The following is a 144,179-nucleotide window of genomic DNA, read 5'->3' as shown; positions in this document are numbered from 1 at the left end:
GCCTAGATGACCACTCAATTGTTAAGCGTCTGGGGAAACTATAAGAACGCAGAAGCCATGAAGAAACAACTCCACCAAATACCCTAAATACAGCATCAATGAATAATGTCGATGTATAACGGGACTGGAGAAACGGGTGGAAAGGACTACACCTATGTACGGGTTTGTGCGTCGACCATCGCCTTCATAACATTGGCATTCTTCAACGTCGTCATTAACTGGACTATAGTGCGCGAGGATCGACTTCGGGGCCATGCGCGCTTTGTGTTGGTTTTTCACCTGTTGGTGTCCGCTCTGGTGTACTTCGGAATGTGTTCTGTTTTCTACCTCCAGATCTACTTCGAAGCCAAGCCAGTGGCATCCATATGTGGGGCCATGATAACGGTCCTAATCACCAGCGCGTCCAATATCCTTCTGACTCTCACTGCTATGTCGCTGGACCGTTATTTTGCTGTCTGTCATCCTCTGTGGTACAGTTCTGTCTGGCAATGGCCTTGGCTAGTTGGGCTACTGACATGGGGACTCGCACTGGTTATCCCCCTCACTCTGCTCTCCAAGACAGAGATGCTCGGCAGTGATATAAATGTGGAATGTGGAAGGGAACAGTTGAAGAAAGGTGGCCTGGAAAAAATATTGTTGATATCAGTGTGCACGGCGCTCATTCTGTACAGTTATGTAAGGATACTGTTTGAGGGGCGACGGTTGGGAGTGATGAATCGACGCAACATGGTCGGATGCAAGACCCTCGCCCTGCACGGTACTCAACTCGCCGTATACATCCTCCCCAACTTCATGAACTTTGTGCTAACAGTTCTCCAGAAACAAGGACACATTCAGCCGGGGACCAAAGAACTGTCTGCGGTGGTTAGTTTCGCCTTCTTTAGCTTGGCGCAGTGCGTCGCACCAATCGTCTACGGTTTGCGTAAAGAGGAACTCTTGGAGCAGGTGCATCGCCGATTCCCTTGTTGTTCCCGCCACCTGAAAAGCGTCCTGGGCCCGGTTTCCCAAAAGCATCTTAAGGCTCATTTCATATTAGAGCCCAAAAGCCTAGGTTCTAACGATGAATTTAGCTTTAAGATGCTTTTTAGAAACCGGGCCCTGGAGTGGACCTGGCGTGCCATAACGCCTTGTCTGCATTCCCAGCAAAGGTATGTGATCAAATATTTGTGGTTAAGATACTGTACATGCCAACAAGTGTTACATACTTTATGCGCAAGTTATGCACACTAATTGGGTTAGCCCAGTGGCATGGAGAATGATGAATAGATACATACTGAAAGACAAGATGTGATGACTAAATACTCACTGATGTAGTCCAGCCAGAAATAGCAGGGATTATTACCAAAACCATATATATTATTTTATACTGTATATTCTCAGACAAAGTTAACAAAGTTGATAGTTGTCATTCGCTGTTTTGCCTACTTCCTTTTTTGGACATCAGTTTTAGATAATGTGGGATGTGAGACTACAGACAAGCTATTCTTACCACATTGGAAATGAAGCAATGTTTTGTATCAAACATCACATGGCTTCGGACACCTTTATTTACTCAGACTTTGAATATTTTTCTTATTTCCCCAGTGAAAGAAGACTGACGTTCCAGACCCTCATCTCGCTGGAGCCACAGACCCCAGTTTGAGGGGATGATGAGAGCTAAGTAGCCACTGTTCCCGTAACTTCACTACCCACCAGTACTTCTCCTGTGCTCCATAGACTGGGCTGAAGACATTTTGTACCAGACTGATACTTCCTGTCAGATGTCATGGAGACAGCGGTGGATGGGGGACATGGCAACATGACAAAAGGTTTCACTCTCGCTATAAACATTTGAGACGAGTCTGCGTTTTTTGCTGATGAACATTCATGCAGTACTTGGTTATCCAGCATCTGCACAAAGCGGTGAAAGTGCTTCTGTTCTACCCAGGGTGTAGTTATAGGCTTGGGCATCACTATGGACAGACCAGCCTCAGACCACCTGTAGTGTGTTAACTGTACAGTGTCAGAGAGGAGTCAAGCAGGAATTTGACTCATTTGACAGTACAAGACCACCTGACCACCAGAATTGACTGCATGTGCATTGTGCAATATAGCCTACTATGAAAGAGTTGATTCATTAATGATAATTGAATCAGCAATGTCTTCTTTTTTGTGTGAGAAAGTCAAGACAATATCTTTTATTTGAGATGTAAAGATCCCGATTCATTCAAATAAGGGCCAGATTGAACATTATTGCCCATTTTCATCGCCATGTGAACCTCAGTGGCAGATTCTTTGTAATAAAAGAGTTGAAACTGTGAACAGCACGTGATCTGGAGCAGTATTTATATTTATTATGGATCCCCATTAGCTGCTACCAAAGCAGCAGCAGCTACTCTTCCTGGGGTCCAGCAAAGGCAGTTTATACCATTTTTAAAACATTACAATACATTCCCAGATTTCACAACACACTGTGTGCCCTCAAGCCCCTACTCTACCACTACCACATATCTACAGTACTAAATCCATGTGTATGTATAGTGCGTATGTTATCGTGTGTGTTTGTGTGTATGCATGTGTCTGTGCCAATGTTTGTGTTGCTTCACAGCCCCCGCTGTTCTATAAGGTGTTTTTTTTAATCAAATGTTACTGCTTGTGTCAGTTACTTGATGTGGAATAGAGTTCAATGTAGTCATGGCTCTATGTAGTACTGTGTGCCTCCCATAGTCTGTTCTGGACTTGTGGCATGTCTTGTGGGGTATGTATGGGTGTCCGAGCTGTGTGCCAGTAGTTTAGACAGACAGCTCGGTGCATTCAACATGTCAATACCGCTCATAAATAAAAGTAGTGATGAAGTCAACCTCTCCTCCACTTTCAGCCAGGAGAGATTGACATGCATATTATTAATATTAGCTCTCTGTGTACATCCAAGTGCCAGCCGTGTTGCCCTGTTCTGAGCCAATTGCAATTTTCCTTAGTCCTTTTTTTGTGGCACCTGACCACACGACTGAACAATAGTCAAGGTGCGACAGAACTAGGGCCTGTAGGACCTGGCTTGTTGATAGTGTTAAGAAGGCAGAGCGTCGCTTTATTATAGACAGACTTCTCCCCATCTTAGCTACTACTGCATCAATATGTTTTGACCATGACAGTTTACAATCAACTCCAAGCAGTTTAGTCGTCTCAACTTGCTCAATTTCCACATGATTTATTACAAGAGTAGCAGCTCTGTGGTGGAACTCGCTTCACTTCAGTTTGTGTCTGACAGACTTGGCGCTCACGGTTCTCATACAATCGATTCTGGTTTGCAGTGCACATCCGTTAATAAGGAAGGGGTTAATGTTTGTTATCTACACACAATCAGTGTTCACACATCACCTCAACTAATTCCTGTAAATGCCTGGTTAGGTTCGGTAAAGGAGGATGTTGATGTTGAAGTAAAAATAAAATTCATGTTGAGATTAGTAGACTAGAGGGGTTGCATTTCACAAACCCAGATTACGCCTGGTTTTAATCCTGGACTATAAAGTGCTTTCAATGAAGACTTGTCTCAACATGCTTTTTTGTTTAGGTTAAGGATTAATATGGGTTTGTGTACCTGGCCTGCCTCCCAAATGAACAGAATTAGACTTATGAATGATGGGGGGTATTACTAGGCTATATGGGATTGTTTTAAGGTGAAACCAAGGATAATTTTGCTATTGGATTTTGAGTTAAGACAGTTTGAAGTATCAAAAAAAAACATTTTTTGACCTTACCGCTATTAGCCCATACAAACGCACTCAAAAACAAATTCACAACATGGAACAACAGATACTTCCATTAGATTTATTTTTGGGACTTTGTTCTGAAGTGTCTTTCCTATATCTGAGAGATATAAGATCAGGAAGCATTTTTTTAAAAGTATTTAAAACCCCTTATGTTTGCCACTAAACAGTCTCCATTTACTTCCGAACATTTTTTCGACGTACCGGGGGACTTTCACACAAGTCTTGTGAGGCCTTTGTGTATCCTAGAGCAAAACAACCATGTACGTGTTAGTAAGAGTCTCACCTTTACACACTCATGTTAGTGTGTAGCCCAAACTGTTCCTCCGCTACAGAAAGAAGTTGTCAGATCAGCCGATTTTCAGATGTCTCATGGTCTGACAAACACAGATCTAGCTCTGTCACCTTCCACCACAGAAACAGAAGTGTTACATAGGCGGTTGTGGTGGATTGAGACGCATCCAATGCAAAAAAAAAAACTCTATCTTAGATTACGGGGATTTTTTATTATGGTAATTCGATTTATGCTGGGGCGTGGACATAGACCTTAATAAGGGAAGTTCAAGTGGCAAAATGGATGGTTTTCAGTTAGACATTCTATTTATTTCCTCAACACATCACACTATTCTCCTCTAAACCCTATGGTACGGTGCACTGGCCAAGCTTCGAGACAGTAAGGCAGCGGGACAACGTCTGCAACATTCTGGTGCAGACAGACAAGACATTTACTTCAAAAGTCCTTGAACATTAGAGGCATCTACAGTCCCGTGAGAACAGGCACTGGCCAGATATGTGCGTGGGGTGGGTGTGGTTTAAAGAATACTCACTATTACCTGACAATTCTCCAATGAGAGTCAGTTAAAACTTATCTTCACTTAATAATGCATGCACCTGATAGCATGCACCTGATAGCGTAACTAAATATTGCTTATGGCTAGCAATCTTTAAAAACAACATTGAAAGGAGCACTGTAAGGCTAGCAGACGTTCAGAACAGGGCAAATAAGAACCATGTGTTCACAATCCTGCTAGGGCAGCAGAAACTATGTTGACCCTATTACAGTTAATGGACCTGCTATTACTTTTAGCTGAGAAAACAGCTGCACTTTGGTCATTGTTAGTCACAGTAGTTGCAAAATAATGATATTATCACCACATTTTTCTAAATCAAGTCAAGAAGTGCTGCTGAACAGCATTTTTGAATACGTTTCTAAGGCAAATATTTCAACACCTAATATTAAAAGTATGTTGTATGTACTGTATGAATTAATATGGTCTGAAACTAAGCAGGACTAACCAATCATACAAAATATTATGAAGGTGCATGCATAGTTCCTTCAGAAAGTATTCACATTCCTTGACTTTTTCACATTTTGTTGTTTTACAGCCTGAATTTAAAATTGATTAAAATGAGACTGTCACTGACCTACACACAATACCCTATAATGTCAGAGTAGAATTATGTTTTTAGACATTTTTACAAATTATAATTAAAAACTAAAAACTGAAATGGCTTGAGTCAACAAGTATTTAACCACTTGTATGGCAAGCCTAAATAAGTTCAGGAGTAAAAATGTACTTAATAAGTCAGATACTAAGCTGCATGGACTCGCTCTGTGTGCAATAATGGTGTTTAACATGATTTGTTAATGACTACCTCATCTCTGTACACCACACACACAATTATCACAATTATAATTATCACAATTATCTGCAGACATTGAATATCCCTTTGAGCATGGTGAAGTTATTAATTACACTTTGGATGGTGAATCAATATACAAAGTCACTACAAAGATACAGGTGTCCTTCCTAACTTAGTTGCCAGAGAGGAAGGAAACCGCTTAGGGATTTCACCATGAGGCCAGTGGTGACTTTCAAACAGTTACAGATTTTAATGGCTGTGATTGGAGAAAACTGAGAATGGATCAACAACATTGTAGTTACTCCATAATACTAACCTAAATGACAGAGTGAAAAGAAGGAAGCCTGTAAAGAACAACAAATATTCCAGGACATGTTTGCAATAAGGCACTAAAGTAAAACTGCAAGAAATGTGGCAAAGAAATGAACTTTATGTCCTGGATACAAAATGTAATGTTTGGGGCAAATCCAACATCACCGAACACCACTCTTCATATTTTCAAGCATGGTGGTGGCTGCGTCATGTTATGAGTCATCTGCAAGGACTAGGGAGTTTTTAGGATGAAAAAAAAAACAGAATAGAGCTAAGCATAGACTAAATCCTGGAGGAAAACCTAGTTCAGTCTGCATTCCAACAGACCCTAGGAGACAAATTCACCTTTCAGCAGAACAATAACCTAAAACCCAAGGCCAAATATACACTGGAGGTTCTTACCAAGACGGCATTGAATGTTCCTGAGTGGCCTAATTACAGCTTGACTTAAATCGGCTTGAAAATCTATGGCAAGACTTGAAAATGGTTGTCTAGCAATGATCAACAACCAACTTGACAGAGCTTTAAGAATTTTAATAATGTGCAAATATTGTACAATCCAGGTGTGCAAAGCTTTTAGAGACTTACCCAGAAAGACTCAAAGCTGTAATCTCTGCCAAAGATTATTCTAACATGTATTGTCTCAGGGGTGTGAATACTTACGTAAATTCAATATTTTTGCATTTCATTTTCAATAAATTTGCAAACATATCTTAAAACATGTTTTCACTTTGTCATTATGGCATATTGTGTGTAGATGGGTGAGGGAAAACACATCTACTTTCTTAAGGCACTCCAGAAGCCCAGCAAAGCATTAATATATCTAAACAAAATCCACAGATTGACATGGAAGGACATGAATGTTTGAAGGGTTAGGGAAAGGGGGATACCTAGTCAGTTGTACATCTGAATGCATTCAACTGAAATGTGTCTTCTGCATTTAACCCAACCCCTCTGAATCAGAGAGGTGTGGGGGGCTGCCATAATCGACATCCACATCTTCGGCGCCCGGGGAACAGTGAGTTAACTGCCTTGCTCAGGGGCAGGACGACAGATTTTTACCTTGTCAGCTTGGGGATTCGATCCAGCAACCTTTCGGTTACAGGCCCAACGCTCAGACTTACTAGTTAGTTAAAGTCTCTCATTCAGCTTACTGAATGCAAAATGTTATCAACATTGCATTCATGTTGCATTCATGTTGCATTCATGGTACAAATCTAATTAAAAGAGGAGAACTGATCATTCTAGCTTGCAGTGTTATACTAGGATGAACATTCAGATATACTATAGAACAATCCTGATGACATTATATAAAGTGCATTCGGAAAGTATTAAGACCCCTTGACTTTTTCTACATTTTGTTAGGTTACAGCCCTATTCTAGATTGTTTTAAAAAATTGTCATAAAAAACTGTTTTTTGAATTTTTTGCTAATAATAATTTAAAAACAAGAAATATTACATTTACATAAGTATTCAGACCCTTTACTCAGTACTTTGTTGAAGCACCTTTGGCAGCGATTACAGCCTTGGGAATGACGGTACAAGCTTGGCACACCTATATTTGGGGAGTTTCTCCCATTCTTCTCTGCAGATCCTCTCAAGCTCTGTCAGGTTGGATGGGGAGCGTCGCTGTACAGCTATTTTCAGGTCTCTCCAGAGATTTTCGATCGGGGCTCTGGCTGGGCCACTCAAGGACATTCAGAGACTTGTCCCGAAGCCACTCCTGCGTTGTCTTGGCTGTGTGCTTAGGGTCGTTCTCCCGTTGGAAGGTGAACCTTCGCCCCAGTCTGAGGTCCTGAGGGCTCTGGAGCAGGTTTTCATCAAGGATCTCTCTGTACTTTGCTCCGTTCATCTTTGCCTCAATCCTGACTAGTCTCCCAGCCCCTGCCACTGAAAAACATCCCCACAGCATGATGCTGCCACCACCACCATGCTTCCTAATAGGGGTTGTGCCAGGTTTCCTCCAGACGTGACACTTGGCATTTAGGCCAAAGCGTTCAATCTTGGTTTTATCAAACCAGAGAATCTTGTTTCTCATGGTCTGAGAGTCATTAGATCTCCTTTGGCAAACTCCAAGCGGGCTGCCATGTGTCTTTTACTGAGGAGCGGCTTCCGTCTGGTCACTCTACCATAAAGGCCTGATTGGTGGGGTGCTGCAGATATGGTTGTCCTTCTGGAAGGTTCTCCCATCTCCACAGAGGAACTCTAGAGCTCTGTCAGAGTGACCATCGGGTTCTTGTTCACCTCCGTGACCAAGGCCCTTCTCCCCTAATTGCTCAGTTTGGCCGGGCAGTCAGCTCTAGGAAGAGTCTTGGTGGTTCCAAACTTCTTCCATTTAAGAATGATGGAGGCCACTGTGTTCTTGGGGACCTTTAATGCTGCATACATTTTTTTTGGTACCCTTCCCCAGATCTGTACCTCTACACAATCCTGTCTCGGTGCTCTACGGACAATTGCTTTGACCGCGTGGCTTGGCTTTTGCTCTGACAAATGTTTTATTTAATCCATTTTAGAATAAGGCTGTAATGTAACAAAATGTGGGAAAAGTCAAGGGGTCTGAATACTTTCCAAAGCCGCTGTACATAAGCGATTTAACAGTCATAGTGCATTTGAGAACTCCAACCTTAATCCCATACCATTCAGTGCGGTCAAGTTCCAGCATTGGATTTCCAATTCGAGACACACATTCAGTACTGTCTTTGCATTGACCAGTTAAATAGATGTATACATTTCTCAGGATGGAGTCAGGTGTTATGTTCAGGAGTTGGCGCTATATGGAGGATAATATAACTGACTAAAAAGACAAAGAGCAGGGGTGGGAGAGATAGAGAGGTAGGTCAGAGAGGTAGAGTTCGGAATGGTAGGGAAAAGGAAAGAGGGGAGGCGGGGAACAGTTGAAGAGAGGGAGGAGGAGAGAGCGGGTAAGAGCAGAGTTGATAAAGAGGAAAGAAATAGGAGAGGAGAGAAATAAATGAAGAGGGAGGGAGGACAGACAGGGGGCATTTAGAAGCCCATTGAGCCAGAGGGGAGACCACCCCGCCGTTCTCCACCACAGCTGTAGAGATGGCCCTCAGGTTCTTGAAGATCTGCTTGGAGTTGCTGGGGCGCAGACACTTGCATGATCCTCTCATCGGCCTGACAGGAGAGGGGGAGAGAAATAGGGAAGTAGAAGAGAAGGGGAAGAAAAGGTTAAATGAGTATGATGGGTGGGAAAGGCAGTAGGAATACTTGTCTTCATCTATAATCAGACAGAACCTTGCACCTACACACCTCCATTACACCAGGTCTCACACTTCTTATGCTGGGCTGAGAGATGACCCTGACTCAGGGAACGGGGCGCCCTGGGAACCAAACACACACAGTGTGAAGATGAATGTGTGTGTGTGTAGGTGAGTGAGAGATTGTGTTTATCAGTGAGCTACTTTATACCTAGACAGGAAGACCACAATGGCGTACAGGTCAATGGCCCAGTCAGCGACTCTCTTCAGCACAAACTGCTCATCTGTAACAACGACAAACTTACAGTCATACAATCAAACATCGTTTTAATTGATACAATCACACAACTACCATATTCACCACCATTCACTCACCTAAAGTAGGATCCTCTTCCTGTGTTTGAGGAGCAGCTCTTCAACAATGGCTCCAAACTGCTCAATGGATGGAATTGTCTACAGAATACAGACTGAGAGAAACCATAAAGAGGCAGACTGAGCAAGATATATAACAGATATAAAAGACCAAGTATACAGGTATATAAACAAACATCCATTACATCCATACTGACAGATCAGTATGTCTCTCTCTATTACATTCACCAGTTCTCCACTGGTGGCCAGTTCTCCACTGGTGGCCAGTTCTCCACTGGTGGCCAGTTCTCCACTGGTGGCCAGTTCTCCACTGGTGGCCAGTTCTGGGTGAACAGTTCCCTGTAGTGTCAGCCCTGTGTCCAAACCGGCCTTCCTACACACAGAGAGAGAGGAGAGATGTGTTCATAAAGTGTGTGTGTGTGTGTATTGTATTTTGAAGGTGTGTGTATGCGCCACCAAGCTCTCGGTGAGTTCTCCAGCCAGCACCCCAGTGTTGCCCAGTGGTTTCTTCAGAGCCATCTATAGGCTCCTCAGCTGGTTACCAGCATTCTGTACATACACACTTTGTTATTTTGTATAGCTAGATTCACGTCTTAATGCTATAGTGGTGTAATGCTATAATGGTGGAGTAATGCTATAATAGTTATTGCAGCTAATACAGTCCATACAGGAAGTGCTATTACATAGCACAGGAAATGCTAATACAACAGTGCACTCACTATCAAACAGAAAACATGTCCTGTTCACAACAGTACAGTTAGTGACTTTACATTCTGATAAAGACTGCTGAGTAATTATCAGCACTTACACATAATTATTATTAGTAACAGAGAATTGTAGCCTCGTATGTCTTATCAAATCTTTGCTTCCTAGTATTCTACATATTAAACATTGAACCTCTGTTACCTGGAAACCGTTCAGTGCCACGAATAGCCAGATTATGACATTGGTCCCTTCGAAGATCCGTAAGATTCTTAGACGTTAGAACTTGCTCGACTCTGGAATCCTGTATCCAAGCAAACACACACACACAAACAGAACATGTCAAAATGTCAAGTTAAGGAGGAGGTTGGCTCTGAAAATGTAGCTAAGACTGACTACCAATACTCTTCATGCGTGAAGCTCAATTGAACAATTTAGACATTTTACTTTCTAAACTATGCCTTGAACAGTGAACCATTTGGCAAGTTGGATGCTGAACCATCAATATGATGCAACAAAGCCTGAGCTTGCATTGAGGAGGTTATCTGTGACAGTATCGCTCTGAGAAGACAGTGTTCACAGTGGAAGAACTATGATCTCTGTTCTGAAAATAGACCGGGTTATACATACTGTAAAGCAGTGGTTCTCAACTGGTTTCAATCGTGACCCAAATTAAAGCAGGTTGTCTTAGTCGCAAACCAATGTTGACATCGCAAAAAAAAAATCCCGAAACAGCAAGCTGGTGTCACGCCCTGACCTTAGAGTTCCCTTTTATTCTCTATTTGGTTAGGTCAGGGTGTGACTAAGGTGGGTAATCTATGTTTTCTATTTCTTTGTTGGCCGGGTATGGTTCCCAATCAGAGGCAGCTGTCTATCGTTGTCTCTGATTGGGGATCATACTTAGGCAGCCTTTTTTCCACCTTTAGTTTGTGGGATCTTGTTTTTGGTACTGTGCTGTATGCCCTACTGAACGTTAGGTTTTCGTTTGTATTTTGTTTTGTTTCGGTGTTCTTTTAATAAATTAAAATGTACGCCTACCACGCTGCACTTTGGTCCGATCCTTCCATCGACGAACGTAACAGCTGGAAAACTATTTCTACAACTACATTTTGTAATACTTGTTGCAATTACGAAAAAGGAAATAATTCCGTTTTGCCCATATTCTTGATGAATGTTAATAAGATCACTGGTTTGAGACCACAAAAATCAACCAAATTGGCTAAATAGCACTGCTAATAGCTCTATATTTAAAATACTGTGATTGAAGAAAATTAGTTCAGAGGGTAAATTACTTAATCACGTTCTATCCCCTTTTTTTGTTTTTTTACTCAGACACCGGCAACCCATTCAAAACTTCCCGCGACCACCCACCAGTTGAGAATAGCTACTGTAGAGTCCACCGCCCTCACATACACATTGGCCAGATGTAAATTAAAGTGGCTATGGTGTGGTAGCGATATCTTCCAGTAATACTTACCTGAGCTGCTGTATTCCATAGACTAGTGGTCACAGTACAACCCAACAAGTAATAAATGATGAATTGTAGCAGTTGTCAGTTGCGGTGGTACAGGGGAACTACATGGTGTGCAGGCTTTTGCTCCATCACAGCACTAACACACGTGATAGATTAGGCCTGGTCGAATCGTGTGAATTAGTGCTGGGCTGGAACAAAAGTCTGCCCACCCTGGGGCTCTCCTGGATCAGGGTTAGTGAGTACAATTGTAATCTGTTACATCTTGTGCATAGATTTTATTGGCTATTCCACCTGAACACTGAATATGCTCCAAATGACCACCTTTATTGACAATGTTAAGATCCACAAACATCTTAGTCAGGACCTTTACAAACAGTGACCTACATTGTGTCTGGTGTATTTATAGCACAGCGAGTCGTCTTGTTTCTACCCTAACCTCACCTCATCTTCAGCTATCTTTTCCTTAACACCCCTACTGCGTTTCCACCACCCCCTTACAACAGCCTGCCGTTTCAACACGAATGAGGTTTCTGAGCTTGTTGTTGTGCGTCTATGTGTGTCAAAGGCTGCATTCACAGAGGCAGCCGAATTCTGATATTTTTTCCACTAAATGGCCAAGCACATCCGATCTTTTCACATCCAATCTTTTTTTTTTGTGCCAATCTGATTGGTCAAAAGACCAATTAGTGAATAAAATATCAGAATTGGGCTGCTTGTTTAAATGCAGCCTATGGGGCCTGGTGGTTGTTCTGTAACATGACATGCAGCGCTCAACCACACCAAGAACCTATGAGTGTTCTCAGAACTGAATAACTAATAGACTGCATTCTGAGACATCTCACCTTCATGAAGCCCATGCCTCCCATGACCTGAATGCACTCGTAAGTTACTGTCCACGTTGCTTCCTGTCAGTAGAGACAGTGTAAACACGCAAACCCACACACACGCCGCATTAATTTCTCAAGCAGGTTCCACCCTACATTTCAAAAAGCAGAACTCTGACACAGCATTTCCACTTCCCTTGTTTACGATCATGTCCCGACAGCAAGGCTTCCACAGAATAAGGAAGACCACACATAAACATAGTGAAACAAAATGTCAGACATTGTAATGGTGTCCAATGGATGGGTGTGAATACTTAGACAACCCAGCTAGCACATATTGTTCGGAGAACCATAGTTTCTTAGAGCTTGGTGAGAGTGTGGTTATCCTATGGTTATTTTTCATACAACCTTCCCACAACTTTCTGGGAGTGGTGCAGGATAGTTGCTTGGCTTTGGAACATTCTCAGCACATTAAAGAAACGTTATTTTCTTGATAATTCATTACTTCATTACTTTAACAGAACGTTTCTTAAAAGTTCAAACATGGTTACATTTAATTTAAATGTGGGTAATGTTATAGGAACGTTCTCTAACAGGTTGGACATTGGGAATATTCTCAAATAGTTCAGAGAACGTTAAGAAAAAAAGTTATTCTGTGGGAATTTCAGGACTTCAGCATATAGGTTTCCTCATGGTTCAGACATGTTCTCAAACTGTTCCAAGGATATTAAGAATACTTTCCATAAAAACCACAAGAAAACCTTAGTAACGTTCAGAAAACATATCCATTCCCCCATTCTCAGCATCAACAAAACTCTATCATCTAACTTGTTAAATGTGTTGAGGTGTGTGGGCAGCGCACACTAATCTTAACGAATGCTTTCTTCCTTTGAAATGGGGTCTGTTTTGAATAAAATTGTTACAGGCTTTGGTTTTTCCATTTCTATTAAGAGGCTGGACTGTTAGCACCTGGAGCACACCAATTTGGTGACACCTCGTTAGTCAGTATATGTTACACTTGTGCTGGTTTGTCATCGTGTTAGTGGGAAGGTGTTTCACCTGTGCTGGCCCAGTTGATATTTAAGTGTGGCTGGACCAGTGCTCCGGTTATCTTGAGCGATGCGGAGAGTTAACACCTTTAGTTGGAGCTCCCTATTTGATTTCTAGACAAACCCTCGTTTATCTGAGCTTCCCTGTTCCTGATATTGCTCCACTTTTTGATTTGCTTTCTGTCTTTACATTTGGTGTGGGTTTTAATTAAGTTTGCCTGTTCTTGGGCAAATGTAGTGGGCACTCATGGCGGGTGTCTTTTAGGTCCAAGTTGTTGTTGCTAAATTGTTGCTAGTCAACTTTCAGTGGACACTCACATGAGTGTCTTTCAGAGCTCCTCCTAAAACCCCGCCTGTTTAGTTTTGGTTAGTTCCCCCTTCTGTTTGAGTGACATTATTTCATTTTCTTGCTGGAGAACATAAGACTAAAATGAACAGCTTTGTATGATTTAAAAAAAACATGGCATGCTAGCTCCATCCTGGTGCTGCAGTGGACTAATTCCAGAGAACAGAAGATCATAGGTTCAAATCTTACTGACACCATGCCACAATAATGTTTGCATAATTAATGCCTAAGCAAATTCATTTCCAAGTGTCTTCTCTGTGCTTGGAGTTCAACACATTTAACCCAAACTAAGCTGGCAGTGTTAATAAAAGTCTTATTGAAACATGTTCTCAGAACATTATTTAATTACCTTCAAATAATCTATAATTTCAGTTCTCAGAACATTAATAAAACCTCCCAGGAAAACTTTCAGGGAACCACGGTAAAACATTCCCAGAACCTCCCTGCAACCTAAAAATGTAAGTTCTGAGAACAGGCAAAATTTTCACTGCCATTCTCAGAACATTTAAAAAACATTGTTTTACCGGTCAGGAAACTTTTTTCCCCAGAACCATTGGGAAACCAAAAATGTACGTTCCCACAACTTCCAAGGAACCAACTGTCCATGTTCCCACAGATCGTGTAGGCCATGGACTATAAAAAGAGACCTACAAAATTAAAGGAAGCACATAATGTGTGTGTGTGTGTGTGTGTGTGTGTGTGTGTGTGTGTGTGTGTGTGTGTGTGTGTGTGTGTGTGTGTGTGTGTGCGAGTGGTTCCTCTGACCTCTGTGACCACCTTCTCTTGGACGGTTCCATAGTTGTGGATTTAGACATACAGGTCCATATGAGCAGAGGGATCTGGCTTTTAAAACCTCAAATACTCAAAGTATAATAATGTAAAGTATAATAACCTCAACGTACAGTAAGTTAGTCGTTTTTCCTTGTCATCATTCTTCTCAGACTTACATGTTTTGGTGCCCATAAGGAAATGCAAATTTCAAAAATATAGAATTTGAGTGAAGGCACAAATAGTTAGTTGTCATGAATGGAGGAAGCTCGTACTCAGTCTAGCTTTGTCAGAGAGAGAGGAATATAAACAATAAGAAACATTACATCTTGAGACACCAGCTTCAAATAACCTCAATACTGGGACTTGTTTTGACATTTTTTCGGGGCAGGGCATTTAGCAAATGGAGGAAGCAAAAGGTAGATTCGAGGCCTTAACCAAAGATTCTAGGTCTCACGGTGAGCTGCAACTACAACCCACGAGCTGTGAGCTGATGGCTTGCCTTGCAAAAATACAACCAACCACAAATAGGAGAGCTGAGACGGGGGCTAGAAGTAGCTAAATAACTCACTCTACATTTGTGGTGACTGTGGTGATAGCTATGAAATAGCATGTGCATACATTTGTTTAAATAATCTGTTAGGCTATACTGTGTATTATTAGTTAGCTACAACATTATCTAGCAACTATTCTATGATATTTATTTGTATATTCCATGTCCTCCTTTTAATCAGATGACTTTATTCTTTATTGTGAATCTGTAAGATTTGTTAGAAATGCGTATAGTGCAAAATGACTTGTTGATTTTGCTGCACCCTGAAGCTTCCACAGGATATGGCACTGCAAAAACAGGTGCCAGTACAATGCATGATGGGGAAATTCCCCCCACCTACTACCAGGGGAAACAAGTGTGGCGAAATAAAAGGCAGCAGTAGAGTGAAGCAAATATAAAATACTAGGCACCTAGAGAGAATCCCATCTCACCACGTGGCGTCATGCCAAGTGTGGGTTACCTATTGTCATTACCAACATGGGTGGGCTCCAATCCCAAACTACACTGAACAAAAATATAAAATCGCAACATGCAACAACTTCAAAGATTTTAGTGAGTTAAGGTTCATGCAAGGAAATCAGTCAATTTAAATAAATAAATTTGGCACTAATCTATAGACTTCACATGACTGGGAATACAGATATGCATCTGGTGGTCACAGATATCTTTTAAAAAATGTAGGGGCGTGGATCAGAAAACCAGTCAGTATCTGGTGTGACCACCATTTGCCTCATGCAGCGCCGCATATCTCCTTTGCATAGAGTTGATCAGGCTGTTGATTATGGCCTGTGGAATGTTGCCCCAGTCCTCTTCAATGGCTGTGCGAAGTTGCTGAATATTGGCGGGAACTGAAACACGCTGTCGTACACGTCGATCCAGAGCATCCCAAGCATGCTCAATGGGTGACATATCTGGTGAGTATGCAGGCCATGGAAAACTGGGACATTTTCAGCTTCCAGGAATTGTGGACAGATCCTTGCGACATGGCGCTGTGGGTTATCATGCTGAAACATGAGGTGATGGCGGCTGATGAATGGCACAACAATAAGCCTCAGGATCTTGCCATGGGATCTCTGTGCATTCAAATTGCTATTGATACAATGCAATTGTGTTCGTTGTCCGTAGCTTATGCCTGCCTGCTCATATCATAACCCCACCATGTGGCACTCTGTTCCCAACATTGACATCAGCAAATCGCTCTGCCTTGTACAATTGAAACGGGGATTAATTCGTCAAGAGCACACTTCTCCAGCGTGCCAGTGGCCATCGAAGGTGAGCATTTGCCCACTGAAGTCGGTTACGACACCAACCTGCGGTCAGGTCAAGAACCTGGTGAGGACAATGAGCATGCAGATGAGCTTCCCTGAGACGGTTTCTGACAGTTTGTGCAGAAATGCTTCAGTTATGAAAACCCACTGTTTCATCAGCTGTCTGGGTGGCTGGACTCAGACAATCCCACAGGTGAAGATGCTGGATGTGACGATCGTGGGCTGGCGTGGTTACACGTGGTCTGCAGTTGAGGCCAGTTGAGTTGTGAGGCTGGTTGGTCGTAGGGCTGTTACGGTGACCATATTACCGTCACACCGGTGGTCACTAGTCATGACAGCAGTCAAATTCCACGTGACAGTTTGGTCACGGTAATTAGGCTTCTCCAAGCTCTGATTCTGCTGATGGTCATTAGTAGCCTACCACACTGCAACATTTCTATAGGCTATGCAATTTTGGGAGAAAACAGAGTGATGGAACTAATAAAAATACAAAGATCCCATCAACTTTCTATAGGTTAGGCCTACTATATTTATTTCTCAGCTTCCTAATATTAAGCACATTGCTTCTCTTTACAACAGGAGTTTAGCGTACATGGCTGGCATGAAAATGAACCACGGGGAAAAGCGTCCTCCATTTGCTATTTAAGTGCATAGATGACATGTATTTTTTCCCGCTGCCCCTGTTTTGAGACAGGTGCATGAAAATGGTCCATTCTAAATCAAAACAAATTTCACACATATAAATAATATATGTAAAGACAAGATTAAATCAAGAATAGTCTGATGGGTGACAATATTAGCCTATCACTTGTGAATGATGCCCAACTTAAGGCAAGAAACAGCGCATGCCTTTTTTTGTGACTTTTTCAAATCATAGTCGCACACCTCATGTAGCCTAGCCCATATGTTTTGATAAGGTTTGTATGACAACTAAAGTGGCCAAATAACTTCTTGAAATTAAGCACATTAATCCATGTAGAGCCTAACTGGAATACAAACGCAGCGAGTTTTAAGTTTGGGGAAGATCATTTTCACCATGAAAATCTACCTTTATAATAAAAGCATTACACACATTAATCAAATTTGCTTTGAGAATGGTGTTTTCCCGCTAATGGAACATTCACGCTTATGGCCTACTGCCGTGTGTGCATTGCAACATTTTAAGCTAAACGTTCTGATCTGTTGCATCAGCTTCTTTACATAAAGTATTTTTTTGATGCTAGTTTTGTATTCATTTGGGATCTATCGCATCCCACAACTGTCCCAGACTATGTTTGGAATATTTATTTCTCACAAACTTTTGTACTATGGGGGATAGTAGATTGACATAGGCTAGTGCTTTTTCTGTTCGTGAGGCCTACTCATCTTGTTGGCTGATGAAAAGTAAACTTGGACAGTTCTTCCAATATCTTCAATATTCGCCTCGGAATTGGATAAATAACTCTGGACAGGTACATCTTCCTTGTCTCACATACCCCTAATACATATAAAGAACAAGCAATGCCTAATACAGTGGATTTAAAAAGTCTACATACCCCTGTTAAAATGGCAGGTTTGTGATAAAATAATGAGACAAAGAAATCATGTGAGAACTTTTTCCACCTTTAATGTGACCTATAACGTGAACAATTCAATTGAAAAACAAACTGAAATCTTTGAGGGGAAAAAAAAAAAAAACTCAACCTGGTTGCATAAGTGTGCACACCCTTAAACTAATACTTTGCTGAAGCACCTTTTGATTTTATTACAGCACCTTTTGGAATAATGGACAAAAAGTTCAACCTTGGTTTCATCAGACCATAACACATTTTCCCCACGTGCTTTTGGGGGACTTGATGTTTGTTTTTACAAACTTCAGCCGGGCTTGGATGTTTTTCATTGTAAGAAAAGGCTTCCGTCTTGCCACCCTACCCCATAGCCCATTCATATGAAGAATACGAGGAGATTGTTGTCACATGTAGCACACAGCCAGTACTTGCCAGAAATTCCTGCAGTTCCTTTAATGTTGCTGTAGGCCTCTTGGAAGCCTCCCTGACCAGTTTTCTTCTCGTCTTTTCATAAATTTTGGAGGGACGTCCAAAATTGTGGTGCCATATTTTCTCCACTTGATGATGACTGTCTTCACTGTGTTCCATGGTATATGTAATGCTTTGGAAATTCTTTTGTACCCTTCTCCTGACTGATACCTTTCAACAATGAGATCCTTCTGATGCTTTGGAAGCTCTCTGCGGACCATGGCTTTTGCTCTGAGATGCAACTAAGAAAATGTCAGAAAAATCCTACTAGAACTAGTGAACTTTATTTGTGATTAATCAGAGTCACTTTAAATGATGGCAGGTGTGTAATGACTTCTATTTAACATGAGTTTGAATGTGATTGGTTAATTCTGAACACAGCCACATCCCCAGTTATAAGAGGGTGTGCACACTTATGCAACCAGGTTATTGTAAGGTTTTTATTTTTTAATTTTTCCCCTCGACGATTTCAGTTTGTTTTTCAGTTGAATTGTTCACATTATAGGGCACATTAACAGTAGAAAAAGTTCTGACATGATTTATCTTTGTCTCATTCTTTTACATCACAAAAACCTGGCATTTTAACAGGGGGGTGTAGACTTTATATCCACTGTATATACAAGACAATCACAATATAATACATAATAGACACCAAAAGGCAGACCGTATCTATCCCGGGCATTTTCTTCTCACCCACGTACTGTAGTCTTACGACTCACTTTTGAGAAATGCCACCATTTTGCATTTTTTCCATTGAGAACTTGAAACTGCCTATGGAGGTTATACATTTCAAAATCTTTGGAAGACTATTCCAAAGAATGCCAGCTGAGTACAAAAGGGTTTCTTTCCCCCATACCAATATTAAATCTAAAAAGAATGTCACTGTCACTCCTTCTAGTGGAATAGTTAGGGGTATCTTGGACCAAGTTAAAGTAGTTACAGAGGTACCTGGGACCATACTATGTACAATCTGATGTACAAGACACAATTTCATCTGAGAGACTCGCTTCTCCACTTTGAGCCATCTCTGGCTTTCAAAGTGGGAACGATCAAGATGAGTACGTGCTAGAAGTTTGCATAAATAATCCTGAGATGTCTGCAGTTGTTTTTTAATCATCTTAGGTGCACTATTATACCAGGATGAGAACGCATAGTGAAAGTGGCACTGACAATAGCCCCTGCCAATGCCACCACTGTATTCTTACACAGAAATGTTGAGGTTTGAGCCAGAAACCAAGTTGTATGGTTCCCTTTGGAGAGAACGTTTTGAACCATGTTCTCCCCTGTCTGATGGTTATCTAGCACACATTCAAGATAATTAAATGTGTCTTTTGCTGTGATCCCTATGTCACATACTCCCAACTTAAATTCAGGGGATTTCCTCAGTTTCACTTTGTACACATAAGATGGGACTTGTCATATAGCCATTTACTGACATTCAGAAGTTCAGCACGGAGGACTTTCTCAACCACATTTTGTCTTTGTGTGAAACCAACAGTGCAGAATCATCTGCATGGAGGACAAGCTTTAACTTCCTGACTGATGTCTTCAGATATTGTTTCAATATATCCACATCATTTTCCTTCCTCATGACGCCATCTATTTTGTGAAGAGCACCAGTCCCTCCTGCATCAAAGCACCCCCACAACGGTGCTGCCACCTCCGTGCTTCATGGTTGGGATGGTGTTCTTTGGCTTGCAGCCTCCCCCTTTTTCCTCCAAACGTAATGATCTTTATGGCCATTTTTGTTTCATCAGACCAGAGGACATTTCTCCAAAAAGTACAATCTTTGTCCCCATGTGCAGTTGCAAACCGTAGTCTGGCTTTTTTATGGCGGTTTTGGAGCAGTGGCTTCTTCCTTGCTGAGCGGCCTTTCAGGTTATGTCGATATAGGACTCGTTTTACTGTGGATACCTTTGTACCGGTTTCCTCCAGCATCTTCACAAGGTCCTTTGCAGTTGTTCTGGGATTGATTTGCATTTTCGCACCAAAGGACGTTCATCTCTAGGAGACAGAACGCGTCTCCTCCCTGAGCAGTATGACGGCTGCGTGGTCCCATGGTGTTTATACTTGCGTACGATTGTTTGTACAGATGAACGTGGTATCTTCAGGCGTTTGGAAATTGCTCCCAAGGATGAACCAGACTTGTGGAGGTCCAAAATGTATTTTCTGAGGTCTTGGCTGATTTCTTTTGATTTTCTCATGATGTCAAGCAGAGGCACTGAGTTTTAAGGTAGGCCTTGAAATACATCCACAGGTACACCTCCAATTGACTCAAATTATGTCAATTAGCCTATCAGAAGCTGCTAAAGCCATGACATTTTCTGGAATTTTCTAAGCTGTTTAAAGGCACAGTCAACTTAGTGTATGTAAACTTCTGACCCACTGGAATTGTGATACAGTGAATTATAAGTGAAATAATCTGTCTGTAAACAATTGTTGAAAAATTACTTGTGTCATGCACAAAGTACATGTTCTAACCAACTTCAAAAAACGACAGTTTAACAAGAAATTTGTGGAGTGGTTGAAAAACGAGTTAATGACTCCAACCTAAGTGTATGTAAACTTCAAACTTCAACTGTCACACACACACACAGTGCATTCAGAAAGTATTCAGACCACTTATTCTAAAAATAGTGTTTAAATAGTGTTTTTTCTTCATCAATTTACACGCAATATCCCATAATGACGAAGCGAAAACAGGTTTGTCGAAATTTTTGCTAATTGATAAAAATAATACTGAAATATCACACTTACATAAGTATTCTGACCCTTTGGGCTCCTGAGTGGTGCAGCGGTCTAAGGCACTGCATCTCAGTGCTAGAGGCGTCACTACAGACACCCTGGTTTGAATCCAGGCTGTATCACAACCGGCCGTGATTGGGAGTTCCATAGGGCGGTGCACAATTAGTCCGGGTTCAGCCGGTGTAGGCCGTAATTGTTAATAAGAATTTGATCTTATCTGACTTTCCTAGTTAAATAAAGGTAATTTACTCAGTACTTTGTTGAAGCACCTTTGGCAGCAATTACAGCCTCAAGACTTCTTGGCTCTGACGCTACAAGCAACATGAGTTTCTCCCATTCTTCTCTGTAGATCCTCGCAAGATCTGTCAGGTTGGATGGGGAGCGTCGCTGCACAGCTATTTTCAGGTCTCTCCAGAGATGTTTGATCGTGTTCAAGTCCGGACTCTGGCTGGGTCACTCAAGGACTTGTCCAGAAGCCACTCCTGCGCTGTCTTGGCTGTGTGCTTAGGGTCGTTGTCCTGTTTGAAGGTGAACCTTCGCCCCAGTCTGAGGTCCTGAGCGCTCTGGAGCAGGTTTTCATCAAGGATCTCTCTGTACTTTACTCCGTTCATCTTTCCCTCGATCCTGACTAGTCTTCCAGTCCCTGCCACTGAAAAACATCCCCACAGCATGATGCTGCCACTACCATGCTTCACTGTAGGGATGGTGCCAGGTTTCCTCCAGACGTGACGCTTGGCATTCAGGCCAGAGTTCAATCTTGGTTTCATCAGACCAGAAAATCTTGTTTCTCATGTTCTGAGAGTCCTTTAGGTGCCTTTTGGCAAACTCGAAGTGGGCTGTCATGTGCCTTTTACTGAGGAGTGGCTTCCGTCTAGCCACTCTTCCACTAAGGCCTGATTGGTGGAGTGCTGCAGATATGGTTGTCCTTCTGGAAGGTTATCCCATCTCCACCGAGGAACTGTGGTGCTCTGTCAGAGTGACCATTGGGTTCTTGGTCATCTCCCTGACCAAAGCCCTTCTCCCCGATTGCTCAGTTTGGCCAGGTGGCCAGCTCTAAACTTCTTCCATTTAAGAATGATGGAGGCCGCGGTATTCTTGGGGACCTTCAATGCTGCAGATTTTCTTTGGTACCTTTCCCCAGGTCTGTGCCTCAACACAAAAGATTGCTGCCCACAATTCAGGGCATTCCTGCATGTGGACCAATAGAAGTATAAAAGAGAGGTTCCTGCAAATGCAGGAAAGCCCACATGCAGGAACGCCCCGAATTCAGGCCGCAATTGAACGCCATTCTCCATCTGTCAACAGAATTCTGCAGCATGAGAAACATGGAAGTCAACAAAATATAACTTATTCAAAGAAAATGCATGACATTTTTCCATCTACTGTGCTGGAAAGTGTGTTAATAAATCTCTATAAAATCCATTTACATATACAAGAGAAAAAACAATTGTCTTTGGATTTCAGTCTATTACACATTTATTCTCAAATACAGAAACAAAAGTGACAATAATGAAATCAAACAAAAATGACACCCCAATGTGACACTGCTATACTTTGAAACTATTGACTTCATTTAGCACCTTTATGGTTCGGTTATACATCCTCATCTCTTGTGGACAGATATCTGCATTTTGTTCTGGGTTAAACGAGATTATCATCATCATCAATATAATATATATTTTCACTCGTACAAAATGGACGCTTACGTGCTTCAGTAACATACAAAATATGAGGAGAGGGATCACAGTTATTTAAGAGAGAAAACTCATGATTCAATCCCAAAAGTACCATTTTCGGTGTGCCCTCTTCTTCCTCCAAGTACCATTTCCTATACCACATAATCCTAGACAGTGTAACAATACATGGCACCCATTCTTGTCATTTGAGGTATCTATCCTCTGAATACTAGACAGAAGTTGGCCTGTACCTTAACATTAACCATTCTGTACGATTGCATTTAAAACTAGTTGGCACACAAATTCATACAAAATAGGATGCTTTACTTAACGTCCCACCATGTTTATAAATCAATGAAAAAACATGATAAATTCCACCTTTTCAAATGTCTTCTTCCCTATAGAAAATAAGAGCAAGTGGCGCCCTCTACTGTTCTAGTCCTCAGGACACTTGGCGACGACTCTTCATTTGGCCCGTTAATATGTTACTTCGGTCAATTCAATGAAAGACCACTACTGTTCCTCACACCCAGCCAGTCAGTCAGTCCCAGGTAGGAAAAACAAACACGATGCTAAAAGGTAAATCAGTTAGAAAACACACAACAGCTTCACAGACGGTGTGTGAGAGGCAGAACTAAACCAATATACATGCTTGAAATCAAACAAGAGTTGCGGCTTATCTGATATGGAGTCCAGCGACATGTTTTGGAGTCATAAGATATGTGGAACGTTGTGGGGGGAGGCGCTGCTCCTAGATCTGACCTCTTGATTGTAGGTCTGTCTAGCTAAACGGTTAGGAGGGAAAACAACCAGACTTGAAAATATGCCAGTATATTTAAGAGGGAAACCAGACGTTATGCATTTCACGTCTTTTACGGTACTGTGCCAAAATTCGTCTGACTCACTGTTGAACCCAGTTTTTACCAGACTAGAAATGAGCGACACCAATCTACTAGGGCCTAATCAGACCACAAGTTAATTACCACCAGACTAGAACAGTCAGTCATCCAGAGAGTGGAATACTCCTAGACCTCACACAAATGGTCACTCACCTCACAAGCACACACACACACACACACACACTACATGACATCCACAAAGAACTCGCTGGGGTTGCCCATTGCTAGGTGGAAGGACTGGCGCGAGGCGGTCAGCTCAGGGGGCACAGAGCCCAGGTCACGGGTTGGGGGGGGCCCCGGGTGGTCCTCCAGGGACAGCGGAGGGGCCCAAGCCTGGGTGCATGGGGACCGAGGGATGGTGCTGGTGGAGGTGTCCCATGTTTGGGTGTCCCATGTGTGGATGTTGGGGCACCATCATCACCATCATAGGGTTGTAGGGCATGGGCATCCCGGGGGGGGTAGGGCGACATGTGGGGGGGCATGCGGTGATGATGCGAGCGCTGGGATGTGTGGCTGTGTTCGCTGGGCGTGGCCGAGCTGTGGCCACGCCTCAGGCTGCTGCGGACAGAGTATTCCGATTCGCTGCCGCTGCCCGAGCCCTCCCCTTCCCCTCCAGAGGGGGACTTCTCTCCTCCTCCTCCCCCCACCGTGCTGCCAGGACCTCCCTTAATTCCCCGCCGCCTCTCGCCACCCTCACTCTTTGTAGATCCACTGCTCCGACTCCCTAGGGGGACAAAAACAGGTCGGAACTGGTTAGAACGGGTCAGGAGAGAATAGAACAAGTTCAAACAGCTTAAAACTCTCAATGCAGTCACAATTTGGAAATTAGCCACCAAATGTGACACCCTCCCCGACCCTCTTTTCCTACCTCCCCTCTGTCTCTCTTTCTCTTTACCGCCCCTCGCTCTGTCGATCCCTCCCTTCCCTTTGGGCTTACCTTCGCTGTGCTGGCTGGCTGTGCCCGTGCTGCCTGGGGCGAAGCTGTAGCTGGACAGCTCGTGGTAGGGTGGGGGTTGACTGGAGTAGGGGTGAGGGTGGGGGTACTGGAAGGAGGGGAAGGAGTGTAGCAGGGGCCAGGGCGTGACCCCCGGGAGGGGAAGGGGGGCCAGGGTGTCTTGGTCAGAGGCCCCACTGGAGCCGTCGTTGTCGTTCAGGGACAGGTTGGCCATGTCTTGGGGGGAAAGAGGGAAGGAGGGAGGAAGAAGAGAGTAGAGAGGGAGGGGAGAAAAGGAGAGAGGTCAAGTTAAACTGGTTATAGAACTCGTTTGGCCAAAGGGTTTGAATAAGCTGTAATTGTAGGTACATCTACTGAGGAGATACTGTACACTCTTCACCGAATGTTCTTGGACAGTGAAGCTAACATTTTTAATTTGGCTCTATACTCCAGCATTTCGGATTTGAAATCAAAATGTTTCATATGAAGCCACCTTTTATTTTGAGAGGATTTTCGTACACATCTTTTACCGTTTAGAAATTAAAGCACTTTAAGTATCTGGTCCCCCCGTTTGAAGAACTCATAAGTGTTTGGACAAATTCACTTGTAGTGTATTAAAGTAGTCAAACAGTATTTGGTCCCATATTCTTAGCACGCAATGACTACATCAAGCTTGTGACTAAAAACGTTGGATGCATTTGCAGTTTGTTTTGGTTGCATTTTGCCCTATAGTTACTGAATGGTGACTGGAGTCATTTTGTTTCGAAGTGAGTAGATTAATAGATTCTCGACTTGAGGGGGACGGGACGACTAGATATATAAAATGCTTTTACTTCTAAAACCGTAAAACTGGTATGAAAACACCCTCAAATAAAGTGACATTCTGTACTCTCTCTCATAATGTTACATTTTAGCTGCACTGCCCAAATACATACAGATGGGAGTGTATAAGCGTCAACCTTTCCACAAATACCTTTTTTTCCAATAAAAATCAAAGGAATTAAAACTGTTAAGGTTTTTCCCTGTACAAACGCCCCCCCCCATAAGTACTCACAGTTCTCGCAGTCGCTGAAGTCTCCGAAGATGTAGTAACACTGCTCTGAGAAGGTGATCTTGTTGACCGTGTGGCGGATGAAGCCGGCCTTCAGCAGGTTACTGGCGTACTTCCGGGCCTCGCGGCGGTCCTGGAAGCCCTCGATGTGGTGGTAAAGCCACTCCACCACGTCAGAACCTGGACACACACACAGGGATGAAAAAAAGGAGAAAAACAGGAGGTGTGTTCCATCAGTTCGACCCCCCCATCCACAGCGTCACTATTGGCCCTCAGTGTTCACACTCTCTCTCACCCAGGAAGGCGTTGGGGATGGTGATCTTGAGCCACATCCTGTCTCTGACCTCCAGGCCAGACTCCGGGGACGCCATGGCCTTAGCCACCGACGCCATGTCAGAGTGGAGGGACAGGTTAAAGTCATCAAAACCTGGAGAGACAGAAGAAGGGGTAAGAGAAAGAAAAGGAGGGAGAGAGAGAGAGAGACGAGGAGAGAGAAATAAAGACATGGAGATGTAAAAAAAAGAAAGGGTGGGGGTTGTAGGGAGGGAGAGAGAGAGGTAGGGGGATAGAGGAGGAGAGAGAAAGGAAGGGATGAAAACAGAGGGAGGTAGACAGCCATCATTGACCACATAAAACAATGAAGACCAGAAGAGAAAGACAGATGTGGCCGGTGCTTCCTGTGCATTGGCCGAGTTTAAAACGCCTGGCACACGAAAAAGGGATGGATAGACCACAATAAAAAAAAAGATGGCAGAGAGGGAGGAGGGCAGAGACAAAAGAAACAGAAGACAAACAGATGAAGTAAGAGACAGCAGACGGGGGCCAAGGAGAAAGAGTGAATGGAGGAGTTGAACGGAGCGTGAGAGTAGGCAAAGTTGAAAAGAGAGAATTCTAAAATAGAGAGACTGAAAGAGAGATAGAAAGAGAAAAAGAAGGGTACTGACGTTCAGTCTCAGTGACGGAGGAGGAAGAGGTGATGGTGCTGAGAGCGGAGCTGGCGGTGTAGGGGGGGGTAGGCCCCTGTCAGGGCCACCGAGTGGTTCACCCACACTGCTGGGTCTATTGGCCGGATCGGCTCATCTACAGAAGGGGGGGGGGGGGCAAAATGTCTAATTTATTCATTTGAAACATAATTTATTGACATTTCAGTGGATAATGTATTGATGGCGCCACTATATAAATCTGTCTTCCATCTATCTCCACGGTAGAGACGAGGCGTCCAGCTTACTACTCACTGCGAGGGAGTGTGAAGTAGCCCTGAGGTGACGGGTCCCAGCACTTGGCCACTGTCAGGATGATGGGTCTGAGAGAGAGAGAGACAGGTCATCACCACCATCATCATCATCGTCAACTGACCAGACATTTCACACTGAGAACAACTGGTTGGGAATGTCAATGAGAACGTATTCATGTCAGCCACTGACCCTGGTTTGTGTACGATCTCCCTCAGCACACGGACAGCGTCATCGTTGCTCATGTTCTCAAAGTTGATGTCGTTCACCTTGATGAGAAAGGCAGAGTCATTAAACATTAATGGTTCAATCTTAAGTCAGGAACAAATGGCACCAGCAGCATCATGGCCATCTAGTGTGATCCTGTAGTGCCCTGGGTGACCCCGCACCTGTAGCAGCATGTCCCCGGGTTCGATGCGTCCGTCTGCTGCCACCGCCCCTCCCTTCATGATGGAGCCGATGTAGATGCCCCCGTCGCCCCTCTCGTTGCTCTGCCCCACGATGCTGATACCCAGGAAGTTGTACTTCTCTACAGGGGGGGAGACAAAGAGATTGGGAGATTAGGCTTTGTCCAAAAAGACACCCTTATTCCTTAAATGGTGGATTTCTATAGCCTGGTCGCTGAACTCGCGTTTCACTTCACGTCACAGAATGTGAGCTATTGCAAGACCAGGCTGATTTCACCAGGCTAGGATTTCTCGGCCATTTCAAGAAAGAGTTTTTTTTACAAAACGGATGGGGCAGAGTACTGGTTAGGTAGACGTTAGGTTCGAGGTATAAAATAACGTGAAGAAGCATGACAGTCAAAGAGAAGGTCAGAGAAACAGATGGAAGAGGTAAAAACAACAGAGAGACATTAGAAGGGAACAGTGATGTTACTGACCCATGTTGAGTGTGACGGTAATGATGTTCAGAGACATGGTGGAGTCTGTCACACTGCTGAACGACGACGCCTGAGACAAGACATGGGATAAACACAGTAAAACTACAATATATTCCAACGCAGAATGGGCCATTTCTGACTTGCAATGTTTTAAGTAAAAAAAAAAAAAAAGTATATGTGCAATACCCTTTCTAGCCTCGGGGGGCGCTGTTTCCTGCGTCTGCGGTGGCGTTTGAGCAGCCTGGATGCCGTGCTCTGCTCCGTGGAGCCGCTGAATCGGCTGATGGTGTCGTCCTCCTCGGAGTCACAGAAGCTGGTGGTGTCCAGCTCGCTGCTCATCACAGTGGTAGCGCTCTCATAGCCCGCTAGGTGGCGCTCCATGCCGCTCTGGCCGTTCATCCTCGGCCCTGAGGCACCGCAGAGAGAGAGACACAGAGTGAGGAGAGAGGGCGAGAGAAAGAGAGGCTTTACTATAGCTCTCATGCTTAGTAATGTTGTCAATGTCAATTGTTTTTACCACTAGAACAAGAGTTGTGTTCAGCAGGCCCGAAATGGGAGAAAACATTTTGAAAACGGGAAGCTTGACATTGGCCAATTGGAAACGCTCATTGTCATTGTCCATTTTTTCCTACGTGTGCCCTACTGAACACAACCCAGTGCTGTTTCATCCTGTGCAGAGTGCTCACCACGCTGATCCATGGCCTCCCTGTGTCTGGGTCGTTCTCTCCGAAAAGACACCACGGACTCTGTTTCCGACTGGTCATCCAGGTTCTCCACACTGTCTGCTGCATTGGGACTGAATAGGGAGAGGAGAGGGTAAAAGTAGGGAAAACATAGAAATACTTTGTCCATTCTACTCATTCTAATTCTACGGGTGAACGAGAGATGGTATTGTATGTCGGCTCTGTTACATACATTACCTAATAAACCACAAATAGCAGCACACATAACCTCTAATCAAATAGGCTACAAGCCAGATCAAATTAGGACCGGAGGACAGATAGCTAGCATACAATGGTGTACACCCACTCTGCCCAGGGTGGGAGAAAATGCGCTTTGGTGATGAAGTCACTTCCTTACGTTATTAAAACAGATTTGACCAAGACAAATATGATTCTTTATGTTCTGAATCGTTCAGTGGGGGGTCTTTCTAACATAACAATATCCAAAAAGTCGGATTTCATAACCTAATACATCCGATATTACGCACCGAGCTCTGTTGACAGAAGCGCCGCTTTCTCACAGTGACTTTTGAGGACTTTACATTTTGTGGTGGTCGTCTGCAAAGTTGTTTCAGCAGGTGGCAAAAAGCTAAATTAACACAAGCTGAATTAAATGTATAATGCTTTGTAGATAAAAACGCTCAGCGCTCCGTTGACATTTCACTGACGAGATTTCTCACAAAAACAAGCGCACCTCATTCATTTGAAAAGCGTATACCGAAATATGAAAACACTACATGTCATGTCTCAAAATCGATATCCAGCTTACCTCGATAATGTTTTATGTCCTCCAGATTCGAAAAGAAAAATGAGTTCAAAAGTTGAGACTGTCAGTTCTCACACAGCATCCAGCCTAGCTAACGCTATGCTATTTTCCAGATTTTTTTCTCTGGCCGTTGAATTATTCCCCTTAAACATTCTACATGGGTTAAAACTCCAATAGATTTTGAACGGATTATGATAGACATGAGTTTTGACCATTGGTTTCCTTAGAGGTGCATCTATACAATTAACATATTATTTTACCAATTGGTTAAAAAAATGCATTTCTGATTGGACACCCTACAATGTGTATGATTAGGAAACAATGGATCAAGCCTAGTAGACTGGTACTGTATATCACAACAGGGTTCAAACAGTATTTGAAATTTACATTTTCAATAACAGTGCTAGATGGGCGTGTTTGTACTTTTAGGGCCATTCCATTGGTCCCATTGTGCCAGGCATACTGAATCTAGTGTAGCTAATGATTTTAAACATGATTTGAACCCAGGTTTGCTGTGTACTATGATATTCTAGACAGGTGCTTAAGAGTCAATGGGCAGCACAGGCTATGATCATGTTGAAATGGGCAGTTGTATTTAACAGTAGGTAACATGATGGCTGGAGTTGAATACACTAGATACAGTGTAAGGGATGCAGCACAGTGAGACTAGGACACTGTGATTAATGTGATTGTGGAAGAGGGTGTCTGTGTGTAAGTACTGGAATGATGGGGGTCTGGAGTCACCGATGCCCCCGGTCCTCTCGACAGGTGGGGGTGGGAGGGGAGGAGGAGGGGGTGAGGGCAGGGGCCGTACTTCTGCTGGGGGCGGAGGAAGGACTGGTGATACCAGCTCTGCTGCTGCTGGGGTGTCTGATGATACCAACTGAGGAGGAGAGGAGAATAGTGGAGAGATTGATAGAGGGACAAGGAATTGAAAGTGGATGATAGTGAGGATGGAGGAGGGAAAAAAAGGAGGATGAGGGCGAAAGAGGAGGAATTAAGTAAGAAGCAGAGGAGAGCATACGAGACGGAGGAAATAGGTTGAAGAGGGGGAGAGAAAATAAATATGGGGTTAAAAGAAAGGGATAGGGAGGGAGAAAAAAAATATGGGGCTAAGAGATGTCAATTGCTTTGACAAACACATCTTTACTCCATTCAGAGGAAAATCTCAGGGGCCAACAGACACTAACCCGGCACTTAGCCTGTCTCCCTCCATTATATACCCAGAGTGCTTGAGAGAACGAAAACAGACAGACACACAAACATCACAGTTACACACACTCCTCCATGGATGGTTGCAAGGTAAAAGGAAACACCCATGCAATTTGGCCACTGGTGTTCTATTACCTAATCTCTACAGACCTAGCATACACCTACACACACGCCTAGGGGGGTGCTAACAAACATACCAACTACCTTAACTATCACCACAGATTCTGGTTTTCTATACATTTCTGTTGTATGAAAAGGAGGGACTTGAACAAACTACATGCATTCAAATGTTCTGTCTTGAACTTAACCTTGAGAACCGGTTTGTGGTTTTGATTTAATATCCCTGCCCCAAGTGACAGAGAACAATTTGCCCCCCTTCCTTTAAAAACTTTCCTCCCTCTCCTCTAATGGCTGTTTGACTATAGAGCACTCGTCCCTCTGGGATCATCCCTCCACCATCCTATCATGTATCCATCCTTATGGTCTCCTCTATTTGGCCAACCCCTTTCAATCCCTCTCCCTTCTTTCTTGTCCTCCTCCTCCTCCTTATGCACTTAGCAGATGCATTCCTCCCAAACCCCCCTACCCTGGACAAGTCCCAATGTTTTGTCTGGAGGACTCAAAGTAATAACCTTCTTTAGGGTAGGGTAATCATAAGCGGGGAAATTTGAGGATGTAAGAAATCCTTTGTTTCTTCAGTGTTACGATCACAGATAGTGGGTTCTTGTAACGGTTCTACTAGTAAAAGCAAGGCCATAGCTACAGAGGTCATTAAAGAAAAGTCGGCCATGTTGGCACCAAGAGTTCCATGACAATAACATTCTAATTCGCATTCTTAGAAGATAATGTAATGGTTTGGAACTTTTGACGCCAACACGGTGCCCGTTTAAGCTCTCAATCCCAGAATGAGTTTGCCAGAGTTTGTAGGCTACATCTCTGGCTCTGCTTCAGGTTCAAAGCTCAATTACGTATAATATATTTGAGCTGCTAGGACCATTTCAGCCATATTGCTTCGACTTGGGAACGGGACTTTTACAACTCAGTCCTGGAAAAATAGTTTCAAGCGATTCAGGAATTCCCCCCTCTGGCTCCCCTTCTCCTGCTGGTCTTTTACAGGTCCAAGACAATGGTGTACAGTCTACCTCTCCCAACTCTGTTCTTACCCAGGACACCACACGTCCGTTGAAGCAGGGGAGCTTAGCACTTTCATCCGAGATCTCTTCCTTCACCACCCTGAAGACAGACAGAAGAAAAAGAACAGATGCGGTTGTGATTAGGCCAAGAGTAACAAACAGAGACAAATACACACTGTAAACTCATACACAGGAGACAGACGCAAAGAACAACAAGAGGACACTGCTGCGTTATTGCTTGTTTTCCAATGACTCACCATCATTACCCAAACCACAATGGAGATAAACACACACACACACCAAACTCCCTACAACTAAACAAACTCATGAACAAGCCATTGTTTCTCAAGACTTCTATAACTTCAGACCCTTCTTTCCCTCCACATCCACCTCTTCACTCTTAGTGGACAGGTAGCATCTGCTGTATAATTTCTATCCGTCTACCATGTTATTACCGCAGTACTTAGGACCTGGGCTGGACACGAGGACTGTGTCGAGGAGACACTTAACTGACTGCCCAGACTAGGATCAGGTCCATCGTGAACTACTGGGCACCCCATCTATGAGTAGCTCGCCAAACAATTCTGAAAGTAGCCTACATGCAATTTCCACCGCAAACTGTCAAACAAATCTCAGAAGTATCAGACACACGCAAGATCCCAGCAACATCTCACCCCTGGTTAGCCACTATTGGCAAAAAAAAAAGCTAAATCTAACAATATCTGCCAATTAATTTCCCCCGCCTGTCTGTGTGGTGCACAGGTTTGTCTATCACTCAGTCTGTAGCCAGTTGATGCGATAGGCCTAGCCATCTTGTGGGTTGACAGAAATACTTTCCCCAAAGCCTTCTCAATGAAATGTTAACTGCAAAGCAGGCTTACCTGGCAGAAGTATATCATAAGTATATTATTCGTATCTATTATTTGTTATTTGCAAACTTTGACATGAAATGAGCATTAGTCAGTACAGAACCATCGCTAGAAGGGCACATTCCTCACCTGCTAGATGTGCAATTAAAAAGGGCCAGATGTGCAATTAAAGGGGAATTACACGCAAAATCTACATTTGTTCGTTTTTTTTTATTTTTTTTAAAGTGTCTTCAGATATAAGCATTGACATGGACTCAGAACATCCAATTTCCTTGTTTCTCTATGAACTATTGTAATTTTGCAAGTGAAACCAAAAAAAAATCTAAAAACAGGAAAAATGAAACACATTTTGGAAAATATCAAACAGAATTGGGGGGGGGGGCTGATTTTATAGGGACCTCTAGAGTTTATTAACCATTATTTTACCAGGTACAGTATATTGAAAACAGTGCACTAAGGACCCGGGGAAGAGTTGCAGGGGAGAGAAGAAAAGGTGCGTACTTGAAAGCTATAAATAAAAATTGTAGCTTGCGACGTTTATTTTTTTTTAAAGCAGCTCTCATGATCAAAAAGGTTGGAGACCCCTGCAATAGCCTATGTAAATCTACTATCCCCATCACCTATTCTATTGGTCAGCTTGTCGAGAAAGAAATAGCTATTCCAAAACAGACTCTGGGACAATCAATTTTAGATTTTTAGTCTTTGAACGAAAACAGGATTTCCCGGTCGGAATATTATCGCTTTTTTACGAGAAAAATCGCATAAAAATAGATTTTAAACAGCGGTTGACATGTTTCGAAGTACGGTAATGGAATATTTTGAAATTTTTTGTCACGAAACACGCCGGGCGCGTCACCCTTCGGATAGTGTCTTGAACGCACGAACAAAACAGAGGATATTTGAACATAACTATGGATTATTTTGAACCAAACCAACATTTGTTATTGAAGTAGAAGTCCTGGGAGTGCATTCTGACAAAGAACAGCAAAGGTAATCCAATTTTTCTTATAGTTAATCTGAGTTTGGTGAGTGCCAAACTTGGTGGGTGTCAAAATAGCTAGCCCGTGATGGCGAGCCATCTACTCAGAATATTGCAAAATGTGCTTTAAAATAGCGATTGCATAAAGGAGTTCTGTATCTAAAATTCTAAAATAATTATGTTTTTGTGAACGTTTATCGTGAGTAATTTAGTAAATTCACCGGAAGTTTGCGGTGGGTATGCTAGTTCTGAACGTCACATGCTAATGTAAAAAGCTGGTTTTTGATATAAATATGAACTTGATTGAACAAAACATGCATGTAATGTATAACATAATGTCCTAGGAGTGTCATCTGATGAAGATCATCAAAGGTTAGTGCTGCATTTAGCTGTGGTTTGGGTTTATGTGACATAATATGCTAGCTTGAAAAATGGGTGTCTGATTATTTCTGGCTGGGTACTCTGCTGACATAATCTAATGTTTTGCTTTCGTTTATAAGCCTTTCTGAAATCGGACAGTGTGGTTAGATTAACGAGAGTCTTGTCTTTAAAATGGTGTAAAATAGTCATATGTTTGAGAAATTGAAGTAATAGCATTTCTAAGGTATTTGAATATCGCGCCATGGGATTCCACTGGCTGTTGAGTAGGTGGGACGATTTCATCCCACATACCCTAGAGAGGTTAAGCGTGCCTTGAACTTAAAATAAAATTGAGTGTCACCGTCACACCACCTCCTCCATGCATCACGGTGGGAACCACATGTGGAGATCATCTGTTTACCTACTCGGCGTCTCACAAAGACACGGCGGTTGGAACCAAATCTCTCAAATTTGGACTCATCAGACCAAAGGACAGATTTCTACCGGTCTAAATGTCCATTTCTCGTGTTTCTTGGCCCAAGCAAATCTATTCTTCCTATTGGTTTGCTTTAGTAGTGGTTTCTTTGAAGCAATTTGACCATGAAGGCCTGATTCACTCAGTCTCCTCTGAACAGTTGATGTTGAGATATGTCTGTTAATTGAACTCTGTGAAGCACTTATTTGGCTGTAATTTGTGAGGCTGGTAACTTGAATGAACTTATCCTCTGCACCAGAGGTAACTCCAGATTTTCCTTTCCTGTGTCGGTCCTCATGAGAGCCAGTTTTATCATAGCGCTTGATGGTTTTTGCGACTGCACTACAAAAAACTTTCAAACTGACCATGTCTTAAAGCAATGATGGACTGTCATTTCTCTTTGCTTATTTGAGCTGCTCTTGCCATAATGTGGACTTAGCCCTATTTGGTAAAAGACCATCTCTGTATACCCCCCCTACCTCGTCACAACACAACTGATTGGTTCAAACGCATTAAGGAGGAAAGAAATTCCACAAATTAACAAGACACACCTGTAAATTGAAATGCATTCCAGTTGACTACCTCATGAAGATGGTTGAGAGAATGCCAAGCATGTGCAAAGCTGCCAAGGCAAAGGGTGGCTACTTTGAAGAATCTCAATTATAAAATACATTTTGATTTGATTAACAACTTTTTGGTTACGACATGATTCCATGTGTTATTTCATAGTTTTGATGTCTTCTATTTAATCTAAAATGTAGAAAACAATAAATCAAGCGAAACCCTTGAATGAGGTGGTGTCCAAACTTTTGACTGGTACTGTACATAACGACTATACTGTACACACTCGCCAATTTAATTCCACAAAATTATGCAAATTAACCTATAGACCGATTAGCATGACCAGCCAAATGTATTTCCATCAATGTATACGCTAAAAAGCATTATTTCGCAAATGGGATTTTTTTTTTTTTCCCCTTTCCCGGACAATTAGTCTGCACCAATTTTCTTTACTGGCTTTCCTATTTTCTATGGTCAAAAGCCGGCTATTACCAGCTAACGGAAACCCTGAGACAGGTTGTGTGCGCGTATGGATGTCGGTGTTTGCAACATTGTGTGTGTAGTACGGTCTGCTAGGCCCACTCTGGGGTGTTGTAAGCAGCGGTTGTGGCCAGATTGTTGTGGGTGAGTGGTAGCACCGGGCCAGATTGTTGTGGGTGAGTGGTAGCACAGGGCCAGATTGTTGTGGGTGAGTGGTAGCACAGGGCCAGATTGTTGTGGGTGAGTGGTAGCACAGGGCCAGATTGTTGTGGGTGAGTGGTAGCACAGGGCCAGATTGTTGTGGGTGAGTGGTAGCACAGGGCCAGATTGTTGTGGGTGAGTGGTAGCACAGGGCCAGATTGTTGTGGGTGAGTTAGCACAGGGCCAGATTGTTGTGGGCACTGGGGAGGCATTGTCACCATGAGGAGGCTGGCCTTGTGTGAGCGAACTTGGTTTAGTCTCTCTCACATACACAAATCTCTTATTTCTTTACCTCCTCTTGGTACCCCTCTCTTTCTTGCTTTCCCTCCTACCTTCTTTTTCTTACCCTGCTCTCTCTCTCTCACCGTCTCTGAATAATTTTGGTTGCTCGCTCCTCTTCTTTCTCGCTCTGTGAGGACTAGGGTTGCACATGTCGGCGGAATATTCAGAGGTAGAAACTTTCTGTGGGAATTAACGGGAATATATGCAAATTGATATTAATACCATTTAAATGTAGATGTTTTTTACATTGGATATATTTACAATATCATATGGAGACAGAAACAAACCTTTTACCTTATCATAAGTAGACAATTGCAAATTATTAAATCCTTCCAATAGAAATAAAAAACAATTTAGTTACGAATTTAACTTTAATTAAATGAGTTGACTCTTCACATGGGATGATTTCACTGAACAACAAAAGGGAATATTGAATGATTTTTTATTAAAACATTTATTTCACCTTTATTTAACCAGGTAGGCTAGCTCAGAACAAGTTCTCATTTACAACTGTGACCTGGCCAAGAAAAAGCAAAGCAGTGCGACACAAACAGAGTTACACATGGGATAAACAAAACATACAGTCAATAACACAATAGAAAAAAAGTCTATATACAGTGTGTGCAAATGAGGTAAGATAAGGGAGATAAGGCAATAAATAGGCCATAGTGGCGAAATAATTACAATTTAGCAATTAAACACTGGAGTGATAGAGACTAGAGTGATAGATGTGCAGAAGATGAATGTGCAAGTAGAGATACTGGGGTGCAAAGGAGCAAAAATTGTAAATAACAGTATGGGGATGAGGTGGGCTATTTACAGATGGGCTATGTACAGGTGCAGTAATCTGTGAGCTGCTCTGACAGCTGGTGCTTAAAGTTAGTGAGCGAGATATGGGTCTCCAGCTTCAGTGATTTTTGCAATTCATTACAGTCATTGGCAGCAGAGAACTGGAAGGCGGCCAAAGGAGGAATTGGCTTTGGGGGTGACCAGTGAAATATACCTGCTGGAGCGCGTGCTACGGGTGGGTGCTGCTATGGTGACCAGTGAGCTGAGATAAGGTGGGGCTTTACTTAGAAAATACTTAGATGACATAGAGCCAGTGGGTTTCGCGACATATGAAGCGAGGGCCAGCCAACGAGAGCATACAAGTCGCAGTGGTGGGTAGTATATGGGGCTTTGGTGACAAACCGGATGGCACTGTGATAGACTGCATCCAATTTGATGAGTAGTGTTGGAGGCTATTTTGTAAATGACATTGCCGAAGTCAAGGATCGGTTGGATAGTCAGTTTTAGGAGGGTATGTTTGGCAGCATGAGTGAAGAATGCTTTGTTGCGAAATAGAAAGTCAATTCTAGATTTACATTTTGGATTGGAGATGCTTAATGGGAGTCTGGAATGAGAGTTTACAGTCTAACCAGACACCTAGGTATTTGTATATGTCCACATATTCTAAGTCAGAACCGTCCAGAGTAGTGATACTGGACGGGCGGGCAGGTGCTGGTAGCGATCGGTTGAAGAGCATGCATTTAGTTTTACTTGCATTTAAGAGCAGTTGGAGGCCCTGGAAGGAGAGTTGCATGGCATTGAAGCTTGTCTGGAGGTTAGTTAACACAGTGTCCAAAGAAGGGCCAGAAGTATACAGAATGGTGTCGTCTGCGTAGAGGTGGATTAGAGAATCCCCAGCAGCAAGAGCAACATCATTGATGTATAGAGAGAAAAGAGTCGTATACAGAGAAAAGAGTCGGCCCGAGAATTGAACTCAGTGGCACCCCCATAGAGACTGCCAGAGGTCCGGACAACAGAACAGAGATCCGGACAACAGGACAATGATGCCCAATGATCCATCGCATCTCCCAAAAACGTATTCAACATACATCTGTAAAATGATAGTCTAGAAACTAAAGCTTTGGTTGTCTTCCTCTCAGGCTTCCATCTTCTCCCTGTCCAACACTTGAACATCAGACTCGGACTCATCTTCACTGTCACTTTACAACCTTGTTGAGGATGGCTCATTGTCAGGCTCAAAAAGCATTTTTCAACCCTTGCATTGGTCAGCCTGTTGCGTGCTTTGGTGTGCGTGTTCCCAAACAAGGACCAGTTGCGCTCTGAGGCGGCTGATGTTGGTGGGATTTGGAGGATGATGGAGGCAACAGGGGAAAGAGCCTCAGATCCACAAAGTCCCTTCCACCAGGTGGCTGATGAGATATGTTGGCACGACTGCCATATATGCATCTCCATCCCAAAGCCCTTGCTTGGAAGTGTACGTCGCCAGACTGCCAAGAACCTTGCCCTCATCCAGGCCAAGGTGGCGAGACGCAGTAGTGATGACACCATAGGCCTTGTTGATCTCTGCACCAGACCGGATGCTCTTGCCAGCATACTTGGGGTCCAACATGTACGCTGCGGCGTGTATGGGCTTCAGGCAGAAGTCTTCACGCTGTTGATGTATTTCAGAACTGCAGTTTCCTCTGCTTGGCGCAACCGTGAAGTGGGCAGGGCAGTAGGGATTTCTTCTCTTACATCTGCAAGCAGAGTCTGAACATCAGACAGGATGGCATGGTCTCAAATCTGTGCAATGGCTACTGCTATAGGTTTCAGGAGTTTCAGGCTGCTTACCAATCTCTCCCAAAATACATCATCCACGAGGATCCTCTTGATGGGGTTGTCCATATCAGCAGACTGTGATATGGCCATTTCTTGGAGAGAGTCCGTCCCCTCCAGGAGACTGTCAAACATGACACCACCCCAACGGGTGTTGCTGGGCAGCTTCAATGTGGTGCTCTTATTCTTCTCACTTTGCTTGGTGAGGTAGATTGCTGCTATAACTTGATGACCCTTCACATACCTAACCATTTCCTTGGCTCTCTTGTAGAGTGTATCCATTGTTTTCGGTGCCATGATGTCCTTGAGGAGCAGATTCAATGCATGAGCAGCACAGCTAATGGGTGTGATGTGAGGGTAGGACTCCACTTTAGACCAAGCAGCCTTCATGTTCGCAACATTGTCGGTCTCCAGGGCTAATACCTTCTGTGGTCCGAGGTCATTGATAGCTGCCTACAGCTCATCTGCAATGTAGAGACCGGTGTGTATGTTGTCCCTTGTGTCTGTGCTCTTGTAGAATACTGGTTGAGGGGTGGAGATGTAGTTAATTATTACTTGCCCGTGTAACATTTGACCACCCATCAGAGATGATCGCAATACAGTCTGCTTTCTTTATGATTTGTTTGACCTTCACTTGAACTCTGTTGAACTCTGCATCCAGCAAATGAGTAGATAAAGCATGTCTGGTTGGAGGGGTGTATGCTGGGCGAAGAACATTCAGAAATCTCTTCCAATACACATTGCCTGTGAGCATCAGAGGTGAACCAGGTGCATACACAGCTCGAGCAAGACATTCATCAGCATTTCTCTGACTACGTTCCTCCAACTTCTGACCCCAGGAGGACCATGAGCTGCTGCTATCGATAAGGTGTCTGATTCATCATTTTCACCTCAAATAGAAGTAGAGGGACTTTCGTCAGAGGTTGCTTGTTGTGAGCGCTGAGGGAACTTTATGTACTTGGCCAGATGATTCTGCATCTTTGTTGCATTATTCACACATGATTTGGCACAGTATTGGAAAATGTACACAGCTTTTCCTTCTACATTAGCTGCAGTGAAATGTCTCCACACATCAGATAGTGCCCGTGGCATTTTCCTGTAAAGATTAGGAAAAAATGAGTTAAAAAACCCAAATACAATTCCAGGTACAGATAAATAGTTAAACAGATTAAATAACTCCTTTGTAAGATAAATGTTTTAAAATGAAACATGTATGGAAACAGGTGAATTAACACTCAGTTAGTAGGCTCAAGCAAGCTAAAACCCACAGTTTTTGCTACCAACTAGCAGAAATTGTTAGAAATTATTTTAAACACTTTGCTGTAGCCAACTATTTACTAGTTTTAAAAAATCATGCATGTCATAAAATATATTCACCCCACCCAGTATTGTAATCAAAACTTACCAGAAAGCATGTAGTCCTTAGCTCAGACAGTGTAGTAGTGTGGGCTCAAGAGCATCTCATTAGTGTGCAAGATCTTGAGAATCAGCTGTACATGTGATGGAAGAATGCATTGTGCATGCAGAGGGTTGCAATTCCATTGAATTGGGGATAGTTTAACCAAAATATGCCACAAGACCTAGAATTGCCTTATGTGTATCCCACAAAAAAGGTTAACTGTTATAAGCTAACTTTTTTGATGAATTTAAACAAAATTCCCCAAATTCCCGGGCTTAAATTCCCATGGAAAATTTCCGGAAATTCACTGGAAAGTTTCCAACCCTTTGTAACCCTAGTGAGGACGGACTCAAATTGCATCCAGAAAGGGACAGACAGATGCAACATTCTACACAACAGAGTAACTGTCCACATTCCTCACCATTACAAACAAACAAATTACCTCCCCTCAAGCTATTTCACCAATGCACAAAAAAAAGCCTCAAAACACAAACATCTCGAATATTCCCTCATAACCATTACTCCTTGGCCGCACATCCCAAACAAACAAACTTTTTACTCCCGTCTATTAGTCTCTCACACATCACACCCAAAACAACCATCTACTTCCCCCACCCCTCCTGTCCATCTCTCGCGCCTCTGTTCATGTTGACTCTGCCGCAGCCAGACCCCCAGCAAATGTCCTCTCTCCAACCCTAGGTTGTCCTGGTCTGCTCCACTCCATGCTGCTGGCTCTGGCCTGACTGACACACAGCCTGTCTGACAGCTGGCTCGCACTCCCGGAAATGAAAACACACAAGGAACAGGCAAAATACACCCTGATGCTTTAGTTACTTTGCTGAGGCCACAGGCTGAAGTAACAGACCCTGAGAAAAGTAGCTCGGTTTTGATTGGGTAGCTGACTTCTGAGCAGAGTTTAAACGTAGCCTCCTTGTAACTGACTTTGGAGGTTCGTTTCAAAATGTTGCGGTAGAAGTATGGTCAGACAACTCAGTAGACGCAGGAGCACTTCATTGTTTTAGCGACTGTTTTTATAATATAAGTTGGTGTTTTGTGGTGTTCTTTGTTTGTGTGAGTAAGTTTACATTTCAGAGTAGCTTACAAAATGCAAGCGGTTTTACTGCAATTAATGTGTTTAACAGAAGCCCTAGGTCTCATCAGGCAAACTCCACCACAAACATGCATTCCATTCAACCTAGGGTAGGGCACAACTGACAAACAGCCAAAGAAAGATTAATTGACAGTGACAGCTCTTTCAGTCTGGAGGATTTAAATGGGAGAAAGTAAGGAGAGGAATAAAGTATGTCTAAAGTAGAGGTCGACCGATTAATTAGGGCCGATTTCATAACAATCGGTAATCTGCATTTTTTTGGGGGCGCCGATTATGGCCGATTACATTGCAAACCACGAGGAGACTGCGTGGCAGGCTGACCACCTGTTACGCGAGTGCAGCAAGGGGCCAAGATAAGTTGCTACATAGCATAAAACTTAGAAAAAAACGATCAATCTTAACATAATCACTAGTTGACTACACATGGTTGATGATATTACTAGTTTAACTAGCTTGTCCTGCGTTGCATATAATCAATGTGGTGCCTGTTAATTTATCATCAAATCACAGCTTACTTCGCCAAACGGATGATGATTTAACGAAAGTGCATTCGCGAAAAAAAGTACAATCGTTGCACCAATGAACCTAACCATCAATGCCTTTCTTAAAATCGAAACACAGAAGTATATATTTTTAAACCTGCATATTTAGTTAAAAGAAATTCATGTTAGCAGGCAATATTAACTAGGGAAATTGTGTCACTTCTCTTGCGTTCATTGCACGCAGAGTCAGGGTATATGCAGCAGTTTGGGCCACCTGGCTCGTTGTGAACTGTGTGAAGTCCATTTATTCCTAACAAAGACCGTAATTCATTTGCCAGAATTTTACATAATTATGACATAACATTGAAAGTTGTACAATGTAACAGCAATATTTAGACTTAGGGTTGCCACCCGTTCGATAAAATACGGAACGGTTCCATATTTTACTGAAAGAATAAACATTTTCGAAATGATAGTTTCCGGATTTGACCATATTAATGACCTAAGGCTCGTATTTCTGTGTGTTATTATATTATAATTTGATAGAGCAGTCTGACTGAGCGGTGGTAGGCAGCAGCAGGCTCGTAAGCATTCATTCAAACAGCACTTTCCTGCATTTGCCAGCAGCTCTTCACAATGCTTGAAGCACAGCGCTGTTTGACTTCAAGCCTATCAACTCCTGAGATTAGGCTGGCAATAAAGTAACTATAAAAACATCCAATAGTCAAAAGGTATATGAAATACAGATGGTATAGAGAGAAATAATCCCTATAATAACTACAACCTAAAACTTAACTGGGAATATTGAAGAGTCATGTTGAAAAGGAACCACCAGCTTTCATATGTTCTCATGTTCTGAGCAAGGAACTTACACTTTTTTTTTTTTCACATGGCACATATTGCACTTTTACTTTCTTCTCCAACACCGTTTTTGCATTATTTAAACCAAATCGAACACGTTTCATTATTTATTTGAGACTAAATTGTTTTATTTATGTATCATATTAAGTTAAAATAAAAGTGTTCATTCAGTATTGTTGTACCGTAAATTCCAGGCTAATAGGCCGCTACTTTTTTCCCAGGCTTTGAATCTCGCGGCTTAAACAATGACGCGGCTAATATATGGATTTTTCCCGCTTTCAATTTTTTTTCTCTACAAAAACACACATTCTATGACGTGCTCAGTTTTTTGGCAGCATGAAGCTTTCATTAGACCAATGAAATTGCCGAACGGGTTAAGGTCAGGTTAAGGTCAAACAACTTTGTTGTTTACTGTTTAGATTAAATAGAGCGCTCTCAAACTTCCCATCATTCTGATTACGGTAGTCATTTTGTCACCCTCATCATGGCAAAGACACGGAGAAATGCATATGATGCAGCTTTCAAGTTGAAGGCGATTGATCTGGCTGTTGGAAAAGGAAATAGAGCTGCTGCACGGGAGCTTGGTCTTAATTAGTCGATGATAAGATGTTGGAAACAGCAGCGTGAGGAATTGACTCAGTGCAAAAAGACAACTAAAGCTTACTGCTAATTTTTTATTTTTTGTTACAAGCCGTGTTTCGTTAAAGCCTATTTATTTTTGTTACAAGCCGTGTTTCGTTAAAGCCTGTGTAAAGTTCATTTGTTTCAATGTACAGGTAGGCTACTGCGGCTTATAGACATGTGCGGCTTATTTATGTTCAAATTAATACTTTTTTTTTAAATTCAGTGGGTGCACTTGCTTATATTCAAGTGCGCTTAATAGTCCGGAAATTGTCAAAAATAAATCGGCACCGGCTTTTTTTGGTCCTCCAATAATCGGTATCGGCGTTGAAAAATCATAAAAATCGGTCGACCTCTAGTCTAAAAGGTTGCCAGCCGGCCAAGGTAGGATATTCAGGGAGACAAAAACTTGGTCCAGTTTCCAAAAATAAGAGATGCTTAGGATTTAACAAGATGGGAGGGAGAGAGAGAGCGAGAGATGGGGATAAGTGATGAGAACAGCCAGGGCGAGTTTTTTCTTTTGGTGTCCATTCATTGTGAAGGTAGTATTCATGGCGGAAGTTATGCTTTGACCCATATGCTCCAAGGCCCTATTCCCACTACGAGATATGAAGAAGAGTGAGGGGCGGGGTGGGGATAGAGAATTCTACTTTTCAATCCACATTACATTCTTACCTTATCTTTCGTTGTGGCTAACAACATTCTTGGTCTACAGCTCAAATTGATCGTAAATATCACAGTAGATAGCCACTAGCACAAAATATTCAACAATGACAAACATTTTCTTCTAAAACACATTACAATACTGAATAATGCAACCAAACCATATTACACTCTTGAATAATTCAACAATTCACAACTTGTGAATCACAAGCTTGTATTTGCAGAAAATTAAAGGGTTTATTTTCTCATCTGTAGTCTACATTCATTACGTTTTATCTTCAAGAGAAAAGCACAGTTGCTATAACAGCATGTCTTCATCAAGTAATATTGGCCTATCAAAAATGAACGATTAACCTGCTCATACATATATAAAAAATACAGTAGGCCTACCTTACAACTAACCAGGCTTCATGCATAATCCTTACATGTGGTAAAATTTAACTACCATGATGATTTGTTTTATATGGGAAGCACATAAACACCCAAAAATGAAATACATCATGATTTTTCAAAGTGCACAATTAGTCCTCCTCAGTCTGATCAACTGTAGCCTACGGATAACAGCTGCAGGTAGCCTAGAGAAGCCTTTCTGCATTTTTTTTTTACAGTGATCCCATCTGGGCCAGGGGAAACACAACATGTTTTTAAAGCCTCAGCTATGTATTTACAGCGCCGTCGGGAAGTATTCAGAGCCCTTAACTTTCTCCACATTTTGTTACATTATAACTTTATTCCAAAATGTATTTTTTTTAAATCCCCTCAATCGTCACACAATAACCCATGCATGACAAAGCAAAAACATGTTTAGACATTTTTCTAAATGTATTAAGTAAAAAAAAAATCTGAAATATCTTATCATGGAATAGCCTTTATTTCTCAGAACAAGAATAGACTGAAGAGCTTCAGAAGAAAGTTAATTGTTTCTGGCCATTTTGAGCCTGCAAACGAACCCACAAATGCTGATGCTCCAGATACTCAACTAGTCTAAAGAAGGACAGTTTTATTGCTTCTTTAAATCAGAACAGTTTTCAGCTGTGCTAACACAATTGCAAAAGGGGTTTTCTAATGATCAATTAGCCTTTTAAAATGATAAACTTGGATTAGCTAACACAACGTGCCATTGGAACACAGGAGTGGTGGTTGCTGATAATGGGACTCTGTACGCCTATGTAGATATTCCATAAAATTTCAGCCGTTTCCAGCTACAATAGTCATTTACAACATTAACAATGTCTACACTGTATTTCTGATACATTTTATGTTATTTTAATGGACAAAAAAAAAGTGTTTTTCTTTCAAAAACAAGGACATTTCTAAGTGACCACAAACTTTTGAACGGTAGTGTAAGTATTCAGACCCTTTGCTATGACACTCAAATTTGAGCTCAGCCACATCCTGTTTCCATTGATCATCCCTGAGATGTTTCTACAACTTGATTGGAGTCCACCTGTGGTACATTCAATTGACTGGACATGATTTGGAAAAGACACACACCTGTCTATATAAGGTTGCACAGTTGACAGTGCATGCCAGAGCAAAAACCAAGCCATGAGGTCAAAGGACTTGTCCGTAGAGCTCAGAGACAGGATTGTATCGAGGCACAGATCTGGGGAAGGGTACCAAAGAAAATATGCAGCATTGAAGGTCCAAGAACACAGTGGCCTCCATCATTCTTAAGTTTGGAACCACCAAGACTCTTCCTGGAGCTGGCTGCTTGACCAAACTGAGCAATCAGGGTAGTAGGGCCTTGGTCTGGGAGGTGACCAAGAACCCGATGGTCACTCAGAGAGCTCCAGAGTTATTCTGTGGAGATGGGAGAACCTTCAAGGACAACCATCGCTGCAGCACTCCACCAATCAGGCCTTTATGGCAGACTGGCCAGACGGAAGACACTCCTCAGTAAAAGGCACAACAGCCTGCTTGGAGATGGCCTTCCAATGTTTTTGGTGGCTCAGTGGAGCCGGCAGCTTCAGGATGCAACAGGCTGGTAGTGCAATTTCAAGTAAAAACTCAATAAAACATGTCTCAAATATTAGGAAATATTTCAGCTGTTTCAAAAACGTTGTTCTGCTATTACCATTTATACTGTAGGAGTGTTGGCTCAACACTGCCCTGATTCAAGGATGGCAACTGTCGGGCAAGTGTAGTGCACTACCTCCGGAGGTAGCGGTCGAGATGTAGGCTACGCAAGTTTACATTTTGAGTAATATGTGCAGCCGATGGTATTTTTACGAAAAGTGTAGTGCAGGCAGTGTGCACTCAATGGTGCATTCGACTGCACGTATCACCCTCTGAAGAGCCTTGCAGTCCGCGGCAATGGAGATGCCGTACCTTGTTGTGATGCAGCCCAACAGTATGCTCTCGATGGTACTCGGGGACAGGACGAATTTCCAGGGGTTGAAGAGTCGCTGTTGCACCTTCTTCACTACGGTGTCCGTGTGGTTTGACCATTTCAGCTTCTCAGAGAGGTGTACGTCAAGGAATTTGAAGTTATTGACCATCTCCTATTGATGAGGATGGGGGCGTGTACGGCCTGGTTCCTCCTGAAGTCCACAACCAGCTCCTTTGTTTTGCCAACGTTGAGGGAGAGGTTGTTTACCTGGCAGTACACCGTCAGAGTGCCTACCTCCTCCCTGTAGGCTGTTGCATAGTTATTTAGGCCTACTACGGTCATGTCGTCGGCAAATTTGTTGGAGTTGGAACTGTATATGGCCACGCAGTCGTGTGTATACAGGGAATACAGGAGGGGAATGAGGACGCACCCATGCGGGGCACCCCGTGTTGAGAATCAGTGTCAACGAGGTCATGTTGCCTACCTTCACCACTTGGGGTGGACTATCAGGAAGTCCAGGACCCAGTTGTATAGGGAGGAGTTCAGACCCAGGGCTGTGAGCTTTGTAATGAGCTTATTGGGCACTATGGTATTGAAGGCCGAGCTGTAGTCGATGAGCAGCATTCTTACAGATGCATGATCCACTAATGCTAGCGATCCTCAGGAACAACTAACAAAGATGTGACAGGGGAAAGAAAGGTCAACCGAATGCAATGATGCAAAAATACATGTATGTGGGTATTACCGACGATGGCTCTCGATAGTGGCAAATGTTTAAAATGATACAAATTGTAAAATAAACGGAGAAAAGCCTGGGCATATAATCAAAAATATTCTAAAGCGCATACGACAATTCGGCAGCTTCAGCCCTAAGAATCTAATCTTATTTGTCACATGCGCCGAATACAACAGGTATAGACCTTACCGTGAAATGCTTACCTACAAGCCCTTAATCAACAATGCAGTTAAGAAAATATTGCGTAATTAAAATATATATATATTTTAAAGTAACAATAATGAAGCTATATACAGGGGGTACCGGTACCGAGTCAATGTGCGGGGGTACTGGTTAGTCGAGGTCATTTGTACATGTAGGGTAAAGTGACTATGCATACACTGCATTCTGAAAGAATTCAGACCCCTTGACTTTTCACACGTTGTTATGTTACAGCCTTATTCTAAAAATCGCTGAAGTTGTTTTTTTCCCCCTCAATCTACACACAATACCACATAATGACAAAGCAAAAAGAGCATTTTAGAAATGTTGGCAAATTTATATAAAAAATATCAAAATAAACTGAAGTCTTCTTGGGTATGACTCTACATGCTTGGCACACCTGTATTTGGGGAGTTTCTCAGATTCTTCTCTGCAGATCCTCTCAAACTCAGTCAGGTTGGATGGGGAGCGTCGTTGCACAGCAATTTTCAGGTCTCTCCAGAGTAGAGGTCGACAGATTATGATTTTTCAACGCCGATACCGATTATTGGAGGACCAAAAAAAAGCCGATACCGATTTTATATATCTAAAAAATAATGACAATTACAACAATACTGAATGAACACTTTTATTTTTACTGAATATAATACATAAATAAAATACATTTAGTCTCAAATAAATAATGAAACATGTTCGATTTGGTTTAAATAATGCAAAAACAGTGTTGGAGAAGAAAGTAAAAGTGAAATATGTGCCATGTAAAAAGCTAATGTTTAAGTTCCTTGCTCAGAACATATGAAAGCTGGTGGTTCAATATTCCCAGTTCTTCAATATTCCCAGTTAACCTCTCTAGGACCGGCGGGACGAATTCGTCCCACCTACGCAACAGCCAGTTGAATCCCGTGGCGCGATATTCAAATACCTTAGAAATGCTATTACTTCAATTTCTCAAACATATGACTATTTCACAGCATTTTAAAGACAAGACTCTCGTTAATCTAACCACACTGTCCGATTTCAAAAAGGCTTTACAACAAAAGCAAAACATTAGATTATGTCAGCAGAGTACCCAGCCAGAAATAATCAGACACCCATTTTTCAAGCTAGCATATAATGTCACAAAAACCCAGAAGACAGCTAAATGCAGCACTAACCTTTGATGATCTTCATCAGATGACACACCTAGGACATTATGTTATACAATACATGCATGTTTTGTTCAATCAAGCTCATATTTATATCAAAAAACAGCTTTTTACATTAGCATGTGACGTTCAGAACTAGCATACTTCTGGGGAATTTACTAACAATTTACTCACGATAAACGTTCACAAAAAACATTACAATTATTTTAAGAATTATAGATACAGAACTCCTTTGTGCAATCGAGGTGTCCGATTTTAAAATAGCTTTACGGTGAAAGCACATTTTGCAATATTCTCAGTAGATAGCCCAGCCATCACGGCTAGCCATTTAGACACCGACCAAGTTTAGCCCTGACCAAAGTCAGATTTACTATTACAAAAGTTTCATTACCTTTGTTGTCTTCATCAGAATGCACTCCCAGGACTGCTACTTCAATAACAAATGTTGGTTTGGTCCAAAATAATCCATCGTTATATCCAAATAGCGGCGTTTTGTTTGTGCGTTCCAGACACTATCCGAAATGGTAAATCAGGGTTACGAGCATGGCGCAATTCGTGACAAAAAACTTCTAAATATTCCATTACCGTACTTCGAAGCATGTCAACCGCTGTTTAAAATCCATTTTTATGCAATTTTTCTCGTAAAAAAGCGATAATATTCCGACCGGGAATCTGCGTTTAGGTAAACAGAGGAAAGAAAACAAAGCATTCTGTCGACGTGGGCACGCGCCTGAGTCTCACAGTACTGTAACCAGCCACTACCCAAACGCGCTACTTTTTTTCAGCCAGAGCCTGCAAAGCCACGATTCAGCTTTTTGCCGCCTTCTGAGAGCTCATGGGAGCCGTAGGAAGTGTCACGTAACAGCAGAGATCCTCTGTAATGGATAGAGATGGCAAAGAAGGCCAAGAAATGGTCAGACAGGGTACTTCCTGTACAGAATCTTCTCAGGTTTTGGCCTGCCAAATGAGTTCGGTTATACTCACAGACACCATTCAAACAGTTTTACAAACTTTGGAGTGTTTTCTATCCAAAGCTAATAATTATATGCATATTCTAGTTTCTGGGCAGGAGTAATAATCAGATTAAATCGGGTACGTTTTTTATCCGGCTGTGAAAATACTGCCCCCTATCCATAACAGGTTAACTAGCTCTTACCAACAGCGCTTACCAATTTATAAATTACAGCGCATGGAGAATGCTGCTATTTTTTAAGCGGAAAAAAGCACACACTTTTCCCACTTGGAAGTGACAGGTTTGCTGATCTTATGGTTTCCTCAAGCGTAAAATTGGTGGAATTATAAGGAAATTAAGTCAAGGTCAGAATATGTCATCTGTAAACACATCTTTAGTCGAGCGACACCTCAAACAAAGTAGGTGAATAGCATGTTATTCTCATACTTAAGTTCAAAGTCACAATACATAGAGAAAAGCGCATTAAAATGGAATTACGTTCCATTTACAGTCGCTTAACTTGGGTTGGAATAGGGGCCCAAGAGCAGAGCAGGCAGGGGCTTAGGGGTGGAATATACACTGCAGTGTGTAATGTAGCTTAGTTTTATTACACCATCCCAGCAGCTATCTTAGAAATGTAACTCTGTTCTGTGTTTTTGAGCATGCACTTTGTAGCCTATAGCACACATCGATATATAGCCTAATAAGCAACGCAAACACTGAGAAATATTGCCATTACAAATGACATGACCCGCCCCTGGACTATAATTTAAAAATAAATACTAAACCCTCCCCTTGAGTGAAAAAGCATGACCCTCCTCCATTTTCCTCCAGGTACCAAGTATGAAAATTTATATCAATCTCTAAGTGTGAGGGCGCTCTTAGCTATGAGAAAGGGAAGGGTGTGATGTATGGTGAGGGGCCTAATTGAATGGTTCACATTCTGCGCGCAGTCAGTCACCCCCCACATCCCCTCCCTATTCGATAGGCGAAATACACTCACAAACGTTCGTAACGCTAAGGCACATTTGGAGACATTCAGTGGATCCTATGGCGCTTATAGAACTCATTCTGGGTTGGTTGGTTTTCTCCTTTATCATAATTTGCCTGAAACCCACAACCCGACACTCGCACAATCATGAATCACTAGCTCTCACTCACCCAAAGTCCTGGTCCATAGACTTGAAGAAGAATTTGTAGTTGGGCTTGTTCAAGACCTGTTTAAAATCCAACAAAGTGATATCTTCGGCAGGAATCGGAATCTTCACCAAATACGGCGTCTCCTCCTCGTCGATGTGGTATATTATTTTGGTTTCCGCCATTTCTCTAAACCCTTTTTCCAGCTGTCCCACAAAAACTATGGAAGAGAAAGCTAACAGGCTAACGGGAAAAGGGGGTGAGGTGAAATGCTCTTACAACGCTAGCCAGTAAATGTGCACGGGCCAGAACTAACAAAAAAGTTAAAAATTATACTTATACCACATGCATATCCCCTTAGTGTCTATCTCCCAAAGATACAATATATCATTCTCCTACGGCCAAAGGGTTAAAAACCAAGCACACCCTACCTTCACACTATCGGCCACCCACAACTTTTCCCCCAACGAAAACATACGAAGGGAAGGGGGACTCTAAAAACGTTTCTCTCGACTGTTGCAAGTCAACGCGGCGTATGACGTCGTGGATGCTCCCTTTACGTTTTTGCTCAACGTGCCCTCGTCCCCCTGTAGAAATATTCCGGAGATTTTATTCCACAATACATTTTCCACATTCACATTAGCCATAATTCATCTTCATTATGTAGCCTAAATGATTTTACACACACACATGCACAGGGAGAGAGAGTCAAAATGTGAAACATATGAAAAGATTTGAATAAATAGCCAATACAATCAAAGGTCAAATAGGGGGTGCTTATATTTGTCCTGTTTCACACATGTACTAGTGGGTAACCTGTACAAGTGCATGGTGTGAAATTCCACTCCCCCTGAGACACCCTCAGAGAGTGGGGTCAAGGCCAGGGATCAGGCATTATTGCGCAACCCTGGAGCAATTAGGGTTAAGTGCCTTGCTCAAGGGCGGATCGGCAGATTTTTCTCCAATTCGGATCAGGGATTCGAAACAAACAAGCTGTTGACTGGCCCAACACTCTAACCACGAGGCTACCTGGCGCCCCAATGTAATAGGCGCTCCTAGATTAGACCACTAGAGGGAACTCTAAATCAGTGCATAGCCGAAAAACTCAGAACTGTCAATAAATAATTTTCTCAACTAACAGAACTAGACATGTGATTATGAGGCTGTATGCATCAACCTTTTATATCTTTTAAAGATATGTCATCTACAGTTGAATTGAAGTTAACAGGACGTTTCAAGACTACGTTTGATGTAGGCCCGTAGTTCAGTCTAGATCTTAGGCCATATTCAAATATTTTGACAATACACCCTTCCTTCCTTGAGTAAGGGGGAAGGAAACAAGGAAAGACAAAAGGAAGGAAGGCTGCATGTAAAAGTATTGGAACAGGCCCCTCGGTTCCTTCTCCCCTCAGCTGCGGAAAAACCTGAGCCCAAACACCAGTCCCACCACGCAGGTCATCACAAACAACACCCAGAATACCACGGCCAGGGTCCTCCTGTAGTGCTGCAGCACCTCCACCTCACCCACCAGGCCCACACCTCCACCATGGGGCCTATCGCTTGGGTGTATCTGCTCCACCCTTAGGCTCACTGTGGGCAGGATGATGAAGCGGGCGTCCCTGCTGGTATCCAGGGAGAAGACCACCCTCTGGGTGACGGTGGCCAAGCTGGCAGCCATCGACACGGGTGTGCAGAAAGCCATGGGGGGCAGTTGAGCCAGGATGCGGGAGTTGCAGGGCAGGGTGAGGGGGTCGCCAGTCTCCAGCAGGGTGGGGTGGCGGCAGAGGGGGCAGAAAATGGCAGGGCTGCGAGGGCTCTGGGGGTCTGCGGGTTCAGCTGGATACGGGGACAGCTGGATTCTCTGGAGGCACTCGGTGCAGAAGACGTGGAGGCATTCCAGCATGCGAGGACACTTGCCACACTGGTTGTACTCGTGGTAGCAGATGGGACACTCCACCTCTGTGGACTCACCCGGCTCAGAGCCGAGTGCCGCTGCTTCTGCTGATGCTTGGTCCCCCTGGAAGTGCACTGGTTCTGGAGGCTCAGCCATCGTGAGCGAAAGGGAGAGATGGAAGTGGGAATGGGAGTTGGGGGGCGGGGTTCAGGGTCAGACTGCGTTTGGGGTGGTCAGATGTTCTTTGCTATGTCTGCAGAACCTGGAGGAAGATATGATATAATAAATATTGATTATATTCTGATACAGTATTACAGTTCAAGTGTTTTTGGCTATCGTAACCTAACCTTTCAGTATGTGTGTAACAGAGGGAAAATGGGCCTAGACCTATATGGGGTACAAATAGTCCATCTTAAACCTGGTCCTTGGGGCTTTCTGTTCTGTTTCCTCTTGGTTTATGACGAGATTCCTAAGCCCTTGAATCACTGGCTTCAGTTAATTACCAAATGAAGAAGAGATGTAAAGCCTCCTCCCTAGCCCCTAGCAGTGGGGAGCAGAGGAAATGGAAAGCCTGACTGCAGGATCCACACTCAGACTGATATCCCTTTCATACTAAGACGTTCTTCCGCCAACTTTCCCATACTGCCAACTTTTTTCCGCTTTTTCCATATATCTGAAAGCTATTGCCAGTGTCAAAGCCAAAACTTTTATTGCCGCCTAATGATCTAGTAATCATTTCGGTAAACTTCTGCCTACGGCTTAGTATGAAACTTAGCCGTAATGCTGAGGCGGCTTTGGCACGCACTATGCTATTTAAACCAGTTAAATGTAACTAAATGTAATCCCCCAAAGTAATTATTTATTATGAGAGGGCCATAAACAATAACTAGTAAGGTTTCATATTCCAAGAAAGGTTAGTGTCACTTTTCTAGTAATTTAAAAAAATGAATTGCTGAGGTGTATTCACTTGAGGACACAAGCTCAAATACACTGTACAAATATGATAAAAATATGAAATATTTTATATGATGTATTTCCTATTCAACAGAACTGTATGAATACCGCTTGAAATTATTTATATACTTCCTAAAAATAGTATAATCAGATTATAACATTTCACTTTCCTTATAACTATAAAATACATATTTGTATGTTTAGTGTTAGAGAAAATGTGCATATTTTCTAAAGGTCTCTCTTGATCTGTACCAGAACACCCTGTATATATATTGTTATTTTAATGGTGCTCTTGAATTATTTGTTACTTTTATTTCTTATTTTTTAGGTATTTTTCTTAAAACTTAATTGTTGGTTAAGGGCTTGTAAGTAAGCATTTCACTGTAAGGTCTTACACCTGTTGTATTTGGCGCATGTGACAAATAAAATGTGATTTGATCAGAACATCAGCTCCCATCACCGTGAAGGTCTCACAGGGCTATATCTTAGCATCCTGAACTCGTTAGGAACTTCCCTTTCATCTCATATTAATCTTGTCTATCTATGACAAACAGTTTTTTTTTATCTATAAACTATTTTAGATGAATCGATCTCTGAATGTGCTACTGTGATGAAACCACTCTCTCCTATGATTTAAGGATTGCAGGCATGTGCACAAATCGATTTATAAGACAAAATGTAGGTCTCCTAAACAGGGGACTTTACACCTTAAGAGGTTTTAAACTCTTGATGGTTGCTAGGCAACGCCAGTTAACCATCGTCCTGCCACTTCTCCCATAACCCGCCACTAAGCATGCACTGTTTTCTTAACCACAACTGGATGGATCCATTAAGAATTTCTGTGGGAATAACTGTCACTGAATGATGAAAATATTGGCATAAAGTAGGCTAATGCAATTGAAGGCATACTATCAAATTGTTGCTTACTGAAACGCCCAAAGTCATCCAATCATTGTAATAAATTTCAAGCAATAGCCTACCCACCTACGGTCAACTAGATTATAATTTCAGTTTGTGTGCAGCTTTCAGATTGGGACAGCGCCATCGCTCTGCTTTGAGACAAGCATGGGGACTCTTCTTGATAAATCAATGTCCGATTTGTTTTCACTGAATCTCTGTTTGGATATTGGTTAGGCTACAATTAGGCTGGGAAAATGTTAGCTAAATTGAGGCGAGTGCTGCTCATGATCATCTTGTCTAGTTGGCTCATTTATTAGAACATTTTGCCTGCATGTTATGTAGTTTAGTTTAGCTAGTGGATTATTTTGCTCTTCACTCACAGTCGCTTAGTAGCCTCGGACTACTCCCAACCAAGAGCCCGTGAGTTCAATCAATGTGATTTTGTTTCACTGAATCTCCTTCTGTAGACGCTACTTGGTTAATTGGTTTCTGGCTGGGCAAATAAGTGGAGGTGGTATAGCTCATCTATTGGTTTTCTCATCTATCACTGATCAGAAACATTTAGCGTGCAATAATGTAGCCTAAATCAAGTGTAAGGCTATTATTTTTGCTCAATCGAGTAAATGCAGCTACAAAAGCCCGCGGTTGTGAAATATGAACAGGATACTCGCACGCTTTTGAAAATAGGATTGCAATTATTATTTTATATATTTTTTGTGTCCCACATTTATTTATATAAAAAGAACATGTTAACAACCCAATATTGTTAATCAACCAGGTTGTCACTGAAATAATTACAATAAAATAGTAGCCTTACTTTTTTACATTTTTATTAATGCCAATACTGTTTTCTATGCTTGTTTTCACTTAATACTTTGGGATACTGGTTCTATGTCAGATTTTATGAGGGTTGCCAGATTGGAGTGAAAATCTGTATTTGTCAGTTTAAAAAAACAAACATTACAGGGCTGTGAAACCCATAGCCGAATGGCTTCAGACTAACATAAGGTAACATAACTCAACTAAAAATATGCCATTCTATAGTTTTGAAAATACATTTTATAGTTTCATGTATATTCAATAGATTTATTCAAATAGATGCTCCCCAACATCTGCACACCACTACTGCCACTTGTCCCTGGCATATCAGCCTGCACATGGTAATTATAAAAGGGTTATGCAGGCAAAAAGGTGGTAGAAATGGGTCTGTTTGTAAGGGGGGTCAGATAAACATTTCCCTTTTTTTCTCTCTATGTGAAAGCAGTATAATAAGTAAAAGGTAGAGAAGTGGAAAAACAAAGTAGGACAGGAGCTGTGGATAGAAGTGATTACCGGGCCCTACACTCTCTCTCTGTCCCTCTGTGTGTTGTTGTGTTTGGTTGCGTTTCAGGTATTTCTCACTGTGGGCTAGTTAGAATGCTGATGCACCAACAACACCAACGCAACAATCATACAATGAATAAGAATGCCCTCAGCACTACTGGGTTTGTTTACAATTCCACTGATAGTTAACTAGTGAAATAGAGATTTGAATCAAGTAAACTGCCAAGGATCTCCTCCCGAAGTGTTGTTCCACTGCTGCATAATAGGACAAACCAAATGAACCACAATATGAAAATCACTTGTAATATACATGATGGAAAAGGGGTGTACTGTACTCATCTGATATTCCCTTAGGTGTCCATGTGTTTACCTCATAAAGAGCAAACTGTACTTTCATAAACAGCAGCCTCTCCATTCACATGGGATAGAGCAAGGCAAGCCGTACTCAACAGGGCAGTTGCCTAGCAATAGTGGTCTATTTTGTATTGGGCCCCAGGAGCAGAGATTGTAAGAAACATGTTTTCATGGGATTGGTCTATCTGTACATGTCACACTTTTATTTGGTTCAATAATCTCAATACACATTCCAGACAAATTTGGTCAACATTTACCCTGTGTAATTTGCTTGACAATAATGAATGACTTTCTCCAACTCCTAGACATCCACAGTCAGAAATGGTATACAGTGCAGCATTACAACAGAATGGCAAAAATACATACTGCATGATGTCATAACTGCTATGATAGCCTGTGTATTAATATATTGCCATACTTTATCTACCGTATGTAGTTCAGTTGATATGAAAACACCATGGGAGTTAAACTCACCGAGAATTCATAACCATGTAGTGTGTGGGAAGATAACAAATACTTACCGCCTCATACACTCGCTGTCACACACCCCTCAGATAAGGGTGAGCTTTGACGTTCCTCTCCACTACCAAAATTCTCACCCGACACATCATGGTTCTCATTTACAGTAAAAATGAACAACACACTTCGTTAATCTACCTCTCTACCTCTTATTTATACTGGCTCGCTCTCCCTCTCTCTCTCTGTTTTCTTTCACTCCATATCTCCTCTCCTCTCTTGCTTTCCCCATGCCTTGACATCCTCTCCTCTCTCCTACTGGAGCCAGGGTTGTCTCCTGGTTGCCCTGACATTAAGTCATCTCTAGGTTGTGGTGGTAACTGGTAACCAGGGACATGGAATAGAGGTAGAAGCCACCTCCTATAACCCTGACGCTTCTCACTGTCCACACAGTACAGTATTTGTATGTACATTGTCTTTGTCAATATACAGGGTATTCAGAATGACAGAATGACTATTCTGAGTCAAATGACTGTGGATATCATTCAAGTGGGATATCAGTTCCAAAAGCAGCATCCTGATAACTAGTTGAGTTATTGGTGCTGGTCTAATGGAACTCATATGATGTTTAGTCTGTATATCTGCAAGACCCCAGGAAACATATTGCCACACATGCTAACACCCTCTATGAATTATACTACATGACTTAAAGTATGTGGACACCTGCTCGTCGAACATCTCATGCCAAAATCATGGCCATTAATAGGGAGTTGTTCCCCCCTTTGCTGCTATAACAGCCTCCACTATTCTGTGAAGGCTTTCTACTAGATGTTGGAACATTGCTGTGGGGACTTGCTTCCATTCAGGCACAAGAGCATTAGTAAGCCCGGGCACTGATGTTGAGCGATTAGGACTGGCTCGCAGTTGGCGTTCCAATTCATCCCACAGGTGTTCGATGGGGTTGAGGTCAGGGCTCTGTGCAGGGCGGTCAAGTTCTTCCACACCGATCTTGACAAACCATTTCTGTATGGACATCGCTTTTTGCACGGGGGCATTGTCATGCTGAAGCAGGAAAGGGCCTTCCCCAAACTGTTGCCACAAAGTTGGAAGCACAGAATTATCTAGAACAGGCCTGGTCAACTGCAGTCCTCGGGGGCCTGATTGGTGTCACACTTTTGCCCCAGCCCCAGCTAAAACACCTGACTCCAATAATCAACTAATCATGATAGTCAGTTAAAAATGGAATTAGTTTAAATCAGGTGTGTTTGCTAGGGATGGGGGGAACGTGTGACACCAATCAGGCCCCCGTGGACTGAAATTGCCCAGGCCTGATCTAGAATGTCATTGTATGCTGTAGCATTAAGATTTCCCTTCACTGGAACTAAGGGGCCAAGCCCAAACCATGAAAAACAGCCCCAGACCATTATTCCTCCTCCACCAAACTTTACAGTTGGCACTATGCATTCGGGCAGGTAGCGTTCTCCTGGTATCCGCCAAACCCAGATTCGTCCGTCGGACTGCCAGATGGTGAAGCGTAATTCATCACTCCAGAGAACGCGTTTCCACTGCTCCAGAGTCCAATGGCGGGGAGCTTTACACCACTCCAGCCGACACTTGGCATTGCACATGGTGATCTTAGGCTTGTGTGCGGCTTCTCGGCCATGGAAACCCATTTCATGAAGCTCCCAACGAACAGTTCTTGTGCTGACATTGCTTCCAGAGGCAGTTTGGAACTCAGTAGTGAGTGTTGCAACCAAGGACAGACATTTTTTACAGGTTACGCGCTTCAGTACTCGGCGGTCCCATTCTGTGAGCTTGTGTGGCCTACCACTTCGTGGCTGAGCCATTGTTGCTCCTAGGCGTTTCCATTTAACAATAGCAGCACTTACAGTTGACGGGGGCAGCTCTAGCAGGTCAGAAATTATGAACTGACTTGTTGGAAAGGTGACATCCTATGACGGTGCCACGTTGAAAGTTACTGAGCTCTTCAGTAAGGCCATTCTACTGCCAATGTTTGTCTATGGAGATGGCATGGCTGTGTGCTCAATTTTAAACACCCGTCAGCAACGGGTGTGGCTGAAATAGCTGAATCCACTAATTTCAAGGGGTGTCCACATGATTTTGTATATATAGTGTATCTACATAAAAACATGTCTCTGATCATGTATGTATGGAATCAAATAAGATCCCTATACAGTTAGGTTGTTAAAAATAAGACAAACAAATCACTCTTTGCCTAATTCACAAATATTGTGTGTGCGTGTGTTTCTGTGCATTCATGCTGTGGTATGGTGTGTGTGTATCGTATGTCACAATTATATATGAATCTTTACACACTATTCATATATACATATTAATATACAGTGCAGTTACATTAGATGAGAGGAGAGGCACTGTGATACAATATGTCTTTTTGTTTCTGTTTTTCCAAAGCTAAACTTACTTTTTGCCTGAGTAACCTCTGGTGGCAGAGTATTCCATGATGACATGTCTCTAATACATAACTGAGCGACGTATTCAATACGTTTTTTGGTTTAGCTACCTTGAACAGTGGCGTGTCTGGTTGGGTATGACAGACAGTGGGTCTTATCGCATCGCCATAATATATGGGTGAGATTGGACGTTGCACTCTTTCACCCACGAGAGGATGACTCACTTTCAAAACACAGACCCAGCAAATGCAGAACGGAATCTCGGTACTTCCCAATCACATGACAAAAGTTAAACAGTGTGTCAATTCGTCATTATATGGACTGAGCTGGGAATGAGAAAGTAAAAGAATGTGTAATATTTTTTTTTAAAGTATTATGTTTGTAAAGGTTATGGGCAGGTTTAATAGACCCAAATTAAGCCTACCCCTGGACTAAAAAGCATGCTGCTCAATGCTCAATCTCCATTGAGAGTTTTTTCTAGTCCAGGAATAGGCTTAATCTGGGTCCGGGAAACTAGCCCTATGCCTCTTTTTTCTGTTCAGTACAAGTTCTAAACTGTTTTGTTCTTTACATAAATACAGTATCCCTTTTTACAGTAAGTCAATCTACAGGTGGCAGGCACAGAGGAAAATGGTTCCTCAGATCACAATAACACATCAAAGAGTACTGTCTAATTTCTTTCAAATGTCCTATCCTCCCTAAGATCCTGTTACTCTTGGCTTTGACTGTAGGAGAAGGAAATCACCATGAAAAGAGTTGCTGGGTCACCTGATAGGTCATGGGCTTTGTTTGGAGGATTAGCGTGGGGACGAAAGGCCGACGTCACGTTTACGACCAGAAACACCCCGGAGAGTGTCAGTAAGAGGGAGGTGCTGGGATTTCTGGGAAGGGTAAAGCCAGTAGAGTGAGTAGAGTGAGTAGGCAGTGGCAACAGAGACAATAGTATGTTGTTGTGTTTTCATAACAGATTCTTGCACAACACGTTTGTAACTATCAGCTTGTTTGATATCAATGTTTCTAATATGCTTACAGGGAATATCAAATGAGATGGAATTCAAAGGGTATCTGAGCCAGTGTGAGTCACTAGAGTAGACAATAGTGAGACATATGGGTCATCTTAAGTGACTGATATGGGTTTATCTATGGGCTAGACAGGTATTAGCAGATAGGCTATGGGGCAGCATAGGAAGTTGACAGTTCAAGCTCCTTGCAGTCATGGCTCACTCCTGTTCTATCCAGTTACAAAGTAGTCTGATGTCATCAAAAAACAGACAGAGGGAATTTACTAAGGGATCTGGAATTTTTAAAAGATTCTTACTCTTATCTTTGCCTCTCTCCTACCCCCATAAGGCAGTTCTGATGTTTAAAGACACAGACAGACAAGAGCCAGTTTGACACAGAATAATATCAAAATCACTATTTCAAAAGAGAGGAAACCTTCTTGATGCAAGCACATTGTCTTACATTCATGGTTCTGTTATATCTGGGAAATGTGGGTGACAGCCCACTATACAGATTAACTTTCTTCATACCTGGAAACTGTGGGTGAATATCAGACAGACATTGGCCAAACTGTAACAGAATGGCCCACTAACTCTCTTCCATATACAGTAAAAAGGATGTGTGGGTGGAGAGTGGGAGGGTAAGCACGTGGAGGCCGCGTCTCTTTGATGACATCACTATTTCCAAAAGATTAGTCATAGGTTACTACTATTTTTTTGGGCAATCTGTCAAGTGAAAGTCCCTCCCACACTAAGAAATATAAATATAGCCTAATAGCCAATTAAGTCAGACAGTTCATTCTCGTTGTACGAAACCTTACCCAAAGAGAAAGAAAAATGTGTTCAGAACTTGAGTGCGGAATTTGTTACCGAAGCTACAACACTGGCCGTCGGTGTCCTCGTGAGTTACAGTGTAAGCACAGCTTTTGTGAGCGCTGTCTGGTGACTCTTTCCCAATCCTCAGTATGTGAAGTGGAATCCACGAAGGAATGTTCGCCGCAGGACAAGACAATTGTTTGCCCACTCTGCCGATACCCGACCCCTGTCTCGGGTAAAGTGAGGGCAGCGCTTCGGGTAGACGAAAGTGTTCTAGAGCGCATGGTGGTATCTGGCGTTCTCGATGAAAGCATGACAGACGACGAGGAGGATAGTGAGGGGAAGGAGGATGACAACGAGACTCCTCATGAGAACTCAGCCGAGGAAAGGGACTCATCTTCGGGTTCCAGAGGTGGAAGGTTCCGCCGTTCGCTGAGTCGCGTCTGGGGCAAATTCACTGGGAATCATTCCCAAAGGAGAGCGCGTAAGTAGCCCTATTCTATTGCAATACTCTTTAGTTTTCACAAAACGTTACTTCATATTCCGGTACTTTCTTTTCATAGCCTACTTTGATGGCATTTTCATTAACAAATTACCTGCGGACCAAAGTAGGGTATTATAGCCTGCCCAAAGAAGGCCATTTATTGTATTCTCTTACATATTTTGTTTTTCCCCTACAGAGTGTATGACTGATGAGGACCTACGAGACCTCTTCATGATGTCATGCTATACCATTTGATGCGGACTTCATTGACTGGAAAGTCATCAGCGTTGCATTCAGTACGTTTTTACGTTCTGGCACGTTCAGTTGAACGGATCCGGTGCTGTACTGAACGACCAGTTGAAAAACCGGTTTGGAGAAAGCTGTCAGCGTGGCCACTGCCCTTTTAAATACGTCACTCATTGCTTCAAGCCACACCTCGCCACACCCACCAAACGGGAGCCAGCCTACCTCAGTCTTTTCAATAACGTTTTGGGGAACCGTGTCAGTCGGTACAAACCGTTCCGTAATTTAGCAAACGTTTGAGCGAACTGAACGCACCTCAGTTGCGCCTGATTGATCAGAGGGGGTGTTGCCGACCACGAGCCTACACTACAGTAGCCTATTTGGAATGTAGAAGACTGGCGGGTCCAGTTGGAAGTTGGAGCAAGCAGTAATATGTATTCCATATAATAGCTACCTAGGCCTATGTGTCCATTTCTTCACACATGCATGTAATAATTGGTGACCAAACACATAATGGTAACAGAATTGTAAAGGCCTAAAATAACACCGTTGTAGGCTATTCTTTGAAGCCATTGGGCTACTGAATGAAATAGTTCTAAAATGAAATAGTTCAAATCTAAAATTGTATTTTTGTTGGTGTTTTGAAGTAGCCTGTGTCTTTCCATTTCCAAATATTAGAATGTGTTGAATATTGTTGGTGCTCAGTTCAAGAGAAAACGTTTTATTTGAATGTAATGTATTTAATTCACTTTTATTGATTGTGTGTGATATTTTGCACCTTTATGTCTTGTTGTATAACATGTTATTGTTTTGTTAATTTTCATCTCTCGGCGGGATGAATGGCTTGCAGTAGTAACTGATTCTTGCTTTTTCGCAGAAGAATAAGTTAATATATAATACTGTTCTGAACTTCTGCTTGGTTTACCATTATTTAGAATATAAGACAGCGTAAGCTCGTGCCATATAGACCTATCCAACAAGTGAGACCAGGTGTCATTTTCCCCCAAAATTCTGGAGGATGCAATCAACATAAATGGTTGCACCTGTGTTCCCATGGGCCGGGCGTGTGTTCAGTGAGGTGAAACGTTCAGAAAATTTCAGGACGCAAATAGAAATGTAACAGCACTAACGTGATTACCTGGCCTATTCTATACAGACAAGAATATGTTTTAATCTACACAATACATCCCTATTGAAACATATTGTAATGTTGCACTCTTCTGAACGGGTCCTGAATTAGATGCACCTGTTGAGATAGCAACAGGCACATCTGATATGCTAATCATGGGGATCTATGAGCACAGCGTGCTATTTAACAACTAGAGGAACAAGAGGTTGATGAAACAAGGCTTTTTAAAAAAATTTTTACCTTGGACTCTTTGTCAGTTACAATCTGAGTGTGCTGCCGTGTATCATATGTTGGTTGATGGCCAGCAATGATGTCAAGGACTCCAAGACTTAATTCTAGGTATGTTCTTTTCTTAATCAAGTAGCCTCAGACTATTGCCCAATACTTTGTACTGTGATTAGCAATGAGAAATGTACTTGTCTTTCAGTAATGTAATTATCACTCACGAAATCAAACCTTATTTTTTTGGTCATCCTACAGACTTCTGTTCCTATGCCTGGTATTAGCTGCTGTGGATGTCAGTCGTTCATGTTTATCAAGGGGTAAGAGTAATAAACATGATACCGTTCCTATTTTTAACTTATTGCACAGAAAGTGAATGTTCTTTTCGGGTCATACCGATGTCCATGAAGTTGTTTGTCATATGTGAGTTGGGTTAATGGTTAACAATATCCAGCTGCCCAGGGGTATTGCTCAGAATCTATCCTTACATAACCTGTGTGCTTGACCTCATATCTTGTGACGTGAAATTGTTTTCCTTGAAGATATGATTTAGACTGTTTGAGAACAACATACTCAGTGAACTTCCATAGCTGCCGTGTTACTTTATTAGTAACCATACATACTAAATGTAATGTAAGGACAAGACGACTTAACATTTGATATTTAGGGCTCAGCATGTTTTTTTCTCTGTCCAAATAATCTGACTAGAAAACTCTGAGCACTACCAACATGTCCATTTAATTCAGCGACGCAATTGATGTGAGGTTTTAGTTCACGCTCCAACTATTTTACTGAGTTACAGTTCATATAAGGAAATATGTAAAATTCACTAGGCCCTAGTCTATGGATTTCACATGACTGGGAATACATACCTTTTTTAAAAGGTTAGGGGCATGGCTCAGAAAACCAGTCAATATCTGGTGTGAGCACCATTTGCCTCATGCAGCACAACAGCTCCTTCGCATAGAATTTATCAGGCTGATTGAAGAGGAGGGGGACAACATTCCACAATGGCTGTGTGATAATGCTGGATATTGTCAGTAACTGGAACATGCTGTTGTACATGTCGAACCAGAGCATCCCAAACATGCTCAATGGGTGACATGTCTGAGTATGCAGGCCATGGAAGAACTGGGACACTTTGTGTACAGATCCTTGCGACATGGGGCTGTGCATTATCATGCTGAAACATGGTGATGGCGGCAGATCAATGGTACGACAATGGGCCTCAGGATCTCATGGTATCTCTGTGCATTCAAATTGCCACTGATTTTTAAAATGCAATTGTGTCCGTAGCGTATGTCTGCCCATACATAACCCAACTGCCACTATGGGGCACTCTGTTCACATTGACAAACTGCTCGCCCACACAACACCATACACGCCTTCTGCCCGGCACAGTTGAAACCGGCATCCATCCGTGAAGAGCACACTTCTCCAGTGGCCATCGACGGTGAGCATTTTGCCACTGCAGTTCGGCATCGTAACTGACTTCAGTCAGGCCCAGACGCCGGTGACGACGAGCATGCAGATGCGCTTCCCTGAGATTCTTTATTTTTAATTTTTTGTGCAAACCCAGTTTCATCAGCTGTCCGTGTGGCTGGTCTCCGACGACCCCCGCAGGTGACGAAGCCGGATGTGGAGGCCTAGGCTGGCATGGTTACACGTGGTCTGCGGTTGTTATGCCGGTTGGACGTACTGTCAAATTCTCTAAAACGGCGGTGGCTTATGGTAGAGAAATTAACATTCCTTCCTCTGGTAACATGCAGTCAGTATGCCAATTGCACGCTCCCTAAAAACACAAGGCCACTCTAAAATGTGCAGTTTTGTCACACCAACACAATGCCACAGATGTCTTATTGTCCCCAGCACAAGGTGCACCTGTATAATGATCATGCTGTTTAATCAGCTTCTTGATATGCCCACCTGTCTGGTGGATGGATTATCTTGGCAAAGGAGAAATGCTAATTTACAGGAATGTGAACAAATTTGAGAAATAAGCTGTGTTTGACGTTTCTGGGATCTGTTATTTCAGGACATGGGGACAACACTTTACATGTTGCATCTTATATTTTTGTTCAGTGTATTTAGACATGAAATGTATGAATAATACTGAATTGCACTCTTATTTCCCTGTAGGCAGGAGAGCAGTACACGAACAGAGAAGTTCTCTCGGTACACAGGGCCCAAGAAAATGGAGGACTTTCTACAACCCTTACATATTTAGCCAGAGCCATAGTCTCAGCCCAAGCCAACCGGTCCCCAGTAGTGTCCAATCTGACCAGGCTCAGATGGTCTTTAGGCTGAGACCGGGAGTCCAAACTGGGAGAGAAGGTTCCCCTGATGGTGAGGAGTCTCAGCCTCCCAACAGTCAATCTAACAGATCTTCAAGCAGCTCAGTGCCCAGTAAGACTGTCCATTTCCGTACCTACCCTTCTAGTGGCCTAGGTAGCCCAATTGTCCCCAGAACCTGGGGTGCCTCTGTTACCTATCATTCAGTCTCAAACCCTATGATCCAAAGGAGCCATGTTACCACCAGTAGTTTGCAACCTGCCAGGGACATATTTGGCTCTCCTGTTGTTGAACGCAACCCCATCCCAGCCAAACTGGCTGAAAACCCTGTGAGCAAGAATGAGCAATCCAAATACAGAACGTTTCATTCTCTCTTCAGGGAATCCCAACCCACTTCCAGCACCTCTGAAACCACTCACAAGGGCCCTAGTGAAGGAGTGAAGACCATTAGCAGACTTGGTGCTGCCTCTGCTAACCAAAGTGAAGGAAACTCCAGTGTTCATGGATCTGGAAGATCCACACATGTCCAAAGGGGGTATGGCTACATAGGCTCTCAGTTGTACCCTACAGCTTTTAAGTCTGCCAATGGACAACAAGTGCACCCACCAACTCTGAGCCAATCCGGTTCTTCTAAAGTAGATGCTACCAGTGAAGCCCAACGTGCTTCTAGTATCAACAAACCCTTCCATCACAGTGTTAACTTTTCTCAAAGTAGAGAGAGCCCTAGTAGCTATTTCCCTGGTGAAATGGCTAATACTCAGGCTAAAAGTGCTTTCAGCAGAATTCAACCTCCTTTTAGATTTGGCTCTTTCTGGAACATAATAGCCCCCACTGCAACTCAACCCACCCAAAGTCCCTCTGAGCCTGCAGAGAGAGAAACTGCCCCTGACCCCTCTTTGAAAACCAAGAGTAGCTATGTCCCTTGGAAGAAACCTGGGCTAAGAAGCTCATCCAGTTATCAGTATGGGTTAGCCACAGGTGACTACAAACCTGGAAGATCCATGAATGTCAATACACTCAGAGGGTTCCAATATCAAGATCCCAAGAAAACATTGGCTCCCATCGTGAGTGACAATGACATACCCTCTGTTGCTATCAGACCTTCAATCAACACAAACACTGCAAAGAGTCAGGGTACTAGCTGGATACATAGTTATGGTATACCTAGGGGCATGAGAATGAGTTCTGTCAGTGGGTATCCAGATGTATACAGAAAGTATAGCTTTGCCCCTAGAATTCGAGTAGCTTCCACTACAACTTCCTCTGCCCCAAGCGATACTCTAGCCCCAAGGACATTCAAATCAGGTCCACGAGAAGTCCAACTTATGTCCATAGAAGATGCCCTAGTTTCTAACAGCCTCCATGCCTCCAGCAATGTCCAGTCTTCAGAAGTGCAGACTACTACCACTGACATGCCTGGCTCTACCACGAGAGCCGGTATGCCTTGGTTTCGTAGATATACACCTAGCGAGGATAACAAGGCTAAAATCGGCCATGTTTTCAAGGGATCCCAACCAACCGTACTACAATCTCCCCGGAGTGAGAGTCTAAAACATGTTCAGCCAACCTTTAGTCTGCCCGGCAACAATGTTTTCCATGACCGTTTGACTGCAGGAGAAGCTAAACCTGGTCCAACAAGCTCTGCCCCTTTCATGCCTGAAGTTAGATTCAACAAGTTTGAGTCAGTAATTTACAGAAGGCCCAAAGGTTCCAGGTCCAAACAGAATGAAGGTGTTCTGGGCATAAAGCTCCCAGGTGAAACTAGGCCCTCAGGCAGCCATGTATCTGCCCCTGCTGAAATCCAGCCCACCTCCATTACTTCGACAACAGCCAGTCAGAGCCAGAATGTCCACAGCATAGAAACTTCTCAAAGCAGTGACTCATCTCACAAAACTGTGAATCATTCTAGTTATGCAGACCCCAAGTCTCACACACATGACTCGGATAGAAATGAAATGACAAGCAATCCCTTCAAGTTCATATCTGGTAAACTCTCAAAAAGCCCGAATAGCTATGCTTTCATGGGCTTCCAAAAACCTAGAAGCAAAGCAGGGTCAACCCAGGACAAGGATCTCGGTGCACAAACAGTGCCTCCCATCAGCAAAGAGCATCCACCCCCAGTTGTGCCCACCTCTGCCCCCAGTGTCCACCCAAGCCCTCCCAGAGTCCAAGTTCAACCAGAACTAAGCCCCACTGAACTTGCAGAGCATCGTACACCCACCAGCATCGTTGTAAAGGGCAAACGTGTCAAGGTGACGCACGTGAAGAGCCAAAATAGTATTTCGCCTTCGATCGACACCACCTCCCAACCAGCTAAGCCCCAAACCATGAGGTTCAAGGCTATCCCATTTGCTGATATCCTAGGAAGTGCCTCTTTCAGTGGAATCCAACCATGGGGAAGCTCCAGACCCAGTGTGCAGTCAACATCCAACACCGCAGTGTCAGGCCAAGATGGCGGTGCACTGGACAAGGATCAACCAACACCCAGAGGGTTGGGGGTCACCCCAAGGTGACGGAAGGGACCCCAAGGCCTTCCCCCTCCCACCATTCCCAAGTGACGCTGAGAGGGGGATGTGGGTAGTGTCATAGGGGATGTTCAAAGTGGTAGGAGTTTGGGAGCCATGAGGAAAGAACTTAACTAGTTGACGATGTCTGCAGGTAATCTTTCCTTGAAGTCAGTCTGGTTTGAATTCATGAAAGATGTGACCTGACCCCATAGCCCTGCTCTCAAGTATTTATTCAGAACATGGTTGTGCTTGTAAATGTGATAATTTATAATAAATATTCATACTTAAATTTTCTTGTTCTCTTTAATGCAGACTTGCCATTGGGTTGAAACTTAACATTTCAGCGTAGACTAACAGGATTGCAGTGTGGTTAACCTTTTGTACAGGTGATGCCATAGTGTTGATATTGCTATGTGATGTTAGACTTTCTCTTAGGGAAGAATGTACTTTATGTTGACTCAACCATATTCACCAATAACTTTTTTGTCTCAATTATTTACTTTATGTGGTTAGCCACACCTGACATTGGTTTAGCGGCTTATAAATATAGGATGTATTAATCAGCAATTACCCACTTCAAGCGTTGAGATGTCAAGGACAAAATACAGTAAATTAACAATTAGTGACAAACTTTGCATCTCACCCCAAGATGCCCATTCTAATCTAAAACTAAGTAGTGCACTACATAGGGGAGAAGGGTACCATTTTGGGATGCACACATGGTCCACTGTCCATAATTTTAGGGTTGTTTGGAACACATTTTTGGGGGTTTTGTCATGGAGTATTATTTAGGGGAAATGGAGGAGGAAGACTTATTGGAAATTTGTTGGTAAAATGATAGTTTACCCATCAGTTGAGTCCCTTTTAGCCAGAGGACCTTTACAATCTACTGACAGACTTTCTATCTAGTCTCGGCTTGAGGGTTTGGCATAATGGTCCCTTATTTGACCAAACCACATGGAAAACTTATCTTTATGATAAAGACTGCTCTTTTGGATGATGCCAAATGAGTCTAGTTTTACAAAGTCTATTGCAAGAAAGTCTAAATGTGGTTTATGTTCACTTGACCTTGCTGCTAGAGAGGTGGGGAAAATGGGTCAAATGAGATCGAAACAATAGTTGGAAAGGTTGAAATGCGTCTGTCATAAGAACATGTACTTTGGGATTAATGTCAAGAGACAATTCCCCCCCGAGTTCTAGGTCACATACATATTCAGTCAACCTGATATCCGGATTGTAATCAGTGCCGTTCTTGACATACATACAGTGGAGTAATGGCGTGTCTAGACTTGTGTTGGACTCAATGATTTTTAAAGTGCACTTATTCCAAGTACTTAGTTAGCCCACTAGGTGGCGTGTGACTATTAAAAACCAAAGGTGTATTTTTTTTTTTCTCCCCCAGTTCCCCTTGGTTTCCCCAGTGTAAGAAGTGTTATGTTAGTGCTTACTTACTACAGGAATCTGTAGATGTAGAGAAAGGGAACTCAAAAATATGAAACTATAAAACACATTCACTGAACATAGCACTTCATGGATACCAAACATTATTGCTGGATTAGTTATAGTCCTACTTAGTTTCTTGTTTTCTTGTTATATCTTGTGTTTTTGTTCTAACTTATTTTTAGTATTACATTGTTATAGATTACTGCATTATTGGGGTTAGAGCTAGCAAGAAAGGCATTTCACTACTTGTGGATGTGACATTAACTTTGAAACTACACTGAACAAAAATATAAACGCAACATGTGAAGTGCTGGTCCCAGCTGAAATAAAATATCTCTGAAATGTTACATATGTACAACAAGCTTATTTCTCTCAATGTGTGCACAAATTTGTTTACATCCCTGTTAGTGAGCATTCTATCCTTTGTCAAGATAGTCCATCCACCTGACAGGTGTGGCATATCAAGAAGCTGACAGCATGATCATGAGTTAGCACACTAGGCAAAATAACATTTTGATTCAGAGCAATAAAGAAATTGAATCATTTATCTGAGCAAACCAGAAACATTTCAATATATAAATTCAAACAATACTTTAGGATAAATTGGAAGGTTGTGCAGGACTATGGAAGATGAAGGAACCAATCTCTCTTTTCAGACTGTTAGGGTATTTATCTGGTCAATATGTCAGTGTATTATGTAAAAATGTGATTGTTTTATAAATTGCATTTTAATGTTTAAGTGTTTAAGGACTCTTGGAAGATTAGTCCAAATGAGGACTAAAAGAGATCCAAATAAAAAATAATTACACAGGTGCACCTTGTGCTGGGGAAAATAAAAGGCCACTCTAAAATGTGCAATTTTGTCACAACACAATGCCACAGATGTGCTCAGGTGTATTTCTGTCCGTAATAAACCTCTTTTGTAGGGAAAAACTCATTCCGATTAGCTGGGTCTGGCACCCCAGTGGGTCGGCCTGGCTTCCAAGTGGGCCCACCCATGGCTGCGCCCCTGCCCAGTCGTGAAATCCATAGATTAGGGCCTAATGAATTTATTTCAACTGACTGATTTCCTTATATGAACTGTAACTCAGCAAAATCGTTGAAACTGTTGCATGTTGCGTTTATAGTTTTGTTCAGTATAGTTCAGTGGCTTTTTACTGGGAATTTTCTACAGTCTGAATTAGAGACACATTTCACAAGTACAGGGATGTTGTTGCTTTGGTCCAGCCGCTAGTGATTTAACACGGTTCCATGTGTCCATGCTAAGCTCAAATCACAGCGCTAACAGTCTAATTTATGGAGGACGACCCTTTACCTTTTCCCAGCGTGCAAGCCTCACCAAAATACCCACTTCTTTGCTTGTCCTCAACGGTCTTTCAGGATCCAGCAGCGGGGGGCCAAGGGAGAAGCTTGGGGGGGTCTGTCAATCAAGTTGAAATACATTGTACATTGGATTAATGCAACTACCCTACAGCCCACCTCCCCCTCCCCTGCAAAGCTCGTGGTGTTCCATTTTCCCATAGAAGTCTCCCTCAGAGTTCAAACCCATCAAAGCCAAGGTGTTAGACTGACGGCTCTTTCTAAGCTCTCTCTCGTAACTCTCTTTCTCACTCTGTGTGTGTGTGTTTGTTTTTGCATATGTATGTGTTTGTGTGTGTGTTTTCTCTCTTTAAAACTGTCTACCCCCTGGTCCCCCTCTCTCCCACTGTGAGGGGGATTCTGTACCATGTGTCTGTGGTTTTCAGGAAGCTTTCAAGGAAAAGAAAGCAGGGAGGCCTCGCCGTCATCTTCCCTTCCCTCTCTACATGTGGTAGTTTTATGTTTTCTCACTCTCTCTGAACCAAAAACGACAGAATAACTGAGCTAACGACGTACGCAACTAAACACATTGACGTCCACATTCCCATGGAGCACGATTAAGAGGGGGGGGGATAATGAAGACATTTTTGTTTGGCTAAGAACACTGTGAAAGAGTGGGAGGAAGGAGGACAAAGAAAGTGGCTGAAGATACATTAGAAATGGTTGGGTCTGCTGTGGCATTTGCAGATCAAATTGCTTCAGATATTAGAAGCATTGGAATTGCTGAGTTTTACTATTTCCATGTCAGTCTGTACTGTAGTAATTGTGCTGACGCACTGCAATGTTTACCATCAACATTTTCATAATAAATTACCTTAAACAAGTGCACAACATAGAATGTAATTGATTAAAAAAGGAGAATGTGAAGGCTATTTCTGTGTCAAACACGGAGTGAGCTTCCTGTTTGGCCGTGCCAGAGAGGAAGTCATAAAGCAGGAAGACTTCCTGTATTCTTACCAACGTGCCGATGGGTCAGAGCACAGCTACATGCTGCTACATCATATGGGGGTTGGAGCTGATGAATGACAGATTATGGGAAATGAAATTAAATGTATTAAAATGCATCCATTCTACGCTTGTATCGTGATAAAAAGCCAATTAATAAACTTTTTGATCCCACTACACAGGCTTGAAATAGCCCCCACGTACTCATCCAAAAGTAATTCTGGAACATGTTAGTCTTTTTACATTTTTTGTTTCGTCAAATACATTGATGGATTAATATGTACAATGCCCAGTATCTCATCATCACTTCTTTTTTTTCTGTTTTCTTCTATAGCCTACTGATGAGTATTACATACATTATACATTGTAAGCACACACCTGTTGTCTGTGTGTCATGTGTACCCCAAGCCCTACAATGACTAGTCTGTATGCATGTGTGTGGATCTGCATGCTCCTGTCCGTCACCCTAACACGTGGCTGAGACCAGTGGGGGCTGCTGAGGGGAGGACGGTGCATAATAATGGCTGGAACGGCGTGAATGGAATGCAAACACATGGAAACCAGGTGTTTAATGTTTCTGATACCACTCCAGCCATTTAACACGAGCCTGTCCTCCCCAATTAAGGTGCCACCAATCTCCTGTGGCTGAGTGTTTGGGTGAGAGGCAAAGGACGCTGCTGTACACAGGGTGTGTCCTTCTACCTAGTTTTGCAACTGGAGTTCACAGCCACAGATCCACCTGTTGTCTTCTGGCTTTCGAGGCAAGCTGCTCTCTCCCACTCTCTTTCCGTTTCTGTCACTCCCTCTCTTTCCCTCCCTCATTTCTCTTTACCTCTCGTCCCCCCTCCCTCTCTATCTCTCGTTTCCTCTAGGTTTATGACATGACTGTCTGTGCCCGGTGCCCATCTAAACTCGGTGTCCTCTACCACCTCTCCTTGGCGCCATCCCAGAATATTCTCTCTATCTCTCATGGGAGGGGTGAACTGTGGCACTGCCGCGGAGGCAACGGAACAGCATTGACTCTGCGTCTCCATGATGACCAGACGGCAGAAGTTCCCAACTCACTCGATCACTCTCTACCTCTCTCTTTCTGATCTGGAGGCTCCAAGTGCAATATTCTCATCCCTCCCTCCATCCATCCATCTCAAAGGCCATTCATTCACAGCTTGGCTCTTTGAAAGACTTTACTCTACTGTCCTGTCACGTTACAGCAACAATGGTCGCTGTAACGTAAGAGCAGCCCTAACAGAGGGAAGCAGTGTGTTTGTGGTTAGCGGTTAGCTAGCGCTTAGCTCCAGTGCAGCTTACTTCTTCACCTAGGACCAAGCCACCGAGCTTTCTGGCTTTTTAGCGTCTCTGTTAACGTCTGTTTAACATTGAGTGGGACATGTCCCCCCCTAAGATCTACGCTCCTGTGTCTAAGTTTAGACTACAAGGTTCACATGTCAGTCTAACAAGGCTAAACATGCCCTGAGGGAAGCATAGAGGAGGCGTTAGGTGAGAGGGAACAAAACCCAGCTTATAAGAAAAGAGCAATAGGGTCAGGGCCACAGTGAATAGACTACAGATACAGTGGTACTTACGTGGTTTTCATTGGCCTTCTGGTGAAGCTGTTTCAGCCTCATATTCCCCTAATACATACAGATGATGATATGTGCCCTTTACTCCCATATTCCATCCTATTCATGGGCAAGGCAGAGAGAGAGTGAGAGCATCTGCTTCATGTTCATACAGATGCAGGGTGTGTGTTTGTGTGTGTGTTGTGTTCTCATTCCTATTCATCCCAACAGGGATTTGGTGCACATATAACCTGGGGTTGAGTTACCAGGCCATCTGGGAGAGACAGACACAGAGAATCATCGCAACATAGACTTAATTAGGCAAAGAACGAGTGAGTGGATGAGGGAGAGACATGAAAGATACCGACTTTTCTCGCTAATAATGCCCATTGAAACTAATTTAATTGTGAGAGAGAGAGAGAGAGAGAGAGAGAGAGAGAGAGAGAGAGAGAGAGAGAGAGAGAGAGAGAGAGAGAGAGAGAGAGAGAGAGAGAGAGCCACAGCCTTTCCCAGGCACAAACAAAGCAGTTGGTCATAATTCCAATGAGATGAGTGATAAACCCTGTTGGCATCTTGCCACTACATAGTTACATCGATCTTATCACTGGGGAGAGAGATGACTAATAAAGGCTTTTTGTTTACGGTAACTAATCATTAAACAGTTTTGATTATGGTTGTTAAAGCCTTTATGATTGTGATTGTACGTGTTTATGTGTCTATGTGTCCATCACTACAGTATGCCGGTACCACCACCTGCCTTTAAAACGGTCTGTGCCCGTCACTTTGCCTTGTTTCCCTTTGTCTCAATCTGTCCCTCCGCACAGACATCTAGACAACTCTTCTTCTTATGAGATCATTACCTTTAATCAAAGGACAACTCCTAGATCTTTTTTGTTGTTGTCGTTTTTTTCTTCTCAAGCAACAAAAGTGAAATTGTCACATCACAGTCAAAGAGCATCAGAATGTCCCATTTAGAATTGTAGATAGGAATAAATTGCATTTTCCCATCATCTAGAAACCCACTATCGTCATGGAGAACAACAATTAAGCTTAACACCCCCTCCCCCCAACCCCTGAATTCTCCCAAATAAACTTCATTATACATAATCACCATTCATTCATTTCATTTTAAAAGGAAACAAATCCATTTGGAAATGGCCCATACGGCATCGATATGAGTCAGAAACATTCATTCTAGTGTCAAAATTGACTGTAAAGTGTAAATAGGATCATTTCGGTCATAAAGTCAGTCTCGTCTAAAACGGAGTTTGGAACATCCATGCATCACAACGGGTAAATAAAGTTTGGGTTTTGACTTGATGATGTCTATTTGCCCACTAACATGGGGTGAACAGCTGCAGTGATTGCTCTCTATCCAATAGCATACATAGTGAGACAAACCTGCCCAGCACGTCACACATTTTTTTTAACTTGAGAAATACTGCACCAAACACCTTAGTTAGATGTAAAATTGCATGGCTAAAACATCCTCGGCAAAACATCAAAACTTATTACAGATTTCTTGAGTTATATTAAATTAATTCTGCGGATTTTGAGGAAGTGAAATAGGCTTCCCGTCTAGTGTCTCATGGGGGCAAACATCATTAACCAAACGCGGAATCGGTCAGGAAACCTTGTTTCTCTAATGAGCAACAGAAAAACACAGGTGTCAATCGGTATGTTCAGTGGCTCTTTAAAGTGATAGTTCACTCCAAAGTTAAAGTTTGTCATCTATATTGATGCTTTCAGACCTCAACGGTGACTGGGTTCATGACCATTGTCCACTTTTGAGGCCAAAAAGCATCAGACTTAACTTTGATTTCTGGCTTCAGTTTGGAAGATTGTGGAGTCATTATATAACAAAAGAAAACATTTCCCAAAAAAATTTGGAAACATTGACACTATTTACTGTTTGTGTTTAATGTGTAAGTGTGTGCTCGTATCACTGCCTTGTTGTGCCTTGCAGTGAACCCTCATTAGAAACAAACCTGGCACAGTGAGGTTGGAAACCAACTACTTTCCTAATCCCACCTCTGCATTAGAAACCATTATGGCCAATTGCCCTGACCACAGATCCCAATCTGGTAGCAATAAAGCTTTGTTATGCTATGAGTCCCGACAGTCATGTGACAAGAGTGAGGATGAAGTGCACGTGGCAGACACCTTGGACTGACCGTCGGAATATACATATGTGCTGGTAGTGAAACGTGGACAGAGAAATGTGGTTCTCTTTGAAGGGTGTTTTCTCTTTCTGTGACGGCTCATATTAGCAACTTACGGTAAGTATTGTTCATGAAGTAATTTCAGAAGTTCTTCCTCTCACCCCTTTCTTTCATACGTGTCCCAGAGGCAAACTAATGAGGCAAGATGTCTCTCAAACATCCAAGACAGTTTTGTTTTTGTTGCAAAATCAAACAAGAGCGCAGGCAAGGTTATAATAGCATTTAACATAAAATAAAATAAAAAAAAGGTCTGAACTTGTACCTAGCTATTTAATATATTGTCAAAACATATTTTTGTTTTGGCACTGATAGGGCCATCCATTGATGAGGTCCTCAATGGAGTCCTCCACGGGGCCAAAACAGCCAGCACGAACCCAATACAAACACGAAGGCAGGGGCCATTGGTCAAGTCATTTCATGGGTCACTACATCCTTGAACATCATTGAAACATCAATAAGGGCAGGGTACCTTAAGTTTACACAATATTGCACAGCCACTAATAGAGAAATAAGAGGAAAATAGACTATATATATTTTGCCCTCATAGCGCTAAAGGGAAAGAAAGGGACAGACATATAGACAGACAGACAGGCAGACAGATAGAAATACATACAGACAGGCACTTTAGTGCTAATGCATAGCAGAAAGAGTATAAAGTAAGAGCCAAAGAGAGAGAGAGAGAAAGACGGCAACTGAGAATCATAAAGGAGGGTTGTGGTCCTATCTATGCCTCAGAACCGAATACTTTGCTAACTAGGCTAAAGTTAGCGTGTTGCCCACAGCTAGCGAGGCACACCATGTTATCAAAGCCAGACGTTAGGTAAGCCAACATTAGCAAGGGCTATTGTTAGCACCTCTTTTATCCCTATGGACTAGCGTGACGAGATGTCCCAGATTTCCTGGGACAGTCCCCAATTTCCTGGGACAGTCCCTGATTTTGGTAGCTTGTTCCCTGTACCCAGAAAAGTCCCCGATTAGCCCTCAGAAAGAAAAAATAAACTTTGGAAATTAAATTGAGGCTGATATTTCAATAATCAAATGCTGTATCCAATCAGATTTGCATGTAAAAAATGTTGTCTGTCCCTGTACAAAACCCGTTTGCTCCCGCGGCTTTGCCGCTGACCTTTTGAGACCTTATAGCAACGTTTGAACAGTGGCACATTGTAACCACTGCATGAACAACCATGCCCATGGCCAGAAAGTGTTGCATGAAACAGTATAGCCTACCAAACGTGGGTGATTCTAGAATTACAACACTGAACAAAAATGGAAAAGCAGTCAGTATCTGGTGTGACCAACATTTGCCTCATGGAACACGACACATCTCCTTCGCATAGTTGATCAGGCTGTTGATTTTGGGCGGTGGAATGTTGCCCCACTCCTCTTCAATGGCTGTGTAAAGTAGTCTGGACTACACGTTTATCCAGAGCATCCCAAACATGCTCAATGGGTGACGTGTGGTGAGTATACAGGCCAAGAAGAACTGGGACATTTTCAGCTTCCAGGAATTGTTTACAGATCCCTGAGGCCGTTCATTATCATGCTGAAAACATGAGGACATGGAGTCGGATGAATTGCACGACAACGGGCCTCAGGATCTCGTCACGGTATCTCTGTGCATTCAAATTGCCATCGATAAAATGCAAATGTGTTCGTTGTCTGTAGCTTATGCCTGTCCGTACCATAACCCCACCGCCACCATTGGAGCACTCTGTTCACAACATGGACATCAGCAAACCACTCACCCACAGGATGCCATACACACCGTCTGCCATCTACCTGGTACAGTTGAAACCGGGATTCATCAGTGAAGAGCACACTTCTCCAGAGTGTCAGTGACCATAGAAAGTGAACATTTGCCCATTGAAGTCAGTTACGACGCCAAACTGCAGTCAGGTCAAGGCACTGGTGAGGACGACGAGCACGCAGATGAGCTTCCCTGAGACGTTTGTGAAGAAATTGTTCTGTTGTGCAAACTCACAGTTTCAATCGCTGTCCAGGTGGCTGGTCTCAGACGATCCCGCAGGCGACAAAGCCGGATGTGGAGGTCCTGGGCTGGTGTGTACACATAGTCTGCCGTTATGAAGCTGGTTCGACATACTACCAAATTCTCTAAAACGGCGTTGGAGGCGGCTAATGGTAGAAAAATCAACATTAAATTCTCTGGCAACAGCCCTATTGGACATTCCTGCAGTCAGCATGCCAATTGCAATTGTGCAAAACTTGAAACATCTATGGCATTTTCTTGTGTGACAAAACTGCACATTTTAGAGTAGCCTTTTATTGTCCCCAGTACAATGTGCACCTATGTAATGATCATGCTGTTTAATCAGCTTCTTGATATGTCACACCTGTCCGGTGGATGGATTATCTTGGCAAAGGAGAAATGCTCACTAACAGGGATGTAAACAAATCTGTGCACACAATTTTAGAGATGTATTTATAGATGTTTTATTTCACCTTTATTTAACTAGGCAAGTCAGTTAAGAACAAATTCTTATTTACAATGACGGCCTACTCCAGCCAAACCCTAACCCGGACGACGCTGGGCCAATTGTGCGCCGCCCTACGGGACTCCCAATCACGGCCGGTTGTGACACAGCCTGGAATCAAACCAGGGTCTGTAGTGAGATGCAGTGCCTTAGACTGCTGCGCCACTCGGGAGCTAAAGAATAAGCTTTTTGTGTGTGTGGAACATTTCTGGTATCTTTTATTTCAGCTCATGAAATATGGGACCAACACTTTACATGTTGCGTTTTATATTTTGTTCAGTATAGATAGGCTAAGAGTACAGAAATTGTGGAGTTATCTATTTCTGTGTTATAATTAATACAAGTATTTGAAAGAACTATGTATAGTTAAATATAGTTCCATACAATTGTTTGTTTTTTTTGCCTTTATCGGCAACAAGCGCCAAGTGTCTCTCTGTGCATTAAATACATATTGACCCAGAGCATATTGTGTAGTGTGTGAGCACGTTGGTATGGGATATAGAATAACTCTGCATTCTTGGATGAGAGGTGTGGGCAGAGAGAGATAGAGATATTGAAAGAGAGGGAGAGAGAGAGAAACATCTGTCAGCTACATTGAAGCGGTGAGCATAAAGTCAACAGAAGCTATGCCGCTAACATCTCTCACAGTAACACAGTCAGGCCAGCTAATTGCTATTATTATCATCATCATCATTATTATTATTCAGAATATATACCAGTACCGGTGCTCTCTTCTTTGTCCGTTACATCTGGTTGCCACAACATATTCTACTTCAAAAGGAGCACAAAAACTGAAGCTTCTTCAGTTCCTTAGTCAATGCTAAGTTCTTTGTAAAATGGCTACAATCAAAAAATGAGGCACTTTTGAGCAGATATATACTTCTATATATTTCCTTATAATACTATGCATATTCAGCCATCATTAGATGAAATCCTGCTTTTTGATTGGTTAATTGTGTTTTCATTTAGGTTGATGATCGAAATATATCATTGGCTCCCGGTCCACAGTCAGTCTTTATTCTTCTCTCTTATTGGCTGAGAGTCCTCCCTTCACGGGCTATCATCGGCACGCATCCCCATTGGTATCACAACCAATAAACTGAAAGCAACAAAATAAAGGTTTTCCATCAGTCTTTCCAAAGTGCTTCAGGGGCGTGACCAGTCCAACTCCTCTCTCTTCCCATTGGTTGTCACAAAAGGATGAGGAGCTCAGGGATCTCCAAGTCTCCCGTAATTTCCCCCCATAATTCCAAGGCCAGGGCATAGACATCAGCATTCTGGAAGCAGAGGAAATGGTTGGGTTAGAAGAACAGTAAACAACAGTATATGATATGAAGATGAACTAAATATTATGACATTCATCTACTGACTACACCTTATCGCCGACATTGTTTGCAAATCTACAATAAAATATCTATGTCTGTTTATCCACAGGAGAATATTGTGTTCTTAAATGAAATATATACAGTGAAGTTGAACAGAGGGATGGAATGGAGGAGTGTGAGACAGCCCGAGAGAGAAATACAGAGAGAGAGAGAGGTTGGACAAGAGAGAGAAAAATATGGAGAGAGGTTGGACAAGAGAGAGAGAAATACAGAGAGAGAGAGAGGTTGGACAAGAGAGAGAGAAATACAGAGAGAGAAATACAGAGAGAGAGAGAGGTTGGACAAGAGAGAAAAATATGGAGAGAGGTTGGACAAGAGAGAGAGAAATACAGAGAGAGAAATACAGAGAGAGAGAGAGGTTGGACAAGAGAGAGAGAAATACAGAGAGAGAGAGAGAGAGAAATACAGAGAGAGAGAGAGAGAGGTTGGACAAGAGAGAGAGAAGAGAGAGGTTGGACAAGAGAGAGAGAAATACGGAGAGAGAGAGGTTGGACAAGAGAGAGAGAAATACGGAGAGAGAGAATGTGTGTGTGTGTATGTATTGTTTTAGGGCAATATAGTCTTTTCCCCATCTTATTACAAAACTAAAGCAAGTACGTCACTAAGAAAAGGTCATCGTTATTTCAATAACATGGAACCATTGAGAGCTCCACATTCACACACACAACACTTGTCTTTGTTATGGAACCTATTGTACGATTGATAATGCCGTCGAGGGTCGTACTGATGGAGGATATTTAGGCTACGGAAAGGAAAAGGACCGAAAATGCACACCATAACACAACTCTCATACGTCTTCCTCTCCATCGGTCGATTATCCCTTTATTAGGGGTAGCTAACAGTCACATGTGACAAGTATGTACTGTAGGTCTATAATAATCATCATGTTTTTAACATCGTCATTAAAGGGCAGATTAAAATATGAGAAAAGGTTGCTGGGGGCCGGCCACATGGTGGATACATCAAATAAACACAGTGTCACGGTTGTCGTAAGAACGGGACCAAGGCGCAGCGTGAGTACAGTTCCACACATTTATTTAAGTGAAACTAACAAAACAAAATAACACTTAAAAAGACCGTGAGGATGTAGTGCCCAAACACACTAACAAACAATCAATATCCCACAAAACACAGGTGGGGTAATAGCTACCTAAATATGATCCCCAATCAGAGGCAACGATAAACAGCTGCCTATAATTGGGAACCATATTAGAACCAACATAGAAATAGATATACTAGATCTCCCCCTAGTCACGCCCTGGCCTACTACACCATAGAGAACCAAGGGCTCTCTATGGTCAGGGAGAGCCCTTGGAGCTGGGTTGGACGCCGTGCCTGGACTGGGCACCGGCGCAGAAGGCGGCTCCGGCCATGGAGCGGGACTGGACACCGTGCCTGGACTCTCCGGACTGTTGACCTTCCCGGGAAGCGCCGGGCCGTTGTCCGTCCCTGGAAGATCCGGACAGTGGACCGTCGCAGAAGGTTCCGGACTGTGGACCGTCGCAGAAGGTTCCGGACTGTGGACCGTCGCAGGAGGTTCCGGACTGTGGACCGTCGCAGGAGGTTCCGGACTGGGAACCGTCGCACTGGAGGCCTAGTGCGTGGAGCCGGTACAGGTGGCACCGGACTGGTGACACGCACTTCAGGGCGAGTGCGGCGAGCAGGCACAAGATGTACCGGACTGGGGAGGCGCACTGGAGGTCTGATGCGTGGGGCCAGCACAGGTTGCACCGGACTGGTGACACGCTCTTCAGGGCGAGTGCGAGGAGCAGGCACAGGATGTACCGGACTGGGGAGGCGCACTGGAGGTCTGATGCGTGGGGCCGGCACAGGTTGCACCGGACTGGTGACACGCTCTTCAGGGCGAGTGCGAGGAGCAGGCACAGGCACAGGACGTACCGGACTGGAAACACGCACTTCAGGGCGAGTGCGAGGAGACACAGGACGTAACGGACTGGGGAGGCGCACTGGAGGCCAGAAGCGTGGAACCGGCCCAGGTTGCACCAGACTGCTAACCGGATCCTCTGGTCGAATGTTGAGCAGAACACACTTGCACAACATTTCTCTCATAACTTCCCCCCATTGCCTACCCGACGGTCTCTGGCTCTTCAGGGCGAGTGCAGGGAGCAGGCACATGACGTACCGGGCTGGGGAGGCGAAATGGAGATCTGGTGCGTGGAGCCGGCACAGATGGCACCGGACTGATGACCCGATCTTCAGCCCGCCTGCAGCCTACTCTTCGCCAACATCATTCTCCGATATCCTTCTTCACATTGCTCCATCGACTCCCAGGCGGGCTCTGGCTCTCTCCTTGGGTCAACCGACCACTTCTCTATCGCCTGCTCTGGCTCTACCCGCGGCTCAGCCGGACACCCCTTGTGTCCCCCCCCAAAAAATCTTGGGGTTGTCCTTGGGCTTTCTGTGGCCACGAACCCTGGCGTCGTCGCTGTCCTCCATTATTACCTTCCGTCTGCCGCCAAGGAAGGGTTTCGCATCCACCCATTACTTCTTCCCATGTCCAAAACTCCTTTACCTCGTGGATACGCTGCTTGGTCCTCTTTTGGTGGGATATTCTGTCACGGTTGTCATAAGAACAGGACCAAGGCGCAGCGTGGGTATAGTTCCACATATTTATTTAAGTGAAACTAACAAAACAAAATAACACTTAGAAAGACCGTGAGGACGTAGTGCCCAAACACACTAACAAACAATCAATTTCCCACAAAACACAGGTGGGGAAATAGCTACCTAAATATGATCCCCAATCAGAGGCAACGATAAACAGCTGCCTCTAATTGGGAACCATATTAGCACCAACATAGAAATAGATATACTAGATCACCCCTAGTCAAGCCCTGACCTACACCATAGAGAACCAAGGGCTCTCTATGGTCAGGGTGTGACACACAGTGATGAATGGTGACCGATTGAGAGAAAGGATTCCCTTGTTCCCTGAAATTTCCCAGGCCTGCTCTCTAACTGCTAATGAAAAAAAAGTGTCTCGTCTATATTTCTGGTGCCTCCCCCCCTCATTCTTCTTCTTCTTCCTGGTGCAGTGCTATATTTAGCGTCCCGGCACAGATGGTGCCAGCTAACAACAGCAGCCAGCGCAGCTCAGCCTGAGAGAGACGCACCAACAATCAGCCCAACGGACCCAGGGAACGCATTGGCACGCACACAAACACACGCGTCTAGACACAGAGAGTGTCTGAGGAGACAGTGACTGGGGTTTACAGAGGATTATATGGATGGCACATTAGACCAAACAGACTATTACTAAACACACACGCACCAATCCATTAGGCTAGTAGGTGCATCCTCTTCTGCTGTTCTAGATCTAAATGCGAACCACTGACATCGGTGCAGTCACATGCAACCAGACCAGACAGGAAGCGTTTCCTTTCTACTGTAATCAGATCCCTCTCTCTCCATCCTTCCCGCTCTCTGCTTGTCTATCGATCTCATTCATTTCCTTGAGTTGTCTTTCCGTTCTGAGATCGAATCGATGTGATGCCTGCGGGTGTCTGCGGGAGTCTGTGTGTGAGTGTCCCTCTCTGCAGGCTCTTTAACTCTTAAGGCCAGATGGGGCTACGACCTGCTTCTGCCACTGACTGGCCAATAAACTGTTCTCTCTCTATTTCAGTCCTCCTGTCAGTCTGTCTATGTGTCTGTCTGGGGCAGTGATGGCTCACTTATTGGGGCAGTCATTGTAGTGCGTGTGTGTTTTGGTGTGTGTCTGTGTGTGTTCGTCTGCCTGTCTGGGGCTATCAATGTCCTTTTCTGTCACAGCTCACTTTAACGATTCATTAACGATAAGACACCCTGTTTCCTGCGCCTTTAAGTAGATTGATTTGAGTGTGTGTGTGTGTGTCACCCTTGCATCTGTCAGTCTGTGAGTCAGTGTCCGCGGCCGCTCACTTAAAGTTGTTTATTAAGATGCAATGCCTTGTTCTGTGTGTCACACGCCGGTCTGTGGATCACTCCAGTGTCTTGTCTATCTGCGTCAGTTGTCTGTCTGTGATGGGGTCACTGTACTTAATAGTCTGACACTGGCTGAAACGAGGAGCCCATGGCACACACACACACTCTCCCCTCTGACCCACTGCCAATTACTTCATGGCTGTCAAGTTATATTACGTTCATTTAGGCAGGTGTGTGAATGTGAGTATGTATGAGCGTATGCATATCTTCTTAGGGATTTGAACCTGTGCAATGTGGGTACTAAAACACACAATGTCGCAGCGACAGTACGCATGCACACACAAGGTGGGGGGGGCCATCACCATAGGAAGGCCTCTGCCAAGCAAAGAGAGTGTCTTATGAAAGCCAGTAGGGAAGAGGGGACCGGTACAAAGAGCAGAGAGAGAGAGAGATATAGCGAGTGAGAATTGCAGTCTCTGTGTGTGTGTGTGTGTGAGACATCTGGGAGATGTATGTACCGTGGATCAGGTAAGGCCTGCAGTATGCAGTAAAAGCTATGGGTGGGTGTGGCTGTGTACCGATACCGATGGAGGATAGGGACTTGTTGCTTTGGCATTTGTTTGAGGGGGAATGGGAATGAGAAAGCATGTGGGTGTGTGACTGTGCTTGTGTGTGTGCGCGTCCTGATCTGTTAAGGACGTCCTGTCCCTGGCTACAGAATGGGAGAGGGGGAAGCCAACAAGAGCAAAGGGTAGTGGGTAAAACAGTGCATGTCCTTTCTCATTCTACTGTATAACAACTCCATTCAGAACATTATGTAGCAGCCTACCTGTCGGCTCTTGATCATTGTAGCCTCTCCTTTCTCCTTCCATCATTTTAATTGCATCCTCCATTGATTAGATAACACTCACCACGCTCCACTCTCGTGAAAAGCAAGAGCAGCAGCATAAATGATAAAATGTCTCTCTCTCTCCCTTCTGCAGCAGTCGCGTTCTGATCTATATGGGCCCTTCCCGGACAAGTCAGTTAAAACTGCACATGCGACTCATGACATTATTTAGAATTCTGGATCCGGACCCGCTGGGTCCTGGGTACAGGTGGATCTGTGAAAACCTCTAATGCCCACCTTACACATTAGATAACTGTGTTGTAGGGCTGAGGTTTAAGGCTCAAGTATGCCCTATCTATGACCTGTGTTCCACAGTTTGGACATCAAGCCTCGCTCTGCCTCTCCCTCTCTTCCACTTTTCTGCCAAAGTATTCGTAGAAGGCTGCAGAATAAATACTGTTCAGTTCAGAGAGGTGATTTACTACCATAAAGACAGGCAAGGCAGCATGGGGCTCCATCCAGCCCTAGAGTCTTGACGCATTCGGCGGCCGGCGCCCTTTTGAAGGCCCTCAGATCAATTTAAAATATACTGCTCAAAAAAATAAAGGGAACACTTAAACAACACATCCTAGATCTGAATGAAAGAAATAATCTTATTAAATACTTTTTTCTTTACATAGTTGAATGTGCTGACAACAAAATCACACAAAAATAATCAATGGAAATCCAATTTATCAACCCATGGAGGTCTGGATTTGGAGTCACACTCAAAATTAAAGTGGAAAACCACACTACAGGCTGATCCAACTTTGATGTAATGTCCTTAAAACAAGTCAAAATGAGGCTCAGTAGTGTGTGTGGCCTCCACGTGCCTGTATGACCTCCCTACAACGCCTGGGCATGCTCCTGATGAGGTGGCGGATGGTCTCCTGACGGATCTCCTCCCAGACCTGGACTAAAGCATCCGCCAACTCCTGGACAGTCTGTGGTGCAACGTGGCATTGGTGGATGGAGCGAGACATGATGTCCCAGATGTGCTCAATTGGATTCAGGTCTGGGGAACGGGCGGGCCAGTCTATAGCATCAATGCCTTCCTCTTGCAGGAACTGCTGACATACTCCAGCCACATGAGGTCTAGCATTGTCTTGCATTAGGAGGAACCCAGGGCCAACCGCACCAGCATATGGTCTCACAAGGGGTCTGAGGATCTCATCTCGGTACCTAATGGCAGTCAGGCTACCTCTGGCGAGCACATGGAGGGCTGTGTGGCCCCTCAAAGAAATGCCACCCCACACCATGACTGACCCACCGCCAAACCGGTCATGCTGGAGGATGTTGCAGGCAGCAGAACGTTCTCCACGGCATCTCCAGACTCTGTCACGTCTGTCATGTGCTCAGTGTGAACCTGCTTTCATCTGTGAAGAGCACAGGGCGCCAGTGGCGAATTTGCCAATCTTGGTGTTCTCTGGCAAATGCCAAACGTCCTGCACGGTGTTGGGCTGTAAGCACAACCCCCACCTGTGGACGTCGGGCCCTCATACCACCCTCATGGAGTCTGTTTCAGACCGTTTGAGCAGACACATGCACATTTGTGGCCTGCTGGAGGTCATTTTGCAGGGCTCTGGCAGTGCTCCTCCTGCTCCTCCTTGCACAAAGGCGGAGGTAGCGGTCCTGCTGCTGGGTTGTTGCCCTCCTACGGCCTCCTCCACGTCTCCTGATGTACTGGCCTGTCTCCTGGTAGCGCCTCCATGCTCTGGACACTACGCTGACAGACACAGCAAACCTTCTTGCCACAGCTCGTATTGATGTGCCATCCTGGATGAGCTGCACTACCTGAGCCACTTGTGTGGGTTGTAGACTCCGTCTCATGCTACCACTAGAGTGAAAGCACCGCCAGCATTCAAAAGTGACCAAAACATCAGCCAGGAAGCATAGGAACTGAGAAGTGGTCTGTGGTCCCCACCTGCAGAACCACTCCTTTATTGGGGGTGTCTTGCTAATTGCCTATAATTTCCACCTGTTGTCTATTCCATTTGCACAACAGCATGTGAAATTTATTGTCAATCAGTGTTGCTTTCTAAGTGGACAGTTTGATTTCACAGAAGTGTGATTGACTTGGAGTTACATTGTGTTGTTTAAGTGTTCCCTTTATTTTTTTGAGCAGTGTATATATTATTATTATTATTATAATATATACAGTACCAGTGAAAAATGTGGACACACCTACTCACACAAGGGTTTTTCTTTATTTTTACTATTTTCTAAGATTCTTCAAAGTAGCCACCCTTTGTCTTGATGACAGCTATGCACACTCTTGGCATTCTCTCAACCAGCTTCACCTGGAATGCTTTTCCAACTGTCTTGAAGGAGTTCCCACATATGCTAAGCACTTTTTGGCTGCTTTTCCTTCACTCTGCAGTCCAACTCATCCCAAACCATCTCAATTGGGTTGATGTCAGGTGATTGTGGAGGCCAGTTCATCTGATGCAGAACTCCATCACTCTCCTTATTGGTCAAATAGCCCTTACACAGCCTGGAGGTGTGTTGGGTCATTGTCCTGTTGAAAAATAATTGATAGTCCCACTAAGCACAAGCCAGATAGGACGGAGTATCGCTGCAGAATGCTGTGGTAGCCGTGCTGGTTAAGTGTGACTTGAATTCTAAATAAATCACAGTGTCACCAGCAAAGAACCCCCTCACCATCACACCACCTCCTCCATGCTTCACGGTGGGAACCACACACGTGGAGATCATCCGTTCACCTACTCTGTGTCTCACAAAGACACGGCGGTTGGAACCAAAAATCTCAAATTTGGACTCATCAGACCAACTGACAGATTTCCACTGGTCTAATGTCCATTGCTCGTGTTTCCTGGCCCAAGCAAGTCTCTTCTTCTTATTGGTGTCCTTTAGTAGTGGTTTCTTTGCAGCAATTCGACCATGAAGGCCTGATTCATACAGTCTCCTCTGAACAGTTGATGTTGAGAAGTGTCTGTTACTTGAACTCTGTGAAGCATTTATTTGGGCTGCAATTTCTGAGGCTGGTAACTCTAATGAACTTATCCTCTGCAGCAGCGGTAACTCTGGGTCTTTCTTTCCTGTGGCGGTCCTCATGAGAGCCAGTTTCATCATAGCACTTGATGGTTTTTGCGACTGCACTTGAAGAAACTTTCAAAGTTCTTGACATTTTCCGGATTGACTGTTCTTCATGTCTTAAAGTAATGATGGACTGTCCATCCAACTACCTCATCCGCATACTGTTATTTATTTAATTGATTTTGATCCTTTGCACCCCAGTATCTCTACTTGCACATTCATCTTCTGCACATCTATCACTCCAGTGTTTAATTGCTATATTGTAATTATTTCGCCACTATGGCCTATTTATTGCCTTACCTCCCTTATCCTACCTCATTTGCACACACCGTATATAGACTTGTTCTATTGTATTATTGACTGTATGTTTTTTTATTCCATGTGTAACTCTGTGTTGTTGTTTGTGCCACACTGCTTTGCTTTATCTTGGCCAGGTCGCAGTTGTAAATGAGAACATGTTCTCAACTAGCCTACCTGGTTAAAAAAAAAAAAAAAAAACTCATTTCTCTTTGCTTATTTGAGCTGTTCTTACCATAATATGGACTTGGTATTTTACCAAATAGGGCTATCTTCTGTATACCACCCCTACCTTGTCACAACACAACTGATTGGCTCAAACGCATTAAGAAGGAAAGAAATTCCACAGATTAACTTTTAACAAGGCACACCTGTTAATTGAAATGCATTCCAGGTGACCTCATGAAGCTGGTTGAGAGAATGCCAAGAGTGTGCAAAGCTGTCATCAAGGCAAAGGGTGGCTTCTTTGAAGAATCTCAAATATAAAATATATTTTGATTTGTTTGACACTTTTTTGGTCATTGCATGATTCCATGTGTTATTTCATAGTTTTGATGTCTTCACTATTATTCTACAATGTAGAAAATGAATGGGTAGGCGTGTACAAACCTTTGACTGGTACTGTATATATATATATCAGTTGGGGTCTCAACTTACTTTTGCAGGTTAGAATAGTAGAATACACAAGGTGCAATTTAGAAATTGGTTGTTCATCAGCAGTTTTTCTCTTGTTATGTCAGTCACTGATAGTCACTCAATTAGCCATGTCAGCTAACATTTTATAGATTGGTAAATCAGTTTAGCAGCCAGCCATCTAAACTTAGTAACCATGGTAAATTTACCATTCGGGGGGGCCCCAATGATTTTGTTAGTCAGTCTCAATCAGATATCATTTTATAAATTGCAACCATTTTTCTCCACCCTATGGCAAAATGTGTAGAATTGCATTAAATTGACTGTAAAACATTTCTCTCTGCTGTCAAGAGGTGGGCTGCTAAAATGTTTTGCACACAATGTAGCACCCGCAAGCATCAGCAGTTCAGCCTTTTTGTGGGCCCCCACCCCCATCAAAATTGCCCATCCCTGGTCTAGACACTAATCTTGGGTCAGTTTTGTTTGTACTCGCAGAGTGGTTGAGGTTAGGGGAGGGTAATCTGATCCTAGATCTGTGGTTAAGAAAAACATGTACCTCGAAGGCTATTTCACATCCCCTGTTTCTTTGTTTCACCTAAAACTGATTTTTCAAAGTCAGAAATATTGGGTACTAGATTAGAGCCCCAAAGGGATTGATTGACAAACTTCTTAGGAAATGTAGACAAAGAGAGAACAAAACTGCTGACCAAACTTCTTATTAGCGAACAGCATACCATGACTCAGGAGGGAGAAACGGGTGTGTGTGTGGACGTGCCCGGACCATACCCCTGTCCTGAGACCTCCTAATAAACGGTGTAATTATTTATAGAGATGTAAGTGGCATCCCATCAATCCAGTCCCCCCTCCCTCCTCCCTGTGATGTTTAGAGTTACCATGTGTAACCTTAGGACCTTCATTCAGAGGAGTGCAGTTCTGTGAAACAGGGTGCACAGGAGAGAGTGTGCGACAGACAAGTGTGTATGTATGTGTGTGTGTGTGAAAGACAAGTGTGTGTGTGTGTGCATGTGGCAGGTAGACAGCCAGCCAGGCCCAACATGGCACCGCAAATATTTATCCATGAGCCTAAGGAATGCTAGGTACTCCATAGGGGCTCTCTCCTTCCCTTCTCCTCACCAGTGGCAAAAGAAAGAGAAAAAGATAACATATTTTTTAGAACTCAACACCCTCCCTCCATTTCTCACCCACCCCCCCCCCCATGTAAGTAGGTTGATAGACTTACAGTGGTAGATTTTTTGCTCTGCTCATCCTAATGAAATGTTGGCGTTTGGAGCCCTGTGGTGAAGACAGCTGATGTGTGTGCGTGTGTTTGTACCGGAATGTCTGCGTGTGTGTGCATGTTTGATATATGTGTAAACATGTGTCGCTGAGGGGGAGAGCAGCAGTAGAGTTGCTGGCTGGTCGTGTGTAAGGGAGAGCGGTGGGATCCAGTAGGATCAGTTGGACTATCTGGACAGCAGGGTAACAGTAGCTGTCTGTAGTCATAAAGCATGTCTGCAACGCTGCTGTTTTTAACCATCCCAGGAGGCTATGTCCCCAACACACACACACTAAGAAACACACTAGGGCTGACCCCATTTAGTCGACAGGTTGATTGTTTGGTCAGTAGGGTGTTGGTTGACCGCAAAAAATATACAGCGCCTTCGGAAAGTGTTCAGACCCCTTGACTCTTTCCACATTTTGTTAGAGCCTTATTCTAAAATTGATTAAATAAAAAAAAATCCTCAGCAATCTATACACAATACACCAAAATGACAAAGCGAAAACTGGTTTGTAGAATGTTTGCAAATGTATTAAATATAAAAAACAGAAATACCTTCTTTACATAAGTATTCAGACCCTTTGCTATGAGACTGGAAATTGAGCTCAGGTGCATCCTGTTTCCATTGATCATACTTGAGATGTTTTTACGAATTGATTATGGTCCACCTGTGGTAAATTCAATTGATTGGACATGATTTGGAAAGACACACACCTGTCTATATAAGGTCCCACAGTTGACAGTGCATGTCAGAGCAAAAATCAAGCCATGAGGTCGAAGGAATTGTCCATAGAGCACCGAGACAGTATTGTGTCAACGCATAGCTCTGAGGAAGGGTACCAAAACATTTCTGCAGCATTGAAGGTCCCCAAGAACACAGTGGCCTCCATCGCACTTAAATTGAAGAAGTTTGGAACCACCAAGACTCTTCCTAGAGCTGGCAGCCTAGAGCTACCTAAAGCTAGAGCTACCCGCAATACACCAGTCTCAACGTCAACAGTGAAGAGGCGATGCCGGGACGCTGGCCTTCTAGGCAGAGTTGCAAAGAAAAAGCCATATCTCAGACTGGCCAATAAAAAAAAAAGATTAAGATGGGCAAAAGAACACAGACACTGGACAGAGGATCTCTGCCTAGAAGGCCAGCATCCCGGTGTCGCCTCTTCACTGTTGATATTGAGACTGGTGTTTTGCGGGTACTATTTAATGAAGCTGCCAGTTGAGGACTTGTGAGGCATCTGTTTCTCAAACTAGACACTCTGATGTACTTGTCCACTTGCTCAGTAGTGCCCCGGGGCCTCCCACTCCTCTTTCTATTCTGTTTAGAGACAGTTTGCGCTGTTCTGTGAAGGGAGTAGTGCACAGCATTGTACAAGATCTTCAGTTTCTTGGCAATTTCTCACATGGAATAGCCTTAATTTCTCAGAACAAGAATAGACTGACAAGTTTCAGAAGAAAGGTCTTTGTTTCTGGCCATTTTGAGCCTGTAATCGAACCCACAAATGCTGATGCTCCAGATACTCAACTAGTCTAAAGAAGGCCAGTTGAATTGCTTCTTAAGCACAGCTGAAAACTGTTGTGCTGATTAACATAATTGCAAAAGGGTTTTCTAATGATCAATTAGCCTTTTAAAATGATAAACTTGGATTAGCTAACACAATGTGTCATTGGAACACAGGAGTGATGGTTGCTGATAATGGACCTCTGTACGCTTATGTAGATGTTCCATAAAGAAATCAGCCGTTTCCAGCTACAATAGTCATTTACAACATTAACAATGTCTACACTGTATTTCTGATCAATTAGATGTTATTTTAATGGACAAAAAATGTGCTCTTCTTTCAAAAACAAGGACATTTCTAAGTGACCCGAAATTTTTGAACGGTAGTGTACATCTACTGAAAAAAGACAGATCTTGTTTGTTTAATAGCCTACCAAATTCGGCTGTTTTTAATCTTTGCTATGTGGTAATAAAGGCTTTACACTTTTTTTCATTACAATAGCTTCTCTGGTATTACTTATAATTGATTTAGTGTTGTTTACACTTTTACAAAATAAAAATACAAATAATAATAATAATGCTCCTTTTTCTCCCAATTTCAATCTTGTCTCATCACTGCAACTCCCCAATGGGCTCGGGAGAGGCGATGGTCGAGTCACGCATCCTCCGGAACATGACCCACCAAACCTCGCTCCTAAACACCCGCCCTTAACCCAGAAGCCAGCTGCACCAACATGTCGGAGGAAACACCATTCAACTGACGACCGTAGGTCAGCCTGCAGGCGCCCAGCCCGCCACAAGGAGTTGCTAGAGCGAGATGTGATTTCATCACACAGCACGAGTCATTCATGTTTTGAAATGCAATCAAGCATTTTAGTTTTAAAATCAAATAAAACGACTTGAATAATTAGCGTAATAAACGGTTCAATTGCGGAAATTGTTTTTAGTCTTTGCTGTAAAAAAGGCTTTACAAAAAAAGCATTACAACAAGACTGTCTGGTACGTTTATAATTAATTTACATTTACATTTTAGTCATTTAGCAGACACTCTTATCCAGAGCGACTTACAAGAGCAATTAGGGTTAAGTGCCTTGCTCAGTGGCACATCGACAGATTTTTCACCTGGTCAGCTTGGGGATTCGATCCAGTGACCTTTCGTTTACTGGCCCAACGCTCTTAACCGCTAGGCTACCTACCTGCCGCCCGACATTTAGTGTTGTTTACATTGTTCCAAACGGCCAGAAAAATTATATTGTAATCTAACAGCACCGGTTTGGCACACATAATATGCACGCAGTGCCTGCTCCTTGCCTTCTATTTCCTGATCGCCAGTATTTTCCACAACTAGTCAAATTTATTCCACACATCCGACTTCCCCTTTAACTCCTGAGCAACCAGTAAACATTCCCCCGAGTTTATTTGTCACGTCCTCCGCATCCATTCTGCTGTCACATGTGTTCGGAGTTTGTTATAACCAATTTATTGATGTGATTATGATATGCTATAGGTCAGGCCCTATCGGTCACATGAATGCAATAAAGAGAGCTGAGGGAATTGGGAATGTTTTTCCTAAAGAAATGAGAGATTTCGGTATGATAACTTTTCAGTCAGAAATGGCTGTAATTATGTTACAGCTTCAGCAACATGGACAGAGCCATAAACACTGTTGAAGTTCCGTAGTGGTCGCTGCAGTATGGAGGCGAGAGAGACAACGGGTGCTAGTCACAGTCACTCGCTGTCAGTTGTGAGCACCATCAAATCCATTGCGGTCAGACTCCCTTTAGTCATTTGTGTGCCTTAATTATTTCATCAAACAGTTCGCTTAAAGTATCCGACAAGCTCAGTGCATATAGTTGATTTGAATTAAACACATATGATGTGTCTATAAATGGAAAAATACACGTTATAGACCAATCGACACACACGTCACCATAATCTTTCACAAAACACATAATCAACCAACAGCACTTAACAACACAAATACACAGTCAGGCATAAATGTTACCACTCTGCCCGACCCCATGGGCACACAGTCGCCAGTAAATATTTAAATGCACCCTCAGTGGTGCTTGATGCGCGTTTTGGTTGGTAATATGATATACAGTGAGGGAAAAAAGTATTTGATCCCCTGCTGATTTTGTACGTTTGCCCACTGACAAAGAAATGATCAGTCTATCATTTTAATGGTAGGTTCATTTGAACAGTGAGAGAGACAGAATAACAACAACAAAAATCCAGAAAAACGCATGTCAAAAATGTTATAAAATGATTTGCATTTTAATGAGGGAAATACGTATTTCACCCCCTCTCAATCAGAAAGATTTCTGGCTCCCAGGTGTCTTTTATACAGGTAACGAGCTGAGATTAGGAGCACACTCTTAAAGGGAGTGCTCCTAATCTCAGTTTGTTACCTGTATAAAAGACACCTGTCCACAGAAGCAATCAATCAATCAGATTCCAAACTCTCCACTATGGCCAAGACCAAAGAGCTCTCCAAGGGTGTCAGGGACAAGATTGTAGACCTACACAAGGCTGGAATGGGCTACAAGACCATCGCCAAGCAGCTTGGTGAGAAGGTGACAACAGTTGGTGCGATTATTCGCAAATGGAAGAAACACAAAAGAACTGTCAATCTCCCTCGGCCTGGGGCTCCATGCAAGATCTCACCTCGTGGAGTTGCAATGATCATGAGAATGGTGAGGAATCAGCCCAGAACTACACGGGAGGATCTTGTCAATGATCTCAAGGCAGCTGGGACCATAGTCACCAAGAAAACAATTGGTAACACACTACGCCGTGAAGGACTGAAATCCTGCAGCGCCCGCAAGGTCCCCCTGCTCAAGAAAGCACATATACATGCCCGTCTGAAGTTTGCCAATGAACATCTGAATGATTCAGAGGACAACTGGGTGAAAGTGTTGTGGTCAGATGAGACCAAAATGGAGGAATGCTGCCTATGACCCCAAGAACACCATCCCCACCGTCAAACATGGAGGAGGAAACATTATGCTTTGGGGGTGTTTTTCTGCTAAGGGGACAGGACAACTTCACCGCATCAAAGGGACGATGGACGGGGCCATGTACTGTCAAATCTTGGGTGAGAACCATTGAAAATGGGTCGTGGATGGGTATTCCAGCATGACAATGACCCAAAACACACGGCCAAGGCAACAAAGGAGTGGCTCAAGAAGAAGCACATTAAGGTCCTGGAGTGGCCTTAATGTGCTTCTGTGGAGGGAGCTGAAGGTTCGAGTTGCCAAACGTCAGCCTCGAAACCTTAACCTGTTATGGCTAGGGGGCAGTATTTTCACGGCTGGATAAAAAACGTACCCGATTTAATCTGGTTACTACTCCTGCCCAGTAACTAGAATATGCATATAATTATTGGCTTTGGATAGAAAACACTCCAAAGTTTCTAAAACTGTTTGAATGGTGTCTGTGAGTATAACAGAACTCAAATGGCAGGTCAAAACCTGAGAGATTCCTTTACAGGAAGTGGCCTGTCTGACCATTTCTTGAACTTCTTTGCCATCTCTATCTTTTACAAAGGATCTCTGCTCTAACGTGACACTTCCTACGTCTTCCATGGGCGCTCAGAGCCCAGGAAAAAACAGAATGTCGTCATCCCAGCCCCAGGCTGAAACACATTATCGCCTTTCTCAAGTGGCCGATCAAGGGACTGTGGGCTTAGGCGCGTGCCCTGGCCGCCCCCGTCTTTGTGATTTTTCCTCTGTTTGCCGAAAAGGAGATTCCCGGTCGGAATATTATCACTTTTTTACGAGATAAATTGCATAAAAATTGATTTTAAACAGCGGTTGACATGCTTCGAAGTACGGTAATGGAATATTTCGAATTTTTTTGTCACGAATTGCGCCATGCGCGCGACCCTGATTTACCATTTCGGATAGTGTCTGGGACGCACGAACAAAACGATGGATTATTTTGGACCAAACCAACATTTGTTATTGAAGTAGCAGTCCTGGGAGTGCTTTCTGACGAAGACAACAAAAGGTAATCAAACTTTTATAATAGTAAATCTGATTTTGGTGAAGGCTAAACTTGCCGGGTGTCTAAATAGCTAGCCCGTGATGGCTGGGCTATGTACTTAGAATATTGCAAAATGTGCTTTCACCAAAAAGCTATTTTAAAATCGGACATATCGAGTGCATAGAGGAGTTCTGTATCTATAATTCTTAAAATAATTGTTATGCTTTTTGTGAACGTTTATCGTGAGTAATTTAGTAAATTGTTAGCAAATTCCCCGGAAGTTTGCTAGTTCTGAACGTCACATGCTAATGTAAAAAGCTGTTTTTTGATATAAATATGAACTTGATTGAACAAAACATGCATGTATTGTATAACATAATGTCCTAGGTGTGTCATCTGATGAAGATCATCAAAGGTTAGTGCTGCATTTAGCTGTCTTCTGGGTTTTTGTGACATTATATGCTAGTTTGAAAAATGGGTGTCTGATTATTTCTGGCTTGGTACTCTGCTGACATAATCTAATGTTTTGCTTTCGCTGTAAAGTCTTTTTGAAATCGGACAGTGTGGTTAGATAAAGGAGAGTCTTGTCTTTAAAATGCTGTGAAATAGTCATATGTTTTTGTATTTTTGAGGAATTTGTAATTCGCGCCACGCCTATCATTGGATATTGGAGCAGGTGTTCCGCTAGCGGAACGTCTAGATGTAAGAGGTTAATGACTTGGAGAAGATCTGCAAAGAGGAGTGGGACAAAATCCCTCCTGAGATGTGTGCAAACCTGGTGGCCAACTACAAGAAACGTCTGACCTCTGTGATTGCCAACAAGGGTTTTGCCAACAAGTACTAAGTCATGTTTTGCAGAGGGGTCAAATACTTATTTCCCTCATTAAAATGCAAATCATTTTATAACATTTTTGACATGCGTTTTTCTGGATTTTTTTGTTGTTATTCTGTCTCTCACTGTTCAAATAAACCTACCATTAAAATTATAGACTGATCTATAGACTGATCATTACTTTGTCAGTGGGCAAACGTACAAAATCAGCAGGCGATCAAATACTTTTTTCCCTCACTGTATACCCAGTTGTACTCTAAAAGCCTTTTCAATCCGTCTGCAGTTGACCTCACTGTGAAAAGATGTGGCCACTCCAGGACCACTTAAACACACAGACACAGTACACAAACACGCCTAAACCCACCACTCCAGCCGCTGATGAATAGAAACAGATAGACTAGACAAAGGACAAACGAATATGAAATGAAAAATCAACAAACAAAGCCGGGGAGGGGTGGCACGTCTTCCTGATCTGGCATCCCTCACTCCACTGGATGTAAGCATTCTCTCTCTCTCTCTCTCTCATATTCCTAACCAGGAAGTGTTAATCGGGGAGTATAGTGGTTATTTCCTTTCCATTCCTGGGTGAGTCAATCCTTTCATAAGGCCTAATGCACCAAAGATTAGGTTCTATGTGCTTCTCTGCGGCTGGCGGAGAACATTGTGTGACGGACACTAATTACTGACGCTGGCTCGCGAGCATCACAAGCCTACTGACATGGGATGTGTTCCAAATGGTAGAGAGACAGAGACCAAGGATGCAAACTGGTCAGGGCCCAAAAAGGTGACACTTTTTTTTGCACTGAAACATTGAAATAAATCCCTGCTTGGAGGAAAAGCGGGTTTTAACTAATTAAACAACAAAGAATATGATCTACATGATCAGTCTCTGTGTGTAAAATAAAAAGTGGTTAATGTAAACCTAACTCACAGCTAAAAAATGTAAAGAAAGCAATCCAATGTTATTTGTTGCCTAGACTTTACTGCAAATGACACTCAAGTCTTGAGAAAAAACAATCCACTAATATTGCAGTTAGCCATGAGAGTCTTTATAATAGAACACTTGTGACCACACACATCTAAATATTGCACTTGGGAAAAAAACATCTTAAAGTAGAAATAGAAGGAAACAAACAGACATTCTATTTTTGCTCTATTATAGTGGCCGCTACAGTAGACATCGATCAAGTGCACAAGGCTCCATGTGTGCAAAAATAATATTCACTGAGTTAAAAAATGTAATAATCCCCCCTCACTCACACAAGTGTTACTGTCGAGTTCAACACAACAAATAGAATATCTTTGGGCTGCAGTTCACACTATTACATTGTACCCTTTCTGCCTGTGGACATCTGTTCTACAATGTGCCAGCAAAAGTGAGAAAGAGGGAAAGTGTGTGGTGCTCCTTTCACCTCTATAGTGGCATCCAGTTTAAGCCAGGCCCAGCTCCACTTGATCCCGGAATCCACTTGTTTAACAAGCAACGCCTCATTTTCACTTAATTCTCTCATTCTGAGAATTAACCACATACTATAGAGGGAAAACATTCAGCTTGTAGTTAATTCGTCAGCTAGTTAACATTTCACACAGATGGCCAAGGTTCAGGAAGCAACTAACGCGTTATAACTTGAGGGACGGCAACGTTAACTGTTAATACTATAGCGAATTGGTTAGGTTACTAACGTTAGCTCATGTGCTGTTGTAACGTTAGCTAGCTAATGTTAGCTGTCTGGCTTTATTAGCCAGCTAATTTTCACACCATAAACTCAATTATTTGATCAGTTAAATTGGCTAATGTTGCTCAACATTTCTCTGGCTAGCTCAGGGAGAATTCGATCCAGCTAGCAAGATAACGTTACTCAATGCTAACAATACTTGTTCCACCACACTTTCTCCCTCACCTCAAACTTTCCAAATGCCAGTTTTTTTTCGGTTCCAGCTCATGCAGTACGCTTCATCACCTTCTCACCCGTTGTCTCCGTGGTCTGGCTTCTCACCTAGTTTACCTCTTCGTTATCGCCACAGGGCGCGCTGCTGTAAGATAACTGGCAAACTGCCTTTCCACTCCGCTCTTTCCAGAGCGCTCGCGGATGCTGTAACTGGCACATTGGTTGTCTCTTCTCTCGTCAGTCAGGTGATGCATTCTGTTGTTATGTGAATGATTGGCTGAGCCTTGGATACAGCCAGTATTGCTCCAAACACGCATCCCTATTTTGCATACAGCCAGTAGTGATCCAAAGCACCCCCTCCTCACCCAAACTTTTCTCATCGGCTCTGCACAAATCACGAAGGTCACCTATTTTGGATTCAAAAACCGAAAGGTGACTAGTTTGCATCCCTGAGAGACACAGATGTACATAATTGCACACAAATACACAGTTGCGCACACACGCACACACACACACACACACACACACACACACACACACACACACACACACACACACACACACACACACACACACACACACACACACACACACACACACACACACACACACACACACACACACACACACACACACACACACACACACACACACACTCTCTAACACCAGCCTCTGTGGCATTTCTGTGACAACATATAAATGAGTCACACACACACAATACACAGCCTCCACCAAGACACACTCCTCAGAGTGTCCATGACATTTCTGCAGGGACTTTTTTTCTGTTTCAGTGGCAGAAGCCTTGAAGGTTGACGACGATAACAAGCACCACAGTGAGAGAAAGACAAGCAACTTCCTCTCCTCTCGCTGTCCATTACCTCTGCCTGCCCTCTGGCACATTGATGACATAATTCAGCTGTGTCTAGCTGAAGCAGTTTGTTCTTCTCTCTCTACATGATTCAACCAGTCTTTGCACTGAGAGCTGGTCTCAGAGAGTTTGTGTTTGTGTGTGTGTGTGTGTGTGTGTGTGTGTGTGATTCAGCAAACACACAGTCGCCATCTGATCCAATATTACTAACCTGACCCCTTCAACATCACAACATCACATCCCCTCTCTGTCACCCTGGGTTGATCCTCTACATGCACTATAACCTGGGGCGGCAGGAAGCCTAGTGGTTAGAGCGTTGGGCCAGTAACCGAAAGTTTGCTAGATCGAATCCCCGAGCTGACAAGGTAAAAATCTGTCGTTCTGCCCCTGAACAAGGCAGTTAACCCACTGTTCCTAGGTCATCATTGTAAATAAGAATTTGTTCTTAACTGACTTGCCTGGTGAAATAAAACAATTTTTGCAAAAAAATAACCCCTGACCCCATGTGGCCTTCACACATCACTCATCTTTCCCACTGACAAATGAGACCCTCTGCCTCAGCATTGACCCAAGTCTGTGACACACACACACTCACACACACCAGTCCAACCTCCCCCATGTGAGAACTGTCTCATTAGCAGACAGTAATCAGCTTAGTGTTCTGGAACGCCCACTGGCACAAAGCTCTTTACAGACAAACCCAGTTAGAGAGAGAGAGAGAGAGAGAGAGAGAGAGAGAGAGAGAGAGAGAGAGAGAGAGAGAGATTGATGGGAGCAAGAGGGGGAGAGAGTTCATGAGCAGAGGAGGGCGAGAACGCAACACGAGAGAGAGAGAGTGGTAGAGAAAGAGGGAGAGAATGGAAGAAAGACAAAGACAAAAATAAACAAAATGGCAAAAACAAAGAGAGCGAGAGAAAGAATGAGAGGAAATGCATGAAAGAGGGCGTGTGTCATGGAGAGTGAAAAAGAGAGAGAAACCCTCTTCCGTCCTTAGAGAAGTGCTCCCATGGACTCAACGACCCTTTGAGTCTGTACTAGTATACCACACACACACAACCACCCACACACATAACCACAAACAAACACACACGCTCCTTAAACCACAAACATGATCATAAGAAGAAAAGAGGGGGGGGGGAATAGAGAGAGGGAGGGAGGAAGAGAGGGAAAGAAATAGAGAGAGGGAGGGAGGAAGGAAGAGAGGGAGAGAAATAGAGAGATAAATAAACGCCAGGAGAGAGTGAGTGGGTCCACTGCCAAGAAAGCAGTCTTAAGGCCTTCTGCAGACTTGAGCCTGGCTGAGGCCTTAAGGCATTAGGGGAGAGGCTTTTTGGCTATCCCCTTTTCCTGTGATTTGATTGGCTTCCAGATCAGTCTGAGCCCTTCCCTAGTGAAGGCGAGAGGAGCCCCAACCACGTGTGTACATAAACACAGCAACCTGAGAGTTTATTAAAACGTAACAACTTTTTTTATGACAATTTTATTTGAGAGGAACACACACACACACAAATGCACAAGCACACACTCTTTCGCACACTTGTCTGGCGCCCCATTGACTGGTTTGACTGCCAAGAAGACCTTTTCTCTTAGCGCCGCGCGTGTGTGTGTGTGTGTGTGTTCGTCAGAGCATTTGAATAAAGCACTGAGAATTCAAAACACGACTAGCCTACTTAGTCATTGGATCTCCCCATTAGAATCAACCAGACTGGCAGACGGAGAGGGAACATGTATGTGTGTGTGTGTGTGTGTGTGTGTGTGTGTGTGTGTGTGTGTGTGTGTGTGTGTAACTAATGTGCTATTACTCAGTGAGTGAACTTGATATACTAGTGTACTAAGGGATGGGACTCTCTGTTACCATAGGCCACTGAACTATTCCTACTGGACTTACTCAACAACAAACACACCATCACGACAAGCTTGCATAACACACACTTGCAATGCATACACATGCACCTGATCTGTCATCCCTCACTCCAGTCATCCGTGGACGTAAGCCCCCCCCCCCTCTCTGTCTCTCGCCCTCTAGCATAGGAATGAAGATAGTCAGGTCTTCCACTATGACCCCCATGAACAACAAAGTCACACACACACACACAAAAGGTCATCTATTGACACACAGACACACCCGTATGCTCACATGCACACACACAAACACACCATTCCCCAGCGATACCGGCAATCTCCCACCAAACAGGAAAGCCAAGTGTGTGTGTGTGTGTGTGTGTGTGTGTGTGTGTGTGCACTTGCAGAACGGAACTGAGGACACAAACAAATGGGAAGATGGGAGATGGGTGGAAGACATTAGACACAGGGGAGTGAGAGAAGGAGAGATAGGAGGGCGAGACTGGTAGGATAACTGATAGAGGAGTGGTGAAAGAGAGGAAGAACGAGAGGAGAGAAGGCAAGAGCAAGAAGAGGGAGAGAAAGAAAGGGTGAAAAAAGAGAAAGAGCAGGAAGGGAGACAGAGAGAGAGAGCAAGAGAGAGAGAGAAAGCGAGAGAGAGAGGGAGAGAGAGCGAGAAAGAGAGCGAGCGAGAGAGACAGAGAGCGAGAGAAAGAGAGCGAGAGAGACAGCGAGAGAGAGACAGAGAGAGAGCGAGAGAGAGAGACAGAGAGCGAGAGAGAGAGAGAGAGAGAGAGAGAGAGAGCGAGAGACAGAGAGCGAGAGACAGAGAGCGAGAGAGCGAGAGAGACAGAGAGCGAGAGTGAGTGAGAGAGACAGATAGCGAGAGAGAGCGAGAGAGAGGCAGAGAGAGAGAAATAAATACTTTATTTGTATGTCTTTCATTAGCATCGCCAAGGAAACGGCGCTAAACTAAACCTACTTCCTCCCCTGAGGGCTAAAATCAAAGTCCAAAAAAACCTATCCTTCTTCCTCCCTCCTTCTCTCAATATTTGTTCCTGTACAACCTCAGTCTGTCTCACCAAGACAAGTGTAGCGCTCCATTCTCTAGCCTGTGCACTAAGGCTAACACCGCTGACTGGCCACAACAGGCAATAAAAAGCCTTTTGAAGTCCACCAAAATGAAATCAATGTCAGGACAGCTATAGTAAATATAACCAGCGTAGGTAGTGAGAGTGAGAGAGTGAGAGACAGAGTGAGAGAGTGAGAGAGAGAGAGAGAGGCAACAAAACGGACACTGTCAATCACAATGGGTTCCATTCAACCACTGACCTCAAACACTACAACATACAGGAGGGAATAGAATGGAACAGAAAGATAACACAGAATATTATAGAATACATGAATAGAAGACATTCTAACTGACAAGGAAAATGGAACCATATACGCTGTAACTGAATGTGGATAGAAAGGAAGATAGCCCCGTTCATGCTAAATGTGGTTAGTACTTCTGTAGGCTAGTGTGTTAAGTCTCTCTCTCTCTCTCTCTCTCTCTCTCTCTCTCTCTCTCTCAATGAAGGATTCAGTCTCTATTCCTCCTTTAAAGAACCAGATCGTTCCATTTCCTCTCTCTCTGTGGTCAATGGGATATTAGGCTGCGTGAGCCACTACCTCGGGCGCAGACTGACGCAAGACACACACACACACGCACGCACACAACTTTAAAGGACACACACACACATGTGACACGAGTAAAGTAGGTCACAGGTGACTCCAGGGGACATTACTGTGACACAGCCCAAACATGTCATTTCTGCTTTTATTATCCCCTTCTGCTGGCACGCGTGTGTGTGTGTGGTAAACCTTCCCTGTCAATGCTGTGCTGTGTTCCAGAGTGGACTGGGCCGTATTGTTCCCTGATGTTAAAAGCTGCAGTGCCACATTAAGTTCTGCTGACTGTTGCTGGGCTGGCCCACGTCATGTTGAGTTCGGCACGGGGCCAGTGTGTGTGTGTGTGTGTGTGAGCGCGCATGGAGTCAGTGATCAGATCAAGCGTGTGTATGTGCATGTAGTGTGTGTGCGCGTGTGTGTGTGTGAGCGCGCATGGAGTCAGTGATCATATCAAGCGTGTGTGTGTGCATGTAGTGTGTGTGTGCGTGCATGAGTGCCTGCACGTATAGTGTGCACACACCTGTGTGTGGTTACATCACCCAGCCCCCAGGGGTTATGAGTTATGAGTTGGGTCAGGATTCACCCATGTAGGGGTATTAAATTGAGCTACTTCCACTAACTAACATACAGCTGGAATCATGGCTTCGTAACAACGGACATATTCTGCTCTGGCGCACAAAGATGATGTCACTCGAGTGGAATGTGGTGCTCAGGGTCAGTGTGCACCGAGAAATCATCCCACCCTTCAAGTCTGTATCCCCCTCTCTCCTTCAACCTTCACCACTCACACAAACCCAAACAGTACCGCATCCCAAATGGCTCACACGGCAAATGACCACAGGGTTCTGGTCAAATGTAGTGCACTACGTAGGGAATAGGGTGCCATTCGGGATGCACCCTGTAACACACCACTATGTACATTTACGAGGGACTGGAAGACTCAGACCACCACAGGATCAAACAACAAGATGGCTTGTTTGTGAAATATCCTTGACACGGTTTCATACAAAGACCGTAACAAACGTATCCGTACCGTCTACAAGCTGAGTAGACTGATGTAGCTACTAGCCAATGACTGAGTTAAGGAGGGCAGTACACCACTAGTATTTGTCAATAGGACAGACGTAAAAGCCCAAACATTAATACAACTGGCACAGGAAGACTGGTTGAGCTGGGTTGGGTTCCACTACATTAGAAATACATAGCGGCTATATAATTAGGGCCCTATATAATCTGCAGACGGAATCACGGAATCCAGACATTCAAACAATGTAAAAAAAATGTATTGAACTGAGTACAAATTCAACTTAATGAATTGAACTCATTAGAAATACATTCATTTGCCCAAGTTAATCATAAGACATGAACAAAATGAATTAGTGATTCGTATTTTCCTGCAACTTTCTGAAACGACACAGCCCACTGGGCACAGACGACAATTCAACGTCTATTCCACGTGGGTTCAACGTCATTTCAATGAAATGACGTGGAAATAACGTTGATTCAACTAGTGTGTGCCCAGTGGGAGGAATGTCACTGTCTGTGTGTTGTGTATGTCTAGTCTTCCCTTTGTGTATCCATTAGCGATAATGCTAACAATAACCATCTGCTGGTAGATGGAGAGGCTTTCCCACAAAATCTTCTCAAAGAAATGTTCATTCATTATATCATGATTATTTGCATCAATCCAGTCGCAATTTGCTTTGCAAACTCTGCATTCACATGAGGGCTACAGAAACACCGCTAGCCAAACAACAGTCTATGGCTGGTGCACACATGCATTAAAACGACAACAACACCACAAATGAACAATGTCAGAGATTTTTCCCAGACCTCAAGTGGTACACTGATGTGGTTTAAGCATTGTTGTGGACAAAACAATAAAATTGGATCTTCTATAAAAAAAAAGTGTGATTTTGAGGGTGAAAACCTGCCTCGGGAACCAGTCAAAAATGAAAACAGATTTTATAGGGCCCTATATAATGCAGCATTTATAATACACTGGAACTCCCAGGCCAATTCTGCCAAATATGTACAGTTGAAGTCGGAAGTTTACATACACTTAGGTTGGAATCATTAAAACTCGTTTTTCAACCACTCCACTAATTTCTTGTTAACACACTATAGTTTTGGCAAGTCGTTTAGGACATCTACTTTGTGCATGACACAAGTCATTTTTCCAACAATTGTTTACAGACAGATTATTTCACTTATAATTCACTGTATCACAATTCCAGTGGGTCAGAAGTTTACATACACTAAATTGACTGTGCCTTTAAACAGCTCAGAACATTCCAGAAAATTGTGTCATGGCTTCAGAAGCTTCTGATAGGCTAATTGACATCATTTGAGTCAAATGGAGGTGTACCTTCAAACTCAGTACCTCTTTGCTTGACATCATGGGAAAATCAGAAGAAATCAGCCAAGACCTCAGAAAAAAAATTGTAGACCTCCACAAGTCTGGTTCATCCTTGGGAGCAATAGGTACCACGTTCATCTGTACAAACAATAGTACGCAAGTATAAACACATGGGACCACGCAGCCGTCATACCGCTCAGGAAGGAGACGCGTTCTGTCTCCTAGAGATTCATGTACTTTGGTGCGAAAAGTGCAAATCAATCCCAGAACAACAGCAAAGGACATTGTGAAGATGCTGGAGGAAACAGGTACAAAAGTATCTATATCCACAGTAAAATTAGTTCTATATTGACTGCTCCAAGACTGCCATATAAAAGACAGACTACGGTTTGCAACTGCACATGGGGACAAAGATCGTACTTTTTGGAGAAATGTCCTCTGGTCTGATGAAACAAAAATAGAACTGTTTGGCCATAATGACCAACATTATGTTTGGAGGAAAAAGGGGGAGGCTTGCAAGCCGAAGAACACCATCCCAACCGTGAAGCATGGGGGTGGCAGCATCATGTTGTGGGGGTGCTTTGCTGCAGGAGGGACTGGTGCACTTCACAAAATAGATGACCCACTGGGAATGTGATGAAAGAAATAAAAGCTGAAATAAATCATTCTCTCTGTCACGCTCGTCGTAATGATTGGACCAAGGCGCAGCGTGAGTAGCGTTCCACATCTTTATAATAACATGAAACTTCAGCAAAATACAAAAAACAATAACTGATCAAACGAAATGTGAAGACAGTGAAGTGCAAATAGGCACATACACAAAAACAAGATCCCACAAACACAGGAGGGAAAAATAACTACTTAAATATGATCCCCAATTAGAGACAACGATTACCAGCTGCCTCTAATTGGGAATCATACAAAAAAAAAAAACATAGAAAAATAAACTAGAGCACAACATAGACATAGATATACTAGATCACCCCCTAGTCACCCCTGACCTACTACACCATAGAGAAAAAATGGCTCTCTATGGTCAGGGCGTGACACTCTACTATTATTCTGATCCTAACTGACCTAAAACAGGGAATTTATACTCGGCTTAAATGTCAAGAATTGTGAAAAACGGAGTTTAAATGTATTTGGCTGAGGTGTATGTAAACTTCCGACTTCAACTGTAGATACAAATGGAAAACTCACTTCATTGTCTTAAGAAAATGCTATTTGCCCTATATTTAGACCAGACCTTCAAATATCTGAACTAGGCTAACTTTCAATTCAATTCAAAGTCAGTATTTTCAAAGATCTATTTTATTTGAAAAGACAAATAGTTGAATATTTTAATGTATTTGGAAATAAATGTGGAAATACTCAAATACACTGACTCAAATAGACTACCATGTATTTAACCCAGGTATTTGAAAATAGTATTTGGTAGACTATTTACTTTTTACAAATAACCATTACTTAAATAAAAGTACTTGTTTTGGGCTGTGTATTTGAAAATACTCAAATACACAGAAAAATAAGTATTTTAAATACCAGATACTGTAAGGACCAACGCCGGAGATGAGAAGCAGGTACGGGGAGTCAACAGTTAATCGGGAACAGACGTGAATTTCATAATAAACTGCAACATCCATGAGAAGGCAGTTACTGATACATATGATGCAATTGGCAGGATGTTGCCTAATGTTCAACACTCTGTAACACAAAATGTACAGTTTCTCTAAGTCCTTTTGAGTCGTGTCACGTTGAGAATTTACTTACATCTCTTCATAATTTCCCTGTCAAGATGGCACCCGCGGCCACTGTGTGACTAACTGTACCGAATGTCATATCTAGTCATCTACTCTAACAGGCCTTGCATCTATCCAACCGTCTTATTATAGATGTCGAAGGCAAATAATCCTGAAGAAACAGAAGTGTGAATTACTATGTGTATTATAATTAATGCCATTTTTTTGTAGGGGATGATACATTTTTGAGGGAAAATCAAGTCTGAAAGTTAAACGTGAAAATTACAAACTTCAGAAGCCTTTTTAAATCTCAAATACACCTTCACGTTTAACATGTGCTGCATTGGAAGGAAAGTTCTCCTGCAACAGGGTGATCAAATTAAGATCCTACATCTGTACCAAGTAAAAAAGAAGCGTACAAATACACAAGGCAAATAAATGCATTGCAGACGCTACGCACTGACTGCAGTCAGCAAAAAGTACAAAAGGATAGTAAAAATACTGGTAGCATATAAATAGGTGTCGCCTGGCTATGGTTTCAGGTCAGGGATTCAATGACAGAGTAGACTTGTTCAGTGTGTGGTGTCCAGGTGTGTGTGTGTGTGAGAGAGAGAGAGAGAGTGATGGATGGACAGAAAGAAAAAGGGTTTGTGTTTGTATGTGTGTATGTACTGTATGTGTGTGTGTTTGTAATATAACTCCAACAACAAGGATGAAGAGGGAGGGGTGAGGAGGGGTGAGACGGATTAAATACTTCTAAACCGCCTCGGATCAACTTTACTCCATCACTCACTGCAGCACTTACCACTGGGTGAGCAGCCACCACAGAACAGAGGCCAGACGTGTGTGTGTGTGTGTGTGTGTGTGTGTGTGTGTGTGTGTGTGTGTGTGTGTGTGTGTGTGTGTGTGTGTGTGGGAGAGGGAATGAGTGAGTGAGAGCAGTAGATTTGGGTGAATGGGTTCTTATTTTTCCCTCCCTCCCGAGTCCCAACGGTGTGTGTATATATACGTGCGTGTGTGTGTGTGTGTCATGTGGTGTGTGTGTGTGTGTGTGTGTGTCGTGTGCCCCAGAGCAAGTGGTGCCCATGACTGGTTAAGCACCTCTCCAGAAGTTCCACAGTTGGCATGGGGCATTGAGGAGGTGCCAACATGCCATGTCACCCTTAGGCTTGCCAGCAGGCACTACAGCATTACAGAGCGATACAGGACAGTGCCATGCTACTAGCGTGTATACCACTATGACAGGCTATGCAAATGCAGGGACCGAGGTCATATAAGTATGTAGGTCATGATTTTTTGTTTCTCACTAATCCTGAGTTTTTATGCTGTCCCTTCAGAGACTTAAAAAGATTTATTGAATTGAAAAGATTGCAAAGTCTCGGATCCTGCGTCAGTAGTTGGGTGAAACTCATAGAGGGTAGAGGGGTAGGGGACAGGTAAAGGGGCTAGGGGCGCGGGGTAGGAGCTTGTTGTAGGGGCTAGGGGCCCGGGATAGGGGCTAGGTGTAGCAGCTAGGGGCCCGGGGTAGGAGCTTGTTGTAGGGGCTAGGGGCCCGGGATAGGGGCTAGGTGTAAGGGATAGGGACCCGGGATAGGTGTAGGGGCTAGGGGACCCGGGGTAGGGGCTTGTTGTAGGGGATAGGGACCCGGGATAGGTGTAGGGGATAGGTGTCAGTTTAGGGGGTAGGGGCTAGGTGTCGGTTTAGGGGGTAGGGGCTAGGTGTCGGTTTAGGGGGTAGGGGCTAGGGGCCGGTTTAGGGGGTAGGGGCTAGGGGCCGGTTTAGGGGGTAGGGGCTAGGTGTCGGTTTAGGGGGTAGGGGCTAGGTGTCGGTTTAGGGGGTAGGGGCTAGGGGCCGGTTTAGGGGGTAGGGGCCTAGGGGGCCCGGTTTAGGGGGTAGGGGCCTAGGTGCCGGTTTAGGGGTAGGGGCCTAGGTGTCGGTTTAGGGGTAGGGCCTAGGTGTCGGTTTAGGGGTAGGGGCTAGGTGTCGGTTTAGGGGTAGGGCCTAGGTGTCGGTTTAGGGGTAGGGCCTAGGTGTCGGTTTAGGGGTAGGGGCTAGGTGTCGGTTTAGGGGTAGGGGATAGGTGTCGGTTTAGGGGTAGGGGCTAGGTGTCGGTTTAGGGGTAGGGGCTAGGTGTCGGTTTAGGGGTAGGGGCTAGGTGTCGGTTTAGGGGTAGGGGCTAGGTGTCGGTTTAGGGGTAGGGGCTAGGTGTCGGTTTAGGGGGTAGGGGCTAGGTGTCGGTTTAGGGGGTAGGGGCTAGGTGTCGGTTTAGGGGGTAGGGGCTAGGTGTCGGTTTAGGGGGTAGGGGCTAGGTGTCGGTTTAGGGGGTAGGGGCTAGGTGTCGGTTTAGGGGGTAGGGGCTAGGTGTCGGTTTAGGGGTAGGGGCTAGGTGTCGGTTTAGGGGGCTAGGTGCGGTTTAGGGGCTAGGTGTCGGTTTAGGGGTAGGGGCTAGGTGTCGGTTTAGGGGGTAGGGGCTAGGTGTCGGTTTAGGGGTAGGGCCTAGGTGTCGATTTAGGGGGTAGAGGCTAGGTGTCGGTTTAGGGGGTAGGGGCTAGGTGTCGGTTTAGGGGGTAGGGGCTAGGTGTTGGTTTAGGGGGTAGGGCCTAGGTGTCAGTTTAGCATTGGTCGCCTTTTTCAAATGACCACGGATAGAGGTACATTATGAAACGTTGTAATGTGGAGGTTAGGGGGGCAGCCCGAGGCATGGTGGTGAGACGGCTAATAGAGTGTCACATGGTCTTCCTGAAACATGTTGGCATGGCCTACAGGGGGATTGGATTTCCACCATCTGACTTTACAGGAAAACCACTTCACATCACTCATTGGTAAACACATGCACTCGCCCCATCCATCCTACTCTGTTTCAAATCGCCTTTCTCCTTTTTGAAGAAGCATATGTGCAGGACACCGTAGTTGAAACATACATAAGTATGAGGTAACCCTAAACACAGACGTGTGTGTTTCAGGAGGGGCCACGTGTTCACAGTGCACTTCCCATCTAAATCATTTAAAGCTCCCATTAAAAAACACATAAACGGTCACAGGCATGCAGTCGTGTGCACTGTACACTACACATGACGTACACACCCACGAATAAACTCTACATAAACAGACAGCCACTCACCACAGCCTCTCACACACCACACGCACGTACACACACACACAGTCTCGTATAACTAACCTTGTTGGGAGACACAATTCAGTTAGATTCAAAATCCTATTTTCCCTAACCCTAAACCTAGCGCCTATAACCTAATTCTAACCCTAACACTAATTCTAACCTTAACGCCTTCAAAATAACATTTGACCTTGTGGGGACTAACAAAATGCCTCCCAGTTGGTCAGATCTTTGTTAGTTTACTATTCTGGTCCCCACAAGTATAGTTAAACACATCCACCCCCACCCCCACCCACACACACACACACACACACACACGCACACACACACACACGCTGGAGCTTGCCAGAAAGAAATCCCCACAATTACCATGGATCAGAGTTAGTTTACCTAAAATCTTAGGCCTACATAAATGCACAGACGAGACTAATAATTGCTTCCATACCGCGTCGTAATCCACGGATCAGTCTGTACTTTTGGGTTCTTCACACTTCATTCACACTGGCTATCATTCTATTCCTATCTGGCATTCGTTCTCTCTATCCTAGTCGCTTTCCTCCATAAGAGGGGTACTTCCCATGCACTCCCAAAATCTATTTTTATCTGCCTTCTCTCATCGTTCCGGGACAGAGCGAGACACAATGGGAAAACAGAGGGAAGAGAAAGAAAAGAGACAGAGAGAGGAGAGAAAGAGAGGGGGAGAAGAGCAGAAAGAGACAGAGAGAGGAGAGAAAGAGAGGGGGAGAAGAGCAGAAAGAGACAGAGAGAGGAGAGAAAGAGAGGGGGAAGAAGAGCAGAAAGAGACAGAGAGAGGAGAGAAAGAGAGGGGGAGAAGAGAAGAGCAGAAAGATGATACAAGACAGAAGAGTGAAGAAAGAACATTAGAAGAGGAGAGAGAGAGGAGAGAAAGAGATGAGAGAGAGAGAGAGAGAGAGGTGGGACGAGAGAGAGAGCGAGAACACGTTTTAGGGGAGAGGGGGAGCTCAGTTCAGTTCAGTCCAGCCTGGCCCAGCTGAAGGGAGCTGGCAACCTACCACGGCAGAAACACCCGAACAAAAGGATCATTTATTGGAGAAGGAAAAAGGGGGAGGCGGAATGGACTGGAGGGATGAAGGGAGGAGGGGTCACTGTACAGAGGCATTTGGGAGCAGTGTGAGTTAGTGAAACGCTGGCCCCCTCTCAACATTCACAGCCAACGTGTAACATTCTGCCCCATGCTGCCTGGCTTACAGTGTGAAGGCCATGCTAACATGTTCCCAATAAGGACCCACTGTGGAGGGCTAAAATCCTCCATAAAGGCCCACAGTGTGAAGGCTAGCGACTGCTAACGCTCCACAACTCAGTACTTTAGTAGTTAGTACCGGCTTATAAATCCCCACTCAGAGTTTAACTGGGGTCTATCTATACAGATACAGTGGTCGGGCTTCTCTAATGAACCAGCTCAGGCTAAATCAGGGAAGACGGACTTCTCTAATGAGCCAGCTCAGGCTAAATCAGGGAAGACGGAATTCTCTAACGAGCCAGCTCAGGCCAAGTCAGGGAAGACGGGCTTCTCTAACGAGCCAGCTCAGGCCAAGTTAGGGAAGACGGGCTTCTATAATGAACCAGCTCAGCCTATGTCAGGGAAGACAGGGCTTCTCTAATGAACCAGCTCAGGCCAAGTCAGGGAAGACGGGCTTCTCTAATGAACCAGCTCAGGCTAAGTCAGGGAAGACGGGCTTCTATAATGAACCAGCTCAGCCTATGTCAGGGAAGACGGGCTTCTCTAATGAGCCAGCTCAGGCCAAGTCAGGGAAGACGGGCTTCTCTAAGGAGCGAGCTCAGCCTAAGTCAGGGAAGACGGGCTTCTCTAATGAACCAGCTCAGCCTATGTCAGGGAAGACAGGCTTCTATAATGAACCAGCTCAGGCTAAGTCAGGGAAGACAGGCTTCTCTAATGTGCCAGCTCAGGCCAGGTTAGGGAAGACAGGCTTCTATAATGAACCAGCTCAGGCTAATTCAGGGAAGACAGGCTTCTCTAATGAGCCAGCTCAGGCTAATTCAGGGAAGACAGGCTTCTATAATAAGCCAGTTCAGGCTAAGTCAGGGTAGACGGGCTTCTCTAATGAGCCAGCTCAGGCTAAGTCAGGGTAGACGGGTTTCTCTAATGAGCCAGCTCAGGCTAAGTCAGGGTAGACGGGCTTCTCTAATGAGCCAGCTCAGGATAGTTTAGTTTAGTTTATTAATTCGACCATTTAAAAAAACAAGCAAACATAAAACTTGAAAAAGCCATACATGCACATCAATGGAGGATAACACACAATAAAGTCTGGGACTTATTTCCATTGTGGTCCTCTTGAGACAAGATGGCTAGGCAAGATTGAACACAGTGAAACACAGTATGGCATTAAGATAATAAAATATAAAAACAAAGAAGAAGAACATCTATCTCATCATTGCAGTTAACATCAAAGGGGTTATTCATATGGGCATAGAAGACATCAAACATATTTTTACTTTATTTTTAAAGCTGCCCAGAGAGGACGTAATTTTTATTGGCAGAGGCAAGTCATTCCATTCTGAGGCTCCAGTATACAAGAAAGTACCTTTCCCAGCATTACTCCTGAACCTGTATAAGCACACATCAGCATCATCTGATCTAGTGCTGTGATTGTGTGTATCCCTAACACGAGGAAAATAATCACTTAGATACCTGGGCACAGAACCATAAATACTCCTGTAAACCAAACCTAGTCTAATCTGGGACAACCGAGCCTCAACAGGCAGCCAGTTTAGTTCCAGAAAGCAGCTCCTGCCTATGTGAGTACGTGGACTCACCTTCAATACTACCCTGATCGGCTTATTCTGGCCTAACTGGAGCTTCCTCTTCATAAGTTTAGATAAGCCCCCAAACCAGGAAGTACTAGCATAGTCAAAATGGCATTGAATGAGGGCAGTGGCTAGCACTTTCATGGAGTCCTTATCAAGCAGCTTGGACTTTCTAGCCAAAAACTTAGTCCTGGCATTACCTTCCCTAGCACTTTATTGGCCATGCTCACACCTTCCAAGCTTCCAGGTAGCTAACAGAGGTTTTAGTAGTCAGCACCCCACCCCCTAACTCCAAAAATAATTGCCTCAGTTTTCCCTAAGTGCAGAGATAGCTTATTATCTCCAAGCCATTTGCTAATGTTAGTAAGCTCTGTGCTAAGTATGCTCTCCAACATAGTTGTACTTTTGTGAGACACCAGAAGTGTAGAGTCATCTGCATAAAGGAAAAGACGGCATGAACAAGCATCTTTCATATCGTTAATATATAGTAAAAACAGTAGAGGCCCAAGCACGCTCCCCTGCAGAACGCCACAACTCATTGGTTTTGCCTGAGACAGTGAACCATTAATCTCTACTACTTGCTCCCTACCTGATAAATAGGACTTTACCCAGCCTAGAGGGATACTGCTTAACCCCAGTGCCTCCATTTTGGAGATTAGGAGACAGTGGTTAACTGTATCAAATGCCTTTTGTAGGTCAAGCAGTACCACTCCACAGAGATTTCCCTCATCAATTTTAGGGAAGACAGGCTTCTCTAATGAGCCAGCTCAGGCTAAGTCAGGAAAGACGGCCTTCTCTCAGAGAACGTTTGTCTCCTTCTCAGAGAAGATGTTTGTCATACATGTAGCAAAACGCAAGGCTAGTGTAGAATTTGCTATTAACTTTTTTCTAAATGGATATTTTCCGTTGATAAAATTGCATAGAATGTGCAGTCTTGAGACATGAAAAAAATCAATAAGCACATTTTCATGGAATAAGAATTGTTTTAATAGGTTGTTTCAGCCTTATGCAACCGCTACAAATGAAAATTGAATTTTAAAAAGGTTTCATATTGCTCTGCCCTTTAGACAAAATAGATTTGCAGATAAAACCATTGCATGTACTTAGCTACAGATAGCAGCCTAACCATATCTTTGATTTAGGCTTAAATAGACAGTAACAAATAATCGATTGGTTTCTGTGTTTGTGTGTGTGTGTGTGTGTGTGTGTGTGTGTGTGTGTGTGTGTGTGTGTGTGTGTGTGTGTGTGTGTGTGTAATCCGGCGCCAGGTGGGCCTGAATATGAACATAGATGGACAGAACTGCTCAGTTTCATGTGATTATGTAAAAGGCCACTGTTTCATCTGAATAATCTCGACAGTAGCAGCAGGACACAACGATGGAGGTGGGAGAGAGAGAGGTGGCATAAGAAGAGGCTCAGGGGAGCAACCAAAGCTGCACACAAAGCTTGAGAGAGAGAGAGAGAGAGAGAGAGAGAGAGAGAGAGAGAGAGAGAGAGAGAGAGAGAGAGAGAGAGAGAGAGAGAGAGAGAGAGAGAGAACATTTAGACTACTACCTAAATATGGCAAAAGGAGCAGACGTGAAAAACCAGTTCATCTTACCTGTACCATCCTTGTTTCCGTTCTGATGTGTTCGCAACTCCTCTGACTTGTAGAAGTCGATGCTGGCATAGGTGTTGAGGTTGGAGCCTACACTGCCCCCCACTCCAGCCCCGGACACCACCGTCCCGGCCCCCCCAGTCAGCATAGACGAGTAGAGGCGAAGAGGGTTGGCCTGGACGGTTGAAGAACCGTCTAGCACTGAATGAGGGCTCTCTTTGTTAGCCAAGTCCAAGTCTATGTAGTTGAGGCCTTGCTCCATGGATGAAGCCTGGGCAGAGGGCAGGCCAGGCCCGGGAAGGAGGAACTGCGAGGGGAGATGCTCGGCTGATGCTCCGTTTCCCCACAGCACGCCCTCCAAACCCAGACGGCGAGCCACAGCCTGGGCGTGCTCCGGGAAGAGGGAGGTGACAGAGGAAGAGTTGGAGGAGGACGGGGGAGGGAGAGAGGGGGAGGGGAGGAAGGTTTCGGAGCAGTGGCGTCTGCGGCCCTGGGTGTCGGCCCGGATCACTTTAGCGCCGTGGTCCGGGTTGGGCCCGGTTTTGGCCAGGGGGAAGTCCAGGCCCAAGGTGAGGACAGGGACTGGTGGCTCGGGGCTGGCTGGGGAGGGGGCTTTGGAGGAGGTGTTATTGGACATGGAGCTGGCAACGGTGTTGTTGTTCAAGCTGAAGGCCATCTCTGTATAGTCCCCGCAGGAGGTAGGGGACTCTGATTGAGTCACCACAACGCGGGTAGTCTGTCTGTTTATCCTGGGTCCTGCTTCAGCCCCATCGGGTTCCCCTTGCTGCTGAGGGGACACCCTGAGCTCACCGCGGGCCTTGGGTGCCAGGGCTATGAGAGGGGGCGTAGGAGGGGTGGGGAAGGAAGGGAAGCCCAGCGGTGTCAGTGAGAAGGGCGAGGGGGACGGAGAGGGCCCCAGGTCCATGTTGACATACTCAGAGGCTGATGGAGGGGTGAGGGGTGTCAGGGGGGCCGAGGGGCTGCGGGAGAGGGGCAGGAACCCCCCCAGGCAGGACGCAGGCTGGTGTGAGGGACGCTGGCTGGAACCGCGAGGGAGGGACATCCCATGTCTGAGTCCCCTCCCTTCCCCACCTCCTGGCCCTCCTCTGGTGCTTTTCTCCCCCTTGAACTGGATGCTCACGTACTCCCCTGGGCTCTTGGGCTCCGGGTGGAGGGGGTTCTCACGGACCCTGGGGAGGGTGTTGGCTTTGGAAACGTCCACAAACAGGCTGACCGGCCGGGTCCTGGCTCCCCCTTGCTGGCCCTGCTTGGGGGCCGCCCGTCTCTGCTGGAGGAGCCCTATGTCTTTAGAGTGAGCTCCCCCACCTGAGGGGCCTGCTCCCTGGGAAGACCTGTCCTCATTCTCCCCTAGGCTCTCGCTGCTGGCCGAGCTGGAGGAGTATGAGGACGAGGAGAGGGACAGGTGACGACCTTGGACCGCACCCAAATTCGGGTCCTGACGAACACCCACTGCCCTGCCAACCCCTCTACCACCACCGCTCCCATTGGGCCTCCTGCCTCGGCCGTCCTCAAAGTGTCCACCAGGTGGCGTGTGTTTGTAGGAGCGGGGCAGTGAGTAGTAGGAGTAGACCATCTTGGGAGCCTGCTGAAGGGGATGGGGGTCTGTCTGAGGGGGGTGCTCGGGGGGAGGGGGGCTGCTGTTGGCCGAGCGGGCGCTGATGGGGGACATGTTCATGTAGTCGCTGCCCGCCCGGCTGTCCGCGCTGCTGCTGCCCACCCAGGCCCCGCCTGCCAGGCCACCACGCTGGTCCGGAGAGCAGCTGCTGTTGGGTGACATCATCATGTAGCCGTCTCCGGGAGGGGGCCGGATCTGTTGTGGCGGTGATACGCTGTTGTTGGGTGTCATGGCCATGTAGTCGTCCGCCAGCTTGGACTCGTCAGCAACAGAGGCGGAAAGCGAGTTGGTGAGGTTGACAGGGGGTTGGGTCACTCCTCCCGGTAGCATGGACATGTAGCCGTTATCCCGCACTATACCTCCACCTCCACCCAACTCTCCAGCCACATCCAGGTACCCCCCTCCTCCCCCCTCGCCACCGGGGCTTATTTCAGAGTCTCTCCGTGAAGAGGAGGAGGTGGTGAAGGACTCCCTGCTGGTGCTGCGTGACATGATGGCGTAGTCGGCCGCGTCCTCGTCCTGCTCCTCCTCCCCCCTGCGGGGCCGTGGGGCCAGGCGCTCCAGAGCCATGGGCGGCAGGGACGCCCGCTTGCTCAGCAGCTGCCTCTCAGCCTCACATTCCCGGCTGGAGGAGCGACGCAGGACCCTCCTTGTCTGGGCCTGGTGGGAAGGGGCTGAGCTGGATGCACCAGCAGGCAGAGAGCCAGATGACTTGGCTCCACCGCCACCTCCACCACGCTGGCCCATTAGGATGTAGTTAGCAGCCTCATCGTCCAAGGGTTGACCGTGGCCGCCCGACCCGGCTGACCCTCCAGGCATGTTGGGGAAGGGGGCCAGGAGGGAGTGGGAGGATTGCTCCCCAGGGCTGGAGCCGTACTCATCCGAGGAGCCATAGTCGCTGGGGGAGCCCGACACGGAAGCGTTGTGGGAGGGGACGCGGCTGTATGCACCGGCCCCTGCTCCTCCACCCCCTCCTCCGGTCGCACCCACCACTACCCCAAACTCTGAGCCGTGGCCGGAGCTGGAGGAGAGGCTGGGGGCCGGGGAGGGGGCTGGGGTGGAGACGGAGCGCATCAGGCCCATCGGGTTGTTCTTGGCCAGGGTGGGGGCCGAGCGGGCCGATTTGGACCTGAGGATGGGCGTGGTGGAGCAGGACCCGTTGGTAGTAAGACTGGAACTCTGCCCTACCCCTCCGCACGCTCCACCCACTCCTTCTTCACCTTTACCCCCGTCACTGGCTGTGCGTGACCTGGGGAAGCTGTGGCGGGGAGTGGGCGATGCGTTGGCACTGTTGCCCCCAGTTCCAGCCCCTCCAGGCGGCTCAGTGCGGGGCCTGCGGGTGAAGCCCACCTGGCTGGGGGGCGGGTTGGGGTGGTGGCGTCGCGAGGGGACGCTGATGGGGTTGGAGGCTGTAGCGCCCCCTCCTGGTCCGGAGTTGGACTGCGACTTGCTGCGCTGCCGGAACTCCTCGCTCAAGGCCTTCATGGCTTCCAGCAGCGTCTCATGCATGTTCTGGGCCACCACAGAGTCATCCACCTGCATGAGACAGAACACAGTTATACTCTATGGGTTCTCTTTTCCTTTCAGTTTAGCCAACATCAAATGGTCATGCATTAGGATGAATACACAGCTTGCCAATCAAAACCCAGTGACCATTCAGAGCTGTAACCCCAGAGACTAGGCCTGTGTTACATCTCATCTCACCTGCATCCAGAACTCCCCGGGGCCCGTGACCGCGGAACGACCAACCTCCACGAAGAAGAAGTTCTCGGAGTGACCGCAGCGCCTCACATTCATCAGTTGCAGGACCACGGCGGCGGCATCTGAATTAAGCTTGACGAAGTTGACCGTCTTCTCGGTCAGGCACAGCCGGTAGACGCCCACCAGGTTCTTGGCCTGGCCCAGCCCCTTTGGCCACACCTTGACCTGCCACACCTCCTTGAAGGCGGGGCCTGGGGTGGGTACACCGTAGTCCCCTCCCGGACCGGTGTCGGTACTAGCCGCCTTACCTGGAGAGGAGGACAGAAGGGAAGGATTTAGAGCGGGGAGAAAGAGAGAGAAGTGCTTTATATAGGGAGAAAGAGAGAAATAGATCAAGAAAGAGAGAGATTGAGAGACAGGTGGGTGGATAGAGGGATAAAAGCAGGTGGGCGGATAGAGGGATGGAATATAGAGATTAAAACAGGTGGGTGGATAGAGGGATGGAATATAGAGATTAAAACAGGTGGGCGGATAGAGAGATGGAATATAGTGATTAAAGCAGGTGGGCGGATAGAGGGATGGAATATAGAGATTAAAACAGGTGGGTGGATAGAGGGATGGAATATAGAGATTAAAGCAGGTGGGCGGATAGAGGGATGGAATATAGAGATTAAAACAGGTGGGTGGATAGAGGGATGGAATATATAGATTAAAACAGGTGGGCGGATAGAGGGATGGAATATAGTGATTAAAGCAGGTGGGCGGATAGAGGGATGGAATATAGAGATTAAAACAGACCAACATGACCGTCGTGCCTCAGTTACGAGGGAATGTGAGATGAAAGCACCACTATTTACATAGCACACACGAACAAGCCTCCACTGATATGGAAGCTGTGCTGATATCTAGTGTTTTAGCAAATTCTGAACAATCCACAGCGGCTTGTGAGTCCTGCTCTTCCTGCAGCGGCATGTTTCAACTCGGTGGCCACACACACACACACACGCATGAAAAATGTAAACTGTTGAGGATTCAGGCACTTCAAAAGGACAAGGACTATGAAAACAAAAAGACTAGACTGTCTTTTTACTGACTTGCAACGCCTACGGGAGACTTCCTGTAGATTAGAGCTGGGCGATATCGACAAAAATCCATATCGCGATAAATTGTCTGAATTGATGTGATAACAATAAATAGAACAATAGGTTTATAACAATGTGCACCACTGTTTTTTTCTTATTATCCTTTATACTACTACTACTAGTGTGAACTGTCCCATTAACTATCACCCATATAAGCAAACTTCTTTAATTACAAACTTAATTTCTGTAGAATAAGCTACTTACTGTAAAGAACGATATCAGCAAAATGCCTGCGATAAGTGATCGGTATGGTCGGTGTCCATAATTTCCCATCCATCCCGCCCGTCTCTGTAGCCAATAGGACGACTGCTTTTCCATACACCTGGTTGGTGTTTGCAGGTTTGAGACGTTCTGAATACATTCCAACCCCATAGAAAAATAGTTCATTTACTGTATAAAGTTCGGGTTACAGTAGACCCTCATTTACAGGTCCCTCACCGTAGAGAGAAGACCACACTTTTCTTGAGACTGAGCTCACTTGGTCTAATACGGAACAGTGAAGTCCTCTGTTAGTATCAGTGGTAGGTAAGGGGACCGGAGAACCTGTTTAATAAACGCCTTTCATAGATAAGAATGGGTGTCAATGAATCCTTCGCAAGCAAGCGACCCACACTCACTTCGAGACTAGGCCTAAATGTTTAGATGTTTACACTGTTAGCTCTTAGAGGCACCTCTGTCAACTTCAGCCAAACACAAGAAAGCCCTTACTATGAAGTGGTGTCAATAAAGGTGCGGGGAAACTGTGTTCCTCCTGTCTCTCCCGTGCCTTCCGCTTAACCCAATAATCACAACCATGTGTATGGACAAAAACCTCCGGGCACGAACGCAAAAACAAAAACGACGACAGACTCGACCTCCGTTATGACTAACACTTCCACTCCCCGCTTCCAAAACATTCAGTTGCGGTGGTGGAATGGGAAACCTGTGTGTGTGTGTGTGTTCTGGCTTTCTTACCGCTAGATGAATGATGAACCAGGACTTCAAGGCACACCAGAATAGCTGTTATGCCAGACAGAGGAGGCTGGTGAGAGAAGCTGTAGGTGGACGGGCTCATTGTAATGGCTGGAATGGAATCAATGATACCAAACACATGGAAACAACGTGTTTAGCTCCGTTCCATGGATTCCATTCCAGCTATTACAATGAGCCCGTCTTCCCACAGCTCCTCCCACCAGCCTCCTCTGATGCCATAGGTTTAGACAGTAGACCATTGGCTGTGTACGGTGCATGTCCTCTGCATTAGATGAGTCACTCTAGGCCAAGCTTGACTATTTCATGGACCGCTGTCTGTCTGTGTGTGTGTGTGTGTGTTGTTGCCAGCTGCATAAAGATTTACTACCAGAAAGATTTGTTTTGGAGATTTTGAGGCAGAGGGACTGAGACAGATGAGGTAATGCAGAAGGAAAACAAAAAGGTCCTTGAGAAAAATGAACGCAGAAGTTAAAGAATGAATGAAATACGAGGAATGAAAAGACGTAGACTTTCCGGGATCTACTGACTGACAACAAAAACTTGACTTGAAGGGTAATAATGGAAGTCAATATAGATTCACCGTCCTTCCTTCACACTATTTCTCTCCCTGTCACCATCTTACTATCCCACTCCGCTGTCCTTCCTTCCCACGCACGGCCTCAGATCCCCATGCCAAATACCGCTTGATCGTGTGTTTCTTTTATCCTAAAGAACTCCTCAGCTATCCGCCAAGCAGCCCTGTTTTGCTTGTTATGAATACATCCTTAGAAATCAGCCGAGCGTCAAGTTTCCCACTTCAACCCCCAACAGCCCTACAAGAGCCTTCTTTGATCTCGGGTCTCGCAAGGCCACCGTTTTCCCTCCTCCACCTGCTAGTGATACGCACGCACGGAATGCACGTGCACACACAGCCACACGCACTGTCTGCAGCAGTCAGAGCAGCTCAAGACCTCGCTAGCTCAGTCAAACGCATCAGCTTGTCACGTGTGCTCCCTCTCCGGCGTCTAGGTCACCAGGCTGCTCGTTAGGGCGCACACCTGTCACCAGCGTTAGGCGCGTAATAAACACTCACCTGGACTCCATCACCTCCTTGATTACATGCCCTTTATATGTCACTCCCTTTGGTTTCATCCCCGGTCGTCATTGTTCCTGTTTTTCATGTCGGTGCGCTGTTTGTGTTTCTTGTTTTGCTCATTTATTTATTTAAATGTATTCGCTCCCTGAACTTGCTTCCTGACCCTCTGCGTACATGGTTACACAGCTGCACATCTCGTCGCCTTAAAGCGGCCATGATATCCATCTAAGCTACCCAACCCGCCATCGTGACAACCTCTTTCAAACGTTACAGAAGTAGGAGGTGTACAGAAGTGTGTGAATTCTAGATGTGACTGGCTGTCCCCTACGGGACCTCTCCCTGGCAGAGTGTTACTAACAGAGCCAGCGATGGAGAAAGAGCAAGGGTTTTAGCTCACGCAATGAAAACCCAGTGGGGCGACCGTGCAGTCAGGTCCAGCACAAGGACAGAGGGACAGACGGATGGACGGACGGGGGTACATAACACTGCAAACGAGCTTAGCTCTCACACACACACACACAGCGGTCATCTCCGAAGCCCTTAGCAGCGGTCTTGATGATTCATAAGACTACAGGACAGCGAAGACAGAGTCAAAGTGACACTGTGCTCCTGGGCTACATGGACCACCTCTCTGGGTGAACAGTAGCCGGTTCCTGTTAGCATGACAACTGTAAGGCAACCTTATCGCAACATTCAGCTTCAGATGGCTTTTCCACGTGGCTAGTCTGTGGCTACAGCCAACTGCAGGATAAGTAGAACACTTTCTACTCTATTCATCTAGCCCATCGTTACTGTACTTCAACCATGCGACAACCTTACTGAAACATTCAGTTCAACATGTGATTAATGGATGTAACCAACTGCAGTTTGAACACAGTCTGACACACTACTCTATTCATACAAGATAGGTCATGTATTATAACCTCACTGCAACCTTATCACAACGTTCAGCTTCACGTATGGCTACCACCAACTGTAGTGTGAAGTCCAGAACACACACACACACAACACACCGCACTATTCACACATACTTTATTAACGGCACCCTTCTCTCCCCCCTCAAGACGAGTATAAGCATGTACTGTAGACTAATATGTCTTGCTGGGCATCTCTCCACAGGCCATTATATGACTTAAGGTGTGATTATGACTTGTTGGCTCCAAGGCACTACGGTATTCCCCCTGCTTCCTCCTGATCCAGGTCAGCCTTTATTGGGGGTCATAACAGCTGTTTGTCCTTTGCACATGAACCTGTGGGGCTGCTAGCCGTGTGTGTGTGTGTGTGTGTGTGTGTGTGTGTGTGTGTGTGTGTGTGTGTGTGTGTGTGTGTGTGTGTGTGTGTGTGTGTGTGTGTCTGTGTGTACAGTTGAAGTCGGAAGTTTACATACACCTTAGCCAAATACATTTGAACTCAGTTTTTCACAATTCCTGACATTTAATCCAAGTAAACATTCCGTCTTAGGTCAGTTAGGATCACCACTTTATTTTAAGAATGTGAAATGTCAGAATAATCGTAGAGAGAATGATTTATTCAGCTTTTATTTCTTTCATCACATTCCCAGTGGGTCAGAAGTTTACATACACTCAATTAGTATTTGGTAGCATTGCCTTTAAATTGTTTAACTTGGGTCAAACGTTTCAGGTAGCCTTCCACAAGCTTCCCACAATAAGTTGGGTGAATTTTGGCCTATTCCTCCTGACAGAGCTGGTGTAACTGAGTCAGATTTGTTGGCCTCCTTGCTCACACACACTTTTTCAGTTCTGCCCACAAATTGTCTATAGTATTGAGGTCAGGGCTTTGTGATGGCCACTCCAATACCTTGACTTTGTTGTCCTTAAGCCATTTTGCCACAACTTTGGAAATATGCTTGGGGTCATTGTCCAATTGGAAGACTCATTTGCGACCAAGCTTTAACTTCCTGACTGATGTTGCTTCAATATATCCACATAATATTCCTCCCTCATGCTGCCATCTATTTTGTGAAGTGCACCAGTCCCTCCTGCAGCAAAGCACCCCCAAAACATGATGCTGCCACCCCCGTGCTTCACGGTTGGGATGTTGTTCTTCGGCTTGCAAGCCTCCCCCATTTTCCTCCAACCATAACAATGGTCATTATGGCTAAACAGTTCTATTATTGTTTCATCAGACCAGAGGACATTTCTCCAAAAAGGACAATCTTTGTCCCCATGTGCAGTTGCAAACCGCTGTCTGTATTGTTTATGGCGGTTTTGGAGCAGTGGCTTCATCTTTGCTGAGCGGCCTTTCAGGTTATGTCGATATAGGACTTGTTTTACTGTGGATATAGATACTTTTGTACCTGTTTCCTCCAGCATCTTCACAAGGTCCTTTGCAGTTGTTCTGGGATTGATTTGCACTTTTCACACCAAAGTACGTTAATCTCTAGGAGACAGAATGCGTCTCCTTCCTGAGCGGTATGACGGCTGCGTGATCCCATGGTGTTTATACTTGCGTACTATTGTTTGTACAGATGAACATGGTACCTTCAGGCATTTGGAAATTGCTCCCAAGGATGAACCAGACTTGTGGAGGTCTACAATTTTTTCTGAAGTCTTGGCTGATTTCTTTTGATTTTCCCATGATGTCAAGCAAAGAGGCACTGAGTTTGAAGGTAGGCCTTGAAATACATCCACAGGCACACCTCCAATTGACTCAAATGATGTAAATTAGCCTATCAGAAGCTTCTAAAGCCATGACATCATTTTCTGGAATTTTCCAAGCTGTTTAAAGGCACAGTCAACTTAGTGTATGTAAACTTCTGACCCACTGGAATTGTGATACAGTTAATTATAAGTGAAATAATCTGTCTGTAAACAATTGTTGGAAGAACTACTTGTGTCATGCACACAGTAGGTGTCCTAACCGACTTGCCAAAACTATAGTTTGTTAACAAGAAATGTATGGATTGGTTGAAAAACGAGTTTCAATGACTCCAACCTAAGTGTATGTAAACTTCCGACTTCAACTGTATATGTGTGCGTGTGCATGTTAGCTGGCTGCTGGGATATTGATAAGCCCTTTCCATTAGCGACGAACTGAGTGTGACATAGTGATAGCTGTTATCACACACTGGCAAGGCGACCCTGTTCAATGTAGGTCAAGGGCAATTCCACATGTAACGGAATTAAAATGTATGCCAAACAAAAAACATTGATTTCAAAGTTTAACAAACAATACAACTCTATGCACAAGGACTACTGTTAACAATTTCACAGAACATTTTTACAAAAACACATTTACTGGAAGAACAGTGCAGATGCAAAGTTTGGTAACAGAATTTCCGTAAAATCTCGCTCAGTTTTTTATGTGACCACATTTTCCAAAAACTCTTAAATATCGGCTCAGAATTAAGATTGAAAGATCTCTGCAGAAAGAATGGGGTTTCAGCTATGACATGATACCGCACATTGGGAAAAACTTACGGAACTACAGTAAGTGAAGTGGATTTACAACCGGGAACAGAACTGTGGTAACGGAATTTCATCATGGGTGCCTGATCTACACAGAAGTAAAGGACTAAGATATGAATGGCGATGCATCCTAAATAGGTTTCACAAAGGTAGAAATATACAATATCCTTTGCATATTTGGGTATTATTCTACACACTGGCTATTATTTTAATGATCTCCGCCAGCAAACAAGACCAAATTTGGTTGGATCGGACCAAATCTGAACCAATCATAGATGTCTATGTTTCACAAGTTTGGACATCAAAGTAAAGCACATTAGAGTACAGTAGAGTATAGTTCAGTACCGTAAAGTTCAGCACACTATATTCAAGTAGAGTATAGTTCAGTACAGCATAGTTCAGTACAGTATAGTCAAGTAGAGTATAGTTCAGTACAGTATAGTCAAGTAGAGTATAGTTCAGTACAGCATAGTCAAGTAGAGTATAGTTCAGTGCAGTATAGTCAAGTAGAGTATAGTTCAGTACAGTATAGTCAAGTAGAGTATATTTCAGTGCAGTACAGTTCAGCACAGTATATTCAAGTAGAGTATAGTTCAGTACAGCATAGTTCAGTACAGTATAGTCAAGTAGAGTATAGTTCAGTACAGTATAATTCAGTACAGCATAGTTCAGTACAGTATAGTCAAGTAGAGTATAATTCAGTACAGTATAGTCAAGTAGAGTATAATTCAGTACAGCATAGTCAAGTAGAGTATAATTCAGTACAGCATAGTTCAGTACAGTATAGTCAAGTAGAGTATAGTTCAGTGCAGTCAAGTAGAGTATAGTTCAGTACAGTATAGTTCAGTACAGTATAGTCAAGTAGAGTATAGTTCAGTGCAGTACAGTACAGTTCAGTGCAGTACAGTACAGTTCAGTACAGCATAGTTCAGTACAGTACAGTCAAGTAGAGTATAGTTCAGTGCAGTTCAGTACAGTACACCATAGTTCAGTACAGTACAGTCAAGTAGAGTATAGTTCAATACAGTATTGTTCAGTACAGTACATTATAGTGGACTCAACTCGTGTGGTCTACTGTGTACTGTAGTGAACTCTATTACACTTTGTACTACTCTTTTGAGCAGTCCAAGACTGTACTGTACTGAACTTTACTTTACTTTTCTTTACTGTACTGAGCTATAATCTACTCTACTTTTCTCTACTGTGCTCTACTTTACTGTAACGTACTGTACTGTGCTGTCCAAACTTGTGAAACATAGACGTCCATGATTGGTTCAGATTTGGTCCAGTCATGGATGTCTTTGTTTGGTCCAAATGAAGACTGGTCCAAAGGTCGGTAGATGTTGAAATCAAGGCCCGTCGGGACTGGACCAAAAAATGACATCTGTGGACATTGAAATCAAGGCCAGGGCGGAATGACCACAGAAAGAGAAAGAAAACTGTAATGAGCTGAACATAACAGTATGCCAGTGGAAGGAAGGACTGTAGCAGGTGACCCAACTGTGGTTTGTGACTGCTACAATTTCTCCTTGTAGCCAATTAAATTGCAGAAATTCCGTTACCAAATCATTCATAGAATTTCGGAATAATCGGTAACAGAATATGTGGGTTTTTGGTTACTGAATTTCAAGGCACAAGGCAATGTTTCATAAAGGTATACTTCGGGATTTTGACAATAGATCCAGTATGAAGGAAGTTAAGAGGTAGTTTCGTGAGCCAATGCTAACTAGTGTTAGGCCAATGTCTGGAAGGCTATGGTATCTACTAGCATGCTAGCAGTTACCATAGACTTCCAGTCTTTGTGCTAACACTAGTTAGCAAATGCGCTAATGCTAGTTAGCGACTTCCATCAAACTGCACGCAGAGACATACAATTTTTATCCACAAGTTCATCTGACTCTGGGGAGTAGATAAAGGGCTTAATTTACAAAATCCTGAAGTGTCCCTTTAAACTTACAGAAGGAAAAAATATATATCCTAAACTAAATACAAGTGTTGATATTAGTTGCCAGAAGTCTTTTAGTTTTACATTATTGTGTTTCGATGTAATTCTAATACCTTTTAAGACTTTTTCGGCTGGATGTTTTCTAAGACCCGTTCACCACCTGTTTGACAAGAAATCAAAGCCTTTGCTTATTCCAGTTTCTAAAAAAGATAGACGCTTAGATTTCATTTGACCCCAACTTGATATGCTCCTATAAACTTCACATGTTGGTGCTCATGGATCCTTTTCCATGGAAATGCCCTCAACTCTGCCATGTAGGTTCAGTATGGACATGGTTCCTTGGAGTAGCCCTCAGTTGTCAGATAGCCTGCATGTGTGAAGTATGGTAGGATTCAGTAGTGTTGCATAATGTATAGTCTATTTTATTAGTGAGGCGCTGTAGTGAAGTTGAGGGTATAGTTTCTCAACTTCCATTTGACCAAAAAGTCTCTTTAGGTTACATTTAGAACCAATTTTTTTGGTGTGAAGTAGCCTACTGTACATATGATCATTTTATGAAGTAAGGCAGTGCCCCCCCCCTTCGCTTTTTGTGGATTTCATTCCAATCTCATCAGATTCATGGAAGGGATCGATATCTGTGAGTGCTAGGCGTAAAAACGTTATCTCTCTTAGTTTCGCTAATGCACTCAGTAAATCACTGAAAGCTAGAGCTGAGATGGAAAGATCCTTTTCCCACGTGGCCTTGTTTCATGCTGCTGACCCCAGTGCCCTAGCATGCCACAACGCTCTCAAATACGTCACCAAAGAAGCCAACGAGCTGGACATCCGAGGCTTGAAGTCCCTTTATTTCCCATCTCGCCTGCTCGGCTATCTCTCCCCCTCATCTCTCGCCATCACCCTGAGTTACCAGTGTGGAGAGACACAGGACAGCTGTGTACAGTGTGGGTGGGTGTGTGTGTGTCTGTGTGTCAATAAAACCGTGGGTCCCCCCCAAAAAAGGATCTCCCTTACTGCCGACTGTACCAGTCTGTCTCCTCTACTCCCCCACCTCTCCTTCCCTCACTCTCTCTCGTTCCCACTCCCTCATTATACATCCCCCTCTCTCCTGGCCCCCGGAGGAAGAAACACAACACGTACACAACACCACCACCTCCCTAAGGCTCAGTTCGCACATATGGTATGTGTTATGAAGACACACACACACAATTATCAGCGAGGCATCCAGATTTGTCATCGCTAAAGCACCACATGAAAGTGAGCGTGAAGGTTAGCGAGCGTGCTGGTTGGTCTTCACAACAACCTCGTCAACCTGGCAGCCATCATTAAAGAGCGCCACGTCAAGGCTTTTGTGTGGTCACAGAACCACTGACGGATGAAGACTGCGCAGGAGGAGGACACACCAGGTGCATACCAGAAGAGGCTGTCTATTCTCGTCTCCTATTCTTCATCACTCAGCCAAAAGTACAAGATAAGCCAAAGTGATATAGCAGAAGAGGCCTACCAATGGAATATACTGGAACCTGTCCAGTTTTCTTCATGTCAGCGCAGCTGCAGAAGTCAAATTCATTCACCACTGAGATGAACCCATTGACCCGGTCCTGCACCACAGTGCGGTGAGCTGGTGCTTAGCCATTATCATGTACTATCAACCAGCAGATCAATATCTCCATAAAACGGTTTCTATACATGCATAAACGTCCTCTGCTCACAGCTGCATCGCGCCATATGGACACTCACCGACGTGATCGATTGTGTTCCTCTCTCAGCCTTTCCTTCATGTCAATCAAATTATGGGCCACTTACCGACTATCCTTGGGATAAATCGTGCTTGTTGCACATATAACATGCATATGAAGCGCATATAGGGGATTTAAATTGATCACTCTCAAGCCTGAATGTCGAGCCGAGCCTTCGGACTGACCTTTTACAGTAGCTGACTGTTGAGAGTGAACATGGGTCTATTGCGCAACAGGGGATCTACTCGCCCAGCAAAACACGGGCTAGCCCAACATGTTGAATGAAATTACAGGGTGTTAATGGGTGTAAACAATTTTCTGCATAGGAAATGACCCCGTGGCCCTGTGGCTAACCTGAGAAGGAGGAGGGAGGGTCCAGCTCACAGTGCTTGCTCACAGTGCTTACTCAGGCGGCATCCCAAATGGCGCCCTATTTCCTACGTAGTGCATTACTTTTGACCAGGGCTCTGGTCAAACGTAGTGCACTATATAGGGAATAGGGTGCCATTTGGGACACAGCCCATGGGTCTTAGCGGCCAAAATAGCTCTAGGCTAAGCTAGCTCCGGTTCACACCCACCGTCCTGTTGTCCCCATTAGGCAGCGCTGAGTCGGGCCGACTCGGAGACAACAATTACGGTCTAATTAGGGAGATGAGCAGCAGTTTAACTGGGTTTAACGTTTAATCGTCTCCCCGGCCGAGGCGGCCACCGGTGGGATCCAGATCATACCGCCTAACTGGATGACTGGGAGACTGACTGACAAGGGCTGGGTATAAATACTACACTACAGCCATGCCTTGAGACAAGTGTATCCACATGGGTGAAGTGGTGTCTTGGCTTGCACTGATATAGAGTCAGAGTATCAGATAACAGTCATGTCTGTTATATGAAGTGAAACGGGAACACTGACTGTAGATCAGAGCTAATATGGGGTTAGTGGATCATACACCAGTGAATATATCTGTGGTTTATGTGAGGCCAAAAGGGACAACTCACTGTAGATCAGAGCTTAGTAGCTGTTTATCATCGAGACAGACCTGGAAGGGCCTTTGTTCTGGGTTGTGGCTTGCTGGTTGTGTTTGACACTATAGTTTAATGAGCGGTTTACCTCCTAGTGTGTGTGTGTGTGTGTGTGTGTGTGTGTGTGTGTGTGTGTGGTGTGTGTGTTTTAGCGAGGCTGTGCACAGTGCCCCTGCCTGGCATAACAGTGCTGTGTATCTCATCTCCAGTTTACACTGCTTCGTTGTTTACTAGGTCCAACAACCGTTCTTGAGGTGGCTTGTGAGCCAGAGGACTTTATTTGCCTGGCAAACAATGATGCCCCATACTTCTAATACCCTACTTCAGCCTTGATACACTCCAGTGAATATAAATAGTTTGGTAAATAAGCTTCTCTTACAGCTTGATACTGTATTTACTGGCCATATGGCCTCCTTGGAACCAGCTGAACAAATAAAGATCTCAATATCTCTCTCGGTCTCTGCATGGCAGCTGGACTGTATTTGTGAATGTTACGGGTTAGCGGAGGGAGGGAGATTGCCTGATGAAGGCAGTCCCAGGTTGCTCCAGGTGAGTTTCCCAGAACGCAGCACGGATAGAGTCTGAGACTGGGGCAGTTATTGAAAGTGGGCTACGGGTGCACAGACTAACTGCTGTGCTGTCTGTTTGGGGGGGCTCCTCATGGGTACAGGAAATCCCCCAAAGTCCCCACAAGGATAGTTAAACAAAGAAAATTCTCCCTCGTGGGACAAAGGATATTTTAAGCTTATGGGTAAGGGTTAGGGTTACAATTAGGGTTATGGGTTAAGGTTAGGGGTTAATTTTAAGTCCCCACAAGGACAGTAAAACATATGCCATCTGTGTGTGTGTGTGTGTGTGTGTGTGTGTGTGTGTGTGTGTGTGTGTGTGTGGAGAGAGAGAGAGAATGCATTTCTCTCCTTTGTAGCCCCTGTTCCCACATACATTGCCAATAATAATGTAGCACTGTGACGTAATACTGTAGCTCTCAATGTGTCAGCTTTGGCTCAAAACCTCAGTTCAAGCCATAGCATGTCAAAGCACTGCTCCACACCAATAGGATCAAGGAGACTGACATGGCTTGAAGGCGGCAGCGGCACAGTACTTGCTCGACTGAAAAGGTAGCTGGGTGGGTGTGAATCCTTCTACTCTCCCAATTGTACAAGTGGGGGTTCACGTTACCCCCATACACTTTCAGCTTACTGGACGGAAACCCTGAAGACTAGATGGTCACTGACACAGAGACTCCGCCCATTTTCCCAATGGCATCACTTAAAATGGGTGGAGCTTGTTGTCGACTCTTCCAAGCACTGTATAACATACCGTTTTACTCTATATGGGTTGGAATGCCAAGGGTTGTGTGTGAGTGGGTGCGCACACAAGTTGGCCTCATTCACCTCAAAAATTATTTTGTCAAACGTCTGCATGAAAGAGATGGAAAATGTTGAAACCACATGAGCTAGACCCTATATGCAATACGAGCCGTATGGGTGTAGATTGATGTAGCTGGCTGGAGCTGGGGTTGACTGAGAAATGTCTAAACTTCAGACCAGTCAGAGAAAATAGATTTACGCTTATAACACAACACTAAACAAACGGGAGGAGAGGGTGACAGCATTCTGAGCAATGTTGAGTTAAGCTGTCATTCAATAACAGAGAATTCAGTGACACAATTGACACAAGACATGCCAAAAGACAGATGTCAAAATGTTTGACCAGACGAAGAGTTGACAGGGTCGTTTATTTGGTTTGCTCAGCCGATTGTTTATTGGCTGACAACTAGAGAGAGTGAGAAACACCCCCTCTCCTCCCTCTCTTCTCCCTCCCTGCTCCCGGTCTCCCTAATCTGGCGACCACATCCCATACCCACTCTGGGGTCTCTGAGGGTGCTCCGCTGTTGCCGTTTCCTTCTGTTTCTCCCATGCGTAGTGCTGTGTGTGGGGGGAAAACTGTAGACATAGATCCAGGATCAGTGAGGCCTACAGGGCCCTCAGAAAGTATTCACACCCCTTGACTTTTTACACATTTTCTTCTGTTACAAAGTGGGATACATTTTTTATTAATTTTTTTGTCAACGATCTACACGAAATACTCTGTGATGTCAAGTGGAAGAAAAAAATTCGAACATGAATATATCTTGACTTGATAAGTATTCAACCTCTTGAGTCAACAACTCCAGCTAAGATTTGGCCTTGTGTTTTAGGTTATTGTCCTGGTGAAAGGTGACTTAATCTCCCAGTGTCTGGTGGAAAGCAGACTGAACCAGGTTTTCCTCTAACATTTTGCCTGTGCTTAGCTCCATTCCGTGTCCTTTTTATCCAGAAAAAACTTCCCAGTACTTAACGATTACAAGCACACCCATAACATTATGCAGCCACCACTATGCTTGAACATATGGAGAGTGATACTCAGTAATGTGTTGTATTGGATTTGCCCCAAACATACAATTTGTATTCAGGACAACATGTTAATTGTTTTGCCACATTTTTTGCAGTATTACTTTAGTGCCTTGTTACAAACAGGATGCATGTTTTACTATATTTTTTATTCTGTACAGGCTTCCTATTCACTCTGTCAATTAGGTTAGTATTGTGGAGTAACTACAACTTTGTTGATCCATCCTCAGTTCTCTCCTATCACAGCCATTAAACTCTCTAACTGTTTTTATGTCAAAATTGGCCTCATGGTGAAATCCCTGAGAGGTTTCCTTCCTCTCCAGCAACTGAATTAGGAAGGACGCCTGTTTCTTTCTAGTGACTGGGTGTATTGTTACACCATCCAAAGTGTAATTAATAACTTCATCATGATCATAGGGATATTCAATGTCTGCTTTTTTTTACCCATCTACCAATAGGTGCCCTTCTTTGCGAGGCATTGGAAAACCTCCCTGGTCTTTGTGATTGAATCTGTGTTTGAAATTCACTGCTTGATTGACTGACCTTACAGGTAATTGTACAGTGCATTTGGAAAGTATTCAGACCCTTTGATTTTTTCCACATGTTGTTACGTTACAGCCTTATTTTAAAATTGATTAAATGTATTGTTTTCCTCATCAATCTACACAACGACAAAGCAAAAACAGGTTTATAGAAATGTTTGTAAATGTATTAAACCTAAAAAACCTAAATACTTTATTTATATACAGTGGAAGTCGGAAGTTTACATACACTTAGGTTGGAGTCATTAAAACTCGTTTTTCAACCACTCCACAAATTTCTTGTTAACAAACTATAGTTTTGGCAAGTCGGTTAGGACATCTACTTTGTGCATGACACAAGTCATTTTTCCAACAATTGTTTACAGACAGATTATTTCACTTATAATTCACTGTATCACAATTCCAGTGGGTCAGAAGTTTACATACACTAAGTTGACTGTGCCTTTAAACAGCTTGGAAAATTCCAGAAAATGATGTCATGGCTTTAGAAGCTTATGATAGGCTAATTGACATAATTTGAGTCAATTGGAGGTTTACCTGTGGATGTATTTCAAGGCCTTCAAACTCAGTGCCTCTTTGCTTGACATCATGGGAAAATCAAACGAAATCAGCCAAGACCTCAGAAAAAATTGTAGACCACCACAAGTCTGGTTCATCCTTGGGAGCAATTTCCAAACGCCTGAAGGTACCACGTTCATCTGCACAAACAATAGTACGCAAGATAAACACCATGGGACCACGCAGCCGTCATACCGCTCAGGAAGGAGACGCGTTCTGTCTCCTAGAGATGAACGTACCTTGGTGCGAAAAGTGCAAATCAATCCCAGAACAACAGCAAAGGACCTTGTGAAGATGCTGGAGGAAACAGGTACAAAAGTATCTATATCCACAGTAAAACGAGTCCTATACTGACATAACCTGAAAGGCCACTCAGCAAGGATGAAGCCACTGCTCCAAAACTACCATATAAAAGACAGACTACGGTTTGCAACTGCATATGGGGACAAAGATCGTCCTTTTTGGAGAAATGTCCTCTGGTCTGATGAAACAAAAATACAATTGTTTGGCCATAATGACCAACATTATGGTTGGAGGAAAAAGGGGAAGGCTTGCAAGCCGAAGAACACCATCCCCAACCGTGAAGCACGGGGGTGGCAGCATCATGTTGTGGGGGTGCTTTGCTGCAGGAGGGACTGGTGCACTTCACAAAATAGATGGCATCATGAGGCAGGAAAATTATGTGGATATATTGAAGCAACATCTCAAGACATCAGTCAGGAAGTTAAAGCTTGGGTCTTCCAAATGGACAATGACCCCAAGCATACTTCCAAAGTTGTGACAAAATGGCTTAAGGACAACAAAGTCAAGGTATTGGAGTGGCCATCACAAAGCCCTGACCTCAATCTTATAGAAATTTGTGGGCAGAACTGAAAAAGCATATGTGAGCAAGGAGGCCTACAAACCTGACTCAGTTACACCAGCTGTGTCAGGAGGAATGGGCCAAAATTCACCCAACTTATTGTGGGAAGCTTGTGGAAGGCTACCCGACACGTTTGACCCGAGATAAACAATTTAAAGGCAATGCTACCAAATACCAATTGAGTGTATGTAAACGTATGACCCACTGGGAATGTGATGAAAGAAATAAATGCTGAAATAAATCACTCTACTATTATTCTGACATTTCACATTCTTAAAATAAAGTGGTGACCCTAACTGACCTAAAACAGGGAATTTTTACTTGGATTAAATGTCAGGAATTGTGAAAAACTGAGTTTAAATGTATTTGGCTAAGGTGTATGTACATTTCCGACTTCAACTGTAAGTACTCAGACCCTTTGCTATGAGACTCGAACTTTTGCTTCGGTGCATCCTGTTTCCATTGATCATCCCTGAGATGTTTCTACAACTTGATTGGAGTCAACATGTGGTAAATTCAATTAATTGGACATGATTTTTAAAGGCATTCACCTGTCTATATAAGGTCACACAGTTGACAATGCATGTCAGAGAAAAAAATCAAGCCATGAGGTCAAACTAATTGTCCGTAGATTTCCGAGACAGGATTGTTTCAAGGCACAGATCTGGGGAATAATTCCAAAAATGTTTTGCAGCATTGAAGGGCCCTGAAAGGCCTTGGTCATGGAGGTGACCCGATAGTGACCCGATAGTCACTCTGACAGAGCTCTAGAGTTCCTCTGTGGAGATGGAAGAACCTTCCAGAAGGAGAACCATCTCTGCAGCACTCCACCAATCAGGTCTTTATGGTAGAGTGGGCAGACAGAAGCCACTCCTCAGTAAAAGGCACATGACAGTCTGCTTGGAGTTCACCAAAAGGCACCTAAAAGACTCTCAGACCATGAGAAACAAGATTCTCTGGTCTGATGAAACCAAGATTGAACACTTTGGCCTGAATGCCAAGCGTCACATCTGGAGGAAATCTGGCACCATCCCTAGTGAAGCATGGTGGTGGTAGCATTATGCTGTGGGGATGTTGGTCAGCGGCAGGAACTGGGAAACTAGTCAGAATCGAGAGAAAGATGAACGGCGTAAAGTACAGAGAGATCCTTAATGAAAACCTGCTCCAGAGCACTCAGGACCACAAACTGGGGCGAATGTTCACCTTCCAACAAGACAGCGACTCTAAGCACACAGCCAAGACAACGCAGAAGTGGCTTCGGGACAAGCCTCTGAATGTCCTTGAGTGGCCCAGGCAGAGCCCCGTTTGAACATCTCTGGAGAGACCTAAAAATAGCGGAGCTGAGACGCTCCCCATCCAACCTGACAGAGTTTGAGAGGATCTGCAGAGAAGAATGGGTGAAACTCCCCAAATACAGGTGTGCCAAGCTTGTAACGTCATACCCAAGAAGTCTCAAGGCTGTAATCGCTGCCAAAGGCGCTTCAACAAAGTACTGAGTAAAGGGTCTGAATACTTATGTAAATGTGATATTTCCGTTTGAAACCTGTTTTTGCTTTGTCATTATAGGGTATTGTGTGTAGATTGATGAGGGGGAAAAAACAATTTAATCCATTTTAGACTAAGGCTGTAATGTAACAAAATGTGGAAAACGTCAAGGGGTCTGAATACTTTCTGAATGCACCGTATGTGGGGCACAGAGATGAGGTCGTTTTTTTCATGTTAAACACTATTATTGTACACAGAGTGAGTACATGCAACTTATTATGTGACTTGTTCGGCACATTTTTACTCGTGAATGTATTTAGGCTTGCCATAACAAAGGGATTGAATACTTACTGACTCAAGACATTTCAGCTTTTCATTTTTTATTAATTTGTAAAACATTCTAAAATCATAATTCCACTTTAACATTACGGGGTGATGTGTGTAGGCCAGTGACGAAAAATCTAAAAGTAATCCCTTTAAAATTCAGGATCTATCACAACAAAATGTGGAAAAAGTCCAAGGGATGAATACATTCTGAAGGCACTGTATGTAACCTATTGCATATAACATATGCACAGCAGGTAGCTTAGCGTTTAAGAGTGTTGGCCAGTAACTGAAAGGTTGCTGGTTCGAATCCCTGAGCTGACTAGGTGAAAAATCTGCCGGTGTGCCCTTGAGCAAGGCATGTAACCCTAATTGCTCTGGATAAGAGCGTCTGCTAAATTACTAAAATGTAAACATATGCATAACATATTGTTGCTGTTTTTTCTGCCCAATTGGTTACAGTTAGGACTGGAGTAGGGAAAACTGATCCTAGATCTGTACATAGGGCCAACTAAAACCCGAGACAGCCTGGACCCCTTTGCACAGGTCATAGGCCTAAGACATTAGTTAAAGTAACTGTCCAGTGAAAATCTAATTTTAAAAGTTCATATTCTGTTAACTCATCCAAATAATGTTGTTGACGTATACCCAAATAATGTTGTTGCCTTATACCCAAATAATGTTGTTGACTTATACCCAAATAATGTTGTTGACTTATACCCAAATAATGTTGTTGCCTTATACCCAAATAATGTTGTTGCCTTATACCCAAATAATGTTGTTGCCTTATACCCAAATAATGTTGTTGACTTATACCCAAATAATGTTGTTGACTTATACCCAAATAATGTTGTTGACTTATACCCAAATAATGTTGTTGACTTATACCCAAATAATGTTGTTGCCTTATACCCAAATAATGTTGTTGACTTATACCCAAATAATGTTGTTGCCTTATACCCAAATAATGTTGTTGACTTATACCCAAATAATGTTGTTGCCTTATACCCAAATAATGTTGTTACCTTATACCCAAATAATGTTGTTACCTTATACCCAAATAATGTTGTTGACGTATACCCAAATAATGTTGTTGACTTATACCCAAATAATGTTGTTGCCTTATACCCAAATAATGTTGTTACCTTATACCCAAATAATGTTGTTACCTTATACCCAAATAATGTTGTTGACTTATACCCAAATAATGTTGTTGACGTATACCCAAATAATGTTGTTGCCTTATACCCAAATAATGTTGTTGACGTATACCCAAATAATGTTGTTGACTTATACCCAAATAATGTTGTTGACGTATACCCAAATAATGTTGTTGCCTTATACCCAAATAATGTTGTTGCCTTATACCCAAATAATGTTGTTGACTTATACCCAAATAATGTTGTTGACTTATACCCAAATAATGTTGTTGACTTATACCCAAATAATGTTGTTGCCTTATACCCAAATAATGTTGTTGACGTATACCCAAATAATGTTGTTGACGTATACCCAAATAATGTTGTTGACTTATACCCAAATAATGTTGTTGACTTATACCCAAATAATGTTGATGACTTATACCCAAATAATGTTGTTGACTTATATCTAAATAATGTTGTCCTGCGCTACTATCTTTGGCCAAAGAATACATTTGAGGAAGAAAAATACTTCAAAAACCCCACCACAAACTTGTATCTCCAACAGACCGTTTAAAAAATGCTCGCTATTTTCTAATCGAGTAGGATATCATACTCCCGAGTGGGGATGAGCTGGCCAATCACCATTCTAGAGTAGAATGAGCTGGCCAATCAACGGCCTACTCGCATGAATAATTTTAATGACTGGTATATGCCCACACCATTCTGTTGTTGGGGTACCCACACACCCTTCCAACACAGAAAAGGTGCTTTTTTAACATACTTAATGACAATTATTTTGGAAGGAAAACTATTTCACTCATATTGTAAGTAATTATAGGCCATATTTCATAGAAACACTGGACAGTTACTTTAAGGCACAGGTTAAACAAGTCAAAAGAGGTCCAATTCTATGTCAACCTCTTGATCATTGTTACCTGTGGAGAATGTTTAGGACATGTTCAACACAGTAAGAGGCTTCTGCTTTTCTCTCTCGTTTGTTGCGGCGGCACCTACTTTTCCCTCATTGTAATCAGCTCTTTTACATAACGTAGGCCAGCAGGTCAGCTGTAAGTACCTTGAACCCAAACCTTCGTTTGCTAAAATTGCATCATGTGTCCTCCCCACCCCAGTCACTGGTCTATGAGCTTTCTTTCCCATGATGAGACTGCAGAAAAAAACTGGTGATTGCAGCCACAGTCAGCCACTGGCTTGATAGTTTTGTTTGCACAAAAGGTTTGCTCAACTGCTGATATCAGGAGGGATTTGAAAGCGTGTATACATTGAAAATCGATGCTTTTTGTTACTGCATGTGCATAATTGCAAATATGAATAAATAATACAAAAAAACTCTGAATGGAAGATGAGTATGCCTATCGATACTCGTGCACACTACACAGGCATCCAACAATATGGATCTTGTATAAACTTGTTCATGCTGTTGGTTTTGCATGTATCCTCTACTGCGATGTCTTGTCTTGGCAAATATTGTCATGTCAGCAAACAATAAAAACATACATTTAAGCAATATGGAACGACGGGGTGTGGTATATGGCCAATATACCACATAAGGGCTGTTCTGATGTACGAAGCAACGTGGAGTGCCTGCATACAACCCTTAGCCGTGGTATATTGGCCATATACCACAAACCCCATTGGTGCCTTATTGCTATTATAAACTGGTTACAAGTGTAACTAGAGCAGTAAAAATACATGTTTTGTCATACCTGTCTGACACACCACGGCTGTCAGCCAATCAGCATTCAGGGCTCGAATCACCCAGTGTTAAATTACTAAAATGTAATTATAAAGACGCTCTGGCGACTTAGTGTAGGGAGTGCATACATGTTCATACTTTTATCGTACATACTAAGTAAACAGAGAATCAAGCTCATAACAAAAATCGGGATGCGTTTGCGCAATGGCCAGGGTTGACTCGGGAAAAGAAGAAGCAGGAGGAAGGCTGGCTGTAGAACACTGTCTCCAATATAACCTACTCTTGATACAGGCAACGTTTTAAGGAAACTACTTGTTTTTCCCTGTACAAACCACAAGCTTTTGGTCCATATGTGAACTTTTGGAGCAAGTAGACTATCTGTATGGGTGTGAGGGAAAAAGTAAGACAACGTTCTCTGGGTGTTGGCAAGGATAAGCACACACGGCAACTTGGAACATAAGATTTGCAGTTTCTGGGGGACCTTAGCTAAATATAATTATTATGCAAAGTATGCACAGTAATTTTACATAATATTTAAATTATGGTCCATAGGCAGCAAAACACATTAAGTACAGTAACCTACCACACGCTGTAGTATGGATATATTTTGACATCACTTTTCTTTAAAATGCAAAGAGCATGCCTCAAACTATTACGCTAAAATCGTGTGCCGACATGTTTAAAACATCGCTGGTAGTGAGCAGTGGGACGTTCCTCGCTGCTGACGAGTAATGTTAAGTTACTCCCGTTATGCACATTTCTGGATGTCCTAAAAATAGCCTAATAACAATAACCATATATATTTTTTTTTAAATGCCTAATAACAATAACCTAATAACAAATAGCCTAATAACAATGACAGCCGTGGTATATTAAACGAGCACGTGTCGTTTTTATAAGCTGCATTTGAGCAAATTGCTGCAGTGGGCTACATTGCCACGTTCAGATGTAATACTATGGCCACTTCGTTATAACGATAGGCAGCCATATAGAGGTCGGGTTGCAGTCAGAGCTCGTTGTAGTTTTCTTGCTATGCTTACTTACTTTTGCATTGCAGCTCCACCATGGCCTGATACCATTCGTCCTGGTCCGCCTCGTTTTCTGCCGCGATGGCAAAGCTCTCCGCCCGAGTGTACAGCACTATCATGTGCTTGTTCTTCGCATCAGCCCGCTTATTGATGTTGAAACACGTCTCCAGCACCAGGGCTTTCTTGGGGACCGGTGTCTTTCCTCTGAATTTCTTCTCGCTCTCGTAGTATTCGAGCCGGGCCGGGCCCCTCTCCGAGGCCGTCCGGAGCACGAAGTATCGCCGGTGCATGGATTTCTGCTTGCGGAGATAGCCGCTCTTTCGAACGTCCTCGTAGATTTGCGGCTCGGGTGGTTGGTTCTCCATTGCGCTCGAGTTATCTTGTTTTTCTAGAACCTAAACTTAAATATTTTCAACTCAGAACAAATACTCTCGCAAGTTAACTGTAGAGGGTAATTCAAACATCATTCTGTGCCGTTCCCCTCCCTCCCTCCCTTTAACACATGTATGCAAGGGAGAGAGGTCCTCTGGTCCAGTTTAGTCTTTTAGAAGATTCGCTAAATATTCCCTTCCTTTCTCGTTGCAATAACCACCTTCTTCAACTCAGCAGTCTCTGCTTTAGTTTTCTGCACGACCACACAGACGAGCACATTCGGCAACTGCGCGAAAGCGCCTGCTACTACTATGTAGTAGTGATGAGTCGTTCGCGAATGAACGGCTCTTTTTGGCAGACGTTGGGAACCAAATCGCATCTCGTGAAAGAGCCGTTCATTTGGCTCCCTGATTTGCATACTACTACTATCACTACTGCTTTGGAGTTTCAAACGATTATCTGCAACTCAGTTACAAAATCATTATCTGAAGATGGAGGATTTCTTAATGCAGAAACAATAAATAGTGGGGAGAGCAAGTCATTCCGGTCCACTCTAATTTTGGCGTGCATTTAAAAAAAAAATGTTTTGCAGGCGATCTAACAATTTGGCTAGGTCAAAATGTAGTTGAACGTGCATATCACGATCTCACATAGGGTAATGGTAACTTATTATTTTGTCTTTGCATTAGAGATTTGCAATTTTGTTCATGGTTCTAGGTTGATTTTCCAGCATTTTCAATGAAGATCCGTTTGGAGGCAAATTATGCGACTCTTTTAGCTGAACGGAGCCAAATGATGCGGCTCACGGAAAAGACCCGGAATGCACATCGCTACTATTTAGCTAGTAGGCAGAGTGCTTTAATCCATGTACTGTTGCTGCAGCAGTTTACGGACTACTTCGCTGTAACTGCTGTCCCCTCCTCTCCTGTCCCCTCGTTTAGGCGTGGAGCTACTATGAAAAGCTGTCAATCAACACTTGTCCATCGTATGTGAGATAAGTTGAGAGAGAGAGAAGTTGAGAGAGAGAGAGAGAGAGAGAGAGAGAGAGAGAGAGAGAGAGAGAGAGAGAGAGCATTGAGTTTAGGTGCGAACTGGAATCGAATTAATTCCCGTTTGGTTCTTAGAAGAAAGTCTATGCCTATGTGTTCTTCAGCCAATATTGTGGAATTTGCAAAGTTATTTTGAAGATCACATCATGTGCTGCACGGTTAAACGATTGGGACATTTTATAACAAGAAATGCAATACTCAAGACTCAACAAAAATGTAACCCTCCTCAAATTGCATCCCGATGATGGAAACTCGGAGCACCTTTGGCTTGATTGAACTTTTCCGTTTAATCTTTTTACAGCTGTTGGTGCGATCGATTGAACTGTAACGGGAGCATTTTACATTATGTTTATAGGCATAATTACATGATTCAGTCAAAGTCATGTGAATGTGTTATTTATGAAGATTGTTTATTGTATTATTTTAATTACACATAGTTAATCATTATAACAAGCAGCCAGGCGATTAATCTTTATTTTCATTATTACATTGTAGATTTAGAATTATGCAATATGTCTCTACCTTCTTGCCCTTTGTGCTGTTGTCTTTGCCCAATAATGTTTGTACCATGTTTTGTGCTGCTACCATGTTGTCTTGCTACCATGTTGTTGTCATGTTGTGTTGCTACCATGCTGTGTTGTCATGTGTTGCTGCCTTGCTATGTTGTTGTCTTATGTCTCTCTTTATGTAGTGTTGTGTTGTCTCTCTTGTTGTGATGTGTGTTTTGTCCTTTATTTATATGTTATATATATTTTTTAAATCCCAGCCCCCGTCCCCACAGGAGGTTTTCTGCCTTTTGGTAGACCGTCATTGTAAATAAGAATGTATTCTTAATTGACTTGCCTAGTTAAATAAAGGTTAAATAAAATTAAAAATAAATGGACAAGGTTTGAAAACTATGCAACATACGCCGCCTGGTGGTTAAATGTTGTCATAACCTATTTAAAGTTGTCACAAGGGAAGTTTTAATAGTCTACTCATAATTGACTGATAGACAGAAGGAAGGAATTACTTGGGTAAATATTTGATGATCCAAATTGTTTGTTACAAGTTATGTATTACAAAACGTTTAGTAAAACAAATGAAACATTTTCACACAACCAGAGAGAGAAAAGAAAAGTTCTTTAACTAGGAGCGGGGCCTTCGCCTGGGTTGCAATCTGAGCCCTGCACTCTTCAATATTTACATAAACGAATTGGCCACTAGAAAAATAGTGTCTCCACAATTCAGAGGTTTAATGCCTGCTCTTCACAGATGACCTGTACCTGCTGTCACCCACAGCACATGGCCTACAGCAGAGCCTGGACATGTTAGAGCAGCAATGCCAGACCTGGACCCTGGCAGTAAACCCCCAAAATATATAAAAATATGATTTTCTAGAGAAGATCCAGATCTCAGGGAGTTAAACCAAAGTTCTCAGTTGGTACAAAATATATAGAGTACTGCACACACTACAATTACTTACGTTTAAAAATAAGCTCAACTGGACATCTTAATGATGCAGTGAATGAACTGAGAGAGAAAGCACACAGGGCATTCTAAGCCATTAAAAAACAAATTCAAATTGAAATACCTATTAAAATTTGGCTAAAACGAATTGAATGTGTCATTGAACCAATTGAACTTTATGGCAACGAGGTATGGAGTCCACATGCAAAACAAGATTTCACCCAATAGGACAAACACCCCATTGAAACCCTGCATGCAGAGTTCTGTAAGATTCCCCTACATGTCCAGAGGAAAACTACAAACAATGCATGCAGGGCAGAATTAAGCCAATATCCACTAATAATAATAACAACAAAAAAATAGCAATTTAGTTTTGGAAACATCTAAAATACAGTGACCCCCTCTCAAATCATTACCAAGCCCTGCAATGCCAAGAGCTAAGCAAAGAAGAGTCCCCTCATTCATCTTTCTGTCCTGGGGCTGAATTCACAAACCTGTTTTACTAACACACTGAAGCCTCAGGACCAGAACATCCAATCAATTAGAATAGAACAAATTACAACACAGTCAAAACAAAACTACATTACCTATTGGGAAACACAAGCACAAAACAAAATGCAGTGCTATCTGGCCCTAAATCGACTACACCGTGGCTAACTATTTGACCATGGTTACTGTAGACAGGAAAGGCTGTGCAACCACTGCACCTCCGCAGAACCCGAGACAGAGCTGCATTTCCTGATAAAATGTAAAAACTATAAAACAATTAGAGAGTGTCATTTCCCCAAATTTGAAACCCTTATTCGAGGTTTCAAATGACTCTCTGATGAGGATAGGCTACCCGTCCTGTTGGGGGAGGATGCAGAGAGCTGTGGGTTGGCAGCGCACTACATTGCTGCCTGCCATAAGATGAGGGACAGTGTCTGACAGACCAACCAACCTGTGTCCTCTATGCTTATTGTTATTGTTCAATGTACGGTTATTTTTACCCTTTGTTATTGTTGCTACTGTTGTCCCGTTGACAATATTGATTATTATTATTAATTATGTTCATATTGTAAATGTATCACTTAATCTCCAAAGTAAGCTTTGGCAATATGTACATTGTTAAGTCATGCCAATAAAGCAAATTGAATTGAATTGAAAAATTGAGAGAGAGACAGACACACAACGAATAAAGAACCAGGCACTGTTTAAAGAAGCAACCAATATTATTTGAATTTATGAACATGGACACTTTTCATTACAAATACTTCGTCAATGGAACTCTTGAAAAAAAGAGAAAGAAAGAAAATGAATTTCACCTCCATGTTGTCACCCAAAAGAACAAGAAACATTTGGTCCATTACAGGGAGAGATGAAACACACTGTTATTGTTTTGAAAATAGCTTTTACATTCAATAGCATCTCCTCTTGCAGCCCTCCCAGCGCATGCAGCCTGAGACTGAAACACAAATGATTTACAAAAAACAACAAACATTAAAAAAAACAATAGAAACGTGTTTTCCACATACGTACACAACAGGGGAAACTCATTGTGACAGAAACCTCACGTTTGACTCGGTTCCATTGATTCCAATCCAGCCATTACAATGAGTCAGTCCTTCTATAGCTCCTCTCACCAGCCTCCTCTGGTACGCACACAGCACATGGGGGGGGGAAAGACAGGCTTGTCTGAATGTTCTCCAATCTACATGCATTAAGAGGACGTTGTGTTAAGGCTGGCATAACCGTCACTAAGAAAAAAGAAATGCTTGCTTGTCATAATTGTTTGCGCTTGTCATATTGTTCAGCTCTGAAAGCCTTGAAGAGGGATGTCTCCATTCTGTAACTTGATACACACTGACAGACTGGACTGGCTAGCTTTGGGGAGTTTTTGAATGCCCTTTTCAGAGGTGTATCCAAAAAGTAAGCAAAATATGATGATTTGACGTGCTGATGGGGCTGCTGTTGCACAGAAGCAGTACATGGGAGAAACAGCTAATGTCGGGTGCACACTACACAACTTTAAAATCCGAACATTGCCGAGCCTCTCACATTAAACAACCTTCTTTCCTGTCGTTTTTTTTTTTTTTTGTCTTGCTAACGTAGTGGTGCACCACACTAAACGATCTGGCACAAATGGATGTCACACACGCCAAGGTTCTTCACTTGGTCGTGAGGATTCTCGGTACCACCATGCTGTCTCGTCAAAACACTGACGTGATGATGTGATTGGATTGTTAATGTCACTAGAACGAGCTGTGGCTCAAAAGCAGCCTCATAAACGTTTTCAGTCAGACATTCACGCATGCCAATAAGAGTTGAAATATCTAGCCAACATTTTGGATGGAATAACATTGCTTGTGAACTTCAGAGCTGTGTAACGATTTGACACTTTGGCTTTGGTTAAAGGCAAGTACGAACATATACTACTAGTAGTCATGGCTCCTGCTGGAGAGTCCACACATTCTGGGTGATGCGAAACAACGACATCATCTCACTGGCTTCTTCTCTGGCGAGCTCTCATTGGCTCTTGCTGACCACCGTTCTCAGAACTTGTCGATGCACATCTCACACTTCCGAGAGCATTGCGGATTTTGTGCCGACAAAATCAAACGTTTGAAAATATCGGGACTTCTGGGACTGCTCAAGGACGGGATCGGTAGCCCTCAGATTGCATCTCTGACCCGCTCACATTAAACGAGTAGGCAATGACATTTTGTCGTTGGATCTTGTCTGGGGCAGCTAAATCGGGGCCAAAATCGTGTAGTGTACACCCAGCTAAGTGTGTAAGTGTGTGTGTGTGTGTCTTGGTAATGACACACACAGATCCCTGAGGTGGATTCTATTGCCATATTAAACACCCTTGGTATATGGTACACACACACACACACACACACACACACACACACACACACACACACACACACACACACACACACACACACACACACACACACACACACACACACACACACACACACACACTCACTCAAACACACCGGCACGCACATGCACACATTCTTTCCATGGATAAACGTTACAGTACAGATACTCCACACGTGCACGGACACACACACACGTAGAGGGGAGAGGGGCCTGCATGAATGTTTCCCCCCTCTCTCTCTCTCTTTGATGGGGCATTGAAATGGCAGCAGCTCTTCAAGTTCACCGGTCTTCAGTCCACCCCTCCATGTCGGTTGTAGCCAGGGGCGCCGGTATCAGATGAAAGGGTTTCGCGACATTCCTCTACTCGGGTAAACATTCCCCTGAGAGAGGGAGGGAGTGAAGGAGGGAAAGAGGTGGAGGGAGAGTGAGAGAGCGAAGGAGATGGTGAGGGAGAGCTTCTACTGTAAATGTACTGCGTCAGGAAAGCCCTCAAACGCCAATGAACCATTAATTCCTGTTGAATTAAGCTTTAGCATAATAATTAAGCAGCTCCCATCCAAATCCCCAGCAAACACTGCGCAATCTATTGAAGTGCACTCAATGCTCATTGTGGTTGTGTTGCTGTAGTGTGGTACTCACAGTGAATGGGTTCACTGACATTGGACAAGGAACATTGGGCTGAGAGTCCGGCGCAGGGAAAGAGGCAAAACCTACAAACACAACAACACCCCCAAAGCCAGAGATACATTAAGAACAAATACTAATACTTCAAATACTATACTAGTCTGACAAATATAGAACCACATGGGAATTGCCATTCAACACACATTGAAATCAACCTGCACCCAACATGAAAGGGGGTGTAAACAAAGAAATATAATTACTAGAATGGGCAACGCCCCACAGACCATGGCAATTTCACTAATTCAACATTTCTGGGTTGTAACTCTATATTTAGGGACTGAGTTGGTGTTATGTAAGCGGGGGAGGTAAGATGCTGGTAATCATCATTAGCTGTGGGGTGATGGCCTGCTGCTGTGGTAGCACAGCCATCAAACACCACAGC

General features: G+C 43.8%; 7 protein-coding genes and 1 long non-coding RNA gene across 13 annotated transcripts in view; 3 read left to right on the top strand and 5 right to left on the bottom strand.

The window, feature by feature from the left end:
- The window catches only part of LOC106577637 (odorant receptor 131-2), a 2,792-nt gene extending 491 nt beyond the window's left edge, over positions 1-2,301 (top strand). The window contains exons 1-2 of the mRNA XM_014155935.2: positions 1-1,148; positions 1,585-2,301. The exon at positions 1-1,148 is cut by the window's left edge and continues 491 nt beyond it. Of these exons, the coding sequence (XP_014011410.1) occupies positions 106-1,148; positions 1,585-1,642 (1,101 nt within the window). The 5' untranslated portion in view covers positions 1-105 and the 3' untranslated portion in view covers positions 1,643-2,301. The remainder of the gene's footprint in view (positions 1,149-1,584) is intronic.
- Positions 2,302-8,127: 5,826 nt separating this feature from the next.
- LOC123728648 (uncharacterized) lies at positions 8,128-10,719 on the bottom strand. Of its 2 annotated transcripts, XR_006760281.1 has the most exons (7): positions 10,626-10,719; positions 10,200-10,299; positions 9,522-9,666; positions 9,297-9,388; positions 9,133-9,205; positions 8,974-9,044; positions 8,128-8,838 (listed from the first exon to the last, which is right to left on the bottom strand). It is a non-coding gene; the product is annotated as an uncharacterized lncRNA (long non-coding RNA). The 2 variants fall into 2 exon arrangements; XR_006760280.1 differs by having other exon boundaries at positions 9,297-9,666.
- A 12,878-nt stretch (positions 10,720-23,597) lies between these two features.
- On the bottom strand, positions 23,598-50,480 carry LOC106577635 (segment polarity protein dishevelled homolog DVL-2). Its single transcript, XM_045701391.1, is given in 16 exon segments — positions 23,598-24,070; positions 24,072-24,336; positions 24,550-24,783; positions 25,601-25,777; positions 25,893-26,024; positions 26,542-26,608; positions 26,610-26,677; positions 26,833-26,900; positions 27,022-27,098; positions 27,219-27,358; positions 27,713-27,782; positions 27,899-28,119; positions 28,399-28,508; positions 29,920-30,083; positions 31,576-31,645; positions 50,021-50,480. Coding segments are annotated over 16 exon segments (2,205 nt in total). The 5' UTR covers positions 50,182-50,480; the 3' UTR covers positions 23,598-23,889.
- Positions 50,481-50,839: 359 nt separating this feature from the next.
- LOC106577636 (E3 ubiquitin-protein ligase RNF186-like) lies at positions 50,840-59,185 on the bottom strand. Of its 2 annotated transcripts, none has more exons than XM_014155930.2 (2): positions 59,078-59,185; positions 50,840-52,152 (listed from the first exon to the last, which is right to left on the bottom strand). In XM_014155930.2, exon 2 carries the CDS (start codon positions 52,044-52,046, stop codon positions 51,405-51,407), a length of 642 nt encoding a protein of 213 aa, XP_014011405.1. In that variant the 5' UTR covers positions 52,047-52,152; positions 59,078-59,185; the 3' UTR covers positions 50,840-51,404. The 2 variants fall into 2 exon arrangements, with proteins under 2 accessions (XP_014011405.1, XP_014011407.1); XM_014155932.2 differs by lacking the exon at positions 59,078-59,185 and adding an exon at positions 55,943-56,189.
- A 914-nt stretch (positions 59,186-60,099) lies between these two features.
- On the top strand, positions 60,100-61,760 carry rn182 (RING finger protein 182). Its single transcript, NM_001140984.1, is given in 2 exon segments — positions 60,100-60,610; positions 60,807-61,760. Coding segments are annotated over 2 exon segments (522 nt in total). The 5' UTR covers positions 60,100-60,147; the 3' UTR covers positions 60,866-61,760.
- Positions 61,761-62,029: 269 nt separating this feature from the next.
- LOC106577634 (uncharacterized) lies at positions 62,030-67,292 on the top strand. The gene is made up of 3 exons (XM_014155928.2): positions 62,030-62,321; positions 62,463-62,524; positions 64,344-67,292. The coding sequence occupies exons 1-3, from the start codon at positions 62,290-62,292 to the stop codon at positions 67,007-67,009; spliced, it is 2,760 nt and encodes a 919-aa protein (XP_014011403.1). The 5' UTR covers positions 62,030-62,289; the 3' UTR covers positions 67,010-67,292.
- A 5,862-nt stretch (positions 67,293-73,154) lies between these two features.
- LOC106577633 (insulin receptor substrate 1-B) lies at positions 73,155-138,070 on the bottom strand. Of its 2 annotated transcripts, none has more exons than XM_014155927.2 (4): positions 137,389-138,069; positions 116,010-116,314; positions 112,673-115,841; positions 73,155-78,300 (listed from the first exon to the last, which is right to left on the bottom strand). In XM_014155927.2, exons 1-4 carry the CDS (start codon positions 137,735-137,737, stop codon positions 78,293-78,295), a joined length of 3,831 nt encoding a protein of 1,276 aa, XP_014011402.2. In that variant the 5' UTR covers positions 137,738-138,069; the 3' UTR covers positions 73,155-78,292. The 2 variants fall into 2 exon arrangements, with proteins under 2 accessions (XP_014011402.2, XP_014011401.2); XM_014155926.2 differs by lacking the exon at positions 73,155-78,300 and adding an exon at positions 112,036-112,517 and having other exon boundaries at positions 137,389-138,070.
- A 3,364-nt stretch (positions 138,071-141,434) lies between these two features.
- Positions 141,435-144,179, bottom strand: part of LOC106577632 (arf-GAP domain and FG repeat-containing protein 2) — an 11,165-nt gene continuing 8,420 nt past the window's right edge. For all 3 annotated transcript variants that reach the window (XM_014155923.2, XM_045701390.1, XM_014155924.2), the window contains 2 exons: positions 143,753-143,823; positions 141,435-143,493 (listed from right to left, as the gene is read on the bottom strand). In XM_014155923.2, coding sequence (XP_014011398.2) covers positions 143,446-143,493; positions 143,753-143,823 — 119 coding nt within the window. In that variant the 3' untranslated portion in view covers positions 141,435-143,445. The remainder of the gene's footprint in view (positions 143,494-143,752; positions 143,824-144,179) is intronic.

This window comes from Salmo salar, chromosome ssa18 (assembly GCF_905237065.1).
Source record: "Salmo salar chromosome ssa18, Ssal_v3.1, whole genome shotgun sequence".
Taxonomy (NCBI): domain Eukaryota; kingdom Metazoa; phylum Chordata; class Actinopteri; order Salmoniformes; family Salmonidae; genus Salmo; species Salmo salar.
This window is presented reverse-complemented; position numbering and strand designations above follow the sequence as displayed.

What these genes read in the sequence shown, in the direction of transcription:
- LOC106577633 (XM_014155926.2), bottom strand. Translation starts at nt 137,737, where the DNA reads ATGGAGAACCAACCACCCGAGCCGCAAATCTACGAGGACGTTCGAAAG. An exon ending in GGTGGAGCTGCAATGCAAAA is followed by an intron (nt 116,315 to 137,388) that starts GTAAGTAAGCAT and finishes CCTCCTCTCCAG; the next exon opens with GTAAGGCGGCTAGTACCGAC. An exon ending in CGGAAACAAGGATGGTACAG is followed by an intron (nt 112,518 to 112,672) that starts GTAAGATGAACT and finishes CTCTCTCTCAAG; the next exon opens with CTTTGTGTGCAGCTTTGGTT.
- LOC106577636 (XM_014155930.2), bottom strand. Translation starts at nt 52,046, where the DNA reads ATGGCTGAGCCTCCAGAACCAGTGCACTTCCAGGGGGACCAAGCATCA.
- LOC106577634 (XM_014155928.2), top strand. Translation starts at nt 62,290, where the DNA reads ATGATGTCAAGGACTCCAAGACTTAATTCTAG. An exon ending in ACTCCAAGACTTAATTCTAG is followed by an intron (nt 62,322 to 62,462) that starts GTATGTTCTTTT and finishes GTCATCCTACAG; the next exon opens with ACTTCTGTTCCTATGCCTGG. An exon ending in TCGTTCATGTTTATCAAGGG is followed by an intron (nt 62,525 to 64,343) that starts GTAAGAGTAATA and finishes ATTTCCCTGTAG; the next exon opens with GCAGGAGAGCAGTACACGAA.